At 41.7% G+C, this 144,179-nt stretch overlaps 2 protein-coding genes across 3 annotated transcripts; one reads left to right on the top strand and one right to left on the bottom strand.

Annotated features, from left to right (window-relative positions):
* Positions 1-51,320: 51,320 nt before the first annotated feature.
* BMP2K (BMP2 inducible kinase) lies at positions 51,321-115,057 on the top strand (the record flags this gene model as incomplete). The annotated part of the gene is made up of 16 exons (XM_084286274.1): positions 51,321-51,519; positions 74,022-74,140; positions 75,279-75,384; positions 76,805-76,947; positions 77,253-77,374; positions 78,412-78,493; positions 79,175-79,307; positions 81,415-81,518; positions 84,523-84,602; positions 86,157-86,317; positions 88,358-88,536; positions 89,560-89,655; positions 90,270-90,457; positions 92,396-92,553; positions 96,826-96,939; positions 109,610-115,057. The coding sequence occupies 16 exons, from the start codon at positions 51,321-51,323 to the stop codon at positions 111,037-111,039; spliced, it is 3,414 nt and encodes a 1,137-aa protein (XP_084142400.1). The 3' UTR covers positions 111,040-115,057.
* Positions 115,058-116,297: 1,240 nt separating this feature from the next.
* PAQR3 (progestin and adipoQ receptor family member 3) lies at positions 116,298-121,443 on the bottom strand. 2 transcript variants are annotated; one of them, XM_084285743.1, is made up of 7 exons: positions 121,112-121,443; positions 120,835-120,997; positions 120,223-120,378; positions 119,279-119,476; positions 117,960-118,050; positions 117,494-117,638; positions 116,298-116,605 (listed from the first exon to the last, which is right to left on the bottom strand). In XM_084285743.1, exons 1-6 carry the CDS (start codon positions 121,294-121,296, stop codon positions 117,496-117,498), a joined length of 936 nt encoding a protein of 311 aa, XP_084141869.1. In that variant the 5' UTR covers positions 121,297-121,443; the 3' UTR covers positions 116,298-116,605; positions 117,494-117,495. The 2 variants fall into 2 exon arrangements, with proteins under 2 accessions (XP_084141869.1, XP_084141868.1); XM_084285742.1 differs by having other exon boundaries at positions 116,298-117,638.
* Between the last annotated feature and the right edge of the window lie 22,736 nt (positions 121,444-144,179).

Below are 144,179 nucleotides of genomic sequence, written 5' to 3'. Positions count from 1 at the left end.
CGAGTGTTACTTCAGAAGATGTACAACACCACATCAATTTAAGGAAGCCTTTAATGAGACTGCAAACTGAAACAATTACTTGAGATTATGGTTTACCCTGAGTACGCCTGAACTCAGAGCGGGTATGTCCCCATGGAACTCAATGGGTTTCTTCTCCACCTTCACTGGAAAAGTGACAGGACGTCTGGTCTTAAGTCTGCAGCACATCTTGTTTTCCTTGTTCTCTCAAAGACAGCCTCGATCGTGCCATGGTTCAGACACAGTAGAGCCACCATAAATAAGGCATACAGACCTGATATTGAGCAAACCTCTGGCAGATGACATCATTTGTGCTGTGCACATAGGAGAATAAAAAATGCCTCCAAGTACAAAACACCCTCTGGATAAAACTCATCCCTTCAGAAGGGCTCAGATGCTATTGCTGTCAATCAAGGATACAGCTATCCTGCTACCCACTTCTGTTAGTGGTACTAACCTGAAGTATTCAATAAACATAAGGGTAGGGGAGCTTTCATGGATGACCAGTCAAAAACTTTCCTGGGAGCTGTGCTATGGCCATTACTTGTTATAGCCTTGTGTGTCCTAAACCTCACTCCTTTTTGTGTTCCTGACAGAGGTTAATAGTGCAGGATAGGATGGTGCAGGTTTCTAGCTTTGGCACACTGCTTGGGGTAATCAGTGACAGACTGATCCAGCTCTTGAGGAAAACAAAGTATGCACAGCTGCTGCAGTATCTGTAGACCTTCCAGGAACTGACTAATGTGCCAGAGTGATAAATTATCCTTTGGCATCTTCCAAGTCCCCTTCCTCCTTCAAGAGTCTGAAGTGATTGCACGTGATCAGTCAGCTGGACTGCCACACCAGAAATCCTTTGGAAGTTTTACATATAAAGGCATCTATACCCGTACACAGCCTTCGTGTGATGTGCATACATTCTCCCATGGAACTCTCCACCAGGCTCAGACTTTCATAAGGAAGTTGGCTTTGCTAAAACCATTATGCTAAATTCAGGTGACCTGGGGCAAACACTTCTTGCCTGCTTTCATGAGAGTGGCTTCCTGTAGCTGAAAAGAGAATCTTTTCAGGGTAATCTAAAACAGCCCTGGACCTGAACTCATTAAAAAAGCACAGTGCACTGCGGTTGGATATCTTAAAGAACTTCAGAAACAAGGCCTTCATCTGAACCTAAGAGCATCAGCTAGAGTTACAGCTCTGCTTTTTGACGGGATCTGCTTAAACCATCCCATGTCAAGTTGTAACAGGGGCCACCAGCCTTCAGTTTCCGACAAGCAGTTAACTCCAGAAAGCTTACTTCAAACTGCAGTCCTTTAGTAAATCTGGTTAAAAAAAAAAGAGAGAGAGAGATGAAAAACCTCCAAGAAGTCAGTCTGACAGGTTTTTATTTCTTCGGAGCATGATTTTTTCACTGCAGAGCTGTGAGTTCCATTGAACTAATTAAAATAATCTATTAGCCTACCACCACCGTCAATCACCCCCCACCCAAAAAAAAAAAAAAAAAAAATTAAAAGGAATTAAAAGAATTGAACAGTTGAATTGTAATGGACAAACATCTCAAGCTCCACACACCAGGAATTTGGTCAAAAAAACAAGGAAGGGGTGAACATGGGCTAATGATGTCAGAGTGATTTTTTGTAAGAATTCTTCCAGTATCAGATAGAAGTTACTACCAGATGTCTGTTTCTACCTTGCAACTGTGGTTGTTTTTTTCTCAGGGCAGTTTAACACTTCTAAGGGCTACATGGCCCAGTTGCTGAAAATCTGTGGAGGACATAGCTGAAAGTCATTTAGTGGTACTATCACATTTCTCCTGTTTACTGTAATTCATTTTGCAAAGCTCTTTAAGTGTAAAATTGCAACACTAGCTGCTTTCTCATTAAGTATCAGAATAAACAAATGCTTATTTAAACATGTCTCTTCAGGCAGTTGCTGATCCCTATCTTACCAAATGCTGTGGTCTAGGCAAAATGTGCTTAAAAGTTATCCAAGGCTGATTCTGCCAAATACAGACTGTGGCTGCCTGCAAGGTAAAAGCATGTTATAAAATGTTAACAGCCCCTCAGCAGCTGTACAGCATTAAGGAAATATGATGCAACACTGGAGCAGTGGAAGTAGTAAAATTTCATCCAATCCCATTTTTCTAGTTGTGTTTTATCAGCGAGCCACCTAAAACCTGGATTCTTTTCCAATAAAACCGACTAAAATTAAATTTGAATATCACTTCGCATATTACCACCTTCGTGCTGATAAGCTCCAGTCACAGATTTTACCAGTCCTGGTGGAAGCAATTAGAAACAAGACTTCAAGAAAAGTTTTAGGATTGTCCTGATACCTTTTCACATAGCAAAAAGAGATGGTGGTCCTTATAAAGAGACCTACGAGTTTTAAAATGGAAGATAGAATGGGACTATGTAATGTCAAGCACACAGTAATGAATGACTCTGTCTAGTATAAATCAAGGAAGATGGAAGTAAAGTAAAAACAGACTGCACTTTTGCCATTGCCACGCAGAGCAGCTTTCCAGCAGTTGCTGCTGATGCAGGTGGTTTTTCATTTCTCACATATTGGCCAAGCTGCAAGACCAATCTTTTCAAGCTGTCATTTCTGTATGGCAACTTCCTCTTCAGCTTGGGTATTTCTGTTCTCAAATTGTCTGAAAACCGTCATTGCAGGGAGCCTCTTCACTGCCTGTTTGTGTCTGTTTCTGACCTTATGCCTCTGTATTAGTTCAGTTGCTGGTACTGTGATCATTACCATGGGAAGCTGAGGCTAAAGGTCGTAAAGGAGCTCTATCCAATAGTCTGCTCTATAAAGCCCATAAATCTGACAGCCTATCACAGAGATGAAATACCTGTTACGGCGGTGAGAAAGGCAAGCATGCTGGTACAGTTCTTTCTACTGCCACAGCTGTAATAAGAGGTCATGAAGGTTTCCACAGCATCACGCTTTGTGGTTTGGCATGATTTTCTGTCTCTGCAGGAGGGCTTAAGACAGATTCATCTCATATTTGCTGGTGATCTTATGACATTCTACAAAACACTAGAGCAGCAGTAGACAAGGTGAATACTGGCTTTTTATCTCCCAGTTCCAAACCCAGTTAGGATTTCATGGAAAGCAGTCAGCTAGTTGATTTAAATCTGTATGCAGTGCACAACCTTACCACCACGATGTGGAAACAGATGAGAGAAAACAGAGACCGTGATGCTTTGTCTGAATTTCCCTGCTTGAGCCTTCTGTAGCACGCTATCAGCACGGACTCCTGGCAGGTGGCTGTAGCAACCAGGAAGAGAAAGAGGCAGCTTCTCAGGCTGGCAGCAGGTGGTGTCACTTCCCTAGAAAAAAACGCACTGGAAGTGGAATATAATGAAATGCATCTAACAGAGAAGCAGCCAGCTGGCAGGCTCCACAATTCTCCCAGGTCCAGACTCCAGTTTCTCTTCTAAGAGAGCTGCTACCAAGAAGATGTGCACATCCTGCATCGCAGCAAGCCAATTACAGAGCTCACACACGCCACGCTTCAGATAAGAAAACTCACCGGTACTGTTATGGTTTGCCAACTCTGCCAAAAGAAACCAAAGCAATTACTTAGAAACCAGGGGAGAGGAAGGATGTCTTGCTACAGCCTCAACAGAACTCCACATAAGCAATTTGTCATCTCTAGCTAAATGCTATTTTTAAAATGATAGAAATGAACTGCTAAAAGTAATTCTACAACAGCAGGCAGTCCAGCTCAACTCTGCTTTTGCTACTTCCTTAACCCCTGTTTGAGAGAACAGCTTGTTTGTTGCTCCAGGAAACTTCGTCCATAAACCAGAGACAGCCAGGCAGCTCCCAGCTCCACTTGCCCAGTGCCATTTCCCACTCTTCTGTGGTCAAGCAGCAGATTCTGCCTGGTTGCACAGCCTGCCACTCTGCAGGCCCCACACGTGTGCACTGGGAATTGCCTCCAGCATCCCTGCAACACAGGAGGGGAGTACAGCCAGGCACTACCCAGCCGTATGGTTCATCTCCTTTCTGACATTTCTGCGTATGGGGCCGTGCTTACAAGGCGTGTGGCCTGCAAGCCCCACATAGCATTCAAGGAAATATTCTCAGCTGAAGCGTGAGACAACTTGCTGGTGCAGGTGCCTGTTTTGAAATACTTCAGTGCCAGAAAGGTGCTTTGGAGGGAAGACATCTTTGTGGCCATACTTCAGGTACAGGGCTTAACCCACAGCTGCTTGTTCAAGCACCTGCCTTTCTCAGTCCAGTGTCCTTTGAATTCAACTGTGGAACCATTACAGGTGCTTCTTAATCAAAGCTGTCTCCACTAAGTTCCCCATGCCCCAGCTTTGTGAAAGTCACCTTCCATTGTACCAAGGACTTCTGTATTTAACTGAACAGTTGGGTTAGTAATACAAAATCATGCATTTGTGTAATTAGTGATAGGTTTCTCTTCATGGGTCAGGCCGTCACCTTGACAAAAACCCTTCATTTCAAGGAACAGATTAAAAGAAACAACTGACTTGAAGTTTTCTTGTCTCGACAGCAGGTGGAGAGAATAGGTTTACACCACCCACCTACATTTTCTTGTTGCAGTCTGAGCCTATATCACCCCTGTGACCTGCACTGAGTGCAATTTGCATTTCTCCCTATGTGCTCTCCCTGTGGGGCAGCAGCTTTGGCCATCAGCGCTGTCAGTTAACTTCAAATCTGAGAACCAGACACGAGATTTTTAAACTCAGAAAGGAGATGGGAAGAGGAGCTTTGCGCTCAGCTGCAGAGAAAACAAAGGGCCACTTTTTTAAAAAAAAGTTCACAGCAAGTTTCAGATTACTTCAAAAATCTTCCACTCCTGCTTCTTTATCTCCTTTCCCTCCCTTGTTCATTAACAGGTTTAACTGTTTTTCCAGTAACAGAAACATGGATAGTTATATTCACCTTCTCTACAGTAAACTCTGCTTTCAGTCAGTTGCAAAGCAATGTCAAATAAGCAATTAACCTGATTATCAGAGAACAAGGTACCGTTCCCTGTTTCATTCCTGAATTGACTTAGCACTAAGTGTTACAGAGCTTAACAACTGTGTAAATATGACCGCAGCGCACCCAGGGAATGACTTCAATAGAGAGCAAGCTTCTGCAGGGAGCTTACAGGTGTGAAACACAGTTAGCTAACAAACTTTGAGGAGAAATATTGTCCTTAAGAAATAGATTTGACAGTAAGTAAACAAATACCAGAGCTCCCCCAGCCCTTTACCACTCAGCTGTTGACAGACTGTGTGACCTTTCATAGAAAATTACCCCAAGATGTATCCTGCTTAGTGAATACACCAGAATGCAGGAAACTTTGGTCTTTAATGTCGAACGAGTCCAAATTCCCCCTTTCCCACACCATGAATACTTGGCAAAAACAAAGCCTGATGTCATTGTTGGGTGGGTGTCAGCAGCTTGTTCTCAGCGAGCCATTTGATAAGACGTAAAACTTCTGGTAAAGTTGCTACTGTTTGGGGTAGTATGTTCCTTCCTTGCAAGATGGGATCTGGGAATTTATCACCCAGAAAACCAGAGAATTATTCTGCCTAGTGAATACTTTTGCTCTTTGCAGGCTAGCATCTGGATTGAGTTATCACTTAAACCAGACAGCTTCACAGTTTCTGTCTAGGAAAACATCAAACAATTACCAGACTGATGCATTTTACAATCCCAAACCGAGTGGACTTTTGTGCAAAACATTCTCTGAATTGTATGAGAATATCCCAGGTAACTTTTAAATGGACAATATTGGTCATCTTCCCCCAAAATTTTATTTCAAGCAAGTCATCTGGTTTTTATACCTTTGCTAGGGAAAATACAGTCTAAGTGAAACAGCCCATCAGCACATGTATGTCCATTCTCTAATTCTTACCAGGTTTCTCAACCAGATGACTCACCAAGCTCACGTATACAGCTTTACAATGCAATAAGCTAAGGGACTAACTATAGAAACAGTGATATTGCCCTGAACAAAGCAGCAAATTAAAAAGCTTTCAACATCTAAGCAGTAATGGGATAAAGACTTGCTGTAAACTCTTTAGAGATTCATTTTGCATATCCTAGCTAACAAAATGGGCTGACAATCTATTGAGCATTGAATTCCTCACTGACAATAGCATTTAAAGTCATTTTTTTAAGTACAGTAGTACCTTGCACTTTGTAGCAAGCAAGGATCTGTCTCTCAGGCCTTTTACTCTTGTTACATACTGCAAATGAAAGACAGGCTGAAGCCTGACACATCAGGTTGAAGGAGCAGCAAGAGCAGATTGCTCTAAGGAAGGCAAGCCAGGGTTTCTCACTACCACACAGCAGCCAGGGCCATGCCATCAGCATCAATGGGCAATATCAGTTATTAAGTAAAACAAGCACAACCAAATCAATGATAACAGCTGCAGTCACAACCTAGCCTTTAAAACAACCCCTACAGTGATGACAAAACTGTGGCACCCACCCAAAGAATCAGGAAAAGAGGACCAAACACCACACACACAACCAGTATAACAATACAGGAGAAAAAAAAATACACAAGTACGAGCTTAAAAAGGGCTTGCGAGCCAACGCGCAGAGAGAGGGTGGATGGTGGGTGCTGCAGATATGGCCGATCAGGGGAATTAGGGTCTGTCGTTACCCTCAGCACTCTAATGCCTTTCACGCCTGTCACTTTGTGCAAGGTCTTTTACATACCCACAGGAACTGAAATACAGAAGTGTGAGCTTGAACGAAGCACCCTGACCAGTATGAACACCTGCTGTGCCCGCAGTCGCTGTGATCCAAAGAGCTCTGAAGTATGCTGCTGGCTGCTGCTGTGCTGTGCCCTTCGACTGCCTTCAGAAAGGGAATCCCCAAAACGCAGCAGACTGCCCTTGCCTTGTAACAGAGCCATACTCCAGGAAAGAAGCAGCCGGATTACTGACTGGATTGCAGTCCAGAATGAAAAAAAGATTTTTCCCTGTGGGACACGGAGATATTTTTTAATGCCTGTTGTCTTTCTACCTCCTCTTAGTAACCCATGGTTTCCTGGAAGAAAATAAAATTTAAAAAAAAAAAAAAAAAAAAGATGAAAATGTCATAATGTGCCTTTGGATCTTCATTAGGCTGCTGCATTTAGAGAGAGATTATTCCAAAGCACCTCAGAGGACTGGGACATTCAGTTTCTCTTAGTTTAATTGAGTAGTCAAATCCCAAGCTACCTTTGAAAATTTTATCTTTAATGCATGGTTCACACACAGGTGACTCTCAGCTACAAAAATAGTAACACTTTCTCAGTTTATAAAAAGTTACTCTATTGAAAACTCAGACATGATCTCCTGGGGTGGGAAACGAAGCACAATTTCATGTGAAAGAAAAGATCTAGGTAAAGACTAGCAAAAATTGCACTAATCAGAGCACAGCAACTGTGGACCTCTATTTGCACTCCACAAGCGTAATATGTTCCTGTAAAATTCAGATCTCATTCATGAACATCCTCTTCTGGTGCACAGATTCCATCACAAGAACACGGCAAAAACATTTATGAGCTTTTATCATTTTGCTTCAGGTACGCAGAGGGTGTTTTTGCTCTTTCATCAGAGAAAGAAAGGTTTGCCTAACGTCCCAAAGCAAGAACAGAACAGTAATAACAATAAAAACAAATAAAACAGACACATGATGTTCTGCACCAAGATTTGCAGGTTCTTTTAAAGGAATATATGTCCTTTATTTCTGCTGCCTTAAAAGCAGAGCAGAGGTGATGGGGGGCATGATTTCTCTCTGGATCAGCCAAGGTGTGAGAAAGCTTGTGGAGCTGAAAGGCAAAAGGAGATTTGAACCGTCTGACTTTGCATGCTGGGAGTTCTCTCCCCTCAGAAGCAGCTGGCATAGCATGGATGGGTGTCCTTTTAACACATCCTAATTAATACATCCTAACTCAGTAGCAAGCATTAATGTCTCCTTGAGCACGGGAAAACCCTCCCAGGGAGGGTGTAACTACTGAGACAGCGCAAGGTGCAGTGCGACGGGGCTGCTGGCTGGGGGCACCTCTTCCTGGTTCAGCAGTTCGTAGCTGACGTGTTCTGGAGCAGCAGCTGTAACCACAGTTGTGCTTGCTGTGGAGTCCTCTCTGTTAAACCAAAGCTAGGCACACTCAGGTAGCCGTGTTCCTTTGTGACAATCAGTACCTACAGACTTCATCGTGCTGTTGTTGAGATACTGTCCCTCTACAGAAGGTAACAGCTATCCAAAAGTTAAATGCCCCGTACCAGCACTGAGGGACAGATGGATCAACATGTCAGTTCTGTACTTTCTGCTCTCACTGGATCCCAGAAATCCCCCTTCAGCTCTGATTTTACATAGGGGAATTTTTCTGTGCCTCTTACAATGTTCTTCCACTTCCTTTATTTTTTAAAGGAAAATACTCCCTGTCAATATTTAAGCAGTTTGATAGTGCCCTACTTAGCTCAAGCTGGCTGACAACTTTGCAACAAAGCATTATATTCATCAGAAAACACAACTAAATGGAACGAAACCTTTCTGCAGGAGTGTGTCTGTGATGGGAGGAAGAAGAATCTGCTCTCCATTGAAAGAAGATGTTTTGATCTTTTATTTGGGAACACTTCTGCACTTTGATTCATTATAAATGAGAGGTTATTAATAAACTAGAACCTGGACGAGGTATTTCGGTGTCACACAGTATTTTAGCAGTTCCCCTAAATGCTTTTATCCTCCTGCCCTAATCCAGTCTCTGAAGAAGCCAGTTGTGTACTAACTGCTAACTTAACTGCCTATCCATGCACAGTGTAAACACCCTCTCCTCATTATCTCTGTGCTCTCTCCCAGCTGACAGACAAAAGCGAAGACGTGCATACAGTCACTATGGCTGCATGCTTAATTGCTCTAAATGAGGAGACAGCCCCTCCATCTGAATATATCACTCCCTCTTCACCCAAACTGAGTTTTAGGTGGAAACAAGCAAACAACAACAACAACAAAAGACATTGCAAGGAGCAGAAATTCTGCGCGGCCTCATCCACCAGTTTGTTGTGTCTTGTTTTGCTCTGTGGAGTCTGCCTAGGCCTATTCTGATCATACTTTACGCCATTTTCCGGCTAATTTCTCAAGGACAGAGTTTATTCCAATGCCAAATCATTGTCCCTAAGCTTTGTAACATAGTTCTGTATTCTAGGGGACGTGAATTTTCTGGCGTTGGCAGATATTTTAACCTTTCTAAAGGCTCAGAAGATGCTAGCAATGTAGGACATGGGAAGATTTTTTTTTTTTGCAGTGGATCCTGTTCTGCCTGTGCAGAGTCACTTGTCAAGGACAATAGCTGTTGGCAGAGCATTAATATGACAGAATCGGGCGTACTGCCAAGGAAAGCAAACTCTTTTGTGGGTTTTGCAACGTTTAGCTGGCCCGTCAGTTTGAGATCACCATTGATGGCTGTCTGAAAACTGCCTTTCACCATTACTAGAAAAAAAAAAAGCTACTCAGCAAAACGTATAATGGGCTTCGCCAAACCCCCAGAGCAACAAAAGCAGGTTGGGTGGATTGTGTGTGTGTGTTTGAGTTTGTGTATGTCTTACAACAACAACCCTCTGTGCTGGAGAAGCTCTGCACATTAGGCAACAAAGGTTTACGCTCTGCAAAATGGAGGCTGGAGTGGCGTCCTCTTTACAGTGGCCTCTGAGAAAACTTGGGAGATGATGCTGATTGCAGGAAACAAAGAGGCTTTCAACTTTAGAGTTTTTGACTACAGGGCCATCTTTGTACTTGGAAATGTTGCCCGTTTGTTGCTCCAGGGATCATGGGATAATCTAAATTAGCTTTAAGAAGCTGACTTGCTTTTGTACAAGAGATCCCCTCGCATTTAACAAACTAAATGGGCACTTGCAACTGAGGGCTGTGAAGTTTCAATTATTTCTTAAGATGGCTGAGGTAGGAAGAACCATGCTTATTGATTCTCACCCTGTCATTCATTCATGAGAAGTACGCATGAATGCTTGGAGAGAGGCAACCTACATGTCTGTAATGATTTTAATTCACAGAAAGAAGGAGCTATGTGGCTGTGCCTATGCCAAGTCGTCAGAGAGATCTGTGACTTACTTCATCTGATGTCAGACCCTGAAATATAACGATGGCTCTTATCTCTAGACACTTGCCACTTCTACTGTTCCTTCACTTCTCAAAGTTTTGGTCTCCTACCTCTACATAAAGAACCTGCTTCCTCTTTCCTTACACCTGCACAGAAATAAAGTAAGCCAATTTAATGTTACTTTCATTTTTTTTTCATTATTTTCACTCTTTCTGAGTGTTCTGGGGAAACCAGCCTCCTGGTGACACACAGGATCAGCTATGACTTTTTGTATTCCCCATCCTGGCAGCCGAACAGAGACTAAAAATCACGTTGTGTGATTTAACCACTGTCATCATTGGACAAGCTGCTTCCAAACGTGGAAAAGCATGTATTACAGAAGGTTTGAGCGTGTCCCTGTACTTCTAGAAACCGCCTGAAATGACAGATGCAGACTGAGCATGTGAAGTGAAAGGATGTGTGCTCAGAGCCTCTTACCAGGAGTTCCCCGGGTTTGGTGGTGGCACGAGCTGCTGCAAGCTGCGTTCTGTGCAGTGAGGAAAAATACAAGAGATCATGTGCTGCAGAACATGAGATTTAAGTTGCTGATTCAGCAGAAAGTTGGTTTTCTTTCACCTCTTTCTAACTGCCCAGAGTTTCACAGAAAAAATGTTTTTAAGACAGCATTCAAGCATTTCCTTTTTGGCCAGAGCTTCCTGTTTTGCCTACGTGGTCTGTCTCTGTGCTTTGCACGTCCCCCTCCTTTCCCTTCCATGTCTGGAACAGCTCTTGCTTTTTTGCACCTCTAGTGTCAACGTGTTCGGGGCATGAAGAGAATTGCAACTTCTTCTCCATCACCCAAAAATAGTTCTCTCAAGCATTGAATTCTCTGCATGGCTGAATATCAAGGTTGTTTCAAAGGCTGTTTTTTCTGTTTTGTTTTGTTTCATTTTGTTTTCCTGTAGCTTCCCATAGATTTTACAATAATTTCATTGCCAAACCATTTTTCCAGATCCTGGATTCGATAAGGGAAAGGAATCCATAAAAAGAGCACTGGGACTAGGAAGTTTCTGAGTCTCTTGGGTACAGCTGCATAGGGAGACTTTGAGTTCAGGAAGCACAAAACATCCTTCACCCTTGCTTAAGGCAGTCTTCTGAAACGGGTGACTTGACTTTTAAAACAATGAAGTTTACACAACATTGGATGACACATAACATGCTAACCTGCGTGACCAGGAGACTGCCAACAGCTCTGCCAGCTGAGTTTGGACAGCTCACTTTGTTAGCCTTGTCCTATTCTGAAAGCATATCAAGGACTTAGAAGGAAGATTTTGTTATAGTTGCAAAATGACTCTGCTGCTCAAATTGCATCTGTGGCTCAAGAGGTAGGGCTTGGTGATATGATTCAGTCCAGATCTATTCTACATTATTGAAAAATACTGTTCACCATAGGTGGAGTCTGTAAGGAACAGATTACAGGAATGGAAATGGCAGTGCTTGGTTTCAGCTTCCAAATGGGATGTGTATGGGCTTCTGCTCCTTATTACCTGGCACACCAAACAAGCAGCCGATATTACAATAACTGTCAGTATAATGGTGTGAGTGCCTCTTTAAATGCCTGTCTTCCTCCAGAGCAATGATCAGGACCTAGTAGTTCTCACAGCAGCTGTATCGCATCTGACTATATACAACATGAAAGGGGCAAAGGAAGATGAGCAATTTCTTTGCTGTTGTTTTTTGTTTGTTTTTACTTGTGGTGACTCCAGTGATGGATGATGGTGTATTTTTACAACTTTGGTTTTGCTGCTCTCCTGCAAGGTATTTGCCTAACCTAGCTTATTTTTGAATGTAGATGTAATGTTGCATAATGTTCTCAGACTGGGTATCATGCCTGTTGCAGTTGTTTTTAAACTAGCATATTTGCTTGGAGCATGCCTCTAATTTAAAACTGCTGCTGTTGAATTCACAGCTCTGCAAGCGAGAGTAACTCTGTGGCATGTAACTCTGTAACACAGTTCTGAAGATCTTGTTTCTTTCAGGATCAAACGGAGTTAGCATTACTAGTTCTGTGACTGTTGTTAGATGGTATCTGCTGTCTTTCCAGCAGAACTGATGAGGGGCATCTGAATGCACTCCCAAGTTCTTAAAAAGAAGAATCAGGAGGTTTGGCTTAACGGACCTGTGTTAAACCTGTAGGAAGTGTTGGACTTTATATTGAAGCAATTAATATTTATTTGTAGATAGTGCTTTGTTTCTCACAAAGGGATGAGAAGGATGGCCTTCCATAGAGGTAATAAAACATACTAATGGATACAAATCCTAGAGAAACAAGAACTTTCACAAATGTTTGCTTAGGCATTATTACAGCCCTAGATTAGCCTGTCACTGTATTCATAAAAGCATTGCACCAAGAGATGACTGATGTGATGCCTGAGCCTTGAGGTGACTTGGGCCCCAGAGCAGGGTGACTGTCAGTGCTGATGAGCTGTTGTGACATACTGTTCCTTCCAGTGCTCCAACTCTTGATTGTGCTGTGACTTATCTCTGGTAGAGGCGCAGATAGACTACACTTAACCAAGGTGGAGATTGCCCTGAAGGACTTACATAAGTGGGGAGTAAATGACTTGTACTTCAAAGTAACAATGCTTCAGGGACAGAGTTAAAGGAGCCTGGAGAGGCTATTGGCAGTTAGTTACACCTTTGATGTCTCCTTATCTTATCAGAATATGCAGATGTAAGGCATCTTGCCAGGTGGCAAGTTGTTGGTTGTGTGAAGACATTCAGGCTTAATCCTTTAAGGTGATCTAGTCCCAGAGGACTTTAATCCTACAGCACTGAAACAAAAAATGAAGAGGCAAACCATGAACTGCAGCACTCACCCAGAAAATAGCAGATATAAGTAAATGAGACTAAGGCCTGGGCTGGAGACATGTAGTGTGGTACTGTCCAGGATGATTTAAGTGCTCCCACCTTCTGAGGTTTAAGTTGTGCTCTTCACTCAGGTGGCTGCTCCTTGTAAACAAGATCCTGATCCACCTGCCTTCTGTTAATACAGAGCTCTATGCCTGACAGCTAGCGAAGAGCCTGGGTTGTAGTATGCTGGGCTTGAGCAAACCGTTTTCTACTTTTCAGTACAGGGAGGTGTGCTGTGTGCAGACTCCGTGAGGCACTTGCAATTGTTTGTTTGTTCCAACCCTTCACCCCTGTAGAAGTGACATGGTTAACAGGTGACAGTGACCACTGGAAGGCTTTGCTCTTTTTTTTCCCCCAATGTCATTTGCTTAGCAGCTGAACCAACTTAGTTCTAGCTACCTTGATGGCTTTGTGGTGTTGCCACCCTTAATATCCCACAGGATGCATCTGTGCCACCCTGAGGATGGCTGTGTGAGATGTAAAGCTCCGTGGAGCAGCAGCACTTTGTGTATGGGTTGTGGTGCTCTGCTATGAGCATCTGCTCAGGTTGTGGTGATTTCTGTCCATGACAGCGGGGAGAGAGCGCTTTGTACACCATAGGTCTCCTGATATTTGTTATCTTAAATTCTCTGCTGTGCTTCTGATAGGCAGGTGCCACCATGCAGACACTAGGCACTGGTACAGAGTGTGCTTAGGTGCACTGGGCATTTGCGTAGTACATTTGCAAGGCTGAGCCTCTGTACAGCAGTTTGCAGAGGTAAAGCAGCCTGCCCAGAGAGCCTGGGAATCCTGTGCCAAGGGTGGTGGGGAGTGACAGCCATCACTGGCTGTTGCTGTCATCTGCATTAGGGTCTTCTTGGAGAAGCCGTTTTTTGTCTTTCTGTTCTATGTGTCATAGGCTCTGGATGTGCAGGAACATCATCTAAGCTCAGGGGGCACTGTTTTCTATCAGTACAGAAATAGCGCTTTTCCACAGAAAGGGGTTTCATTGCCTTGGTTAAAGGCCTGTTGTTTTTTCTATATATTAGTAACATTGTAATGTCAAACTAGTACTGTAACATCAACAGCAGTTTGAGAGTGTTAATCAACCAAAAAAGACAATGTGTTACCTCTTATGTATTTAAATTATTTTTGAAGAAATAGCAGTGGAATCTTTTTCCACTGTTATCGTGGTCAAAGAAAATTAACATTTTGTTGAAATCCATTTTACAGAACGTATGTACTCAGACATACATTGTTAAATAAATGATTACAAAGCATTAATATTTTTTTCCCTTTTTCCTTGTGGGAAAAGCCCACAAAAAGATGCCTCAACTAGGCCAAGTCATCCCTCAGGAAGAAACATTGCATCAGTGTGAAGCCCCCTTCTGGGCAGATGACTCTGAGCCTAGGACAGGAGTTGTGTGCTTTCTGCAGCAACAGCTTGGCCAGCTGTCACAGCAATAGCTGAGATGAAGTTATACAGAGCTTTGCAGCCTGAGATGGGGAGGTGTTATCACTTGCCCACAGATATTCCACTTGAACAAGACAGGAGGACTGAGCAGAGCACTTGTGGAAAGAGTATCCCAGTTATTTATGTTCTTGTGAATCTGCTTAATTTTGCAAATGTCCCTCTAAAGATAGCCCAAGTGAGTCTTGAAACAACTGTGTTGGACTCCTTCTGCGCGGTGTACAGTGCTCTTCCTTGCTGCTGTACTGTTTGATAACCTGACCAGACCAGCACTTATCAGCTCTCCTGGGCACTGTGTTCTTGGCTGACTGCTATATCTGAGCATAATGCCCAGCTGAGGTTATGCAGGGAGCTCGGGGCAGAGGGAAGGGCTTGGTACCTGCTACATTGAAGTACAGAATCCCTGCCTTGAAGTTTGGGGATTATCACTCCTGTCATCTCCAGCCACCAGAAAGCTTAAATTGTTTACTCAGTTCCCCCTTGCAAGGGAAGGCCCTTGCAATTAAAATGGCAGGAGTGGTGAGCCTAGTCCAGGATGAATTAGTGGCATGGCACTCAAATGGTTAAGTCTTGTTTTTCTATCTGTGTGGAAAAAGGACTGTTCCTCTAAAGCTGTTTTGCTGTGCAGTGGGCTGCTGTCCTTCCTGACTCTCCGTATCCGGCAGTAACTTCCTCCCTTTTGATAAAGTGAAGTTTATCCACAGAATTCTTCATAAAGGGAGGAACAGGCCAGAGGGACAGCCATGAGATCTGCTGTAATGAGCTAGCCTCACACAACTAGAAGTTGAGCTTGCCATCCCTCCTCAGGGCCCAGAAGAACAAGGAGAGGCTTCCTCTAAAGGGGAAAACTTATGTCTGGGTCAGCAAGCTCTGAATTCTCACGTACTACACGGTCATGGAAAGAAGTTGAAAGAAGCACATAAAATGCTGTGCATTTTGTCTGTGTTCTTTGACTTGATTTCAATAATGATGTGGAGGTTGGGTTAATAAATGAAGAACTAGAAGGCTTATTTTCAGTTTGTTACTTTGGATTCTGTAAGCCCTTGAAATGTGCTTCTTTGATCACACATACAAACACAAACTATATGTATGTGAATTGTGCACTTAGCTGCCAGTCCTACTGTTTGGCCAGGAGTTGTAGGCCAGGGTTCACGATGATAGAGCAATCTTGCCTTTAACTACGCTCTGCAAGACTCCCCTGTGTCTGTGGCTACTTGAAGGCATTTCCTTACTATGGTAAGGGAACACTGGTTACTAATTAGAGAAGGGGGGGGGGGGGGGAAATTGTACTTTCATTACCAAATGTTGTATGACAAAATTAGGATAATTTGAAAAATGGGTTTCAGATTTGACTCTGGTGGCACAGGCTCTGTGCCCTCAGGATTCTGCATCTGCCTTTAACAGGTATGTGAAACCAATTGCTGACTCTGTGTGTAGGTCTTACCCTCAAATACACTAAGAAAAAACCTTCCCTGGTGATGTTCCATGCAACTGCATTTTTTTCCCCACTGCATTTGATCTTGCTGCTCTTAGAGGGCCTGAACTGTAGTCCTTGTCAACTAAAACTACAAATGGGAACTGATGGTTGAGTTCAGTCCTTGAAGTAGTAGATTACAAGACTGGCTGATGGGAGAGATTTTTGAAACCACCTTCTTGACATAACAGTGAAGCTAATGAGCGTCTTTTGGGATGGTTTTCATGTGACACAGATGTCTTAAAGAGCAGGGCTTCAGGTTAAGTAACTCAAAATGTCACTTTGGCTCTGTGTTACTGGACAACAGGGTTCTCTTTGCAGCCCTGAAACACATTTGATGTCCCTTTATACCAGTCTGCTTCTGCTGCTTCTTCCCTGTGAAGACTGTACTTCTTGAGATTGGTGTTTCTTCTGCTGTGATTGAGTATTAATGTCCTTCTAAAGGAATAAGTTGTCTTTAAAAATTTAAATTGTTGGAAAGAATATAGAAATCAAACAGTGACATTCTTGTATTACTTTTCTGCGATGCATTCAACAGAGAAAATGAGAGGCTTTGTTCTGATGGTACTGTTCTCCTAGTCATCTCCTGAGACTGGCTTTGTGACATTTGGTGTTGCACAGTGGATGATTGCTATTTGTTGTGTCAGGTGCTACACAAGGCAAAAAGTTATTAGGTAATAGCTCTGAGGTTCATGTAGCTATGCTTCAGTGGTATTAAACTTGTGTGTCCAGTGCTGTGTGACAAGCTGAGAGCACTTCAGTGGGGACTATGAAAGGGCATCTCACTCTTCACTGCTCCTAATATCAACAGAAGTGCAGGATCTTTGTCTTGGACAAATCAGTCAATTTTGGGTTGACCTTTCAAGCTACACTTAATAAAGTATGTTTCCTCTACTTGAAGTATTGGTATGGACTGGGGTTAGCTCGGTGTCAATTTGAAGTGGGAAAGAAGCCAATGGGCAGCTTGTACTTATTTTCCTGTGGATAAGCTGGATTCATGGGTTATTGAAGAGGGCGGGGGAGGAGGTAAGAAATAAAAACAGCTCTAACCAGCTGGAACTAGATCTCTCCTTGCTGGACAGTTAGAATTTGTCCAACAGAAACAATGCTTAAGTGTTTGCCTTGCAAGTAAACATGACCAGAACAAAGCCTCAGCTGTATGTCTGTGTGCTTGTGAACCTCCTTGTACTCTCTTTAGTGGCTGTCCACGTGCTGGTCAGTGTGTGGCTTGTATCTTGAATCAAAGACAAAAGGAGAAGGATGGGCAGGCAGTGACAGGCAAACATAACCCTTCCATACACTGGGAAATGTGTAGTTTGTCTATGCTGGGCCTGTGGTACACTTCTGGTGCATTTGAATGATTTCTGTATGTAGTACAGCTTCAGAGGAGAAGAGGAGCTGGCAAATCAATTCAGATTAACCATGACCTGCTGCTGTTACCCTGTGGGTCCCTACAAACAAAATAGTTATCCCAGTGAGGCTTATGAGGATGGGTAATTTGTTTCCTAACACGGTCATTATGACTGCATGGTGAGAGTGGGTGTGATGAGAAGCCTGGTGATACTCATGCACCTCTCTTGGATGTGCACTGCAAGCACTGTTCAGCTGCTGACTGTATCACCTAGCACACCGGGGAGTTATTCATCCTGTGGCATGACTTGTATGAAATTCCTGTTCAGCTTTGTGTAAGAGAGCAGCTTATCTTCAGCTTGTGAGGCTCAGAGCTGGAGTTGCTGGTAGAAAATCCACTCTTCTGCCTCACACCTCTCTGCTCTCAACACAGCTACTTCACTCTGATTGTGCAAGATGACAACAGTGAAGTTGATGCTTTATTTTTCAATGTCATTTTCAACTGTGGAGTCACAACCGTAGCACTGCAACTCATTAGTCACTGCTTGTAGTGATGGGAGAGAAGAAAGGGGAATGTGTCACATGGTGAAGGAATGAATTGGAAGCAAAACAACGAAACTCTGATAAAATGACACAGAATGGGTATAATAAGCCTGACAGTTTGGTTAAAAGTGTTTTTCTTCTGTCACTCTGTCCAGGTTCAATGATGTGGCTGGGGAAGAGGTCCTGTGTGCCTAAGAGCATCTGGGAAACTGACATGAGTGAGGGAAACAGTTGTTGGGGAGTGGTGAAGGGTGGAATGGCAAGCAGGAATGCTGGAATGAGCACAAGTATTGGGATTGATGGTGATAACAGACCCAGTTTAGTTCACTTGCAAGAAGTGAAGGAATTTTCATTCAGGAAAAGAGTGGTTCACGGGAGAATAGCATGTAAATGAAATGCTTTCCCCACAGGTGCAGGAACAGGCTGTGTGATTAAGTCCCTGCAAATGGAGCACGAAAAATCTTCACTCAATTTCTGGCAGCTTTTCAAGACCCTTGAGGAAGCTAAAGCACTATGTTGTCTAGCTATGTATTAGCCGTGCTATTCTTTTAGAAGCTTTTGCTGCTGAGAAAAGGTCTCTGTTACCACAGGGATCTCCTCCTTAGCTGCCACCTTTCAGTTTCTGTTCTGACAATGAAAGGCTACGCTAAATGGCAACACAAACTGATCCTTGGCTCACAGTACTTGGCAAAGCAACTATGGAACTGATTAGCCTTTAACTTCTCTTATCTGCTTAACAGCACAGCTCTCTGAATTAAGAGATGACCCTGGCGCCTGCAGGCTGGGAAAGGGGATGCCATACTCAGTGGCTCATCCTGAGTCCATGTGCAGAAGGCTTTCTTTGCAGAGGTATAAGGAAAGCACTTGACCTGATGAAGGCTGGAGAAGGAGTGGCTTATGTTCTGATGCACTCAGGACTTGAATTGCTGATACCTGAAGGCAAGTGGGGTTTCTGAAGCCCTGCATGATGAAACAAAAGCGTGGGGGCATTTAAATAGCCAAGGATGTGCTTTAGTGGGCTATAAAAGGTTCCCAGAACAAATAAGGGTAATGTACTTTGTATGCATTTGTGAGGTGTGTAAATGTTCATTTCAGAAGATGTAGCCACAGTGCTTACAGAGCCTATGAGGAGTCTTTGAGCTGTCCAACACAGGGCCCTTCAGTTTAATTCACTAATTTCCCTTCAGGTCAGACCCATCTTTTAAAGTGCTTGCATCCCTTTTCCAGCCTATGCATGCAAATCTGGATTTGTGTGGTTTTGGGGTTTTGCTTGTTGTGGAAAAAGCAAAAAGCTTTTGAGTACTCCCAAATCAAAAGAGGTTATTGTGTCAGAAAGGAGAACCAGGGCATTGCCAGGCTCCTGTCATTGAGGGGAGCAAGAGGAGGACAGAGGAGGAGGGGGACAGTGGAAGTACAATGGCACTTCATGGCAAGCCCTGGTGTGGAGCAAGACTGTCTCCTGGCAACCTTGCAATCAGTGGATGAAGCAAAAGGAGCCTGGACGAGATGCCAGGGTCCGTTTTGAGTGTTTCAGAGAACTCTTGCTATTCACTTACTGCAGACCTGCCCAGGTTATTAATAATGCTTCCTTGTGATGTAATCCTCACTCATACAGAAGCACTGACAACAAGTGTATGTAGGGCACAGATCTGCCCGCAAAGAGTTGGGCAATGCTTTTATTTGGCCCTGTTCTGGGCCTGTTCCTTGGCCATGATGTTTTGTTGCCAAGCATTTGGTTGCCATGCCAACTTTTCAGCATTAAATCATAATCTAAGCACAGCAGGAGACCAAAAGCCTTTTCAGGTCTAGCTGCTGTTCTCTCCCTGTTGGTCATATAACTGGTTATGTGAGTGGAATTGGCTGGATGCTTTGATGGCTTGTCATCAACAGCCCAGATGAAAACTTACCGGCGGGGAAATGACAGTTCACTTTGGAAATGGGTGCAGGAGTTAATCAGAGTTATGCCTGGAAGATTTCTGGCTTCCCAGCTCTGCCACCTGTCTGAAAACAAACCCTGTGTCATTCAGCTTGCAGCGCTTCACTGACACGAGCTGCTCTAGAGTGCCAAGGGAACGTTGTTGCTGAAAGGCTGCTCCAATGCTGGTGAGCTGAGTAAGGCTTCCATTTTCCAGGTTCACATACATGCCTAACATTAAGCTGCTGCTTAGGTTTTCTCACGGTGAGCTGGCTTATGCACTCCTAGAGACATGCTTCATATCCCCAGGATCCAGGACTTAAAACAGGCAATACGTGGTTGATGCTACTAGATGCATTAAAAGGTTGAAATATGCTGCTCGTGCAGTTTGTGTGCATTGTTTCCACAATGGGTAAAGAAAGGTGTTTTGTAATGCTGAAATGGCTCCAAGTGAAGAATCTGCTTTGGGACAAAAGGATTGGAAGGTTGTTTTATGAGTAGAAATTGTGTGCACTTAGCCAGGCAGGATTTCATGTTGTCCTATTGTCTGAGGACAACCAACTATATATCTTACTGTAGCTGAGCTTGTAAGAGCAGGCTGCTTAACAAATGAGGGATAAATGAGTGAATAGAATCAGATGACTTGTGTTGAAAGGGCAAGTAGCTGGTGAAAAGTAAGGCTGTTGTGTTTTTTTTTCTTTCCCTTTTGAGAGAAGAGGTAGGACAAGTTACTGCCCTCAATTTTTAGAATTTTAGTATCAGGAAGCATTTCATTCTCATAATGGAATGGAGTAGTTGCAACTCTGAAATTATCAGATGCACCAAAGCATAGGGCAAAAAGACTTTTGGATGGGATCTGTCAGGAGAAGTAATTTGGCCCTGTCTAACACTTAGGATTTCCATTTGAGGTGTAGGGTCTCAATGGGGAAACGCTGCATGCTCAGTCTCTCTCTATCACCCTTAATTTTTTTTGGTGTTTCAAAAGTGAAGGGAAAGCTTGGGTTTGTCTCTCTCTATCACATCTGCGTGAAGAGCATCCCAATATTAAAGCTATATTAGGTTTTTAATTTCACTGTACATATTCCTGCTACTTGAATATAAGCTGAACTGTTTTTGAAGCGTGGGGTGAAAGCAGAGTAGCTCTTCCTTCTCAGTTATTGTCATGTATTTCAGTAATGACCACCTGTCCTTCTCCATGTCTATCTACTCTGCATTTTACCCAATTTTCTACTTATGTAAGCTTGAAATAGTATTCTGAATCAAAGACAGTGGAGGGTCATGCCTGTACAAACTGAAGAGCAACAGCTCTCTTGCCCCTCAAGAAACTTGCTTCTTGGTTGCAAGGGAGATGAGCTGTTGGGTATCTGATGGAGCCTGCTAGTGCTGTTGAACCAAACAGAGCAAGCTGATGTTCTGTCTGTCCAAGCCTAATCATGACTGAGGAAGAACTGTATCATAGAGGTTAGGGGTCCTAAGTTGTTTTTTGTGTTTAGTGAGGTTCTTCCCAGTCAGTCCCGTCAATGATATTGGTTTCCAGCTACAAACTATGTGCTGTAGGCCTGAGCTTCCGTAACACCTTATGCTGTCATTTCATCCTGCTCAAAAGGGGGCGTATAATGTTGCTGGGGTCCTTTGTCCTCCCTTTATGCAAATGCTTTCCACTGGCATGATCTGGTCATGATGCAGAGCAACACAATCTCTTCCTTGTGCTGTGGGGAATAAAGGCTTTTCCTTTGCTTGACGTTCTTAAGTGTTATCTTGGGTACAGGTGGAGAATGAGAACAGGACAGATGACTATGTGGGAAAGCAGGGTTAAGTGAGTGCATGCAGGACATTAGCACTCTGATCCACTTAGATTTTTGTGTCTTTGCACTGGTGTAAATGACTATATAAAGAATAAAACAAATAGGAGAGAAACCCATTAAATACAGATAGCCATGGGAACCTGGAATTTAAGGTCAAATGCTAACTGGGAACTGTTGGACCTGGTATGATCTCTCAGGCCCTTTCTCTTGGTCGCTGTCAACATGTCAAAATATATGTAACTTCCTTTCCCACTCAAATTCTCTTCAAAAACATGCTACCAACTGCTGCACTGAAATACTAAAAGTGTACCACAGGCATTGAGTGAAGGGGAGCTTAACGCTGTATCTGTCCTGAAGGCCACTTTTGATGTTAAATATCTCTACACAAAAGGGCTCCATTTGGCCCTACTGAGAAAATAATCAAGAGCCATTTAAAATGCCCAATCATCTAGGAGGGATGCCATTTGCACACACTAGAAGTGCTTAAAAACAAATACTGCGGCAGTTACAGGGTCTTGGTTCACTACCAGAGCTCCTCTTTTTTTGTACTGGCTGTTATACCAACACAGAACAAAGACATTGCTTAGTGTAGCCAAACACTGTTTTTTGAAGCTAAAAATACCTATTCAAGGTTCCCAAGATGTTCCCACTTAAAGACACATGTTCTCAAAGAAAGTACTAATTATGTGGTGGATGTTAACTGTAAAGGCTCATGTTGGGAAGCTCTGATTTCATGCTCTCCAGATAAGTATAGTTCAGTATAGCTTGTTCCTTTTAAAAAGTCTGTCGAAGCATAAGGAGCAAGAGGATTTGCTGATTTGATTATAATTTTAAGTGAAAGCTTGCATACTAACTCTACATATATTTTTATTTCCCACTGTGCTTTCATCTACGATGTAAAAAAGTCTCAAGTGAAATCATTTTTCACTGTGTATTCCATCAGTACTTTCATACTCTCAATATTGACATACTTGAAAAACACTGAGTTAAAGTATTGGATGTATGTCAATGGAATAGGTATGTTGATTTTGTTACATGACTTAAGGGGCTCTTGGACTTGAAATGGTTTAAGTGATAATTGCAAGTACTTGCATGTCATTGTATAGTCCTTGAGTGCTCAGTGCTTTTCTTGGACTAACCTTCCGCACTCATACACTCAAAGGAAAATTCTAGCTACTGCTAGAAAGAAATGAGTTTAAAAAGGCTTAAAAAAATGTGACGGCTGCTTTCCTTAAGGGCTCAGAAATCTGAAGGCTACTAGAGGAAAAACTTATTTTCATTAACATGCTTGCACTGATGTGCCTTTAATTGTTGCTTTCTGTTAGACTGATTGGCAGTATACGAATGTGAACCACTGGCAGAGACTAGTCAGCTTTGCCAGGGCTTTTGACATAGAGTCCAGCCTTGGAGATGGCTGACTCCTCAGGACAAGGCTCCTACTTGACTTGGTAGTTATTTTTCAGTTGTGCAATGTGGTGTGGTACTGAAAATACAGTGAGAAATGAGAGGAAATACCTTTAACATGGCATGGAACAACTGCTGTCTGGACTGAAGCACATGTATTGGAGATGAAACATCGCAGTTCATCAGCACCTTTTGCTTCCATGGAGTCCAGGAGACTGTCTGTGCAGCCCCTAAAGTGAGATAGTAGTCTGGGTTACTTGATTGACTTGCTTCAGGGAAATGTTAATAGGCGATGTGCTAGGCAAATACATGGTAACCAAGTCTGATTTTGTTGAGCTCCCAGCCTAAGGCAGAGCAAGGGAAATAATAATTTACTCAGTTTCATGACTGGTCAGAGGTGCAGCTGACTGTGTGGGCATAGCCCAACTTGCAAAGGAGTGTCTTGTCCTCCTAGTCCTCACTCCTTTGAGTGAGGATTCTCATGAGATTAAACAGAAATGCTGCAATTAAGAGGTATAGGTAGTAGAGGAAGGTGTGGGGATTTTCTTGCTGTATGAAATGAAATGTTACCAAGCAAAAAAAAAAAAAAAAAAAAAAAGCAGAGGCGAAAAAAGTGAGGAGATTGCCTTGATGCAGCAGCTCTGTTGCTCTGTTTGGCAGAGATGTTGGCATCCTTACAGAAGCGTAAGGAGGATCAAAGAGGCAGTCTTGCAGATGACAGAAGCTCTTGCCAAATCCTAGTTCTTTATAGCCCTTGCTTTAGGGATCTCTGACAGCAGTGTTACAGCTCTCTGCTTATCAGGTGGTAGGATAAAGGAAAACTTGTCTTGCAGGCTTCACACTGTAAATGCAAGTCATTTCTTTGCCTCTGCAGTGTTGTCTGCCTTAAAGTTAACACACCTTTATACACCTATTTACAGGGACAACCTAACGTTTTTCCTGAAGGATTAGGGTTCCCAGATGAGGAAACCTCAAGAGAAACAATACCACAAGGAAGAAGAAACAGCTGGCAAAACTACTCTGTGGGACTGGGAGATAGGAATGGTTGATCATTGGTAATCTATCACTAAAGCTAGCTTCAAAAGAAACTGGCAAATCCTGTGGGGACAGAAAGATAAACTGCCACGGGCTTTTGCTAAAAGAATATCTCATGATCCTCAGTATGTAAATCAAAGCATAAGCAGAAATGCCATGTTACTAAGGAATCATGGTTAGCCTGGATGTGTCTTGGTGGGCAGAACAGGTGACTGCAGGCGGTCATCACCCATCTTCAAGGGGGTGGTAAGGCCTTGGTCAAAAAGGACCTAGAAGCTGTCTGGAGTGCTATGTCTTGGATCACTTAGAGTTGGTCCATTATCACTTGAAGTGAGAGGGCTTCTGCTGCGGTGCCATCTGATGTTATGGAACAGTTGAGCCAGATGGAGATGGGATGACTGTTTTGTCAGACAACGTGGCTGAGAAAGGACAGTCTCTAGCTGCATACAAAGTGCTTGCTGTATATTAGGCTTCAGAAAGCTTCTCAGAAAGCAGCTGTTGAAAATGCACACCCATTTTGTTTATATGTGCTTCCCCCTGCCTTTGCAGCAGCTGTCTCTAAGGCTGTTATCAGGCACCAAACACAGCCTGACCACAGAGCGTTGAGGAAGGGCAACTTCCAGAGCAGGAACAGAAACACTGAAAACCACCAACTGATAATAAATGCAACTCACTTAGGAAAGAGGAAGCTATCCTTGAGCAAGGTTCTGCACTCTGGCTCTTGCTACCAAAGCAGAAGTCTGTTTTCCTGCCCTTGTGAAAAGCCGTGTGGCATTTCAGCAGATTACAGTTTGAGTGTCAGTTGGAGAGCAACAAATAGGCTGGATCTAGGCCTGATCTAGCTGAGCAACTTGGTGTAGACTAAGTTGCATCCTTACTTTGTGAACTAATAGCAGTGGACATATAATATTTCAACAGTCAGGCACCATGGTTTGCTCCAGCCTGAAATGGAAGCAGTGAATTGTGAAACTGAGCAGGTTGCTAGCAAGGATATGGGATTTGTAACCTGTTAGACACCCAGGAGTTTGATGCATGTTAGCTGGTAGGTGGTGATGTGGGTAAATCCTGAGGAAAGGAGAGAGGGAGCACTGGAAAATGGGACTGACTGGATCATGTGAAGTAACCTAAAACTAATATCCTTTCCCTTGAGCCGGTGGGAGGGGGAGGCTGGACCCTCCATGGATAGGGGGGTATGGGACTGGTAACAAGATGCTAAAAACATAATTTCACCTTTTATCCCTTCTAGAAGAAAGGAGGAACTGAAGGTGCTTGCCACCCTCTGTGTTCAGTCCAGACCACAAGATAAGTCTCAAAGGGCTCTCTCAATTTCATCCTGCTTCTTTTCCAGAGCAGGATTAACTCCACCTGTTAGTCTAACCTGTTGTAAAGCCTCCCCGTGCTGGAAACATGGCTATCTCCCCAGGCACTTCATTTGATACTTAATTATCCTTGCAGCTACAAAATTTGTCTGTGATGTTTAACCTACATTTCATTTGCTGTAATTTAGGTACACCTCGATCTGCCCTGATTAAAGAGAACCTGGGTGCACAGGCTGTCTCTTCCCCTTGCCCTTTTTGTAACTAAAGGTCCAGGTCCTGACTCTGGTCTATTTTCTGGTCTAAACTATACTCCATTCAATCCTTACTCAAAGGCAATACAATTCTGAGATTGGTGATTCGTTTGTCCACACCTTTCAAGGTGTGATGGGTTAACTTGGACACAGCACTCTTGGGGATATGGAGTGGAAGGGAAAGGTTACTTCACACCTCTTGCAACTTCCTTTCTTATTAAATACAGCCCTACTCAATGTCTCAGAACAACACAAAACAGTTGACTCATGTCCAGCCTGAGTTATACTCTAACCCCTGGAGTACTTCTTGCAAAATAGTGGAGTGACTGGTCCCCCTTATTTGAGCACAATGTAGTACCTTTTCCTTGCCAGTACCTAGCTGAGCTCCTGTGTTCTCATGTCATACTTGGTTTTAATCCTGTCTCTGTGGTACCTGCAGGCCTCTTGGCCTACTGTCAGGTTTAAGAGGCGTGATCTTTATTTCTGATCCATGAAAGAAATATAATCTGGATTTCCTGTCCAAGTACTAAACTCTGCTGGAGTAGGGTAAGATCCCCTTCTGGCAACTTGTTAAGTATGCTTTTCCATCTGGACAGGGGATTAATAACTGTTTTTCTAGTAATTCCTGCACTTTGATTAAATTATTTTCACCTAGTCCGTTCCTTTTGCTTGTTAAGAACAGGAGACAGCCAGGTCCCAGGCAGGAAGGGAATACCGCCCTGTCCTTGTCTGTACCTTCTGTATGGTGTTCCTAGGATACAACTGATATCAGCTGCTGCTTTCCAGACAGCGCTGTGTTGATGGACTCTCACATGCCTGCAGACCTTGACCTGTCAGGGTTTTCCTGAGGTGCAAAAGCAGGAAAATGGTGGTTTTGTATGTTCTTGTTTTTTTAGCTCTCCATATCCCTGCTAAAGCTGACAGAAAATGGGGAAGACTAGGAAACAGTGCTTCCTGGGCCACAGGGCACCTACCCCTGACAATTAATAGGAAATGGTGTTGCACAATATGAGCATGAGCTCTTGTTTTAAGGAGGGTCTGTTAAAATGCAGAGCGTCAGGCTGGCCTGTTCTTCCTCCTCCAGAGATGTGAATTTGTACAGATGTTGTGGCACTTCTTCCCGGACTGTGGTGTTAGTATTCTTTCTCCAAGGCGCAGAACAAAAAAACATTGTGTGGCTGGCTGAACTAAATGAGAAGATGTCATTTTGCTCCCAGCAGCTGGATCAGAGACCAGTTTCTTTTCATGGTTGCTGAGTAATAGGCTTAGCATTTCACAGAATCCTGGGAGTTTCTCTTAACCAGTATCTCAGGCTTCTCTAGAAATGACTTTGTTGTTCACATCAGTCCGTCAATGAGAGATGTTTTGGGACTGGTGAGGTGGAGCACCATGCCAGTCCCCTTTGTCACTGGAGTGGCTCTGGGTTTGAGAACAGGGGAAATATTCCTTCATTATGAAATCCTAGTGTCTTCTACCAATAGCATATCACAGGGTTGTATTGCTGGGGCCAGAGCTTGTCTGAGAGTGGTTGTGCTCAGAAGGAATTGGGTTTTACCTTCTACCCACACCCATAGAGTAGTGAGGAGCAATTTCATGCTTGTTTTGTTTTGTGTAGCAGGAGTGATGGTCACATGTGTATCTACAAACTGGCCAGTATGAGGCTTATGGCTGGGAAGTACCTACTCTTTGGAGCTTCCCAAGGCTTCAGGCATGGCTGTGTAGGGTTGGGTAGGGGAAATTTCTAACTATCTGTGGTGAGGAGTAAGCTCCTTAGCTCAGTGTTTACCTGCTGCTCTTGGTGTAAGGGCTGTGTGTTGGCCTGGGTTTCTCTTCTCCACCTTCCCTTATTCTCCACTTTCCCTTAGTGCAGATGCAGAGACAAGAGTATAAAACTGGCCAGTAGTCACTAGCCAGGTCTGCCGTGTGTTTGTGTGACAGGCAGATCCAGTCTGCATGGGGGCCCCTCCAGGTCCAGTAGAGTTGGAAAGTGGTCATATACTAACTCTCTAAAACAACTGTTTTTTATTTAAGAAAAAAAAAAAAACAAAAAAAACAAAACAAAACAAAACAAAACAAAACAAAACAAAAAAAAAAAACAAAAAACAGTTCTCTTATACATCCTTCAGGAACACCTTGAATGCCTTCTCAGAATGAGTGCATGGCTGCCCAGATGACCTTCCCCTTGGTATGTTTATCAAGTTTAAGGAATTTAAATTAATACCAGAACTTTGCTTTTGCATGCAACACACTACCATGAACTTCTGTTCCGCTGACACTGCATGGTACGTTGGCCCTTGTGCTGGTGAAGGTGAGGTAAATGTGCAATGCAAGCAGTGCTAAATGTGAATGTGCATTCAAGAGTCGCGCAACTAAGAACTGACTGAGGGAGATGATTTTGGTTTCCCCCTACCATGCAGACTTAGGCAGAAAGCTTTCCTCAGGAGCTCTGGTGCTGAGGAAGCAGCATGTATTTTCTCTCCACCTTCCTTCCTGTATCAGAACTGTATTCTTAGCCAGTCAAAAGAAATGCGAATTAGTCTTAAAGCAGATAAGGTGGATGTGCCACAGCCTTTTGCACCTCACTCAGGTCGTTCCATTTGTTTTCACTCATTTCCAGTTCCAGTAAGGCTGTGGTTGTCCGTAAACCTCATCATAGCTGGAGTTCTGGTTGCAAAATTACTTTATGGTCTGAAGCACAAAACCTGGAGTCAAAACAAATCCACAGAAACATATGTTCCTTCCAATCTTGTAAGGAAATGTATTGCTCTGCTTCTGTTTTGTTTCCTTTGTGATGCTTCTGGATTTTTCCACCTGTAAGGTTTATCATAGTCTTCATAGTTTTTTGCATGCAGGGAAGGTAAAGCAGGAGGGGAGGCTACTGGATGCTTTACATGTGCAAGGGTAAAGGTATTCACCTCCTGGAGAATGGTTCTTCAATTGGAAGACAAGCAGGTATGTTACTTTGAGTGGTAATTGTCTCCTCTTTTTGATGGTGGTAGATCTAATGCAGTTTTCATTGTGATTTTTGGAGAATCTTGCGCTTTTCAGAGGAAAAACCCTCTAGTCAGTGCAGAAATGAGACACTACTGAGAAGATGGGGCAGTTTGGTGTTACTCACTTGCTGTAAACCACAAGTATTATGTGAGCTGTTCCTTGTTTGAAACTGTAGCTCTGGAAATCATATAATTAAGGGAGTTTTCTGGGGAATTTTAAATACAGTTCTCTGACAATGGTAAAGACAAGCTAAAAGTGAATCCTGAAAGCATAAACTACAGGAAGCTAAGAAATTCCTCCTTGGGGAAGAAAGAAAAAACTTAAGGCTTGGAAGTTGGGATGCCCCTAGCTTAAATTACTTGGATACACGGCTACTTCTAAAAGCATGCTCAAGTCATTAATGTGAGGATGTGGGTATCTCAGATGGGAAGGAGGAGGGAAATACAGGATATAAGTCCTCTGATACGAACCACTGTTTGCCCTCGGATCAGTCCAGCAGTGTGCGGTCCAGATGAGAGTGCACCGTTCTTTTGGTGAAATGAAGGTTTGTGTATGTTAGAGTGGTCAGAGACAAATCTTTTTGCTGAGAGTCATTTCTAGTAGGTACCTGTGAGTTTATGGAATTGAGCTTTTTTTTTTTTTTAAGCAGAGATATGAAACTAGTTCTGAAGTGGCTGATGACATCAAGGCTCTTCATGTACGGTAAATGATTTATTGGTTTTGAAAGACAAGAGGTAGCTGTTTCCATAACCATCGCTTATGAAGTCCCTTATCTATAGTGTATTAAACCATCTGTTGGTTGTAACATTTCTGCCCTCCCATAGCCATCAATGCAGAAAATGCTGTCTGTCCCTCAGGATCATTTGAGCATCCTAAATTACTTGGCTGAGGCTGGGCTCTGAGCTGGGTTATTAATCTGTGACATTGCTACCCTCTCCCCCACAGTTGCTTCCAGCTGTCCCTTGTAGAGAGGCATTTCCATGCCTTCTCCAGGCTGATGGGCAGCTGGGGCAGCTGAAAAGTGTCTGTCAAAACAGGCCTAAGACCCCCATCATGTTGGTTTTCTTGTTCAGAGCGGGAGTTCTGCACTATACTTTATTGAACAGTCTCAAAAAGCCTATTTTTAGTCAGGCACGTTCTCAAAGTATTTTTAAATGCAGTTCTAGTCCTAAAAGTTTAAAAAAAAAAAAAATCAAAGCGGTTCCCTTTGTGTCTCCCTGAAGCAAACCCCAGCAGCTGACAAGCAGGAAGTTTTCTTTTGTTTTTCTAACTGCCAACATTGAAATGTGGAAGCTGAAATTTGAGCTAGTTTCTTGGGCACATCCTGAAGAGAGAACCTTTCTGAAAAATAATTAGCATTTCTCACAGGTGAGGTGATGGTGGAATCAAGTTCTGCATGCTGTGAATAGCCATATTGCATACCTTTCCTTGACAATGTGAGATGAAAAGTCTCATTCCTGTTAATATATTTCCTCTTCTACTCTGAGAGCAGTGGGAGAATTTCCTTTTGATTAGTCAGTGGTTCTGGCTGCTTGCAGAAAAGAAACATGAAAGGAAAAAAAAAGATAACTACTTACTGACTCACTTTTCAGGGTGAAGCTTGCACTCAAAATTACTTGGGGAAAGTATTGAAATGATTTCACATGTAAGCAGGTTTTAGACTCAGGTCTGTGGCCTAAATCATTTTTTCCATGTTACTCACATCACAACATGACATGAACAGCTGAAGTTGTTTTTTTACTGGGACTGAGTACTTTTGCCTCCCACATGTTGTAGTTTGAGGAGTTAGTTCAGATACTGGTTGCTGTAAATTCAAACTTTGTTCCAGAACTTTATACTGTGTCCATACTCTCTTAAGTAGTGAATTGTACTGTCCACTCAGGTGTTTACATAAAGTATAATTTCTCCATGGAAAAGTCTGTTTTATTTTTCATGTTTTCACCAATGTGGGCTTGATTCCTGAGGAAGTGATGTGTATTAAATGTTTATGGAGATGCTTCTCTGACAGACGACTAGAAAAAGCCCCAAAGGAAATGCATCTGGCCCTATGTCTTTCAGCGTCTTAAAGCTAAGGCAGGAAGCAAATACCTTTCCTGTGAAAAGTTATAAAACAATCGTGAATCGTTGCAGAGGTTCAAACACTGCAACTAGATGGCTCTTTATAGGAGACTTAAAATGCATGTCATTTTTCTTTGCAGCGCTGCTGTAGCTGACTGCCATTTTATCTCCTGTGCAAATGTGACATTGTTTTGCTTGGATGCACACTTAAATTTGCACATGTTCTGCAGCAATTAGCTGTTTATCGCTTCGTTCTCCCTTCCCCCTTTCTTTCCTTTCAGTGCTTCAACTTCTCAAGTCATCTGCTTCCTGTTTGAAACTTGCAGAGCAGAATTTTGCAAAACACTACTAGATCTGGGTATCCAAACATGCCGTGGGCCTGCTACCTTCCCAACTGCTCCAGCTTTGAGCGGACAAAACTTCTAAATTAGCTGATTAGATGGAGCATTGCTATTTTTCAACTGTTTTTGCTGTGTGTTAAGTCTTGACACTGAGCCAGTCTGAATTGGCAGTGGATCTCTGGAATAAGCCATGGGGAAAGCAGCAAAACACGGTCATTTATCTTGGAAACAAAAGCACTAAAGATGGAATGCCTGACTCTCTTCTCATTTCAGCTGGTGTAAAACAGGCACAGCTCCTCTGAAATTAAGAACAGCAGCAGGAGAGAATAACTATCCTCTTGCATGGTATGCTTCAGCAAAAGTACAACTGCAATTTTGTATGATAAATACCTCCTTCCCCTCCACTCAGTGGGAGTTGGGAAAGACTTCGATATTTCAGAAACTTTTAGTTAGTTTTGTTCGTCCAAGGTGTGCACTCCTTACACTGCTGTTGTAATTCCGTGGTCAATGAGAGGTTCTCAAGATTTCTGATGGTGCAGCTGACAGTTGGGTTAACACCATTCATTATCTTGATAGCAGGATTTCTTGTCTTATTAAAATGTGACAGTCTAATCCTTTGTGGAATGGTGTTTAGACATTCTGCAGATGAATTGGGATTAGCATTTCATCCCTTCCATCCTAATGGAAATCAAGAGTAACTACTGACGTAGTGATACTTCACTGGCTTGGTGCTGGTGAGATTAAAATCAGTGCTTCATATGTGGCTGTGTACAGGAGAGTACTTCTGTGGAACCATCTGATCAGGACTGTCAGGAAGTGCAGTGTGGAAGAGAAAATGCTGAGATGGTGAAATGAGCTGCTGAATGACACAGATGTCATCAGATCTTAAAGGGACACTCCAAGGTTTCAAAAGAGACGTTCTGAGCAACTGATGAATTGGAAAAAAAACCCTGTGATCTACAAGTCACTTATGGCTAATACAGGAGTGGATCCTATACTCACTCAAATGAAACACCTATGGAACCAGGATTCAGGAGAAGCATGTCATTTTCCTGTTATAAGCAGGGAAATGACTTTGTGTGAGGAACGGACTTAAGCAGTGCCACCCTATCTCTGCTAGCAGTAGAGACCAGGTCAACTGAAGCCTGTCTGTGATCTGTGTATGGCATGCACTGCATGCAGATGCATTGTTTGAGCACATGATGTTGTGTGGGTTTGAGTAATAGCTTCAGATTCTGTGGTCACCTTATGTAAGAAATGGAGTTTTGCTCTGTGTGTGTGTATATATATATGTAATAAACTGAAGGCCGGAGGGAAGGAAAAACCTCAAAGGTAATTCAAGTCAAAATAAAGCAGAACCACACTTCTACTACAAATACACCATATATTAAATGAAAAATCACATTCATGATCTTTCTTAAAGAAACTCTTAGATTTTTTTTTGTCTGTAATGTGATTTTTCTGTGAAGAAGTGAGTGGTATGGTTGATAAAACTCTAATTACAATGCTGTGTCTCATACTTTAAAAATAAAATCATCTTGTGCGTTCTTTGGGAAACCAAGGCATGTTTAAAGTACACCGAAGCCTTGGGCAGGCCAACCATACTGTAACTTACAGCATAGCTGCTCTGTCAAGTAGATGGGATCCAATATGACAGGTGAACCACAACAGGTGAAGTATGCTTTCCACTGAAATTTGATCGGATAATTGTTTAGCTCATCTCTAGCATGAATAAACTGATTTTTCCCGTTCCTCTTAATTGCCTTCTTAACAAAAATGCAGTTAGGCTAGCTAAGAAATGGGCTGTGCACTAAGCATTATACCAGTAAGTAAGAGAAACCTTCTGTCTGAAAGACAAGACTGCAAGGCAGGCACTGGGAAAATCGTTTTCTAAAATAAAGACAAGAAGGTAAAGACAAGAAGATGATGGCAGCACCATGGTCTCCATCTTCTAGTTACTTTGTCCTTATTTACCCTCACTATTGGATGGGAGATGGGCTTGGTTGATTAAAAAGGCTTTAGTGAACGGGAGGAAAAATGACTTAAGCTGAGGGGATGGAAGAAGGAAAGTGGACAAATGAGGGTTATATTGTGAATCACGCTTAGTTGATTGGTAGTTTTGTATTAGAGGAAGAGAAATACATCTCCCCTCCTTGCCTTCCTCCCTCGCTCTCCCCACCCCCCAACCCCCCCCCCCCCCAAAAAAAAAAAAAAAAAAAAAATTTCCTTGCATCATGTCTACCAAATCCAAAGCTGCAAGCTTGCCTGGGGGAAGAAACTTCTTCCTAGTGAAGAAGGCTTTTGTATTATGTCTTGATTCAGTCACAGGCGTTTAAACAAGCCCATTTGTAATGCAGTTAAGCTGCTGGTTGTTCTCATATTGAAGTTTTTGGGCTAGGACTGGTTGTCACTTCTGTTCAGCAGCTCAGTGCAACTACCAGAGTAGTTGAACTAGTTTAGGTGAAGACTGGTATTACAGAATGTGAGAATTAATCTAGGATAGCAAAGCCAGAGCCAAACATATATATATATATTACATTGGGTTGGCATTTGGCAGTTCTTGTGCTATTCAACTCAAGGCTTAGCTTCCTACCTGGCCTTATAATTTTAAGCACTGACAATGGTGAGAAATCAGGTCTTGGTACTCTGCATTTATACTCTACCTAGTGGGACTGCAATCTGACTGTATAAATGGTGGGAATGGAAGATCAAGCTCATGTGTTTTAGACGCTATGTTTCAGGTTAGTCATATATATATACATGTATGAGTGGCTGCGTATTTACTTAGATGACTAAATTTCATGGTTTTTGGCTTTTGGGGGAAAGGGGGAGGGAATGCTCTTTCCCTGAGGAACTCTGTGGCTTTTTGCATTTTTTAGTCTCGAAAGAACTTCTATTTACAATATAAAAATAATAACCAAGTCCCACGCTTCTCATTTTGACATGAGAAGGCAAAAATAATTGTACTTAGCAACGGTAGGCCAAGATGGTAATGCGCTTCTGTTGTCTGGGTTCATTTTTAGTTCAGGCTGGAGAAATTTCTTAGCACTGTGTTGGATGGGTTGAAAAGCTATATTAGACTAATCTGTTCCCACAGCAGCATCAGTAAAGGCTGAGATGAATTTTGGCTATGTCTAGTCAGCGGTGTAACACTAAGTTGGCATGTGCCAGGACAACCTTCTGTTGAAAACAAAGTCAGTGAGTGCTTCTGACATTTGCAGATAGATAATGATCTGTGGCAGATGACAGAGTATCAACAAAAACATGAGAATCAAGTCTTTGATATGAAGATGTGTATGAAGATTTAACCAGCTCTTTGTTTACTTAGTAGCCTCTGCTCAGGAAAAAGCAAAAATTACACTTTGCAATATGACTAGAATATAATTTCCCTGCAATAAGCTCAAAAGAGGGGTATCAGACAGGAGAAAAGGGAGTATGTTTTCTTTAAGAAATATTTGGCATGCAAAACAAAAACCTCTGTTTGAAAATCTGGCAGCTCACCTTAAGACATCTTAAAACATGCAAGTAAGCACATCAGCAACTTCCTGTTGGTTGCTGGCAGTGCTGTTTAAGTGAATCCTAACAGTATGGAGGGGTAGTGCAAAGCCCATCTGGAAAGCATGCAACAGCCTCTTGAGAAAGCACTTTGCCTTGGAACACATCACATCCTATTACTCTCAAAAGCAGAGGACTGTGAGAGCAAAGTCTCTTCTGAAATTCCGCTCCCGTGGCAGGAGATGGGAGGTAATCTCCTCTCACTAAAAACATGACACCTGTCTTTATTTGCTGACTTAATGATGGCCAAACACATAGATAGCAAAAAGATGTGTCTTTTGAGTAAAGCGGCATGAATGCAGCCTTCATGCAGCTTGTATGCAGAAGCAGGACAAGCAGCTGGGTCTCCTCACTGTAAGTCCCACGCACAGATGAATATTCTATGCACTTCCCTACCTTTCCTGCGTACTGCTAAGTGGGGTGAATATGTTGCCTGCAACCTGTATTCATCACAGAAGACATCTAGTGATATTGGTCATTAAAAGAATAGTCTGAAAAAAGCTTGCATATAGGAAATTTTTGTCCAATGAAGTCCTGTCAAACATGGGATCAAGGGAAGAACTGAAAGAAACTTTGCATGGAGGGACAGAATTGCTGTGACATCCCAAAGATCCTTTTATGGAAAGTTATTCAATAGTTATTCAATTGTAGGTGTGCAGAGCAGCAATCCCTATAATGTATGACAGCCACTGTATTATAAACACAGCCCCACCAAAAGCCTCTAACATTTTTTCCATAACTTCATTATCTGAATGAAATCTTGATTTTGGGTGTGACTGTTAACAAACCTGGCTTGGTCCACTTCAAGACTAAAATCTGAGTTGCTTTTGGGGAAGCAAGAAGCAGTGAAGGTAATAGAAGCACTGAGCCTAAGTCAAGCTTCCTTTTCTAGGAGGCAAGGAGTGCTTCTGCAGTTCAAGACGGTGCTCAAGATAATTTGAACCTTCAGTGGCCTGAGGAGTTCTTATTAGCAAATAAAAACAGGCAGCGTGCTTGACAGATCATCATTACAAGGTATCTCCTTAGGATCCTTCTTCCCACACTGTTACCTGATATTATGGCAAATCATTGTCCAAATCCTGTGGCTTAGGCTTTGAAGGCACAATTCAATTCACAATTGCCACTGCGATCTGTAGCATGAATCCCTCAGGAGAGGGGAGTTTGGATACCAAATTAAAAAAGAAGGGGAACTGCAGATTAGGGCCAGAAAGGCAAAAGGGAGAGTTAAAATAAAGGTATGAAAGCAGAAGACCAAGTAGAAAAAAAATGAAAGAACAGCTGAGTAACAAGAAAAACGAACTGAAGAGAAGAATGAAGTAGAAAAGGGTTGGAGGCGCTGATACCACGATATCAAGAAGGTAGACCTGAGAACAGTAGAGGGGGAGGAATATAACTGATGATCCTGTTGGTGAAGAATTACTTGAACTTTTCTTGAGAGATAGGATGGAAACAGGATTGTGGTTTACTTAAAATGGGAGGCTCACTTTACTCTTGCCTGTATGTACTTAAGAATTCCCTTCTCCCTGCTGCCTGCTAGAAGTGTCTTAATTACTTAATCTGATTGAACTGATTATTACCCATCAAGAGATTTTCCCACCACCCCTTCCCCAGTGTTCAGGCATTTTCTCCTTCTAGGCAAAACCATCCTGTCTCTGCTTGTAATTGTGTCTGTGTTGGGGACAAGGATCTTTTTATGCTAAGATTCAGTGAGCTATTTTGGCCAAGCACACTGAATGAATGCCTTATTGCTTTCCCTCTAATGCAGTTTCCTTTTATAGGACACTCAATTTTTAAAAAGCTGAAATTAAATAGCTCATGAAATCTTGGACAGAAACATTACAGACGAGTGCTTATCATAGAGTAAAAATTCCACAATGCTATCCCATACGGAATACCTCTTGGTGACTCTGAGGTCGATGAGGCTGAAGAGATGGACATTAAAACATACCACTTAAAATAAAACATAAGTTTAGATGAGAAGGTGGCATGGCAGGAATTCAGTTCTGGAAAGGATGTTAAGAGCACAGAGGGAAAGGTTTGGTTCCTCTGTTTGAGAATAAACAACTATAGAATGCATTTCTTTTACAGCCTTTGACACCAGGTTATTTTGTGAACCCTATTTAGAGATATTTATACAGTGTGAGTAAACCTAGCTCTTACTAATACTGTAGTAGCTTCTCTGGTACTCCATCTTGTGATCACAGAATTGGAGGGGTTGGAAGGGACCTAAAGAGATCATCGGGTCCAACCCTGCTACCGAAGCAGGTTCCCTAGAGAAGGTTCCCCAAGTAGGCATCCAGATGGGCCTTGAATACCTGCAGAGAAGGAGACTCCACTACCCCCCTGGAGAGCCTGTTCCAGTGCTCCCTCACCATGAAGTTCTTTCACATGTCAGTGCGGAACTTCCTGTGCTCCGTTTTGTGACCATTGCCCCTACTCCTGTCCCCACAAACCACTGAAAGGAAGTTGGCCAAATCCCTGTCTCCCACACTTCAGGTATTTCTAAACATTAATAAGATCACCTCTCAGACTTCTTTTCTCAAGGCCGAGCAGCCCCGTGATGCTAAGTCCACGTCTTCCTCATGGTAAATTTCCAAAGAAACAAGGGCAGCATAGTGGGGCAACAATTCAGTGGAAGCTACAGATCAAATTCACAGAGACTTGGTCTTCTGTCTTTTCCTGATTTGCTTTATGGGTGATTTCAGGTGAGCTGTTCTTTGGCTCCATCCATTTACATGCCCTGCTGATGTCAACAGCATTTCAGTGTTGGAGGGGCTTTGTGGAGCGACTGGACCAGCGCATGGGGTGGACAAAGGCTCACAGGTGGTTTTTTGGGACATGCTGATTCTGGTCTGTAACTTTTTTTTTTTAAAGCAAGTTAGATGAAAATCAACATATTTCAAGCATTTATCTGTGGGTGTGTTTTGAAACACGATCACTCCCTCTCCACCCAACCTGAGTCGAGGGAATCATGTTTAGGCTTGTGTCAGCACTCAGAGTCTCAGCGCAACTACAGTAATGCGTTCCCAGCTGGAGTTCACTGACAAGTCAGGCAGAGATGTGCCTTAGGAGTTGGAACTGCCAGCAGAATTGGTATGTTAATACCAAATGTGGGTATAACCAAGCAGATACTCTGCTGTCAATGGCCCCATGCGGATTTCATCAGTTTAGTGAGAAAAGCCTGTTCAAAAAAAAAACAACATGCCTGCCAGTGGGGTTTTGAAATCTGCAATAACAATGTGTGTTGGCACAGGGAAGGAAGAGACCTGCAGCGGGGCAGGTATGCAGCTTTCATTACCGGCATACCTGTTCTTCCCAGCAGTCGGTTATGTGGATTTGGTACATGTGTGTGAGAAAACAACGTCATCCCTAAAGTAGGATCCATCTTAGGCTCATGGCGCAGGCTGCTTTGGCTGGGAGGTGCTGGTCTCTCTGTCTGCCTTCATTGCTTCCCGCACACTTGAATGCACAGAGACTGCTCATCTCTACTTCCCCCTGAGCACAGGTTTTCTCAATGCCAAACAGCAGCCCTATCTTCCTCTGAGACAGTGTGTAATGAGTACCCTTTCCCTGCTTTGTCTCCTTGCTTTATTTCACATTCTTAGTGCAAGTAACTCAAACTGAATCCTTATAATTGAGAATAAGTTGTGGAGAAACAACCTCTGATAACCCCATGATCTTTTTGACTTTCAAACATGTAACTACTGTTTTCATGGATTCAGTTACAGAATGACTCAATGTGCTATGTGCTTGCCCATTATGAGAAATCTTGCTCCTTCAAGGAGTTCACCAAACAAGGGCAAAGGCTGCAAGATGGAAGTTAGAGGAGAGGGAAAAATAAATGGGATGTTGGACAAGTTACAGCAAGCTAGTCCTGGTTTCTAAGAGATTGAAAAATGGACAGGGCAGGGTTCTTGCATGCACATCTAGAGTGTTTCCTACTCGAGTGATGTACCACAGCGCCTGTATGGAATTAACTGCTGTAAATTGAGTGTCAATGTACTTAAAAACAAATGCCATGGTAGCTTGAAGGGCAAATCAACATCAGTCCTTAATGAATTCTAAAGGGGAAACAAATTAATAAAATAAAATCTTTGTCCACTTTATCAAGTTCCACCTAATTGCTAGACACTAACAAAGGTTAAATTTTCTTCTTAGAATATAGATGTTTGCTGAGGAATGAAGAAAAGACAGCTGGAAGAAGGATAAAAGCAAGTGAGCTGTTTTGTTTACTGTAGTATTAGGCTATTCTTTGTACTTCTATTTTATTGTTTGTGCACTTTTTCTGTAGTTGCCTAGCATTGGCTAGTGTATGAGGTTACAAAACAAACAGCTGGAATTATACTTGTGAACATGGCTGAGCTCTCCAGTCCAGCAGGCAGTGGGGGAAGACAGGAACTTTGAGATGTGCTGCCTGGTTTAATCATTGTAAGCTTGGCTGTGCAAAGGCAGCTTTGCTTGTTACTAGGATAGCAATCAGAAACAAAAAACAGTGTAACAGAAACTAGCCTGTGCGTTGATACTAGCTAAGACACCAGAGCCATCAGTCTTCATTTTTCCAAGTACAAATGGTTCACAGGAGGTCAAGGAATAATTTGTCTTAAAAATCAGGCTGCATGTTTGTCTGCCTTATTGCAGACTTGAAACTTTCAACTTTCCATCAATGAAAAGCAGCCACTTGCTCAAGCTATTGTGGAAGTAAATGAAACAAAGTCATGGAGTTATTGGATAAGGATGGTTCAAGCTCACCCTCTTTGAAAAATAAATCCTTCAATACTGATTTTTACTCCATAAATCATCAAGTCAAGAGCGTATTTCCCTCAGGTTTCTGCAGCGATAATATAATTCTATATGCCAGCTGGAGGGGGGGGGGGGGGGGTAAGCTTAAATGATAATGCTAAGCTGAGTCTGCCACCTTAACTCTGTTCTTTTGTCCATTACTGTACCTTGAAAAATATATTATTTTTCATCTAAAATATATTGGGCAATTCTAGATATGCTGTGTATTCCGTACTTCAAAGAATATCAAGCCATTCTTTATGCGCTTCATCCATGACAGGCAAACTTGCATCCTGCTTTAACGATGCCTCACATTTTTCCAGAGACAAAGCATGTTCAGGGAAGAACTGCAGAGCACAGCTGAGCAGAAGATGGATGCTGCTATCAGATCAGGGTATTATGTTGTTTGCTTTCCAGGGTGGCACTTAATGGAGCCTGTTTTTTTGTTTTGTTTTTTTTTTTTTTGCATCTTAGGCTTTTGCTCTAAGATGACAATTTAAAGACCATTTGCTTCTTAACTCTACCTTACATGCTCAGTTCTCCCTTTCCAACCCCCGCCCCCCAAGGGACACACAAAGGGTGGGATGATAGTGTGCCTTGGGGTGGGTGGGTGTAGTATGTGCTCTGGCCCCTGGAGTGTGGAGGGCTCCCAAGGTTCCCTTAGTTTCTCAATTACGTTGCTGTTCATTCTCTGGGTGCCTTTCAGAACACCCACACGTAGCACTTGTGGGTAGAAATATTTCAATTTTTGTAGATATGTACAATCAGCTGAGCTATTGGAGCATAAGCTGCAGCCTGGAAAGGGCATAAGCTGCCTCTGTAGGGTATGCTTGCCCTCCTCTCTGTACCTAAATGACACCAGTGCGTACAAACACTAGTTTGGTGCTGTATTTGCATTGTAGGGTGAAACTTGTCAAACACTTCTTCCTGTGCTCTTTTTTTTTTTTTTTTGGTGGGAGAGAAAATACTATAAGGCTTGTCAGATGGGCCACAGGCATTTTTATTTTGAACAGCAAAACCACATTGGTGGGTTCATGTGTCTGTGACTTAGGCAACTTGGCTCACAGCGCAGATGAGCAATGGTTTTATTTGATAATGGATTGTAGCTTTGAACCTCAGATGTTTTTACAAAGAAAAAGGGTATGAGCTGCAACTGTCCTCAATGGCTTCTTGTCACACAGGTTTCTAATTGTATGCTGGTGTTGACTTCTAACTGCCTCAAACGTGCGTATTTTCAGCATGGATATGGAAATGTTTAGGTTGATGACTTGCTGTTCTGTGTTCTCCCCTTTGTTGAAAAGCTGACTTCATATCACTGGACAAGTTGCCTGTAAGAACCTCAGTAGTATTCTATTACACAGGAGTTAAATAGCACTAAAAGGAAAAAAAAAAAAAAAAATCTCTGCATTGCTGTCTAACATGCAGAAAACATCCCACTTCTTTCACTTGGCCTTCATGAATGAGCTCTGCAGGCATAAAGATTGCCTCACATTTTTGTAAAACTCTCTAAGAAGCATAGCATGAAGCTGTGACTTTTGTCACATGGGTGTGAAAACTATAATGCACTTCTGTTGTAGGCATGTATGTGCTTTCAGTATCAAGCCTATGTTAAAGCAATCTAGGCTGTGTTCTTTGTAACGCACGTCCCAAACCACTTTCCTATATGAAAGCACTTGGTACATAAATGGATGCTGAAATGATCTCATCAGCAGTTAAGGCTGACTAAAGTCCAACTAGAGATTTAAGGACCCATTCTAAGGAGTAAGTTATTTTCCTACATTTCCTGTTAGAAAACGGGAACTTTTGCATTGCAGTGTAAGAAATGCTCCATAGGACGATGTTTTCAACTGCCCTTTTTGCTTTGGCAACACCTCCCTTAAAATCTTAAACCTTTCCCAGATTCTTTTAAGAGGCCGGTGGATGTTCTCAAACTGTTTGTATCTAGGCTGATAGGCAGCATTAGCTGGTGATTCAACCATGAGCTTCCCACAGCCCAAATCGTAAATGAGTCTGGATTTGGTCACCCACAAGGCGGCTGCTGCTGCTGTCTTTTGTAATGTTACTTCACCAGAGATATGCAAGTACTGATGCAGCTGTCAGTAAGCATCCCGTCTTTTTTTCTCTTGGTTACAGTGAGAATTAAAGGACTTGTAGAAAATTCTGCTTTTGTAGGGTGCAGCTTGTGTTTTATGTTTACGTATATTTGTGCTTTCTGTATGTATTATTGTTATTAACTGCTAAGTGAGGTGTCTGGCTCCACAAGGTGAGGAGGGCTTGAAAAATTTGAAAACTGAACTGACTGAATGAAGCACAACTGCCTCTTTCATTTCTCAGACTGTATGTAATGCAACAAAGCTTGAAAAACAAGAATCAATTCCCTCAGTAGAAGATATCCCCCCTGCAGGTTTTGGTTTTAAATAGGTCATTTCTGAAAAATGTTTACATCTCATTATTTCTAGCACACAGATGTGTTCAGAAGATAGATGAGCTTAGGTGAGTATTATAATATAGTTGTGTGAGAGAAAATGGAACTGGCAGTGACTCCTGTGGACTTGGAAAGTGAACCATATCAGAAGCCAACAGGGAGGAAGTGAACAACATATATGGAGGGAACAAGGACTTTTTCAGTTATCTAAAATGAAGCACAAATGCTGATAGTGCTCAATAATGATTAATATATCAAGCTGCTTGAGGTAATTGGGACTTCTCTTGTAGTCAGAACAGATGTCTCCTTTGAATATATCTAAGCTCTTAATCTCCATACCCTTAGTGGCAGAGTTCTACAGGTTAGTCTAGTATTATATATACATAATATTCATGAAGTTAAGTATCTCTGTTGTATATAAGTTGTTCCACATTCAGTTTAAACTGTCTGGTTTTTGCTTTGACTACCCTCTTAGTTTTGGAATATAAATACAGAGCATTTGACTTAATATTCTCAAGTTATTCATTGTTTTACAGACCGAGACCAGGGTCATAGTCCTGTCAACATTGCAGAGTCTAATCTTTCTCAAATTTATTTGCATGGAGATTTCTGTGGTTTCTTACAGAGATGTTAACGTTAGTAAAGGCAGCTGCCAGTGATGTTACTGCTTTAGGTGTGGCACTTTACTTTCTGCATACTTGAGTTCAATATAGGGCGGGATACCTACAAATATGAATGCCATGTTGTTCTCTGGGTATACCTGCTGCTCACAGGGAACTGGGGAAATGTTCTCTTCAATCACAGGTGAAGTGTTTGAGCAATTTTAAATAAAGACTTTCCCTCAGTTGCTTTTAATTAAAACAACTTAGAAACTGCTAGAGCACTGTACATGCTGCAGTGAATTTAATTAGGCTCACATCTAAACCAGTGCTGCTACATGGGAGTGACTGAGTCCCCAAAAATCTATCACTACAGGCAGTGGCAAATGTTTGAAAAAGGTGGCCTGTATTAAGTGACAAGTGTCTAACACTGTGGGATGTTATAGTCAAACCCGGTCTTGGCAAAGTGCACAGCTGGGCTGTACCCAGAAGCAAGCTACTGACCAAGCATGAGTCAAGAGTTGTCTTGTTTCCGTGGGATAAATCGCTGTGCCACACCTGGATCCCTTCTCGCTCAACCAGCCCTCAGTGCTGATGGTTCAAAGACAGTGTGTGCATTCAGGAGCACTGTCAACACTGAATCCTGTTTCCACTGCATTCCCACTTGCATTGATGAGAAGAATTCTCCAGTGGAAGTCACTTCTGCTGCTGGGATTACCAGCTTCAGTGCAGAGGGCAGAACATTCCCTTTGTCCTAGCTGGATTATGTAATTACAGATGATGGTGATGAATGTTATAGGCTAGCTGGTCTCTTTGATCCCCCATTTTCATGAATGGGGAGAAGTTAATAGTCTATCGCTGTGGACAAGATTCTCTAGAGAGAACCCGATGCAGGAGGTTTGGAATAGTGAAAACAGACTCCTCCAATGCAAAGTAGCTTTAGATAAGTTTGCCTGTAAGATTTAAAGGACAAAAATAAATGCAGACTGAAGTGTTTGACCTGTGCTTGGTCTGCTTGAGGGTCTGGAGGTGAGTAGGAATCATTCATGAGTGATGAATCACTTGCTGCTGGAGAGCCAAACGCCAGTAGCTGAAACCTAGAGTGCTCATGGCTTCTTGTTTCTTTCTACTCTTGTCAGCAGTAACTGTTTATGTGGGCAGTGCCTGGTCTTTGTTCATGGCTCGTTAGATTGCTTTTACTCATCTCCTCTCAAGGACACTGCAAGTCTTAATTCACTGCGCTTTGTAAAGATTAAAAGCAGTACTATTATTCAGTGACACTCCAATTAAACAGTAATGACTAGGTGTAGTTATTTCCTAAAGACTAATAAAAGGCTGGAAATAAGTGAAGGGCCAAGATCCTGCAGATTTTTTTTTTTGCTATTTTGAGCAGGGTAAGAAATGAAGGAAAAATGCAGAAGGGATTTTTTTAATGGATTACACCATTTTATTGGCATTGGAAAACCAATGCATGCCCTGAAAAGAATGTATATCCTGAAAGCAAGTCAGATTGTTTCAATCATTTTTCAAGTTGCTAGCCAGCTTAAAAAGTGAACTTGAAACACATTTTTATGCTTTTGCTCAGTTGAGCTCACACTCTCCCTCCAAACGCATTCTGTCACTAATTGTCATTTACAGGCCTATGTTTTATTTGTCGTACAACTTATTTTCCCTTTTGCGGCTAAAGCTCTTGTTTTCATGTTTCTTGGAAAGCCAACCTATACAGCTTTACTTGAAATCAAACAAAAACTTGAGTAGCTTTCTCAACTAATACAGAGAAGTCAAAATCTGCAGGCCCCTCCAAACAGGAATAGAGGAACACAAGAATAAATGAAAGCAGCTGGTGCACTGCAGCCTGGAACCACTGGTTCTTAACTTGCCATGCTTTTGTCAGGCACCGCAACAGATTGGATAAAGCTAATGTTTCCTTGTCCTGAATGCAAGAATATGTAGAACTACAGAGTTGAGAAGAATCTATTTAGGTCTCTACCACTATGAATTAAGGAGCAAGTTGAGTTTAACCTGTTCTGAACTGACAGCTATTTACCTTTTAAGAAATAAAAATTCAAGCTTTAAGTCCAACAACTTCTTTTAATAGGTGTACTATGTTGGGATTTGTCTCCTATTGTTTCCCCTATCCTTTTAAAAAGGAAGCCTTTGCCACTGTGTATTTCTCGTTTCATTTTTACTAAAGTCGCCCACAGAAGCTATGGCTGCCACATCCCTGGGTGTATTTAAGGCCAGGCTGGATGGGCTTTGGGCAGCCTGGTCAGGTGGGTTGGAACTGGGTGAGCTTTAAGGGCTCTTACAACTCAAACCATTCTAGGATTCTAAGACAACTTTTTGAACACTTTGTCTTCCTAGTAGTAAACATAAAGACAAGTTGATCAACTTCAGCATTTTCACCTTGGAAAATGAACTGTCCCTTACTTTTGCATAAGGATATGACTTGTTTAACCTTTACTCAGAGGTCATCTTTTATGAACTTATCTTACCTACTGCGCTTCTCTGAGCTCTAAAGTGTCCTACAGCATAGTACCCGAAATGGGATGTGGTACCTCAGATGAGGCCTTAGCAGATCGATCACCTTGGTGTCCTACAGATGTAATTTCTTTTAATATATGCTGAACTGAACACTACTTTTGTTTATCTGTTGCTAACATCTGTTCCAGCTGAGCTGCTGTAGCCCTCAGACCCTTTTTGCTTCTTTGTCACTTTGTCAGATCATTTAATTTTGTACTTAATTCTTTGTGTACTTAATGTATTTGAAAATATTGAATTTTATCTGTGTGTTTTCAGACCATTTCTCAAGAGCTCTCTGATTCTGATTTCTCCCCTCCAGATGACTTGCAGCTCCTTGCAAGTATTGAGCAATCCAGACAGTCCGGAAGTGTACACGCTTCTGCTATGCAGACAATTAAAAGTAATCTCAAATAAAATCCATTCCAGGGGAGGCTACTGCAGTGCCTCAGTTCAGTCAAACAGGCAATGGTAGCCTTACCATGAGTTCTTTCACATTTATATAATCCTTTAAAATTTCTATATCAGATGTTAAGATCACTTCCTCACTAAGCTGCTCATCATTCTACTGCATGAGAATATTTCACTTACTCTCTAATACCATGCCTTTTAGAAGTCATAGGGTCTCTTGTACTCTTTTACTTCTTGAATTCATATCCTGAGTTCTTCCTTCCTGGGTTCTGAGTACCAAGGATTTTTTTTCCTCCCTTGAAGTTGACACGACTAAGTAAAGAAGCATTTTTAGCATAATGATCAGTGTTATTTCTGCAGTTCTCTACTTTGTGAAAAACACATGGGGCATAAAAGTGCATTGAATGCTTCACAGAACAAACAGAAAAGCAAAACCTCTATCTGCAAGTAGGGTAAAAAGGGAGTTGGAACTACTTTTCACACCTCAAGGGCTGTAGCTTTTCCCAAGACTTCTTACTGCTGCAAGGTTGCATAAAACACACTGGATGCATATAAGAGAAACTTGGTCTTTATCTTAAAGGCTGCAAAAGTAAGATACTAAAGGAAGGATGGATATTATCTGGTTTTTCTTGGAAATGAGAATGAAATAAAATAACCTATGGATGGGCTGGGGACAAGTTTATGTACAAAAGGTTAACTATGTACCTAAGAATGCAGAAAGTGAGCAGAAATGTTCTCTTATCCAACAAAGCAGGAGTCAGCCTCCAGGATCCTGAGCATCAGGAAACATGTAGAAGGCCATTCTTTTCCAGAAAGGAAACAGATTATTATTAATGTGAGACAATTAACCAGGTCAAGATGCAAGCAATGCTGAGCCCATTATAACCTCATCACATCTCTTCCTCTAGCATTGCTATTTGAGTCTTTGTTTTCCCTGCTTTCTCTTGCTGTTTTGAAACAATCAAGAGTTGTCGCATCAGCAAGCGATGTGTAGTTTATTTGGTCCAAATATATTACAAGTGACCAAATCTCACACTGCATTCAGTAACTCTTGACCTTGCTGACGGTGAGTTTTGCATCAGATGTGACCAAAGCTGAACTTGGCAATTTTACCCTGTAGAAGATCACAGATCTGTACTTGCTCTCTCCCCAGTTTGTTTCCATTTAAACATGAGCAATCGGTAGCTTGTTTCTTTTCTACAACTCCTTTTTGTTCAGTTCCTGATTAGAACAGATGATAGACTGAAACAGGAAAATATGTCTCTAGTCACCAGCTCAACATAACGCTTGTAGAGCTACTCCTGTCTTGAAAAAATGAGACTTGAGACAAAGCGCTTGCTCTCAAGCTTGCATGTTTTCCCACTGCAGCAAGCGATTTGATTCTCTCATTTTTTTCCAAGTCAACATGTCATACCAAAGTTTTTATGTTGTATCTATAATTAAACAAATGTTAAGCTTCTCCCTACTGCTTCTGCCTCACTACTGCTTCTGCCTCAGATGTGTAGGTGGGACATGACTTGGTCCTAGAAAAAAAATGCAAACCCAAAGCCAAACCAGTTGTGCTTTTAGCTCATTTTAACCTTTCTGTCCTGTTTTAGTAACTGTCTCTAAAACAGATTGCATCAGGGTCAGCAGTTTGAAACTGAGAAATGGTGTTTATTAAGATGGGAAGATTGTATAGCTACTTCTGTGTAAAATGTTTCTCAGGGCTCCCACAAGACTAGAAGGATAACAGATATGCAACAAGGAGGAGATGTGTGCGTAAGAATCAAGTGCTTGTTAGGAGAACCTCTCTGGTGGTGCTTTGTTGAGACTAAAATAGTACAAAACAGAATAACCCTCATATGCCTGAATAAGAGGAAAAAAAATAATACTGCAGTAATGACTGAACAGTTGGGCACCCGTATTGCAAAGATGTGGACCCAGGTGTTTCAAATGAAAGTGGAGAATAATCAGTGATTTTTTGGTAGTTTTCATATAAAAAGAATAAATTTCTAGAATTATTTTCTTCAATTTCTACCATTCACCTCAGGTAATTAACATTTAAAGAGCTTGTCCAGAAACAGCAGGAGGTTTCCAAAAAAACATTTACACAAAGAAATATTTCCATTCGTCTTTTTCCTTAACTATGTTAAGGGACATTCGACATTTTTACAGGAAGCTCTTCACTTCTCGAGAGATTGAGTTAAAACAAATTTATGTATTGCACAGAGGAAACAGTTGAGAGTAGGGAGAGGTGTACGGAGAGACATGTAAGAAATACGAATGAAGGTAAAAAGCATTTGACCCATTCAGGAGTTGAAAGAGAATTAAATCATCACTTCTTAAACTCTAAGCTTGATATTAGCATGTGTACAATATCTGATGTTTCACTCTCAAACAGTTCTCAGCTAGTGCTTTAACCCCTAAATCTTCAAAGCATTTTGCAGCAGTCAATAATTGCTATCCTAATTTTATTGATGGGATTTTTTTTATATTGAGGTGCAGCCGTGTACTTAAGGCCGTCTAACAGCCAAGAGTCAGGAGCAGGACCCAGATTTCAAGCACTCTGAAAGACAGCTATGGATATATTACCTGAGACAAGCTATGACTTACTTTGACTCTGAAAATATGGTTTGTTTTATTAAAAAAAAAAAAAAAAAAAAAAAAAAGGCAGAAAACTTAAGGTTTGCTTTTGTGCAAATAACTGAGAGAAGTTGGAAGATGAATATTTTGAGCTGAATAAAGGTAATATGTAGAATAGTTGACACCGTTAATGTGCTATTACACCATTACTGAAAAAAAACTTAGAAAGCATCTGTATTTTAGACCCCAGGCAAAAAAAAAAAAAAAAAGGGCAAGACCTACTGATATTGACAACATTGAGAAAGACATACACATCATTCGACTGGGACTTGTTTTCTTCCCTGTTTATATGTAGTGAAAATTTACTATCAATTCCACACTCATAAAAAGCAGAAACTTACTTTCATTCTTTGTTTTTGATAATGAAAGCCTAATATTTGAGCCTGAGTATTTCCTACGATTTCATGATTCATAAAGGTTTAATAAAGAACCATTTTATAGCAAAAAAAAATAAAAATAAAAAAATAATGGTAACTGATATCCTAGTTGTGATCCAGGCTCTGCACTAAGATCCTCCCTCTCCTATCAACCTCTTTAGTTGACCTCTCCTCACTTGAGGAGATTTGTGATTTTCTGTTTGTTGCCCCCAGATTTTTCGTCAGACCACTTACTGCTCTGCCTTCTATCCAGAAGTTAACTCTGCTAGTATATACTTTGAATGTTTTAAATTGTTTTTTTCTTTTTTGCATTAGTGCAAAGGGTTTCGCATACCGTCAGTGTGTCAAGCTGTTGCACTACAGAAGTTTGTTCTAAGGCACTCCTTCCAGATGTGGAAGAGTGAACTGTACCTGAAACAAGGGGAGGTTTCAAACAGCAAGGGCAAAGTTTACTTCGGGTTTCGTACTTTGAGTGAAAGATTTCTTGAAAGGTTTTCTCTTCCTTTCTTGATATTTATATAGCTTCTGGAAATAACAAAAGGCAATTCTGCTCAGGTGAGAAATTAAAGTCGGAGAACCTGTTCGCATGTTCAAAATCACCACTTGTTTACCAACTTGGAGGGTTGGGCCTGTTTTTAAAAAGTGGCAAGTCAATATAATCTTTATTATTCACTTTCACTGACTTAATCTAAATAAAAGGTAATCCTTAGCATGAAAACTCTTCACAGCAAGCTGGTGCTTTATAGAAAAAGACCACTTTGGTGCCAAGTTTCCCTTTACGCAGGCTGTGGAACATCAGAAGCTATCTGTGCTATGGCTCTTTGAGATTACTCACAAGAGACCAGCCAGTTCTGTGGCCATCCATGCATTAATCACCAGAACTCCGTGTGCAATAGCGATAGGCTTATTTGCCAGCTATGCCTAAGTAGTTGACCTCTACATCCTCTAGTATGTGAAGACAGAGCTTAGTAACACTAATCCCTGCATAATGACTGTGCTCGTTTGTCCAGCCTATAAATAACTCGAGCAATAATTTAATCTCTTACCTTAAAAAGAGCAAATCTTGGTGCTGAGGACCTCCTAAACAAACAAACAAACAAAAAAAGTAACCAGTTAACCCAAAAGCCAATCCTACCCTGTCAGAGCACCTGTTCGAAAATGCATTACATTAACTTGAGGACAAGCAAAGTTGTATTCATCACTGGCATTAACCTTAAGTGCTTTAAACCCAGCTTTGATTTTTTTTTTTCAAAGACATTTTTTTTTCCAAGACAATTAAAAGCGTATTTCTAAGGAGCACAGGCATGTATCACTGTAAGAATGTCCTCATTAACAAAATGCTGATGATCATGCCTTTCTCCTCACAGTACTCAGTTTCTTTCATCTACAGTCAAAATACCTTTTACATCTAAGGAAAATTGTGAATTAGAGTCTGTACATGCTGCTGAAAACTTGATCTCCAATAATTGAAAGAATGGGAATGACTGAAGGAAGGGGACTACTAATGCAAATAGCTGTCTCTGTACTTTCATGGTATGGCAAGTTGTCACTTCAATAGAGAAATATTCTCATTTTGTTACCAGCCTAATGTACAGCAATATGATTAAGCCAAAACTAATTTGATTACTGAAATATTTTCCCAAAGATTTTAAGCTTCTGGCTTCTCAAAGAGGTTTTACAGAACTGATGGCTACAATTGAAGTTCATCCAAAAACCTTGACATTCACTGAGAAAGGCTGCGATTTTGAATTCCCATTATAGATGCCAAAAATGTGGCTTCATTCATTCATATGAGAGATGGATGTGAGGTCCCATATCAGGTTTGTTTTTATTGCATGATTTCAGCCTCTACGTGAAAAAAAGATGCAGGAATACCTCATTAGCATTTACCCAGGGGGACTACCAAAGGAAAACAGGCTTGTAACAAAGTTACCCTTTTAATTACTCTTATTTGACTGTTAATTTGCTCTCATTTGATCTTGTTTGGTTCCTATTTTGGATGAGTAGAATCACTGTTTCAGTACGAGAAGGGGATGTTTGGCATTTCAGAGAATTTGAAATTTGGTTTCTGTCTCAATTTGTATTGGAAATTTGTGGTGAGGTATTTGGAAACGTGGGGTGTTTCCCATGTACGGGTCTTAGGGGAACTGTGACAAATACTGCCTTAAACTGCTGTACGTTACACGTAGTAGTATAGTGGTGAAAACATAACTTATAGCCAACGATGCTCTGAGGTGGCTCTGCAGTCTTTGCAACCGAGTTGCCACACCTGGAAGACAGTCTGTGGAAAATGGAGCTTCTTCTGGTACTAAACCGTTTGGTGTGTTTATTTTAAAAATACAGCTTTTTGGAGCGCTTTACTGGTGAAAGGCTGCTTGCGCTGATACCTTCCCACCTTTCCCTTATCAGTGTCTGCAGGGAAGGTGTCGAAGGACCTGTATTTCACAGCAGGAAACTGAGAGCTCACCTTTTCCTGTCTGGATCCCCCTTTTCACTGTTTCCTGTCAGTCGCTGCACATCGCTGTGGGTGGAAGCCCAACAGAGGCATTTTACCCTTTCTGCCCCCTTTTTTTCTCACGTAACTCCCTCACAGGCAGCAGAATACAGCCCAGGGAGGGTAGTGAGCCAAGCGGTGCGCCCAGCAGGGCGCTCCGAGCCGCTTTTATTTCCCCCCCGTGGTTCGTCGGGAGGGGGGGGGGAACAGCGCAATCACCTCAGGCGCCGCGGCGACCGTTAACGGCCGGCGCGAGGCGGCGAGCGCGCGACGCCCCTCACCCCGCCCCCTCCCCGCCGCACGTGCCCGCGGCGGGCGGGCCGCGCACCTCACTTCCGGCTGCCCGCCGGAGGAGGGAGGGACGGGTCGGGTGGAACGGGGAGGGAGGGGCGGCCGGCGCATGCGCGGTGGCGCCGCGCACCGGCGGGGCGGCTGCTGGCGGCGCTCGCGGGACCCCCCCCCCCCCCCCGCGCACCTCCCTCCCCTCCCTCCCCTCCCGCTCCCGTCCCGGTCCCCGCGGGGGCGGGGCCGCCCCCCCCTGCCGCAGCCGCCGGGCAGCGGCCGCTCCGCTCCGTGCCTGCCGGGGGCTCCCGGCGCCGCTCGCCATGAAGAAGTTCTCCCGCATGCCCAAGGCGGAGGGCGGCAGCGGCGGCGGCGGAGGAGGAGGCGGTGGCGGCGGTGGAGGCTGCGGGGCGGCGGGCGGCGGCTCGGCGGGCGGCGGCGGAGGGGGCAGCGGGGCCGCCCTGGGGAAGGTGTTCGCCGTGGGGCGCTACCAGGTCACCGCCGAGGAGCTGCTGGCAGAGGGTAACGGCGGGGTCACGGGGACGGGACCCCGGGGGTTGCCGTTTAGGGGTTGGGGTGGTGGAAGCGTGTGGAGGGCGTTTGGCAGCCCCGAAAGAGACAAAATGATCATAATAATTAAGAATTAATAATCAATAATGAATAATCAACCCCCCGCCGGTAGGTTTTCAGCAGGGTCAGGCATCAGCTGGCAGCGCCAGCAGCTCGTGGCTGCTCCCAAGCAGGGTCTGGGGGGGTGGCAGCCCCCTGAGCCCCCCACCCAGCTCGCCTGCACGGCCGCCGGCCTGGCCGTGGGTCCTGACACGCTGCCGGTGGCTGTAGGTGCTGCTGGCACCACGGCTCGTGTCCCAGGGCAGCAGGCTCCAGGCCGGTCCCAGGTGCTGGGGAGGTGCTGGGCTCCGCAGCCCCGCTGCCCCGGGTGCTGGGGATGGTGCTGGCGGTGTCCCCAGGATGAGGTTTTAACAACTGCGTGCTGGTAGCGTGAGTGTTGGAAGTAGAAGATGTGGTGGCGGGAGGTAGGTTATTGCTGCCGTCCTGAGAAAGTTTTAGTACGGCGGAGTTGGTGTTTAACACTTAGACTAAGTACAGTGTTCTGCACCTGACTTATCAGTGTGAGGTTAGGGCATTGCCTCCTGTGTCCGTGGTTGCCCCAAAAGACAAGAGGGATCCTTGCTGGGAGCTGCTTTGGAGTCACCGCAGCCTCACAGAAAGTGCTTCCTCTGCACAGGGCTGCTTGCAGCCCAGAGGCTTCTTAAAAAGAAAAGAAAAAAAAAAAAAAAAAAAAAGGAAATGAGGTCCTGAACAAATTGAGGAGGCACACACACGGAAACCAGAAAAATAGCACAGTGCTTTGTTCGGTTCACCGTCTCATTAAAACTTTTCTCGTGAAACGCTGTTTGGAGTTGTAGATTCCTATTTTTTTATTCCTATAGATTGCAGCGACAAATTCATAGCCCTTAACAGGCACGAGGGCAGGGGGAGGATGTGTTTAAGTAGTGGAGTGTTGTGCAAATTTGCGTTCTTTCTTAATAGACAGAAATAGCAAGTTTTTTTTACAGCTTTCATGTGATGCCTTAAGTGCAGATGACTAGGACTAGAAGTGATAAGAGTCGGGACAGCGTAAATCTGTTGCATCTAGAGAAAAGTCTTCAAAGCCAACGCCAGAGCTATTTGGCAGTAGGGAGGACCCTATAAAGCTTTAGAAGAGAATGAAACAACAGGTGGCCTACTGACAAGGTTAAGGAAGCAGGGCAGAAGCAAGGGAGCTGCTGCATCCCATGTGGTGGCCAGGGAGGGGCTGGGTTAGGTTAACTGCGTGTGTGTGGAGCACGGGTGTGCCTGCTGAGGAGGTGCCCATGACAAAGCTCTGGTCCGGCTCTGCTGCTCCCAACCTGTCACAAGAGCTGGTGGATGGAGAAGTTTCCTTGTGTCTAGGAATTACTTCCTGACAGGCTGGTTTTCCCTCGATGGGGTAACAATTAATAGTAAGTGCTCGTTTGTTAGCGGTGTTGTACGGGTAATATTAACATCTAGTATTAGGAATTAACACTCTTTATAAATTCCCTGTTTTATAATCCCCCCGCCTTGAGGGGAGGGAGCAATGACTTTTTTTTTCCTAATCCTTGTGCGTATAAAGTGTTGGTTTTATTCTGCTGAAACCCTGTTTTAATGAGCTTCTTAGCCCTGCCAGGTAGCTCCAGTTATTCAGTGCTGATGAAATACCATTTTCAAGTTACTTTAAGAGGCTCAGAGTGGAGTTTTAGGTCGTGTAACAAGAAGCTGGTAATAAGTTAATGAATGTAACCAACTTAACAACTAGCCTGTTTCAGAAACAGATGGATAAGGCTCGGTTAGCAGTGGTATGGCATAGACAGGCTTTTTTACTAGCTGTTAGGATTAATAGCATATGCCTGTCAGGTTCAAAGTGTTCCCCCCCCCCCTTCTAAATTTTACATGTGAATTGTCTTAGAAAGCTAGGTCTTGGCTTTGCAAGTGCTGAAGGCTTCCTATAACTAGAGCAAGTTGCAGCAGCGATGCCAAAAGGTTCAAGTCATAACTACATCCATTGTTAGGCTGCACTAATGAATCTTTGGTAGATTTCCTGTGTTGATACGGATGCTGCCCTTGAAACACTTCTCTAGCCTTTGACAGTATCGTTTTTATTGCAGTGCTTAAAGGCCAAGCTACGTCACGTTATAACATAATGCTTTTGCATATATAATGGACGTAGTACTATCTAAAGCAGTTGTAAACTTGGGTAGTAAAGTAGGTATAAAGGTTGAAGTGCTGCGGTTAGAAGGCTCTTAGATTGTTTTTTCTGTGTTAAACAAAGCTGGTTTTTGATGGGTTCTTATCTTTCATAACCCGAGGCTCGGTGTGTTGTTGGATGGGGGTGTTTGTTTCTGAGGTTTGTTATTCAGAGATGAGGAAAAACAATACATTTGGGTTAAGCTTTGATGGACGAAATGAGTTGCTATCTATCCATTTCAAAGGGTGAGACAGAAGCAGCGAGGGGACGGTGGGACTGTGAAGAATGAAGGATCCAGGCAGAGCGAAGGCCTTCTTTATATCCGTTTTGTTGTACGAGGGTTTGTGCAGTGAAGCAGAAGTTTGGAAAATTAAATCTGACACGAATATGGTGAAGTCTGTCTCTCTGGAGTTATAGGTGATGTCCTGGGGACACTAAAGTTAGTTGTGGTAGCTCTAATACTGAAAAAGGATTTCTAGCTCAATAATTGCAGCAGACTGAACGTGAAAATTATGAAATGTCCTTTTAAATCCATCTCAAAAAACAAATGCAAAACAGTGTATGTTGTGAAGAGTGAAAAGGAAAGTAACAGCAAGCAATAAGCTGCTGGGCAGCCAAACTTGGCCACAACTGTGCTTGCACTCCCATTTTTCAAAGGGAAAGGGGAGAAAATACGATGGAAAGGGCTCAAGGGTTGAGATAAGGACAGGGAGATCACTCAGCAATTACCGTCATGGCCAAAACAGACTCAGCATAGGGAGATTAATGTAATTTACTGCTGGTGACTAGCAGTAGGAGGACTAAAAGCAAACTAAAAACACCTTCTCCCATCCGCTGTCTTCCACCTCCTCCCCCCGAGCCGCGCAGGGGAAGGGGGGCTCTGTGTTCAGTCCTCCGTGGTTGTTCCTCTCCGCCGCTCCCTCACGGTCCCTCCCAGCCCCTGCTCCCCGTGGGGTCCCTCCCAAACTGAGCCTGGGGGGCTGCCCACAGGAACTGCTTCAGGAACTGCTCCCACACAGCTCCGTACCACAGGGTTCACCCCCCAGGAGCAAACTGCTCCAGCACGGGTCCCCCCCAGACACCCTGCTCCACCAGGGGCCTCTCCACAGGCCTCAGGGGAACTTCTGCTCCATGCCTGGAGCTCCTCTGCGCTGGCCTTGGTGTCAGCAGGGCAGCTTCTCTCGCGTTTCCCACCCCTCTCTCCCAGCTGCTGTGGCACAGCAGTTTTATTTTTCCTCTTTATTCAATCTGCTCTCCCAGAGGCCCAGCCAGCGTCGCTCTGGCCAGCAGTGGGTCCCCTTTGGAGCCGGCTGGAGCTGGCTCTGCTCTGACATGAGGCAGCTGCTGGGCTCTGCTCACAGAAGGCACCCCCGTGGCCCCTCACCACCATCAAAACCTTGCTGTGTAAACCCTGTACACTTGCCAAAGTGTTTTTAGTTTACGGAAGGAGGAGGAGAAGTTGTGGCTTTACATGAGGGTAAACCTACTTCACTGTTTGCATTGACTTAAAGAGAAATTTATTATTGAACTGCATCAAACTAATTTTCCTGGAGACTGTAAGTGTTGGCATTGGAAGGTATTTTTAAACTACAGTTCAGTTCTGTTGTTGTCTCGATATCTTGGTAGGTCTTAGAGGTGCTTACACTGAGTAAATAAAGCCTTTTTCAGGTTTGAGCTTGTCTTTGTCCATCAGAGTTAGCAGGCAAAGGAAGGCATGGTAAGTGTGTGGAAATTCAGTATGTTGGTGTGTTTTACTGAGTGCAGATAAAGCAAGCAAAGTTACTTTTGGTGTTAAAAAATAAAAATTAAAAAAAAAGGAGGGGAAAGGGGGTCCATGGGGTAAAGAGGTGCCCAAGGCTGTACCTGTGATGTGCAATAGAGTCCAAACCTGTAGTCCTGAACAGTGCTGGCTGGCATAGTTTGAAAGCTCTTGTATTGGCATAGAAAGATGCTCGCCATCCTGCTTCCATTGCATTTCTTATCTAGAATGGATTAGTGCAATCATGAGATGTGTGATTTTTCTTAAAAGAAAAAAAAAAGGAAGAAAAAACAACAAAAAACCTTCTGTTTAGCTTTTTTTTCCTCTTTCTGTAGTATAGCTCATAAACTGTCATTTAGTGTCTCACGTGTCTTGAACTGGTATTTCAAGCACCACAGTTTCAATGTCTTTTTCAGGCTGGTGGTTCTCCTACTGTCCAGGACAATTAATAGCATGGGTGGACTCTTTCCGATTTCTTAATTAAGATATATTTAGCCCAACAGAGAAATGGGGCAATTTAATGTCAGGCAGTAGCCCGTTTTCCCTTTAGGCATGAAGCATTTGTCCCTTTGGAAGTATTCCACCAAAGCAACAGGAACAGCCTCTCCTTGTTCGTTAAACTAGAAGCCCTGCTAGAAGCAGAAATATTAGTAACTGAGGTAGAAGAAGGTAGGCAGTGGCACGTACAGCTGCTTCCACAGGTACCCAGGCTGGTGGGGAAGTGGTGGGCATCATTGTGGTGTTTGGGAAGAGTGGTAGGCTGCCCTCCAGCTCTTATATGCCTTGATCCTTTGGGCAGGAGAAGTTGTATGTGCTGTATCAGCGCCCTTCTGCTGTAACTTTCTGTATTTCCTTTGCCTTACGATATGTGGGAAGAAGAGGAGAAGCAGTTACTCTGTTTTTTGTTTTTCTGGCTGATAAAACGGTGAGTGTGGAGCTGTATTTTTGTGCTTTTGGAGTGCTTGTGAGTGCTATCTCACAGGGAGCTTCTGTTTTTCTGAGTGACATTATATCTGGGACCAGACAGGCTGAGGAAAAAGTATCTCAAATGGGTAAGTGTTTGTATTACGCAGAGTGTTTGCTTCAGTTATTTAATATGATGGTTAAAGCATTGATATCTCTGAAGAGGCATCTCTATTTAGAGAGGACAAGTGAAAGGCTCAAGTATCCCTCCATGAAACTGGAAACTCATTCTCCTTTCTTATATAATCCTTCTCACGCTGCAATCTCCTGGAGTCATTACTGATAAACTCCTGAAGGAATGAGCGTGCAAGCTGAACCATCCTGTTTAAACTGAACATGTGGTCCTTGCAAGTACTTGATGGCATAGGTTATTTAGTTGGTCTTTTATTTTTATATTGTCCAGGCCAAGTCCTAAGACTTTTTTTTTTTTTTTTTAATGCAAATGTCGTTTATTGGAGTGTTTGTTTGTTTGTTTTTCCCAAATAGTTTGTCTAAGGAAGAAGGGGAATCTTAAGACTGGACTGGCATCGCAATGGTGGTGAAGTTTGAATTGCCTAATGCCCGGAGAGGAGGCATTCTAAGTTCTTCAAAATTGGTTCCCAAATTAGGATCGTCTTTAAAGTTTATCTGTCTTATGTGTATTAGCAATAGCACTTCAATTAGCAATCTGAATAGACAAACATTCTGATATGCTCTTTCTATTTTTCTCTTGCCCTTCTGTTTTGTCAAGCCCTATTTCACTTACCCTGATTTTTTAGGTTTTTATAGTAAGATGTTGGGCATGTGCAATTCAGGAAGTCGCTGTGAATTCCTAAGTGTCCTGATGTACAGCAGGCACTGCCTTCACTTTTGGGAAGATTTGGCTTGTTTGTTCTTGTTTCTTCTGAAGAGGCAAACAGAAGTGCCCTTGCAATGAATCTGTTAACTGGAGTGCTTGAAAGTGATTAAAAGCAGCGTGGACCAAATTCTTGACTCTGAGATCCTGATTCTGCAGCGTGGAAGATGATTTGTGTGGCAGGTGTTGTGAAGGCAGCTGTGGCGGTGTCACTTCTCTCATGACTCTGTGACATGGCAATCTCGTGTGCTGCAAGCTGAAACTGTAATTACTGGTTTTCTTCATTTGCTCAGTGTTTGTGTAGCTTGTGAATTGCCACTCCTTGCAGTAACTACTATTTTATTTTCCATAGGAACCCAGTTCAGTTGTTCAGATACATTTCCAGACAGCCTTCCAGCTTATAATCTAACTTGTGGAGTTGGAGCTGGGATCGGTCACGTCGACTTTTCAGAGTATAATATCACTGAATCTATGTTCACACATCATCTTAAAGGTCATACCTGTTACTCATTCTGTCTCAAACACAGTTCTGCTTTGCTAATATTTGAGTAGCAGAAATGGTTTGTTTAAGTTCAGAAGGTATAAAGGGGGGAAAAAGCAGTATGAAGACTTGAAAGGGTCCGACTAATTTTTGCTGAGAGCATAGAAAAAACATGTACAGAGCTCTGACACAGTCCCAGTAACAAGCATGGCTGCCGTATTTCCAGTGTAGCAGGTGGTGAGATGCTGAGTGAGGTTTTGATCTCTAATGAAAGATTGGGAAGCTGTGCTTTAGTGCTTGGTGGTTTTTTTTTTTTCAGTCTTTTCAAGCCTACTGCAGGCAGATAACAATCTGAAACAAGAGCATTGTTTTGCCTTTTACAGTTTGTAGCTGTATTCTCTGTAGTAAGAGAGGCCAAACCAGGAATTAGTTTGGATGTTGGTTGTGATCCTTGTCTTGCATCGACGTGCAGGTAAAAATACTGTTTCACATAACATAGTGCACAAAGTAATGCTTTAACAAGCTTTGGTCGCACTGTCAGGTAGCTAGTGCACTGACTGAACTTGCTGGGTACTGCAGGAGAAGAGCCGTGTGTTTGCAGTGTTCAGCCCCTGCTGTGGCTCGTCTGCCCCCCAGAGCTGTCACGTGCCTCTTGTACAGAGATGCAGAAATTCGCAGAACTGGTTAAGAAATGTGTGTAGCCTGACAAAGGGATCTGTTGTGCAGCCCAGAGCCAGTTCAGCATTCACCAACACGTGGTCTAACACTCTTCTTGTTGTCAAGTTACTGCTCTTTGAATCCCTTAAGGATACTCATTCCAGCACTGTGCTGTATGTGGACATGCAGCGTTATGCCTGTACTGGCGGCAAATAATTGTTCCTTTTTATTTTAGAAGGACGTTATCAGTTTAACTTCTGGGGGCCCAGAAGCAGTTGAATACTGAGCAAGTCCTTTGGAATCTGGTAGTTCTGAGCTCAGTTGTTGGGACAGCAGCCAAGAGTCAGATTGTCGTACAGGAAGAGCAACTTGGTTTGGAGCAGCATCGTGTTAATACGATGCACGGTCTCAAGCTGTCTTTCCTTTGCCAGACTTTGACAAGAGAGATCAAACGCATGTGCCTTCTAATTGCTTCTTACCCGGCGTATGTGTTTTGATAAAACATGTTAATGGTGCGGTAGTCATAATGGGGGGTGCGTGTGCAGGTTTTGATTTTTGCTGTTTATCTCCTGCACACCCTTAAAGGGTGAAGCAGCATGCAGTAATGGAAGATACATTGGCTTTATCCATTAAAGACTTGGCCTGGCTTTAAAAGAATCTGAGCATGATCTTATTTTGGGTATGCATTTTTTGTTGATTCTCTGAAGGTTTTTTTTTTGTTTTGTTTTAGATGTCAGTATTTTGTATGTCAACATAGAAAATGAAAACTTTGCTAGCTAATAAAAGTAGAATTAGTTTCCAGATGGGTGTTAACCCCAAACTAGTGATTCTGGGAAGGGTATGTTTATTTCTGTCACAGGTTTTTGTTGCTGTAATATCAGAACAGTCAGTCATTAGCTAGAATGTTACCCATAGGGAGGTATTTGTACAGTTTTCCTGTGTGTGGAGAGCACAAGTAAATGCCAGAGATGGGACTTGGTCTCAGCCTAGCAGCTCAGTGGGTCTCCCTTTCCTTTAGCATGAAGAACGTGAACATGCTTTAATATATACAGATGTTAATGGTGTGGACTTTGATATCTTTCTGGCTGTAGATGTTTATTTGTTTTAGCTGTGAATGTGTGCAAACATAATGTCAGGTGAACGTCTTGTGCTCTGCTAAATTAATTACACTTTGGGCTGACAGGAACAAGGTTTGATAAAATCGTTTAGGTATTTCTTGTCTCTCGTTCTACAAGCATTGTTTTTAAGTCCTCGTTCTTGAAACTGTTTGATTTCTTAACCTTAGGCTATATTTATTTTCTTGTAGCTCTGTTCTGCCTCCATAATACTACAGGTAAGTAGGCTACCACAGCAGAAAGAGCTGCAGTTTGTGAGGAGTGCTAACTGACACTATGAATGCGTCGCGCCTGCCAAAATACCAAGTGCAAGTGTGTCAGATTGCAGGTGGCTCCAGGAAACAAAATAGATTTTGCAATGGGGACTCACCAGGACGGTAGGCCCGGTCAGTCACCTCGTCTTAACTGGTTTGCTTAGGATGCTGTCTTTTTCCTCAGAAAATGCTGACATCTGTTTTGGAATGGAGGTTTCTTCTCAGGTGTTTTTATGGGTTTAGCTTAGAAGCTGTTAATGTAGTAGAAGAACAGCTGCTTCCTGAAATATTTGGAATACTTGCCCTTTTCCAGTACCGTAAGCTGGAAGTCTGAGGCTGTTTTCCATATCCCAGTGATATTAAACAGCAGTTCGCGTCCTCTCTAGCATGATTTTTTTTCTGCAGTAGATGTGTATTTGTCCTGGATTTTCCTCTCTGGCCTAAGACGTTATGCAGTGAGATCCCTGTTCTCTTGAAGTGCTAGGTTCTGTTTTTTCTCATCATCATTGTCTAGCTGCTGACAAGGAAGGAGGATGAATTCCTCATCTGCTTTCCTGACTGTCTTGTGAATGGATTTCAGTCTCCCGAGTGTTTGTCTGCTGGTTACGAAGGTGGGAACCTTTCCCTTCGTCTCCTCTGATGCTTCCCTTGCTCACAGTTCTCTAGGTTGGTTATTTTTTACTTCTAGATATGGCTGGAAAACTAGCTGTTTTAGCCTTGATTCTTGTTCTGTCCGCACTGCTACTCCTGATGTAAATGGTGAAAACACTGAAGAAATGATTATGTAGAATCTTGTGAGAGTAAAAACCTTCTGTCCTTTTTTTTGGTCTGTCTCTTTCTGAGGTGTCAAAGCTGGTATTGATCTGAAGAACATCACATCCCCTTAGGGAAAGTCATCACCCTGCAGATGGGGAAACGAAAGAAGATGGAGAGACTTGCCCAGGGGTGAAAACAAGTCTGTACAAGAGCTGAGGGCAGGGTTTGGAACTTCCCAGCTCCGTGAGGGGTTCTTCCTCATTGCTTCTGTAACACGTTAATACACCTTGAGTGCCGTATACAGAATGATGAAGGCAACTGTGATGTTCTAGGACTTCAGGAGCTTTTATTCCAAATCATACAAATGTTGGTCTTCCTTCTAAACTTGCAGATTACTTTCTTTAATGGATGGATTTGTTCATGTGCTGCCTTGAAACTTTAATACACGAGCCCTGAAGAGATGCGTGCTTAGAGGATTGGTCTGATTCTTGGTTTAATTCTTGTACTTGACTCATTTTACCTTTTCTCGTTGTTTTTACTGGTTGTTTGGACTGTGATTTCTGTCTGTGAATCTTGTCTAATGAACCATTCTTGCAGCATTTTGCTGCATTTCACATAAGAAAGAATAGTTCCAGAAGTCAATGATAAATAAGGCAAGTTCATATGGTTTTGCAATTCCTTCAGGTTGAAAAACTGCGTCTGACGTTATTTACAAAGACAGTTGCTAAACCACTTTAGTTTTTGGATAGTTACAAAAAGACTTGCATGACACTACATTAAATGTGTGTTTCTTTGGAGAGACAAGCTATGGACAGATGAAACTTGGATCTCGTCTTAATGTAACTGCTAAATGCACACAGGGTTGGCCTGTGCTATTTGAGTTTGGACAGAGCCAAGTGCTCATTTGGATGGCGGTGATGTAAACACAGGAGAAGGCCATTTCTTAGTGTTGTGGTTTTGAACTTTGTGTCTCACAGTAAAAAATAGATCATTAAAGAATATAAGGCACTGAATTAGCTCAGTGACGCAATTGTGTAGGGGCCTGACTTGATTGTAACTTGTATTGTGTGAGAAAAATACAAGTGTGAATGACTTTCATCATGTCTGTGCTGGACATGGGACCTGTTCTGTGCATGATATGCAGAAAATCAAGCTTTCTTAGAAAAAAAAAATAAAATCTAATTTCATCCTCTGGAGCCCTGTTGTCTTCATATAGCTCAGTAGCTTAGTCTGTGTCTGTAGAAGAGATCTTCAGTTCAGTTTAGATGAGCTGTCGCTTGGCTTCATAAGAATTCATGACACAGCAGGGAGATCATTAATTTTTCTCTGAATGAGACATCCAGAGGTTCATTAAACCTCAGAAGGCAGAAGAATTTATATTATTATGGCAGTTGTAAAAACCAACAAACAAAACCCAAATAGCCATACAAAAGCTCAACAAAACAAAACCACTTGCGTTGCATCTGCTTTGGTGAAGGTCCACGAATCTTGGTTTAAATTTGCAGTATTACCTTCCCAAAAGCTTAGTGCTTTCTTCGGATGTGCCCGGGTTGTCTCCATCAGCCTGATTTACTCCCTCGTTTTCACTTACTGTGCTGTTAAACTGATACTGGATTATAGAGCTGCATTTGTAAGAGGACATTACGTTGAAGGACGTGTTTGGGTGTAGACAGTGGATTGGTCGTAGAGTTTCCATCTTTAGGAACTAACCCAAAGCATTCAAGCTTCCAGGCTGGGCTGTTTAATGAATAACTGCCTTATTCAGAGTTACTGCTGTTGACTGACTGTCCCTTGAAACACAGGAGGTAAATAAGAGATGTTAAAAGCTTTTGATAATTTTGTCTCTGGTAATCAGAACTCAGCCATTGTAGCATAGACGGTTTAAAACGATACAGCTGCTCCTACTATCTGGGAGTTTCAGTGCCTCTTCCTAAATCATCAAATGTCACGGCGTGGGGTTGGGAAGTATTGTTGCAGAACGAACCCCAAGCATAAAAGTGGTGTAAAAGACTTCAGATAGCAGTGTCAATAACGAGATGTTTTGTACACAAATTGGGGTGTTCAAAGATATATAGCATGTACTGGATAGAGCTTGAAGAACTGCCTGCCCTGTGCAGGTGACAAGGAAAAGCATTACCCAAAGTACCTCAGAATTGCGTTTCCTGACATAAGCATCCCAAATCCCAGGCAGTGTGCTGGCAAGGAACTTTGTTGGTCCCCTGTCCTCATAATCCAAAGATGTCTGTGTCCACGGCCCTGGTGTGCTGAGAGCTGAAATGCATACTGCTATTGACAGGCAACCATAATACTGATAGATTTAAATATTTCTATCAGGTGTTCTTAATATTTCATCTGGTTAGTCTGTGCTTATGGATGAAGGACGGTCAATGAGTGCAGTGGTGGTTAGACTGAGATGTAAAATGGGTGCGAGGCTGTATGTAGACCCCTCCTAGCAGCAAGGAGGTCTGAATTTCCTTGTGCTGGTTTAGTGTACTTATGACACCATAAGAAAAAATAGTAAACCAGAGAGTCATCATATGACATCTGCCTTAGTCTGAGATGCTTGTAGCATCCTGAATTGCTTAGCTGATCTCTGCACAGCCTAGTGACTCCTTTGTTTCTGTTGCAGCCAGTGGTGGCGCATGTCCACGTGCTGCAGATCTAGCTGTGCTGCTGCAGCCCTGCGCCTCGTGCTTCGCCTCATTTCTGTGGCACGATAGCTCTGTGGTGTTCAGGGGGCGAGCTGCTCACGTGTGGTTACAGGTCCGTTCTCTGACTTACTCTGCCCTGTTTTTCTCCGCTTGCATGTTAAAATCACAGTTGAAGTAGTGGTTTCAAGGAAAAAGGAAAGACAAGCTACAGACCGAACATGAGCTTGTTGGAGAAGGGTTTTTAATTGGGTGTTAAAACATGAGGTATGAAAACAGAACTTAGTTCCCAAAGAGTGAGGGTGGTTATGCACTAGATACGTAATGTATCCGTACCCACTAATTTAAGCATTTGCTATCTGTAGTTTACTCAAATGCTTGTTTATTATTTTGGAATTCAAATCAATTTAAACCAACACTTCTGTGCATTAAAAAAGCTTAGCAAATGACACTTGAAATCAGTCTGTAAAATGAATGTAATTCATGGGTTCTATTGATCATAGCCGCAGTGTTGTAGAATGAGTAATTTCATTTTCCTGTCAACTCTATATTCACAGATATCTTCGTCCTGCTTTTCAGACTCGCTCAGCCTCCAGTTTAGAGTAACGAGAGATGGAGCTGAATTCAGTGAGCAAACCAAGTCAGGAGCAATGGGGGAAACACTTTCTGTGTGTGGAGGAGGCAGGGAGACAGGTGCTGTTCCAAGACATTTTTATAGTGGTAGCAGTTGCTAGTTATAGATTATTATTTAATCAATGTCTTGGAGACCTTCTGAAGCCTTGTTGTGAGTAGTTGGACAGGAAACACATCCTGCCCAAAGGCATCACCTTGGTTACATCTTGAGTAACAGGATATGTCTAGGCTGCTGAGGTTCGAGCGACTTGAGGTTTACTGGCACCGTGAAAGGGAATTGAATTAATTCTAATGGCCTAGATTACACAGTTAGCATAATCCCTTATATAAATGTTTAGTCAACAGTCTTGACCTTGAACAAATAAAACACAGTTCAGGTTATTTAATAGTGTTCTGTTGTGTGGGTTTATATTTGTTCTTTAAGCTTACTGCTTGGAAAGGGAAGCATCGATGACACCAGGTTTTATATCTTGAAGAAAAATCTTGCTCCTGCAAATGGCTGTCACTGGTGACAAGTGTTTCTTGGCTTCAGAAACTTGGATTGTGTTGCTTGAACTTCTATATTTTTTATTCCAGAGCTGGTTTACACCAGTTGGGGAGATTCTAAAAATGCAAACCTGATAGAAGATGCAATTATGAGTAATGCAGTGCACTGTGGATGAGAAATTCAACAGCAGTACTTGACAAAACTTTGTAGGCTTGTGCAAACTTGCTTTAAAATGCTAACCTGATCTGTAAAGGGGTTATTTGCTTATTTAAGCGTATCGGGATGTGCAAAAAGTGCATTTGCAAAGTAGGAAAGTGTTTGAGGAGACTAAATGGAGTGGTTGCTTTACTGCATCTCAAAAGTAAAAATGACACGAAGATCCTTGCATCATTTGAAGATAGCCTTGTTCCCTGGATGGAAGCTGGTCCTATGAGCACTGAACTAAAAGATACCAAACTGAAAATGGGCTTGTTTTTTAGTGATGTGCCTATAAATAAACCTTTGTACTTTCTTAGTATACAAAACTGCATAAAATAGCTGAGCCTTCTCAGTTATCTCTGCATTGTGCTGAGGTTTTTCCTGGTCCCCATGCGTGCTGGGAGCAGACTGGATTTGTCTATTTAAGCATAAAAACTTGCATTATTTCTGTGAGAGGAAAGCTCCTGATCTTTTGTAAGTGGGGGAAAAAAACAACACAAATCTATGACCCCTACAGTACTTCTACCTTTGTTATGTTTAGCTTACTTTTGGTTTTGATAAGAAAATAATCTTGAAAGTAGCCCAAGAGCTGTAAAGGCCGACTTTTGAAATGAATGAAACTCAATGGGTCGTGACTTGTTGCCAAATCTTATTTCCTACTTTCAGTTTCTCTTGGTATAGATAATGGAGCCATTTAACACTGTCAAGCTGTTATTATTTCAGTGTGATTTCAGAATCTGTAGCTGAGAAGAGATTAACATTTATATCTTCACAAGCAATTAACTGCACTGTTGGTGGTCTTGTCATGTTCTGTGCTCTCTTCTTTACTAACAGAACTCTTCTTTACTAACAGAAGAGCAAGCATTTGTTGTCTTAAATATGAGGATCTGTTAAATACAGGCATAAATGTATTCATTTTCCTTCAGCGAATAGGAAGAGGAGGTGATAACGGTATTATGAAAGGAGCAGAGTGCTTGTGACTAATTCATAGTTGAAGCATAGAGAGATTTTTTTGCATTTCTTGTAATGAGAGTAAGAAGTAGAGTGGGCAGGGGGTTTGCCCAAAGAAATATGTTTTGTCTCGGGTGAACAATGTGGTGTGTTACTTGCGTGATGAATCATGTGCTTGCCTTTTTTTTTTTTTTTTTTTTTTTTGGAACTTCAGTTTAGCGAGTTATTTTCTGTGGTTACATTTTTCTTAAACTTGACAGAGTATTATAGGAAATGTAAGTACTTCTGTTTTGGTAACTGTGTTCAATTAAAATAATCTACAAAATCTTCTATGTTAGGTAACTGTTTCTTTTTTTTTTTTTTTATCCCCTCTAGAAAAATAGCTGAGGCAGTCAGATGACAGCACAGAAACAGTGTCCTCATTAAAACAGTCGACTGGATAGATAGCAAGTCACCTGGATACTCTGAGAAGCGTTTCAGATGAGCAGCATGATCATCTTTAATGCGGAGTGCTGAGCTTTGTTCCCTTTGCTGTAGGCTAGATCAAAGCTGGAGTATCTCAGTCAGCCAGCTGTCAGATAAAATGTGCTTAAATCTAGAACTTGAACGTTAGTGCTTAAATTGGGAAGTTGTCTGCAGCAGGCATAGTTGACAATCCAGCAGAGAGCTGTGGGACTTGAGCTAACTAGAGCAGGTTTGTTCAAAACAGAAAAAGAATAATCTGAAGTCCTTGTCACCTCATCAAACTAAATACATTTTAATACAGTTAGTACTAGGTTGGTGGAGTAGATGTCTGGAGGAAGTCTTTGTGTAGGAGAGGACTCGTTCCAAGTTGCTCTCCTGGACATTCTCACGAAGACGTCACGCTGCCAGCTGCAGCCAGAAAAATGACATCTACTGGGCTCTGAGGAGGCTTGCTTATTAAAAGGCCAATTAATAGTGTCTTAGTTTCTTTCTCATGCAAACATACACTTGCCTTAGACTCGTTTTGCTTAAATGATTTCTTCTTGAGAGAATGATGTTGCTTAATGGAAGGGGAAGAAAGTGGAGGTTTTAAAAAGGGTAGGATTTTCAAATTTGAGAAAACTTTGCCCACACAGTTGTAGTTTGTTTTCAGTTGATTCAACTGATTCAGACATCCTTCATTGTCCTTACACACCAGGAGTGAAGGCAGTGGTGGTGGCTAAAAATTACTGTTACGGCTTTTCAGTGCTTAACTGAGTAGTAATGTCAGCAACACGAGAAAAAAATTGCTCAGGTCAGTGCCATAGGAACGTTTCTTGGGATTTAAAAGAAGAAAAATATCCCTATCTGGGACCAGTCTTGTTGATGTTCCTCTGCATTCCACCCTTTTTGCTTTCTTTCTTATTCTTTGGTGTGCACTGAGGGGATCTTTTGTGACTTCTGGGCATTTTGCTATAGCCTGTTGTGTAGCATTTAAATTTGCATAGAGTTAATTTTTTTGCATGGTAACAAGCCTTTATGATCCTTGCCATTAAGAGAAAGTATAAATGAGATGTCGAAGTCTGTGAGTATGAGAACTTTGCTGGGCATAAGGCTTTACTGCTGCTTGGTGATTAGGAAAACAAACAAACAAACAAGTCCTAGTACCTGTTTGAAGCATGAGCATCTGTGGGTTTTGGTTATGACGGCTCATATCAGTTCATCTCTTTATTTTTTAAAAGGTGTAAAAAGTAGAAGTTCTTTGTACATTTGGCATGCTTGCTTCGCTTTGTCATTTCATCTGCTTTTCCGTTTCCAGTAAGAACACCAGAAGTTATTTTTCTGGAGTTAGCACCTAGACTTATTTGGTGCATAGGTATTAGAGAATAAGAAAGCTTTTAGCAGAAAACTTCAGCAGAGCTCTTTTCATCTTTCTTAGGATGCTATCGTAGCTTCAGGTGTACCCTGTTGGCTGCTCAACTCAAAGCCCTTTGCCCAGTTGGAGTGTAGTTGGTGGTGAGAGAAATGAAACCTGAGAGTGCCAGCTCAGAGGCAGGGCTAACACCGCAGTTCGGGGCGAGGTATGCACAGTGGGTCTGCTGGTAGCGGGGTGCACGGGAATGTCCTGTGGGGTTGTCCCAGGCAGCCTGCTTGGTAATGCACAGCTGCTATTTTTGCAGTGCTGCCCGAAGAACAGATGGTGGTTTGAAGAAAGCAGCGCTTCTTGTGGAAACTACCCGTGATATTCAGAGGGTATTGCACAGAGGGAATTTGTGTGGGCAGTGGAAAAAGGAACAAGAGAATGTCCCTTTGAATGTGGTGTCCATGCGAAGTGGAGAAATATTGAACTCCAAAATGTGTGTAGAAGAAAAGGATTGTTTTAAGTGGAGGGAGCAATTTGAGCTCTTGATTTTGGGAGTGTTGAGCTCTTGAGCTTGCAGGCAACATCCATCAAGTGCTCTTCCAGCTGGAGCTGCATCTCAGAGCCTTGTGCTTTTGACTGAGACTTGTGGAACATGTTTTCCTAGGAATATATATGCACATATACATACACAAATGTGTGTATATAAATACTTATATATGCAAATACGTGCATAGGAAGAGTGTCATTTGCTACTGGCTGTATTCACCAGGTAGGCCCCTTGACAGTGCTTTCAGCAAGCAGGCGTGCGCAGGTGACTTCAGTTGGTGGCCATGCAGCCCCCGCAGTGAGACAGCCCTTGTGACACCTTCCTGCGGGGTCAGGAGGATGGTGGCAGTGGGCAGGGCTGGTGAAAGCTGGACGATGTTCAGCTTACTGTCTGAGAGCACGTGGAGGTGTATCCCAGCCGCCGCCGCAGTTCTCATCGCATTGCTGGAGAATGGAAAGGTTGTGGGATGGGAAGTCCCTTCGGTGGCTCGTGCAGCAGTGCAGAGCTTTGTTCAGCAGCTACCTTGCCCTGTGGAGGTTGTGGAAAAAGAAGTGTGTTCTTGAGCAAAAATTCCTCGTAAGGCCGGCAAACTGCAGGACAAGGTTGTGTTACCATGTAGCTTCTCAACAAACACCAAGTGTTTGGAGTCTGATAGAAAAAATTCCCAAAGTTTGAGTTCTGTGCTATTTTAGAGGTTTCTCTTTCAGAAATAGACATAAATTTTGTTAGCTTCAAGAACTAAACAGTGTTCTCTGCATAAACTAAAGTACTTCTTGCGTTTGCTTCTAGTCTGCTGCTCCAAAAAGCATGCCTGGTACCTCCGCGTCTGCTACCTGGAGATGGTGCTCCTGCAGGGGAAGGACTTCGTTTGTTGCAGGAAGGAGGGAGTTCCTGATACTTGCAAGAAGTGCCCTGTGGTTATCCTAATCGGATGCCAGTGAAATGTGCATGGCAGCAGAACGTGGGGAGAGCAGAAATTGAGCTGGATGGAGAAGGAGCCTGCGTGGGGCAGCAGCAGCCTGTCAGGGTCACAGAAGTTCTCTGAACTCCAATGATGTGCTGGGTTTATTTTAAACATGGTGAGGGTGGGATCAAACTGAGCAGCGAGGAAGAGCTTTTGACATGGTTCTTCTGTCACAGGACAGGGTTGCTTCAAAATTTCTGGTAAAATAGCGTTGTCAGTGTGCTCCTTCACGCATAGCAAAAAAGGGCCCTTCCCACTGCTCCACGCAAATGTGCATGTGGATGTTAAGAGCTGACCTTTCGTTACTTCATGCTGCTTTTGTGGAAAAGGAGTCCTTTTATTTTAATTTGTGCTTTGTGTCCTGTTTTTCTGGGCACTGGGTTCAGTGTCTGTTGCACTTGCAGAAGGTTATAGAGCTCCGGGTTGTTTTTGTTGTTGTTGATGGTGGTGACTGTGATTTTGGTGGGTGCTGGTTGTTGTTTTGTTCTTTAGTGATTTTTTTTTTTCCCTGGCAAAGATCTGTTTTTTACTAACGCTTACTGTGTGCTTGGAACATTGAACAAGGCCTTACTGCTGTCCTTGGGCATGGATTTGCAAGAAAGTTTTATTTTTTCTTGCTTGGAGCCTGCTCGCAGGGCATTTGTGCCCTGCTTGGAAGGGGACTGGTCTTACCCCATATTCTGCGTAGTTTGGTAGCCCCTAAAATGGGTCCTGTTTGCTCATAGGGCTTCCAAACCATAGGGCTCAGAAGGCTCTGCAGTTCCAGGAGGCATGTAACTTCTGAAGGAGGGCATCTCTGGTGGCAAGTTAACCTGCTTTTGGTAGATACTGGTGAAATGTAGGTGGCTGCTAGCGACAGAATTGGAGAGCAGACATGTTGACCGAGGGATCCAGGAGTCAAGTGATTGAGTGTGTTAGCTCAGGTAATGCTGAAGGCATGAGTAGTTAATTCACAGCACAAACAAATGCACCTAAATTATTTTATTGTCTTATGCTAGTTTATCTGAAATGCAAGAAAGCCTGAGCTGTTATTTTAAAGAATACTATCATGTGGCTGGTTAGCCATTTTGCTGCCAGGTTTTGGGGGGTTTTGTTTTTTAAAAGGGGTTAGCATATGTCTGGGTAGATTGGTCACTGGAAAATAATTTGCACTTGAACCTGTTTATCCAGCTTTGCAGGGCAAGGTCATGCAAAGCTGAAAGCAGAACTTGCAAACTTGCTTCGAAGTAGAAATAAACTGTCCTTTAGCTGTTTCAGCTTCATTAAGAACAACTTGACATAATCACCAAAAAGTCAGTTCTGGAACTGTGCCTTAATGTAGGCAGTGATGCTGGCCTTACAACCCATCACAGGGCTCACAGCTCTGAGGGCTAGGTTTTCAGAATTTCTCTTTTTATAGACTCAATACTATATTTAGTTATTAGAGACATTAGGTGCCTAATCGTCCTGATGGGACAGATGAGAAAAATGTCCATTACTTCCCACATTTCTTCATTCATTTTAGGTTAGTGAAAAGTACAGAAGAATTGTATGTAAATACTGTATCTGAGAAAAGCTTTTATGTAGTCATCAGCTTTATAAATACTAGTTTTTGAGTATTTATTTGTATTGAAGTAGAAATTAATATTAGAACTCATAGCCATCTCTCAGTAGCAGCCAGATTTTAAAGCATTTGTAAGGAAAGTGTTTATCCCTTGCTGGTTTTGTGTGAGTGCCTGTAGTAACTATAACTACTGCTTCTGGTTCAGTGCTTGTGAGTGTAAGGAGCTCCTGTGCATGTGCAATCCTTCTGTTGGTGGTGGACTGCTCTGTTTGTCTGAGATTTGACTTTTTAGTTAGGTGGTTAACCAGTTGGGGGAACAATGCTTGGGATGCTTTTTTATGTTTTAGCTGAATATGTAAAACAAACAACAGCAACAAAACACCTTTTTCAGTCTTGTTGTCTGTATTTCTAAAGTGCATAACTTTGTTGAGAATATCTTTGTGGATATTCTTTTAGCTTATCTTCATAAAACTGTTGTCAGCAGCCTGAAAGATGATGAAGGTAGTGGAAGATTCTCCAGCCTTACTTTTTACTAGAGTAAGCAAATAAGATGCTTTGAATTCTGACAACAACACTGCTTCCTGGTTGGACTTTCAGGAATGTGATGTGGTGAAGCATAAATGGAAAGTTGAAACTTGTGAAACCTTAAATATGCATAGAGGAAAGAAAAAACAAACCAGAAAATCTGGCTGTTAAAAATATTTTAGGTGGTTTCAAACATTGCTAGTTTGCTTCTTAATAAGATATCCCCTGAAGAGGGTGATGAAAATCCAAGAAATGACTGTTCAAGACAAAAAAGACACATGTCATTCAACTTGCTGAGCTTTGTAACGAGTTTATTTTTCAAAGCACTAGGTTTTTAGTCGTGCTAAGTTTCTACTGATTTATATAACTGTAGGTGCTATAGAAAGGACATTGAGGCAAGTATTTTAATGAAAAGTGACTTGTGCAATGCAATTGGCCTCTAGTGTGTACTAGTGCATTTCAGTTTGGGTTGTGTTTGATGGAAATACAAGACAGGAAGAGATTGAGCTGCTACAAGTCTCAAAATTGGGAAGAGAGATTGAGATACTTAGGTTCAATCACTACAGCACATGATAAAGTGGATGCATGTGTTAATACTTTTGGGGAAAAAAGCATTTCTAATTTCTAAAAGGAGAAGAAGGGAACCAGAATGGTCATGGTGTATTTTCTTTCTTTCTTTTTTTTTTTTTGTATATGTTATGTTGTGTTATGGAAAATTGAGTTGTTTTGCTGCCTTTACTGATAATAGGACTTTTTTCCCCCCCCCCACTTTCTAAGAATGCTGGTGAAATGCCAGCTCCTGTGTTCAGTCTGCAATCTCAAGTCTCAGGGCAAAGCAGCTACTCATCACTTCTGGTTGTGTTTCCATATAGCTTCTGACAAGGACGTGTACGTGGCTCCTCCAGATAACAGCTTAATGAGAGGTTTTTTCTTGAACGTTTACAGCACTGATGTTTGCTTGCTTGGGCAATTTCAGTGAGAAGTCTGACAATAGAAACTCCTTAAAAACGTTCAAAGTGGAATAGTTCAGGGCAGAGCTTGGTAAAGATTGCCAGAATATTGGTGACAATTTTCCTATAAGAATTTCTATACCTATTCATACTTTGTTCAGAATTGGTCCATTTATCAGAGAGCCCAGTGGCATTTTATACTGGAGATAGTATTTACTAATGGAAAACAATTCAAGGTCACGTATCCACTCCTTTGCAAAATGGGGAATAGTTCTGCTTTTATGGCTCTTTCAGGGTTGAAGTATTAGTTAATATTGCCACCTAATGGCAAGAAGAGCAGTTGCCTGAGGTTTTTCTTCGCTACTTTATACTGTTTTTTTTTTTTTGTTTGTTTTTTACTTATTCTTGACTACTTTACTGCAAGTTGTAGAGAATTTTAAGCCTATAAAACTAGCTTAAGAAAGGCTATAAAACTGGTTAAAAAGACAAGAAATGTTTGTTTTCCAATGGTTAGAATTTTGTGCTTTACCAGAGTATTGTTTTATACTGTTGTTCAAGTATTTGTGCTTGAAGTCTTCTTTTTTGAGAGAGGATAGTACAAAAATTTTCCAATAACCATGGCATGCGTGTTGGTTAATGCTATTCCCCAGGCTGGTAGCAGGGGAACCCTGGAAGATCACTTCAGCCCCAGCTGGAGTTTAGCTTTAGACCTTGAGTAACCTAAGGGCACCTGTTAATGTTCTGGGAATACACTATGTAAACTAGCTTTAGCTTGAGCATAATAAATGGGAGAATTTAGGCTGCTGTATTAAAATTGGCAGCAATTCTGTTTTGACAGCGTAGCATCTCACTTAGCTAAATGAGCAATTAAATTAAAAAAAATAATAATAATCTCGAAGAAAGCATCCTGATAAAACTTAGCTTCTTCAGTCATGAATTCTAATGTGCACATTTGCTCAAGCACACGAAGCCTGTGTCAAATGATGGGCTTGATACTTGACAAATGCTGCTTGCAGATGCTATCAGGAAACTTGAAGCGTATGCATTTCCATTGGCTACCCGATTATCAGAGTAGTTAATCGCTTTAATTTGCATATTTCTGTCCTGAGTGTATATCTTAGTTTTTGCACAAGTTAAAAGTTCTCATGGTAATAGTTGGCTTACCATCAGACAGCACTCAATTAAGGAAAGTACAGATTGACACGAGCTCTTCTGTGAGGCAGGTTGCTTAAATCTATGGGAAAGCCGCATGCAGAAGCCTTGAGGAGGTGATCATGTAATTTGCTGGAGGGCTTGTGCTGTACTTAAGATGAACAGAAGACAGATAAAAGAACACAGTGGTTTTATTTTATTTTTTTTTCCCTTTGGCTTGCATGAATGTTTGGAAGTACTTTGTGAGGTTGTTTCACTTTGCTTCTGTGTATAATTATTGTTTGCATGATTCTTCTCTACTGATGAAGAGAAGGAAGAACCTAACACTGGGAAGCTGGGCTCAAGTAAATGCCCTGTGGTTTGTGCTGCTGTTGGACTGAGAAGGCTCCTGACTGGACTGGTGGTGGGAACATGCTTAGCTCTTCACTGCTTGTTTAATGTGGATTTAAATAAAAAAGAACTACTTTTGGGTTGACTGCTTGAACCGTCGGTGATTCCAGGGTGGATCTTAGTGTCTTCAGTCTATGCTGAGGAGTTGCATGACTTAGTGAACATCTGTAATGACTTTATTCTTATTTTTACTTCTTACTTTTATTTTAAAATATAGAGAATAAAATGTATGTTTATGGAATGGATATTAAACTTTATCAAATACTAGAGGATTTAGAAACTGAAGATAGCAGAGAGTATCTTCACTCAGTTCAGGTTTCTGAATAACTGAAAATACTTCAGGTTTGATACCCGAATACCTAGACTTTAGGCTAGTCTTTTAAATTTATTTGAATATGAAAATGCTTTTAAAATACATTTTGCTTAATGTTGTAGCAGAACTGTAAGGTACTTATGTTGTTGTCAAGAATACTTAATGTAGGTGAAACAGATGGAGTTGTCAAATCTTAACGTTGTAGTGTTTGTTACTCCTCACTCATTGACCAACATACATCCTCATCGATTTTTAGCATGTAGGAATGTTGTCTTAGAAGATTAATAAAAGATTGGGTGGCTTCATTGGCTTGTCATTCTTTTTTCCAGGTGGCTTCTCAACTGTGTTCCTGGTACGCGCCCATGGTGGAATACGTTGTGCACTGAAACGAATGTATGTTAATAATGTGCCAGACCTCAACATATGCAAGAGAGAAATTACAATTATGGTAAGAAATGCATTATTTGTAATTTGAGAATGTGTTCATTTATAATATGCAGACATCAACCGTGTCTTTAATGACAAATGCAAATAACTGCCATTTCTGTAGTGATAACTTACATTCTCAAACCCTCTGCGGGGCACGGTTCTGTGACCTGAATGATACCGCTGGTTACTCACACAAGTGGCTATCTTCAGGACGCACAAGCATGTTGTTCTGATAGTTGGCATCCATTGCGGAGGTCACTGGTATGGCAGTAGCTGGAAACTTTGAACTCACCTGTGTGGTCACGGCTTCAATTGTTTTTAAGCTGATGACCGGCAAATAAAAAGAAACTAGAAGGTTTTGTCAGGCACACTTAGGTTTATAAAGACAGGGGAAGAGAAAATCAGTTAGTGCCTTTTGACAGATACTACGAAGGCTAGTTATCTCCATTTCCATACACTTCTAGTTTAAAGATGTCTCATCACAGAAGCATCTATTTAATTATCTAATATAAGAGGTCTTTTTATGTTAACTCTAAGTTTTTGTATGAGTTGAAATTGACAACACTGGTATTGTCAGATATGAAATATACATTTCCTGAATTCCAATGTAAAATTATTCAAGTTGTTTTGCTGTTTTTTTTTTGTTTTTTTTTTTTTTTTCCTTGGGGCCATCTGCAGTTGCTTGTGTTTTAACTTTGTAGCTCTTCAGACTATAATTTGTCACTTCTTCCAGATGTGTTTTTTAATAACTTGAGAAGACTGTTCCTCAATGTAGACAATTCTTCGTTTAGAATATTGAGATTGGGAATTTACCTTAGGATGGGCATGACTAGCCTAATTCTTCTGTACCTCCTACATGTCAAGTCTCTAGATATTACTACTTGGTAATGTTTCTGAGTGCACGAGTTTGTGTTGGCAGTGTTGAACAAATAGCACATAAACGCTCTTTATTGAATTATAGTTGCATTGTATTTGATATGAAACAGTCACTAACTCTGCTGGCAGTGGTGGGCTTCTGTTCTATTTCTGCTACTTGATAAACAGTAGTGCGTGGGGGGCAGGAGCTCACTTGGAAATCATAAATGGTTGTAATGAGAGCTTGTACTATTTGCTAACGCTTTTCTACGCTCAAGTGTAATGTGCATTTCCTTTTTCAGAAAGAGTTATCTGGGCACAAGAACATTGTCAGCTATTTGGATTGTGCTGTTAACTGTGTAAGTGACAATGTTTGGGAGGTACTCATTCTCATGGAGTACTGTCGAGGTAAGAGACCGCTTTTCTGGTTTTCAGAGGGAATGCAAGGGAAGCATTTGTTTTTGATCACTTGGGATTTTGATGTGGTGTCGTTACTTTAATTTAAAAGGATAGCCTGCGTATCTCAAAGCTGGAATCCAGTAGTTGCTTTTGCTCATTTGTGTTGGTAGTTAAGCATTGAATTGCTGAACACTGAGAAAATGCAAAAGCCAGTTTCACACAGCTTAGTTGTTAAGTAAAATTAGAAGCAGGGAAACTACTTCTGTAAGTAGAAACTGAAAGAGTTCTGTTCTACTGTTTGGTTAAACATATAGGTAGAACATAGTTTTATAGGAAAGACTGGAAAACTTTGGGCAACTGTTCTCTCACCTATTTTTTTGTTTCAGGTCGCTATATTAAAGGTTCTTTATTTTTACTTGACATGTGACTTGTTTTAGATGAGCATAGTATTGGTGATTGTGAGCATGAAAATAATATTCCTTTGTCCTATTTGTTCGTAATGTAGTTGTTTGAAACAATATGTAAAACCAGGTTGTTATAGACTTATCCTCCCCCCCAGCCTCACAAGTGTGTTGGAATAAACCTGCCATGAAGTTGTGTGGGTGAATTTCTCTGCCCTGTGTGGGAGCTCTCTTCAGACTCTGCATCAGTGGCATTCTTTCCTTACCTAGAATTGTTAGAGAAATTAGAGAAGAGCTTTGTGTTAGGGATAGCTTATTGCCACGTAAAGTTTCTGTTCAAACTCACTCCTACACTTTGCTTCTGGGTTTGAATTCTGCTTGCATTGTTTTGAAGCCACGTGGATGTAAACCATCAGATGACTGGGCACTGTTAGTTTTTCCTTGTTCAAAGCATCTTTGGATAGAAGCAACACTCTCCAATGCCCCATAGATCTTCATCTGTTAGTGTTAAGTGAGTATTGTGATAGGAAGAGACCGGTATGATCTTGTAAAGTTACCTCAAGAAGCAGGGAAATAATGATTGCCAATCTTAAAAAGAAACTTCTGAAGAGGTTATGTAAGGTCTTTCTCTAAGGGTGGATTCAGGTCCCTTTTTCTCCTTAGTCTCTCGGTAAGACAAAGGAAGGCTGTCTAGATTATGAATCACTTTGAACTCAGTTGGCTGACAGCATGTTGGCTGTGGATCTAAATGCAAGAGGCACTTTTGGGGTAACATCTTTGTGATGGATGATTCCTTCTGTCTGCAACAATTTGTTAGAAGAGTTTCAGTCAGATTTTTTTATTGGAGACATAGATTTTTCTGTCTAGGGCCATATAAGAGTGAAAGTTCGGTAACAACTTTAAAAAGAGCAGTGACACTGGAAAACTGTGTTGCATCTTATTTGTTGGCTTTTTGCATGTAAGAAAAATTCTTTCTTCTGTACGTGATAGGAATTATTTTAATAAAAACTTCTTCATTGCTTCTTTAGCCGGGCAGGTTGTAAATCAGATGAATCAGCGCCTACAGACAGGCTTCACTGAATCCGAAGTAATGAGAATATTTTGTGATACCTGTGAAGCTGTTGCTCGATTGCATCAGTGCAAAACCCCTATAGTTCACCGGGATCTAAAGGTATGGACTTAATAAATAGGAATGTCTAGGTAAAAATTGGCAATACACTCAAAAAGGATTGAGAACAAAGGAAGTATTTCACTAAGACTGACTTGTAGTTAGGGAAGGATTTACTATGGGTAAAATTGGAACCAGAGAAACTGAAAGATAGAGCCACTTACTGCTTGATGCTAAATTCATGGATTGGTTTACTGGTAATTTCCTTGTTTATGCCAAGGAAAAGAACGCATAGTAACAATTACGCTGGAAATTAAAGACATTATTTCAGTCTAATGTTGCTGTTTCTGTGTCAACTTCCTTTCAAGGTGGAGAATATATTGTTAAATGATAATGGAAACTATGTTCTCTGTGATTTTGGCAGTGCCACCAACAAATTTCTCAATCCTCAAAAGGATGGTGTTAATGTGGTTGAAGAAGAAATTAAAAAGTAAGTTCACTTTTAAGTGGCCTTTATAAGCAGTGGTTGTGCTGTGAGGTAACAGTGTACATCATTGTGTATCAGATGAAAAGATCTGTGAGCACTGTGCACACATCATAATAACAATATTAATTGAATGGTTTGAGCTGAAGAAATGTTGATGTGGATATAGTAAAACAGTGGAACTATTTGCTAATGTTGCTTTTTCTATTTATCTACATGTTGTTTTTTGCAAGACTGAGACTCAAGTAGAATAAAATTTGAAAGAAGCATATGATTTTGAAATTTACATAAAGGAAAAATAAATGCGTTGCTGCAGGCCATTTTAGGATTTAGATATTTTAAGTTTTTGCTATTTTAATACAGCTAACTGTAAAAACGTGAGATGGTGAAAAAAAAGTGTACATAAGCATTAGAAGGGATTTACACAGTCTTATTTAAGCAGTGCTGTTTCATGGCTTTTCTCCTAAGACTGGTCAGAAAAATATTTTAACTCTATTGCAGGAGTATTCTTGAAAACGTGTATTAGTTCAGTTCTGTTCCTTCAGGCTAACTGCTGCAGGGGAATAAACACAGGTTACGTGTTCTCAAGTTATTAAGTGATACATGTGTTCTTTTTTAATCAATGCAAAGTACTTGGCTGGTTTTGTAATTATTTTGAGGTGGTAGTTGTTTAAGGCACACATACTGTATGTTTCAATAGGAGATGGGGAATACTCTCGTGGGGCTCAGCCTTTCACATGACTGGTTATGGCAGTATTACAACAGTGTGACTGTTGGTTACCATGGCACATGTGTTGGGGAGCTAAATATGAAAACCAAATTTCATCTGACTTCAAATAATCATCCATAATAATAAATATTATATTGCTATTGTAAATCTTTGTGATGCTATAAATGAAACAAATGATTTGCATAGCTTAGGACAATTTTGGGTGTGTACTGGAAACAGGTGTGTAAAACATTGTGTGCATGGCAGATGCTAGAAAGGCAATTCAGTTTGGCATGCTTTTCATCTGTGTCCTCTTTTAATTATGTGCTGCTAGGTACACAACACTATCATACAGAGCTCCTGAAATGGTCAATCTTTATGGAGGGAAATCAATTACTACCAAGGCAGATATCTGGGTAAGCAAAAAATAAAACCAGTTATTATGAAATATGTAACTAATTAAGGGGTGTAATGGTTAAAAGTGACATTGAAAAACTAATTACTTTAAGTGAAATCTATAATGCAACTATATCATGTAGAATATAATAGTGCTATCTTTGGTGTTTAAGTTTTCTGGAATTAAAATTAATGCAATGTGTGATGAGCATTTAGATTGGGGATATAGGAAGTGGTTAAGACACCTCCTCCCCCCCCCCCCCTTTTTTTTTTTGTTGGCTCATTCTGCTGCTTGGTAGTTGCCAGTGATTTCTCATAGAAACCTGTTGACAGGATGACAAGGAATTGTGTTTTTATTAGGTGATGTGCTTAAGAGCCATTAGAGTGAAGTAAATAAAGAGAAAATTCAACAGAAACCCTAGTGGTATCTCTGGGTGATACAGGAATGTGAATGTAGCTCTTGGGGTAGGTTCTAGTTTTGGTAGCTTCTTGTCTAACATACAAGTCAGCGGGAAAGAAAGCCTTTTTAGAGCAGCTTTATATATCAGCTTGTCACATCAACAGTGTTTCATAATGCAGCTACTACATAACTGTGTAAGCATCAGCTGTAGCTAGGATGCAATTAGTTTATTGTTGGTGCTTCTTTATTGTGTAAAAGGCTTACTCTCATCCTTTTTTGGTGCCTGTATTTGTTTTTGCAGGCACTTGGCTGCTTGCTGTATAAACTTTGTTTCTTTTCGCTTCCCTTTGGAGAAAGTCAAGTTGCTATTTGTGATGGAAGTTTTACCATTCCGGACAATTCCCGATACACTCATAGTATACACTGTTTGATAAGTAAGTATCTGGGCAGCACAACAATTCCTTTCCTCTGTAAATCAAATAAATCATGGAAGATGCTACTGGTGTGGATGAGGGGCTAGAATATATGGGGCAGACTGGCTGGGTTCTTGAGTGAGTTGTGGGGGTTGCTCTTGGCTACCGTCCGTCTTGTAACTCCTGCCCTTTAAATGAAGCACCCCTTCACGTAACAGAGGGCTCTGCCACTAGGTACAGAATTGAGAAGCTGGCCTACAAGGAGCTTGGTAAACCTGGAGCAAGCTTCTTAGAAAATGCACCAAAAGAGAACCTAATCAATCAATTACAAACTAGTCTTTCTCCTGAGAAGATTCTCCAGTCAGCTACTGTGTTTTAGGCATTGAATGGATGAGTTGATTACCTGAGAGTTTAAGTAACAGAGGAAATCACTTCAGAGATCTGCCAACTAAATGGTATATGTCAACTCAGAAAAGCTTTCCCGTCTCTTTGGGAGGCATGGATTTTTTTGTCAAGGGTGGTCTTAAACCACAAACACAGAAAGGGAATGAAAAGAGTAGCTCTTGATTTATTCATGGTCTCTTCTTGCTCTTCTGTACATGTTATCTATGGGATGTCAGATTAATAGTATTTTCTATCCAAAAAAGAAAATTGGATTAGCTAGATGAATTTGTAGTGCAAACTGTGTGTAGGTACACATATGTACAGAAACAAATTGTACTGGAGAGATTTTTATAGTAATTTTAATGGTTTGTAACTGAATACAAAACTGATCAGGTTTGTGTGCAACCCAGAGGGTTGGACAAGATCTTCGGCGAAGTTTTGAAAGCATGGGGAGGTATGGAGGAAAATTTTGGGAAATAACAAGTTCTAGTGGTTTGTCTGTTACCTGAATATAGGGATATTGGGTCGAATAATAAGAGTATTTTCAGTGGTGTGTGTCAACTTTGAACAGATAAACTTGAAAGAGTGTGCCTGGCACAATATGAAAAATTCAGGCCATTGGAATAGATGCTCTTAAAATTTGTCTTCAATGTGTAGAACACACAGTTTATGCTCTTAAATAAAATGAAATAGCAAATTCAAAATGTGCTTTTGAGGTTGTATTCATTAGTGAGAAATAGCATGTACCAAGCCTTTGTTACAAATACTGACAAATACTGACAAATGTCAGTATTTTGTTACAAATACTGGCAAAATGAGCTAATTTTCAAGTGATTAAATAGCTTTCTCTGTATTAGACAGCGTTACCTTAAGAAGAATACAGGTTGGAAGTGTCTCCTTACAAGCATGATCTGTGATTTATAAAGTTTCAGTTAACTGTTGTGCAAAGATAAGCATTACTTCCTGGCATGAAATATATGTGGGTGGGGAAGAATTTCATAACATAAACTTCCCTTCTGTCCTTTTGGAATGGAAGCTACAGAAAGCTGCAGCTGATCATAAAAGGTATTTCAGGGATTTCTGACTTCATTTATTTTTTTTTACAAGTGGAAAAAAAAAAAACAACAGTGGCGAGCTGGACATTGTTCACCTTATAAGCCTAGCACTTCAGCATCAAGTGGCAGGAGTCACCTTACAGACTGCCCTGTTTCCACGTAATGGTGGTGTCACAGTTAATTCAAATCAACTTTATGTTATAAAATCACATTAAAAATAGAATTTGCTGTGGACTATTTTGGTCATGAGATAATGGCTTTGAAAAAAATCATAAGATCTGCCTACAATTATATTATTACAGAAAGTGGTTACTTCATTTTATACAAAACCTTTTTTTACAGTTGGCTATACTACTGAACAGTTTTGGTAATGTAACTTCTATTTCCTCATCAGAAATGGTAATTTAGCTAAAAACCTATGAAAGTTTATCTTCCCAGCTGAACATCTTCTAGAGGATTTGCATCTTTTCCACAGCTGATAGTCAAAATACCAAACAGCATGCATCTGTATCAATATTTGACCCCCAAAACTATATTTAACCTGATGATAAGCGTTGAAACAAGATAATGATCCCTTTGGGGGAAAGCTTAGTTGGTAGAATAGCTGAATTACTTTCTTCTTGCTGGTAGTAAACTCAGTAGGCTGTTTGCTGTCAAACAATGACAATTTGGTCTTACCAATTTTACAGGATATATGCTTGAACCAGATCAAGATCAGAGACCTGATATCTTTCAAGTATCTCACTTTGCCTTTAAACTTGCCAAAAAGGATTGTCCAGTGTCCAATATTAATGTAAGTAGTCTTTGACTTTTTCTGGTTTTAAAGGATTTCGTAGGTCTTCTGTAGCATTGGGAAAAAAATAGCAAATCAGCTGAGAAAGAAGATTCAGTTCCTTATTAATCTTGCTACTAAATTCAAAACATGGAGCAAAGTATGTTTCCCATTGATACTGTGTACATGAAATGTTATATCTCTAAACAAAATACTTGGGAATTTTGAGGGCATAGCTCCATGAATTGCATTGATATTGCACCAGTACCTGACTTGTGCTTTGAACTTGTACAAGTTTTATGTTTAATACAATTAGTATCAAGTACACTGTAGAACTTATTGACAGTAGAAAATCTTTGTCATGTCAAGAGGATTTGGGTTTGTTATGAATAATCCCTTCTTTCTTTTTAATCAGCCTGAACCATAATATTAATTGGAAGGGCTACAGTGAACTTGAAAGTAAAACAGAATAGTGTCTTGGTTTGCCTCCTTTCCTGACCTTGCTTTGCATGAGAGGTTGAGCTCTGTTTGAAACTCTGAGCCTTCTCTCAAAGACGATCTAATTGATGGACTAAGGTACTGTGCCATAGAATTGGAGGACACATAATGTTCTATGTTATAAAGAGACTCCCAAGATAGGCATTAGGATGTTAGGAAAAATTAATTTTGAAGCAAATGTCAATTACAGTGAACTCTGTTTTCCAAGGCAGGTGAATGAATTTAACTGAGATGCCTTTGAAACCTAAAACCACTGATCCTTGGTCCTGTAGAAGAAGGCGTTCAGTAGTGTGTGTTGCTTTGTGGAGACTTAGCATAGGCTTTGCATTTTTTGATTTTTTTTTAAATAAAAAAAAAAAGTCAGAAAACCTTGGAGTCATTGCTGTTTGTAGGCAAAGGCTAAATTTCAAGTGTTATGAATGGTTTTACGTAAGGTTGTTGCAGAGTGCGGTTAGGTGGTGCTATAATTATCCTTTCTCTTTTGTACTGAGAGAAAATCAAGTGGATTGCTTTATCTTGATCTAACATACAGTTGAGAATTTACTATGTTACATGTTGTAAGAGCAGTGTCAACTTCTTCAGGTGACTCATATGTCAGTTTCTTGGATTCTTTTTCCTGTTGGGAAGGAATTGCTTCCTTCCTTGGCCTTTTGCCTTGTCACAGACATGTAAAAGTAGAAGTGCTTGGTGTATTTTTACCAAGTGAAACTGATTTGTGTGTTTTCCTCCAACACTCAAGACACTTCTCTGACAGCAGTAAAAGTAGGAGTTTACACCCTGTTATCTCTTGCTATTGTTTTCCTCTGGTAGTGCTCGCCTCTCTGGCACCCACTGCTGTCTCAAATAAAGAAGAAGCACAGCACACTGCTGTCTCAAAAAGAGAAGAAGCACAAAAATGTGCACCTGGACATCCCTAATTTTAACCCTCAAAGTTCATGAGAATGTAAGAATCACCATTGTAGGTTAGAGCAGAAGTGGGGTGAGTCCAGTATGCTGTCTGTGACAGCAGCCTGTTTTTTCAGGGGGAAGTCAGAAGTGGGCTGCTCTTTTGCCAATTTATCTCTTGACTAATTCTGGTACTTGAGGTAGTCTTCAGAAGCAGTATTGTAAAACTGATAACTCTTGGTTATAATGTTTGTGACCAGAGTTAGATTTACTTTCCTCACTGTATGTGAAGATCACCCTTGTATAATTTCACATTTTCTGTCTCCCTTCCACAAAATAGTCATTTTCCTTGGTTAAATGCAGCTTTGGTGAATAGTAATTAATTCAGAAATTAAACTGAGATGTTCTTTAAGCTTTGAAGCAGCAGATGAGAACTGCGAAAGGATATTCTGAAGAAAGGTAGTTGGTTCTGCAGAGGGCAAGAGGAGTGTTGAAATTGGCTCAAATATACTGGTGGAGACCAGCTGTTGGGAATATCCCAGTTCCTGACTGGGTATATTTAGGCCCTTTCTGTACAGATGAGGATTGTGAAACAGATACTTGAAGGCCAGAGAGGAGAAATGACTTGAAATTGCACGCTGGCTGTAACTTCACTGGCAGAAAGCTGCAGGATGTGGTCCTTCATTTTCTGGTGTTCATCAGCTGTGGTGTCAGAAGTACCAGCAGGATCAACCAAATTGCTGGTGCTCTGGTAAACTCTCAGGGGAGATGGTGACTATGTGGATTTGTAGTGCCTTTATCTGCCACTATTGTCATCGAGCATTTGGGACTTGGGGAGAAGGAAATTTTGACCTTGCACAGGTGGAAAAGGCAAGCTTGGCTTTGCACACTTGGCAGAGGCAGGGGAAGGTAGGACATGGAAGACGAACTTATCATTCTTGTTGGGCTCAGTGTATTCCTCTGTGCCTGCTGTCACTGAGGTGGGGGTGCATTTCCAGATTGCATTGGTGGAGGAATGTTTTTCAGTGTGATTCAAACATAGCATGAACGAAGTGAACTGCTTTATAGTTATCTGCAGTATTGGTGTCTCTGGCTAGAGAAGTGGGCTAGTATCAGAAAGCAGAATGAATTTTTATGTGATTAGGCTGTGATTTGTGAAAGGGTATTAGTTCAAGGACCATAGAAACTTAAGTGCTGTGTGGATTTTGCATTGCAGTGGAAGAGCTATTTGTGCTAAAAAAACTACTGTTGATTTTGTCTGTGTTTAGGCTTTGCTTTAATTCTTAGACTCAAGGATAAAATTCATCTTTATTTTGTGCAGTTAGAAGAAAACATTTGGAGAAAATGTTTTACCTCATTGTTCGTAGGTACATTGTTCGTGGTAAGGTGTGAGTGAACTGAAGTAGTTGACATAATAGTAAGTCAGACCAGTAATATTTACAATTTTTACTTTTGTAACAGATAACAAGACATAGAAATAGCATTAAACAAAATCTCTTTCAATTTACAGCCATGTGACTGAGTTCTGCATGAAACCTTGTAGCATGAAAATCTTGAAACCAAGTATTCCTCTTCAATTTGTAATGATTTTTTTCTTTCAGGATTTCGGTTTTTTAATTTATTCAAATTTATTTTTCCCAAGAATTCTCCTGTCCCTTCAACTCTTCCTGAACCCATGACAGCTAGTGAGGCAGCTGCTAGAAAAAGCCAAATAAAAGCAAGGTGAGCAGATGACATGGCTTTACTTTATTTGCTTTATTTGTCTGAAACTTGTTTTTATGTGCTTCCTAATAAAAATGATCTGAGTAGTTCTTTAGAATAGATCAACTGTGTTTATAAGTGCTTCAGATCTCTTTGTGGATTCCATTCCTTCGTTTTTCGTGGTTTTGAGAATCTGCTGAGAGAAACTGAGATCATATTTTGTGATGGTATTGGTAAGTACTAGCAGTCGGTTCCTTATTTGCTTAATTTCATTCTATTGTCATGAGTGAATTTTGAAATAGATGTCAGTGGGGGGTGAGAATAATATGGTACAATTAAACGGTTCTGTGGAGTGTTATTTAAATGTACAATCATCTCATTCATTGCTTGAAGGTAACTGGACTTGTATACAAAAATTCAGATTTCTATACCAAATCATTGCCTTGTTTGTACTTTTAAGTAAAAACAGAAACAAAACATAGAGTGTTTATTCATGCTTTTTGATTCTGCAGCGGTATATGCTGTGTGCTTAATACTAAAACTGTAGGAATTCCTTACACTTTCATTCCTTGTTAATGAAGTTTTTCAAGTTCTGAACCTACAAATGTGTGGCTTAATTACGTGGATGTTCAGCTACAATTATCAGCAACTTCATTAGTGTATTGTGAATGAGAAGCGAACGAATGGGCTCATTTAAGCCATGTTTTGAGCTGTGTAAATGTGTGTGTTGCTTTAATGTAGTGATTGCTTTTGCTGGCTCTGCTGTCAGTTAGTAAAATGCAGTGGCGCGCCAGCATTGAATAGTGATGGCATAATGTTTTTAACTGACTGCTAGTAGGAAAGCTTATAGTTCTTCCTAAGTCATGTGTTTCTGATGGCTCAAGTTACAGAAGGTTAAGGCAGATAGATATCTCAATATAATATGGTAGGAACTAATGAGGTGTTAGATACTGGAGCTCAGCTGGTGAATTAGTGTTTTTAAGCAGTTGGACAATTTTGAGAAATGCTTATACTGTAACCTGACAGGGAGATTAAGCTCCCAAGTCTTTTTTTGAGCGTCTTCTTTGCCTTGGGGGAATATTACACAAGTCTGAAGTACTGCAAGGTAGACACAAATACTTGGGGAAGTTTGAGTGATATAACTACTAGAGGTTAAATCTCTTTTGAAAGTAGAAATGAATTGACTTAACAGATGAGATTTTTCTTAATCTTATTTCCTGTATATATGAACAGTAATCGTATCTCTAGTCACAGGATTGCTGCCTCGAGCTTTGCAGATAATTTTTAATTACTACTGTGAACTAAGGAAAGCTTGCATAGAGAAATTTAATCAAGTGCTTTGGTCTCCTTGGGAATAATCCTGTTGCATGGCTCCTTCTTAAGGTGTTGTGCAGCAGTGCTATCTTCTATGGCTGCAGTGGGTGGTGACAGGAATTGTAAAAACAAATTTTAAGCTATTTAAATGCAGTTTTTAAGTACGGTACCACATGATTGAGATGCAATTGAACTATAAAGAAAAAGGTAGAAGCAGAAGCAATCTTTAATGAAGTTTCTTATGTGGAAATCTTGTTTCAGAATAACAGATACTGTTGGACCAACGGAAACCTCAATTGCACCGCGACAGAGACCAAAGGCCAATTCAAGCACTGCCACTTCCAGTGTTCTGACGATCCACAGCTCAGCAACTCCAGTCAAAGTACAAGTTCCTGGTGCATTTGGTAATCGTGGGCAAAAAGGTATCTTACTCAAGTCTTAAGGACTGACTGAAACAAATGAAGAATCGAGTTTGTTTCCCTCCTTAAACTAATAAGGATAACCTTCGAAACTTCATTTCACTTCCTTTTTTTTGTTTGTCAAAAAAAAAAAAAAAAAAGACCACAAATCTTCATCCCTTCTGGATGACTCTAAATGTGCAAGTGGTAAGTTTGAATAGGTGCCACAAAAACTAAATGCAAATAGTGAAGAAGTCAAGGTATTTTTTTTTCTCAGTGTACATAACACTGATTTTATTTAGACTAACTTTCCTGCTGAGGGCTGCAGGATAGAAGTTCATGCTCAGTTGTGACTTCCAAGTAGTTCAGTGCAAGCACTGAACTCTTTGTTAATCACGTAAAGCTTTAATTCTCTTAGGAAAAATGCATTTCCTGTGCCTCAGTAAGTTATGAGATAGTAATAAAATGGTGGTGATATTGATAGGCTAGCACCATGTAAAAACTTGACTCTTCTAATGATTGACCAGAGCATTTCACATTGTACTGTTGGTGCAACAGAGATGTAATTCAGATAAAATCATGTGGCATTTTCAATAAATCCTTTCTGAGGATCTGTACCTCATTCAAAGAGAGGTAGGGCTGTACTAATCACTGAAATAGTTTTAATTTAATTTTAAATACTTTCCTAATTGCACTCTGTGATCTTATGTGTTTTTGCACTGCAGTACGTGTTTTGACTGCTAAGTTGTTGTGGTTTATCCTGGCAGGTGGCTAACCACCACACAGCCTTTTACTCCCTCCCTCTCTGCACTGGGATGGGGAGAGGAGGGTTAAAAACTTGTGGGTTGAGATAAAAAACAGTTTAATAGGACAGGAAAGGAAAATAATAATAGTAATCATAATGATAAAAATATACAAAGCAAGTGATGCACAGCGCAATTGCTCACCACCGGTGCCCAGCCACCCCACAAGCAGCAGCCCCTCCAGTTTTATTGTTCAGCTCAATACCATATGGTGGAATATCCCCTTGGCCACTTTGGGTCAGCTGTCCTGGTTCTGTCCCCTCACAGCTCCTGCTGCACCCCCAGCCTCCTCACTGGCAGGGCAGTATGAGAAGCTGGAAAGTCCTTTGCTTAGTGTAAGCTTTGCTTTGTAACAGCTAAAAACATTGGTATGTGGTCAGCATTATTCTCATCTTAAGTCCAAAACAAGCACCATACAAGCTACCAGGAAGAAAGCTAACTCTATCCCGGTGAATAGCAGGACATAAGTGAACCAGAGTTATACGTTGCTGGCAGTCCACTACTTGTCAGTGCTGCTCCTCCAAAGACAAGATATTGCTCTGTTGTTGATTTAGCCTTATCAAGCAGAGATGGGATTGATGGAAGAGTAGCTTCAGGGATGGAGCTGGGAAAGCTTCCAATCAAAAGGCCACTGGGAATGTTGGCATCCCATGCGTAAGCAACTTCTACTAGATAGGATCCAAATAATATACAACTTAGAAAGCTTTTCCTGATACGACAAGTATCAGATGATTACTGTGCACTTCAGAAGATAAACAAAGCATGCAAGATGAATTGATTTGTGTTAGTAACTGTTTAATTAAAAGGCAGCAAAAATAATTTAATTGTGAAGCTCATACAGTGATCTGTTTAAGTCATACAAAACGTGACCCAACAGCTAGTTAAAAAAACAAAAAACAAAAAACAAGGTTTTAAGGGGCACAGGTCTGTATTTGGACAACTGCTGTATGAAGCTGATGTTCGGGTATTTTGTGTACTTTACTTTTAGGTATATAAAATGCAAAAGGCTTAATTGCATTCTCTCAAGAATGAATTTATCAAATTGTCTTAAGAATATGGAGTGTAAGGGTATGTCTCAGTTTTGAGTCAGAAGAGATAAGCGTGGTTTGAGTTATTAGAAGATAAAAACCGAATTGCATAATATACAAACTGTACCACTGGTCAAACTAGGAAGGGGACTACGTTTCACCTTAAAATGTTAATGAGCATTTAATTAAATTTCAGAAGTCAGTATGTTAATAGTGTTGTCTTAATATTACAGGAACCCCAAGACCTGGAAATGGGCAAGAGATCTTGCTGTCCCAAGGGACCACTCAGCATCATCCGCAGCAGAACAGAGTTCTCCAGCAGCTGCAGCAGGGGGACTGGAGACTACAGCAGTTGCACCATTTACATCACCAGCAGCAGCACCCTTCAATTCAGGAGGCTTACATTCAGCAGGTACAAGTCAAATGTGTTACAAGTCATGCTAAAAGAGCAGCATGTTACTGTCTGTTAGTAGCATTTTTAATTGTGCTCTAGTTAAATGCTTCTGCTGTTGTGACCTGGCTTCTTTCTGCTAGGATAAAGAAAGGGACTGTAGCTCCTGCCCCTTCTTTTTTTTTTTTTTTTTTTAGCTTTTCACATTTGTCTTTTGCATTGTAATGCTTATCCTGGAAAGTTGAGTTCTTTGTGCTGTCTCGCTTTTGTTGCTTCACCCAGAAACCTTGCTTGCTTTGAATCAACGCTGTGTGGCCCAAATTAAGGTTTCATGTATGCATGAACATGCTTGAAAGAAATATTAGGAGTGATGTAGATGATGCTGTGCTTGTGGTAGATGGTATGCTTCTGGTGTGTAGACCATCTAAGTACTTTTGTAGCTGTTTTTGCTTTCTCTTGGTCAATGAAGAGCTTCCTTTTTGTAGTTATGTCAACCAATATTTTTAATGGATACTAAATATCATAACACTGCCCACCTTGCTTACTTTCAAGCCCGGTTGTTTAAGTTGCACAGCAGAAATACTCTTAAGAAGAACCAAACAGCATCTAGATCAGATGGGAATTTTCAGAGTCTGTCCAAGACACTTGGTATTTCTTTATTTTTTCTTGTTGAGTTGTGCTATTATTAAAAGCACAGCTGAATTGCTTTCCAAAGAGATATAGTACTCCTGAAAATGACAGAAGTTGGCGTGTTTAATGGCTTGCCTTGGAAAAGGCAGTGCAAAATACGTATTGTAATTTTTTTGTTAATCAGGCTGGTGTTAGCTGGAAAAAAAAAAAATCATAGTGGAAAAGCCTCCAAGCACAGTCATTAAAACGTATTGACAGAGTTATAAGCTGATTCCCGGTCATGTGGTGTCTTAACTGAAGAACACTGTTGAGACACAGAGCTGATATTTTAATCAATGCTTCTTCTAAATATCTGTATATTCTAAATATGGGGATTGTGGTTTCCTAATGATATTTTGTTCTTTCCAAATATAGTATCAACAAGCAATGCACCAGCAGATGGTCCAACAGCAGCTGTTGATGCAGTCTGTGTACCAGCAGCAACCTTCCCAATCTCAGTATCCTGCTATGGTATGTCAAGAACGGAATGTAGATGGCACAGTTTTCAAATATATGTTCAGTTTATAAGTCTGTTGTGAAGTTCCAGCAACATAAGTTTGAGAGTACCCCTTTTAAGTACTTCAAAAAATGTTTTGGCTCTTATTGTTTCTCATGGTTCAAGAAGAGAAGTCTTTTTAGTTACTTTCTCAGTGTTTTCAGGAGAATGTAAATGTTGCATGCTCTATGTGATGCAGCTACAGCATGGTGTAAATTTAGACATATAAAAGGTATTCATAAAGCAAGAAAGCTAACTGGCATAAGATGTTTTCAGAAGTCAAAAGAAATTGTGAAACTGATTCTTTATCTGTAAGAACATGGTATGTCAAACTAATTTAGTGCATGTATGTAGTTTTCAATAATTATAAAAAGCTAAACAATAGTTTGGAAGAGGAAGAAATCACAAGGCAATTCCTTTTCACCTATTTAGTGGACAGACTGGTTTCTTGCTTCTGGTGAAGCTACCAGCCTTTTCTGGAGTTCGATAGTTGTTGGTGCATTTGGCTGTGAGGCCAGTATTATTAGTTAGCAAAAAGCTTTGCATTGTCTTATGAGAATTTTAGTAATGTGGTGACTGTCTTATTTAGGCGCAGCAATATCAGCAGGCTCTTATACAGCAGCAGATGCTTGCTCAGCAGCAGCAGCGGTCACAACAGCCGCAATCTCCTGAATTTATCACTTCTCCACAAGACTTCTCACCAGCCTTAATCTCCTACCCTACATCACTTCCAGCACGTGCTGGAATGGTGGCAGATTCTCCCTATGCTGCAAACAGGCAAGTATTCTGACACAGGTGTACCCAAGGATTTCTAATTGCTTACATTGTTGATTGTAATAAGCACTGCTACCCTCCTGCATGAATTGCTTGTTTCAGTAGTAAAGAATTGCTAAAACTAATTGCTTAGTGGTAATGGATATTTAGGGCACTGTAGGGGAGGAGACAGGGACACTCAACTCATCAATAGATGAGCCTGATAGAACTTTAATTTAAGACCTTATCTTCTGTTTTTTCTTGTCCATGGGCTTTTCCCAGGAAACTGACTGCTGAGCAACTTGCTACGTATGGGTGTTCATAGCATATATTTAATGAGGCAGTGGGCATTTGAAACTTATCTCAAACCATAATTTTACCATTTCTTGTTCTTCAATCCAATTTGGAGGATACTGCTTTAAGATAGGCTTTATAGTTGAGATTGTTTTGGTAGAGGTTTCAACTCTTCTGTCTGTTGATCAGTGGTCTGACTTTGTTCTGTGATGGAATGTATCACTGAGAAGGTCCCTTTGAAGAAGCCCGTGGATTTCCCCTTGTTTAGTAATGTATAATGGAAAATGACTTTCTCATGAATTCTCACTGGAATCAATATGTGGAATTAAAGTAACAACTAAAAGTTTTTTTCATAACTTAAAATCGTACACTTGCCTAGTTTCACTGATGTTCTGAGCTAGGTTAGTGTGTGTGTGTGTGTGTACAGACGCATGCATATGTAGTTGCCTACTATTACTGCATTTGAAATAGAAGCCTTTTGTACTTAATGGTAACCCTGCAGTCTGTAGTGCAGTCTTTGTCGATACAGATTTTCAGTTAATATTGAGACCTGCATGTTTCACCTGCTGCTGTCATTTTTAGTCTCTTCTAGCTGTGTGTTGAAAGAGTAAAAGGCAAAATATTTTCCTGCTGGGTTGATACACTATATTGTTTGGCTTCATCACACCAATTAGGTAGTATAATCCCTAGCAGAGAGTATTTGCCTGTGCTTCTGTGCCCAGATCTGCCACTTAATACCCGTTCTTTGGTCAAGCCTTTGGACAGAGTAAATGGTATTCTTATGTGTGTATGACTAAAGATTTATGGCTGCTATTAAGCTTCAAATCAACGACTAGAGAGATAGCAACAATTTGCATTGCTTAAGAGTGATCTTTTAACCCAAAATATGACTCCTTATCTTATAGCAAGGGGCAATTTATTTTCTCTTGACGTACTACGTGTGTTGCATTGCATTGTGATGTATTATGTGTTGCCCTTCTCTCAGTAGAAAGAGCAAGTAGTCCTGTAGGAAGGCAGCACATGAACTGAGAGGAGGGAGCCCTTTGCCCTTCCTCTTGCCTTGGAGCGATGGTTGCTCGTGGAGCTTGGCTGCATGTGTGGCCTGCAGCGCCTGTCTAGGCGTAGATGGAGAACCATTTAAGAGGCAGTAACTTGTTATTTGATTGCTTTTCTAGTTCAATTCAGACAACTGGATAAGTGATAGACTTAATTTGCCAAAACTTGCTTGAAATGGAAAATGCATCTGATCAAAGGTTTTCTAGTATCCAAGCAAATAAGGAGAGTAAATAAAAATTTTGAATGTACCTGATGGGCTGTTTTCTTCTTTTTCTTAAGAAAACAAGACTGCTATGACAGTATAGGAATGAACAAGGTGAAATAGAGTTTTTAGTCTTGCAGACCATTCTGACAAAAGGTTCTGTGCTTTTGTTACAATTAATAAATTGACGAAGTGTACAAGGTTTGCATACAGAAATGATGGAGCCAAACCACATGTTCTAAGTGTTTCATTTTATCTTTAATTAGTTTTCAGATATATTTCAGATAAGCCATTAATACATGTGTGTTATTTGTATATAATATTTTGACATAATGAAGCATATAATCCATTTTCACCCAGATAGACAGTCCTATAACATTACTTTTTGTTTCCATGAACTGACTTTACAGGTCAGGTATTCCTGATGCTGAGACAATTACCAGTTACCCAAAGCAGAGCATCAATAACCCACCTGATATGTCAGGCTGGAATCCATTTGGAGAGGACAATTTTTCCAAGTTGACAGAGGAGGAGCTGCTGGACAGAGAATTTGACCTGCTAAGATCAAGTAAGGGACGCTTGAAGGCTTATTTTGCTTCAGAGTAAATAAGGGCTCCATAGTTGCTCAGCAGTGCCATCACCTGTCTTATCGAAGGGCCTGTGGTCTGTGTACAGAAAATTCTTTCTGAGCATTTGAGGGCAGAGTTGGGCCTGTCTTCTTTCCTTCCTCTTTTTGAAAATGTGTGCAATAGGAGCTCACTGTCTATAACTGGTAGTTACTGGCTGAAATACTGCAGAAATGGCTATATTTTAGCTCTTAAGCACTGCTTACGTCACCTTGGTTGTCAAAAAGCTCTGAACAGCAGAGGTATGTTGTCAGAACAGTTTGGCTGCTTGCTTCATTCCTCTTCAGCTTTTTTTTCTTGCACACGAGAGCAGAAGATTCTGTGGGTCTGATATGTCCTTTGAAAATGCCTGAAAGAAAATGATCTATTACATTATGTTAATGTTTTGTAATGTCCTTTTTGATGAGTGGCTACATGTAAGGGCTGCTTTATTGTTCTGATATGGCAATAGTTGAATAAACTTTTTTTTCTCTCTTGAAGTCAGCTATCTCAATGGTTTTTACTTGGAGTTATTTGCTTTTTTTTTAATTACTTAACACATGTTCATTAGATGCTCTTCCTAAAACTAGTTGTCACGATCAGATTTATTTGCAAGACTTGTAAGATGTGACAATGTCAAAAAACAAAACAAACATATATACTCTCAGCAAGTCTATTGCAATTAAAAAGATAGTAAAGTGGAATTTCAGGTAATTGGAAAAAAATGGTGCTTTCAGTTGAGTCTTTCTTCTTGGATTTCTGGGTGCTTAAATGTAGCTGAATGAGATGTGCGCGTTACACATACATCCTGAAGGAGCGTCATTGGTATGATTTGTGTCTGTCTCCAGGGATAGCTGATGGTTTCCACTTGTTTCCTGCGTTGATCTCATAAGACTCCTATTTTTGAGATGCAGATGGAGCCTTATATGCATTCTGCAGTAAAACAACCATTCTTGCTATCATTTTGAGGAAATGGATAACATACTAGCTGAAGAGTAAAGATTCTTTGCAAGTCTAAGTTTGTGATTTGAAATTATTTTTCAAAGTAGTAGAATTGGATATGTTAGGCTTGCTCATTTCAAAGAAAGCCTTAGAAGACTTTGAATTGATGAACCTTTGAATCTGAAGTAGGTTAGCTTGAATCAAAAGGTCAGTATAACATTATCCATTTCCAGAATCTTTATCTGACTGGTGGATATCTGACTAGTTAAATTTTATGAATTTGGTTTGGCTAAGCCATATGTTACAAACAAATTTAAGTAGAGAAGAATATATTAACCAAGGTTATACTTAAAGTGGCTTTACAGAAAAGCTGGAAGATGCTGTATAAGAAATTGTTGGCATGGTGTAGCTGAATAGGCTGCTTCTGGGAAAATACCAACTGTTGGAAGACATGAAGCAAAATAATGGAATTTGACTATTCTGTTTTACACGTTGTGATTGTTTACAAATTTTAATGGAAGTCTAGAATAATAAAGAGTTATTTAAGTCAATGGCTTTAAGAATGGGATGATTACTTTTCCTTGTAGGCTCTCATAAGCTTCCTATAAAGCTGTTCAGTGAGGAAGCTTTATGACAGTCTTGAACACCTATGCTATGTGTATTTCATTCTGTACACCTCATTGTTAGGCCTTCTGACGTTGTATTTAAGTTGGGTTATGAGAATTTGATACAGAACCATGCAAACACAAAGCAGAGGGTGGCTAAGATAGTCATAAAGCTGTCCAGAGGTCCTGGCTGTCACTGCTTGCCTCCTAACAGTTGCAGCTGGCTCACCAACGTGAGAGCATGACAGTGCAATCCCTTCCATATGCCAAAATGCTGAACTGGATACGAACTGTTAGACTGCATTTATAGAAGAAGAAAGAATAACTTGGAACTAAATGCTGCTAACGGCTTCCATTAAATCTGTAGCAGATAGGACAGTTAACTGCTACTTTAATTCCCTTATCCAATGTTTGTGCTATGTGCTAAAATGCTATAAACACTTTAAAGAATAGATCTAATTTAGGCATGTTTTTGGCTCTTCCTTCACCTCTGAGCGACAATAAATCAGTGCACACAAGAGCTCGATATGATAATATGCCATATACTTTCAAATGCTCTATGAGGAATGTAAACATAATGGCATAGTTCTGCTCAGTAATAACCAATGCTAGGGTTTTTCAGTCACTGGAATACAGAAAATGTCAAAAATCATTATTGTTGACTTGACCAATAGTACACTAGGTGGCAGGCTTGTTTATACGTAATGAGATGGAGCTGGAGATTGTCTTCAGGCTTCTGGCTTGATTTCAGTTAGAGGTTAAGTGGAGCTGGTGGGGTTGTTAGTTCTAATCTGTGTGTTTGTGTGCACACAGATACATAAGTAAAAGATTTCAAGGTCCTTTTAACTTTTTTTTTTTTTTTTTTTGGTATTACAGGAGTTGTGCCAAAGATCTTACGAGCTTCCCTTGCAGTGTTACTGCTGCTGCAAAATATTTATGCTGAATTTTGTCTACTTGTACTAGCTCAAATTTACCTGGAGTAATGAGAAATTGGGAGATTTGTTGTACAATTAAAAATTGTGGCTATAAAACTAACTGTGTAATACTTTCTGGAATTTTCTCAAATGTGTCTTAAGGGTCAATGCTCAATTCTCTTTAGATTTAGGTTATTTCTTGTGAGAGAAAGTTGATGTTTTACTGCCAAGTAATTGTATTCAGTTTTTGAGTTTACTGTGAATCATTTTGCCATCTGGACGAAGGAGAATTGAAGATTTGGGTTTGGCAAAGAGATTGCTTTATTTTCTGTTACTAAATCCACTGGCTGTCCTGTCCTGTAGAACTCGTGTACAGTGTTGCATAAGTCTGTTTTTTGGTTGTGTTACGTAGTGCTGAGTGTGGCATTCAGAATGCTAATCCTTTCTTTCCATGTGCAAAAGCTTGGCTTGTATTGTTGAGCTGATGCATTCATTATACATGAATTCAAAATATTTTTGAATTTGTTGCTCATGCCAATAATACAGGAATATGTACAGCCCTTGTCAGAGGATCGAGACGTCACTGTTTTTGTCAGGCTACCTTTGCTATTTGATTTTTTTGTATTTATAACAGGTTAATGTTTGGTGTGCTTAGTGATGGGTATTGCTCTGGTGATTCATTTTTTTCTCTTTACGAAGGGAGCTAGCTCCTAGAGCAGAATACTTTGCTTAGACTTGGGGAAGATTTCCATAGTAAAAAGATGATCATTGCTATATGAATTAATAAGCAGTTGCATGAAGACTTCTGAACTGAGTACTTATTGTGGAGCACTTTGATGTAGTCAAAAGATGGAGTTTGTGGTCTCTGTGTACACTGTTTGTCTGGTTTATGGATTGTTACTGAAAGAGCTCCTGTAATCACTTAATGCTCTGTGGAACTGGGAGCTATGGGCAGTCAGCATTCTCACCAGGAACAAATACTCCAGTACGCTTCACGCTGCACAAAGATTGTTGTTAGTCCCAAAACCATCTCAATGCTTTAGCAAAGACCCCTGTGGATGCAAAGCCCATGCTGCTCTGGGCCTGTGCCCTTTGCAGGATGTGTAGTCTGAAGGAACTGAGGAGCTGTAGCACTTAGCAGGTTTTCTTTGTGCAGATGTGCTTCTGGTACTTGAGACAGTCCCCAGAGAATGGATCTGTGAACAGTTTTGGGCCTGTCATTCAAATGGAAACAGCTGTATGTCTTGGATAAATACGGTATTGGATGTCATGGGATAAATAACTTGTGAAGAGTCAGCTGTGGCAAGTGGTACCTGATCATAGCTCTCTCATATCTGCAGTCTCAGCTGCATTTGGATAATGATTCTGGTTTAAAAGGCTGAAAAGTACAGAGGACTAGTTGTTTATATTGCTGAACACATAGGCTGCATATAAGGTGTAAAAGATGCCCTCGTGTTAAACATTTGGTCAGGAAATATATGCTTCTGGTTAGGCAGAGGTATTATTAAAAGGAAAAAAAAAAAAGGCAAACCAAAAAACAAACAAACAAAAACAAACAAAAGTTTGTGCAAGTGAATTTTCCTGAATGGTCAAGAAGTATGAATTTAAGATGTGAAAAATCTTTTAAAACATAATAAAACAAGAAAGTAAAAATCAAGTATATAGCTCCCTCACCCTGAAGAGTAGATATCTTTATGTTGGCATAACAACTGCCATTTTTATTTTATTTTATTTTATTTTATTTTTTGTTCTGTTTCATTTTTATTTTTTACAGACAGGCTGGTGGACAGGAGAGCATCTTCAGATAAGAATGTGGAGCTACATTCTGCTCCACAGAAAAATCCTCCCGAAGATCCCTTTGGTTCTGTTCCTTTCATTTCTCACCCAGGCAAGTTACAACTGTAACATCACTACCTCATGTTTATGTGTCTACTTATATATATGTTGAGTATGTGTGTCCAGTTAAATGACCAAAGAAAGATCAAAGACGTTGGCTGCCTCATTGCAGTAGATGATTTTTAACAGTATTTTTTTAAGTTGATTACCTCTAAGTAAAAAAATATCTCTGCATCCAATTCCTGGTACTTGAACAATGTACAGACACTGTTGTCTTGGCAGTGAAAATACATTGAACAACTGAGGTATGAATCTCAAGTAGATCCAGTAGTTCTGCTGAAAGCAAATTACTTGCTATGACCAGATTTTGATTATTTCCTATAGCCTACTTCTAAATAATTCTGTTTCACTAGTTCAGTTTTCCAGACAAGTAAGGAATGTATGTTTTTGCTGCACTGAATTGAATATTTTTTGGAGAAAGTTGGTTCAAAACAAGGGAAATATCTTGTCATATGTAAATTTGGAGTGGGTGGGATTCACTGTGTTTTAGTTGATTTTTTTTTTTTTTTTTTTAACTTGGATGGAAGTAAAAATAACATTGTATGTGACCACTGATTGTGAAAGTAAAACTACATAATCCTGCAACTTAATGTTTTAACATTTTTCTGATCAGTACTTGAATCATAATTTTGATACCTGAGGTAAAGTAAAAGCTGTGTAAGAATTAATGGTCAGAAGAGTTTCAGCTGCTTATGGAGCCACTTAAACACTTCCCTATGTTTTGTTGAGACTGTGTTGGCATAAAGGTGCCTTAATATAACTGTTACCTGTTTTTATCTAATTTCAAAAGCGTAAAGTGCCTTAAAATAAATCACTTCAGGGTCAACCTGAGTTAGAAACTATGTTTACTTTTGCTTTCACCTTGCATTCTTAAAGATCATCTGCTAGGGTTTATTGCTCACAAATGCTCTTGTACTATACATGGTGAAGAATTAACAGGGTAATGCTTTTGTATTGTAGAAGGCAGTTTGTTTGGGGGATAAAAACCACCAAGTCTCTGTATTAGTGTCTGCTCCTGTTGTCAGAAAGATTTAATTCTTAATTCAGGAACAATTAATTCTATTAAATCTATTGCTGTTTTCTTAGTTTCTCTTCATTCTGCTCACTCAGTGAGGACAAGGTTGTTTTGAGTCATCTTGTTAGAGTGCAGTATTTTAATACAATTTGAAAGCAGTTCTGAAGTGAAGAGAACTTGCTCTGCCAATAGTAGTCAGTTTGGAAGCATTTACCCTACAGTCTTCATGAAAGAGGTTGGTTTGTTTTATGGGTGAGCCTAAATTTACATGCCAAATAAACAATAATAGTTACCTTTAACTTTCAATGGCAACTATCAGGTGCCTGCTCTTCTACACACTGATAACCACGTGTATAGGAGTTACTTTTATTTATTTTCTCACCTTTGGCCTTTGAAATCTAATTGTTGCTGTTTTGAAGGTACATATAATGCAGCTTACTCTTCAATCAATGGCGTCGATATGTTATGTCATGTGAATTTGCCTTGGTTAAATTCAATCTGAGCTTTAATTCTTGACATGCAAAACAATACAAAAGTTCAGTCATGGACTAAAAACACACTGCTTGAGAAATCTGGAGTTGTTTTGGAACTGATATGTATGCTTGTTAAAAACAAACAAAAGGGAACAAAGAAATCCTTGTTTTTCAGTAGCTTTTGTCTACTGGCTCAGAGCTGGGATTTAAACTAGAGTACATACGGGCTTGATTTCAAGGAAGGTGTTCTTAATTCACTGTTAACAGTGAATTATGCTTAGCCAACAAATGTGATCTGATAGGTGTTTAAATCTGAAAATGTCTTCTACAAACTAAATTGTAGAATTCCACACAGGATTGTTCTTGGAAGTGTCTTTAAAGCATGTGTTGTAAGCCACCTAAGGAAAGAAGAATGATGTTGACTTAGATATATTTTCTTTCTAGGTGGGTGTTTTCTAGAAAAGAAGTGACAAACAATCTTATTTGTATGTTCTCTTGTTCTTACCATTGCTGTAAAATGTTATTTTTCTGTCTTGTTCTGTGTTATTATAAGAGATTTAACTAAGAGAGAGTCTTCATGAGTATCTCATTCAGGGAGTCAGAGGGAGGGTGACTGAGTAGGAAGTGAAACATGATTAATATCTCAAACACTTCCTCAATATTTGGGGAAGAAGCTGGCTTTATCTATTTAGAGAAAAAGTTTCATTTATTTTTGTAATGTGTCTACAGTGCAAATAAGGAGTGTTTTATTACTATTCACCCAGATTTGACTACTGACTTTTGACTTTTTGATCTGTGATAAGATGAAATGTTAATGTTACCAGTACAGGTTATTTAAAATTAAAAACAAAGTAAAAATTTGACTTCATTAAGCAGCAAGAGTTGCTATTGAAGACGTGTTCTATTCTATGAATCTTTGGGTTGTAATTGTGGTCTGTTTCTGCTTTTTTCTTGTTGTTGTGACATCAGTCTCAGGTTCATATAAGTTACTGTATGTGGACTGTAGCTGGGTAGAATGACCCAGACAATTTTCTGTGTTTTGGAAGCTTACAGATTTTCTGAAAGAAGTATTTGACTAAATCTCTATTATTTGCTATGAGTTAGCTGCAAAGAAGCCAAAGGTTATGTATCATCTTCTGACTTAACAACTTAATATGAGGTGCTGGTATTCCAGCCAAGTGCTATCATCTACGTGTGTCTGGGAAGGTGGTGCAAGGCTAACGGTGGTACAGAGGCTAAAACATTAAAACTTTGATCACCTCACCTGGAAAAGACTGTGCAGCATTGTGAGTGGTGAGTCCCTGGGATTTTCCCTGGGGAGCTGGGAGTGGACTTAAGGCTGCTGCTGCTGCAAGGATCACCGGGAAGGAGAACCTGGAAGTGGATGGTCTCATGCTGCTTGTCTGTCAGAGCTCCTCTGCTTACTCTTCTCAGGTGGGAATGGACAGGCAGCAACAGCACGTGCATCACTTGGCAGGCTATGCAGATACTGAAATTAGCCAAAACACGATGGGTTCCTTCTATTGTGGCTGATAAGAAAGTGGTGTAGAAGCACTTAGTGTTATACACACTTGGTTTCTGTCCCATTAAAAGTGTTTTTGGAAGTACCACGTGTAAACTTGTTGTACAATCTATTTTATTGCTCAGTGAAATTACTTAGAGCTTGAGGTGAATGGAGTAGAAAATGTTGAGAAGGAATTCCACCACTTAATCTGATGGAAACAAAACAAACATTGCAAATATTTCACTAAAAAGAGAAGGAGGAAGCACAGCTGAATAGCCACTGAGTAGTCAGTTAGGACAGACACCTAGCATGTGGAAAACAGATTGCAGTTCCTGAATACACTGCCTGAATCAATGGATGGTTGCAGTGGAAAAACTGGGTCATGTAGTCAGCATTTTGGAATGGAAACTTGGTTCACACGTGTGTTAAGCATCTCTTGTCATGTCTTTTATCAACATCTTGAGCATTTCTGAAACTCGGAACAGATGTAACTTTACTGCAGTTACCAAATTCTAAGAAGCAAATGTATTGAACACAGTACGGTTTGCTGTGCTAATTCTTTCTGGGATTAGAATGGGCTAAATTGCCTTGCCTTTTGCTTCCCTCAGTTTAATACTGGAATTCACAAAAGTAATAAAATATTTGAAGTTAACTCTCAAAATGTTGCTGTGATGCTGGTGAACCGTGTAAGGAGTGGAGAAGTTGGAAAACCTGGGATTTCCACCCCAGTGTGGTGGACCTGAAGCCATCTACTAAGTGCTTTGCTCCAGTGGAGAACCTCAGTGAGCTGGCTTCTCTTACTAGGATAAAGCTCCAGTTCTGGTTTGTTTAATTGTCCTACTGAATATCTGTAAAGCTCATCTTTTGTGCTGTATACGTGGTGGTTCTTGATGAACTAACTATTGTTTCTTCAAACATATATAGGCAATCCCTTTCCAGTCACTGCATGTGTGTTCACTGTGCAGAGACCAGGAATAAAAGGAAGCATGGTTCTGTGTCTTCCTTTTTATTTCCAGATTCTTTGCACTCAAAGACTCATTAATGTGGTCGTTATGGTATATGTCTTGGAATAAGAGCAATTTCGTGGTGTGGTATGTAACTCGCATAGTCACAGCTATATGGATCAGGCAGAAAACAGGCTAACTGCACACTAATAGCAGTATGATGGAAGCAGTCTGGAGTTCTGGACGTGTCACTGAATGGACTCTGCAGCAGTAGCTGACGATTACTGTGCACTGCTTTGCACCAGGGAAGTGCATTTTTCCAGCACGAAGAATTGCCAGAGACTACTCATTTGGTTACTTATTTTGTATACTGCTTCTAGTGAGGTTTCAAACCACAAGGAATTTATATACCATAGCCTTGGAGCCATTGGACTACGGTGCAGTCTGGAGCTTAAATGAGGCACAACATGCTGTCATTTAGCACGAAATACCGACCATGAGTACACAAGTAACTTGTATCAGCTTCCTGTACAACACTGAAGAGCTCATGTCATCAGTTAACGCTGCTTGGGCAACTGATATTCTTGAATTGTGTTTAAAGATGCACAAGCCTGGATATTTGTGCAGTCCTCCAGATTTCGTTGACTTGACAATTAAAATTGGTTCATATTGGTTTTTTTAGTTCCTGAAAATACGGATGTTTTACTGCATAACCTTTCCTCAGTACGGCTTTCGGACATGGTTAATATTTGCGGAGTGCACATTCAGGGTGCTTCCCTGTATCAAGATCATCTTCAGATGTCTTTTCCCAATAAGACTTTCAAAGGAGCTTGAAATAATTCACACTTGGCAAAAATAAATGGTATATGCAGTCTGTGCCAGTGGTGTGCTTTTTCCTCTCCAAAATGCTTCACTGATTTACTTTTTTCTGGTCAAATCTTCGAACAGTCACGGTCGCCCTTTTTTCCCTACGTGCTTCAACACACAGACTATGCAAGTATTCAAAAGAATTTCTAAGCAAGAGATGCTAGGCAGAAGCATTTTATTCTTTTTTGTTGTTGTTCTTGAAAATAAAGGTGGTAAGCGGTGCAAATCCATTACAGTATTCAGCAGCTGCTGCTCTGGCTGTTGTCAAAGAAGTAGTGCAGATTTAGTTGCAGCGCTTGGGTAATCCTTGGGCCTGACATGTGGCAAATTGCTCTGGAATGATGGCGGCAGTATGTTACCAATTCAAAGAAAGCTTAAAGCCCTTATGCCCCACTCTTTTGCCACTCCCGCAATACCCTAAAATGATGAACCAGCAGAAGGCATGTAATTACTTCAGTTGTTAGAGGGAATTCATCCTCTTATAATCGGATGTCTAGAAAAAGAACATCAGAACAGAAAATTTCCTTGAAGATTGGGATCTTCTTATATGATTAAAGATGTTCCACCTGGCTTGCATTTGAGCGAAGAACAATTGTCTCCTGCAAGATGCAAACCTGATTAGAAGTGTAGTAATCTGAACAGTACATTACAAACAGATGTTACTCCACATTTTTCAGCTTTTCTATAAATATTCATCTGAACAGTCTTTGCAGCAGTTCAGTTTGAGAAGATTGCATGAAATCAACATGACGGAACACTTAATTTTTGGTATCTATTTGACCAGAGCATTAACTTGTCATTAACAGGGGAATTTTTCCATTTTGGCACAATAAGTTTCTACTTGTAGTGCTTTTAGTATTTATTTAGTTTACTAACTTCCTGAGGAGTGAAAGATTTTGAAATGCTGTTGAAAACACTAGAACAAAATCATTCCCATCCTAGCTTTAAAGCTGACAGCTATATGGAAGATGTTTTTGTTCCTTTGGTCTGGTTTTGACACCAGTCTGCTGCCGTTTTCTCCCTGTCACTGGGAGTAAGCCACAGACACTGCAGATGAGAGCACGTGCAGAACCATTTTCTAATTTTGGCTGCATCAGTCTAGAAGAGGTGTAAGAGCAGTGTCTTAAACTGAAGCCTGCATGGAGCAGGTGGCTCTGTTGATTTACATCACCTTGATACAAAATGAAGAAGAAAGCAAGATACTGGCTGTTTCCTGAAAAACAAAAATGTGGGAGCAGTCAGGTCACCACTTCTGAAATATTTCACAACTTTTTCTTGAAAAGCTTTTTCAAGGCTTTTCTTGAAAAGCCTGTAGTAGGAGGAGCTGCAGCTAGGAGTGTCACTTGACATATGCTACTTGCTTTCTTGTTCAGGCTGTGCACGTAGGGTCATAGGTGCTGATCCTGAAACTTTTAATAAGGTTGTGCTGTGACTGTAGCGTGTGCATTGCTAATCCCTGTAAAAGTCACTGTCTGTTTGCCTATTTTGTTTCTGTACAAAATGCATTAAGTGTCTTGCTGTGATAAAGCATTAACATTGATACCTGCTGGGAGGAGAGAGAAGGTGGATGTGAGGAACTTCAGGGTTTAAGACCTAGAAATGGAGAAAGCCTGTTCAGAGGTTGTTGGCATTGAAATGAGGGGTGTGAAGCTGATGAGCTACCAGGCAAGTAATTAATTGCCTGTCGCTGTGATGGTGGTACAACTGGAAAGGATTTCTAAGGAGTTTTCTTAAGCGGGCCGGTGGATTTGTCTAAGCACAGGCTTGCGCTTCCTTTTCCTTTGTGTTTCTCCATTCCTAAGATGGCTCAACAAGGACGTTGAAGCTGCAGGCAGTGCATGGTGCCTGAGCCCTAGTGCCATTACAAAAACAAGAAGTCAGAAAGATGGCTAGTGCCAGGATAGATAGCAGGTGTTGTTGAAACTAATCAATATTGGAGACTCCAATACTGCTGCTAGTTCTATAAACACCTTCCATGATGTCTCTGCATCTGTCTGGAAGTAACGTGCTTACCGTTTCACTTGAGCGATTTGGAGTTGGAAGTATTCAAGCAACATGTGGACTTCATGCACTGTGAGCAGGCAGTGTCTCTATACTTACTGAACTTTGCTTATATTTGCTTATCAAGGGAGTTTCAAGAAAGTGCAGTCCCTCAACGAATTGTTCCTGACTTCATCCCACTTCTAGGGGTTGTAGCTGTTAGATTCAAGAAGGAGATTTAGGATGCTAATACGGATTCCCTGAAGACTAGATTGACTCCCAAAATCACCTGGATATTGTCAGCAAGAGTAACAGTCCTAAGTGTGCCTACTGACAGATGCTGTAATGCTTCCTATATTGGTACCAGCGCATGGAATATGCTTTGTGAAACTGTTTTCCATGTCTGACCACGCGTTGTTGAGTCCTGTCTGATGTATGTTTTGTCTGGAGAGGTGTGCTGAGAGCCTGAAAAGTGTGACTTAAATTATTTGTGCAGCATGTCAGCAGCTGTTGGTATCATCTCTTCTGTCCTGCTGATGTCCTTCTGCAGTTTGTCTTCCGGCGAGTGTGACTGTGACAACAATTAACAAATAATATTTAAATCCTTTTTGCAAGATCCATTGTGTGTTCCCTTCTTGTCCCAAAACCCTTTACTTTTTAAACAGTGTTCAGCATATGTAAATTATCTGTAAAGGTCGAAGCATAGAGTGTAAATTCACATAGATATTCACAAACATTAAGGGTTTTTTGTTGTGTACATGCTGGTGCTATCTAGCCTAGAAATATTTCATTTTTCCCCCTTTTAAATCTAATTGCATTTATGTTAACATTAGTGTTCCAGTAAATACTGACAACAGCGGGATTTGGGAGATAGAGGGTTTTACAGCGCAATGTGAAGGCTGTACCTTTGGGAAATCTAGAGCAAGCAGCCAAATAATCCAGATTCTAATTTAGTGGTAAAGCAAATATGTAGCATTTAAAATTACAGTAGATAAGAAGCAATCTGACACCAGAAGCAAACAAGAAACAGCTCACAGCCCCTAATCACCTGATGTTTTTAGTCATTTTGGTCAGCTTGTTTTTAAATCCATACATGAAATACATTACTGCAAACTCCTATTGTGAGTTGGGGTGCAATTGCAAACGAGCAAAATGGCTGCTGAATGAAGAAAATGGTTATTAATTCCTTCTCAAAAAAAGGAAGAAATTTACCTTCTAAAACTTAATGTTCCAGTCTAAATTTAAGCATAGGAAGAGAGAACCTTACTTGGCTTGGAAGTTGTATGCTGATTTCCCTGTGAAAGAAGAAATGGCCTGAAATGTGATTGCTTTTTGTTTTACAAGAACAAGAGATAATAAGATGGTTGAATTATTTTTGAGGAAGAAGTGGTGCATACGTCCATCCCTCAGCTTTTTCAATCCTAAGAACATACTGAGTTGATGAAACTGCAGCATTTTTTTAACAAAAATAAATGCCAAATGGGAAGCATTACTTTTCATTAGCTTAGAAGGCCAGGAACCTAGTTCGATGTGCATGGAGCTTGTTAATAACAGCTTTCATGAGGAACATCCCTTGTTCCCAGGATTGATGCTAGAGACGTAAGAAGTTAGTACCAAGCACGCAGTGTCCTGTGTTCATGGTGCCCAGTGTCTTATTAGTTCAGGCTGCTTAGTGGGGTATGTGCATCTTTATAGGTAAATTCAACTTGCTATGGCCTTCAGGCAAGCAAAAGCTGGTTGTCAGTGAAGTCCTTCTTTGATGTTTGAATTTATCTTGGTGCATTATATGAACGTTTATTTGGATCACCAGGAAAAAAAAAAAAAGGTATATGAATTGATGGAGCAGAATGCTTTTTTAGCTCCAAGAGCTAAACAGCCTCCAAAATTGCATAGACGAGAGATGGTTAAATTTATATCTGACATTTTCTTACCCACAAAGCAGTAGAGATTGTCCCAAGTAGGTGTTAGACTTGTTCGTTTCTATTGTTTCCTGCAATGTGTAAGTGAGGTTACGTAAGTAATGTTTTGGATGAGTTTTGGCAGTTGCAGAAAACCTGTTTCTCATAAGAGCTGAGGATCTTATATAGGCTTTTTCTCTCTAAAAAACATTTTTTAGAATAAATGATAATACTAAATACTTGTGGGAGCAAGATGAATGCAGAACACGAAGGCATTGTTGCATTCTTCTACAGGTGGCTGTACCTGCTGCTAGTAGCACAACTGCATGTGGTTCTTGAAGGCTGAAGACTTTATGAAATTGAAGTTTAAGAGAGGATTTGGCTGTCCTGGAGAAATGCATGTGCAGTTAAGGCTAGTCTTGGAAGTAGACAGTGACAGGTGAGGTGGAGAAGGTCTCCTAAGTAGATGGGTATTATCTCTACATAGGAGAGATTATAACCCTTCTGAGGGGATTCCAGCTGGATGTGATGCTTCCTGCTTCATCTGCTGCTTCTGCAAACCCACTTTTCTTTGCATCCACCAGCTCTCTTCCAGTTCTGCATCATGAAGCAGTTTAATTCCTGCACAGGAATGTGAGAAGTAACATACTTCTTCATTGTTTGATTTGATAAGAGCTACCTCTGAACTGAGCATGTTGCTTCCAAGTTTAAAATGCTGTCAACATATGGGCATCTTTCCTACACTTGACTACGAGCTGAAATCTTAAAGAAGGTCCTCCTAGAGTGTTCACAGGGCATATTGAAAGCCTCATTTGTCATAAAACCTCAAAAGCGATAGTCTGAGAACTCAACTTCTTTCCCACTGTGTGGCAACAGAGTGTAGCAACAAAAATAGCTTTGAGTAGGATAAATGTCTTGTCTTGAAGTTATAAAGGAAACTTCTTAGGTTCCACAAAGCGCAACGTGGGTAGTATTTCCCTTCCACAACGTGGGTTACTTAGTTGTCAGAAATAGCTTGAAGCAACAATATATGCACGTTAGGCAGTTCTGACTGTATAATACCTTTCTTGAATGTCTGCATACAATCACATGCTCCCCTGAGCCGTGCCTGGTTTAGGGATAACTTCCCAGCGCGCTGGGAGATGTGTTGGAGGGCTTGCTGAATACCTGCTCTTTAGCAGTTACGAGTCCAGCTCTGTTCAGAGGGCTGGGAGTTCTTTGCATGCAGGAGAGGTAGCCCTACACTAGGGTCAAGTAAAAAGAAGCTCTGGGTGTGTGTGCCCAGCGTCAGTTGCAGCGCACGGACTGCACACAGGTTGGTCTGAGCAGAGGCTCTGTTGTGGAATTGATGAGCAGTGTCACCTAACGTTCCTCTAAAGCAATCCCACTACTGAAAAGGAATTGTTGGCACTGTCTTCATGGACCTCCGTAGGATTGTGCTGGCTGATATTAACTCATGAAGGAGCGAGAGGAACGTTCTCTCTGCTCTGCAAGCTTACAAGCAGACTCCGACACGCTGTGTTTGCTCTTGGATGCCAAACCAACATCCTGCAGCACGCAACAGTTTTGTCTCATGGCATTGAGAGGTTTGGTCACTGACAAGCAAACCTCTACAAATTCAAAAGCCTGAAGTCAGGTACAATGTAAGTATGAAGGTAGGTGAACTGGGGAAGAGAGATGTCTTGTGATACAGGCAGTATTGCCACTGCATTTGTCATTCCTTAATTAAAAGCAGACACAAAGCTGCACAGCTGTGGTAGCTTATTGAATAGGAACTGGGTTTTGCCATTGTTCTAATCCCCACCTGAAGGCTGGTACCAACATAATACTCGGTCTGATTGTAATACAGCCTCACTTCAAAGTCTTGCATTCCAGTTTGAGGTAGTTACTCTGTGCACAAAGAAGTGAATTAGCATTGCTGTTCTTAGTGTTAAGTGTCAGGTATTTTACAAACCTACTTGTCTGTGGTGTGATCTGGTGGAGAGAAAAGGATGTCACAAGAGCAAAAATAAACTTTGCCCGGCTGAAACTGCTTTGCCTTTCCTCCTACTCATTCTCTTCCTGTAGACTTCTGAAAGTCACTTATGCTCATGAAAACCTCTCCATGCAGCAGCATGGCTTCATCACAGAGTGAAACTTGTTTTGCATGTGTGATGAGTGCCATACTAGTGGCACTAGGCAAGCTTATCTAGTCTGTGTGCTGTTGGCATCTGTTTAGTATACTGACAAAGTTTTTGCTGCTCCCAGTATTTCAAAGCTAACTGCCCCATGAAAGAGTCCTCTTAGCTCTAGTTGTTAGTAAATATCAGGGATGAAGATGTCAGAACAAAATGAATAAATAGATTCCATTGCTGGGGAGAAACTAAGCTGATCGATCTTAGTTGCAAACAAACAAGAAAACACTTCTCTGAAACTTGAGCCAACTGGATAATTTATTTTTGCCTGAATTGCTGCCCTAGAAGTTAGAAGGGACTGAAAGATATGCTCAAAGCATAGATTGCAAACACCAAGCAAGTATTGCTTTAAGACAAAATGAAACAAAACTTGTAAAAGCCTCCAATGTTGCTTTCACAATGCATTTCACAATTTCTAATTCTGTTGGCATAAATCATGGGAAAGGCTCTAATAGGGAGAGGCTGTTTCTGCTGACACACAGAGAAAGCACCTGGAGACACCTCTTCAAATGCACAAATGGCCACGACAATCTAGCTTAATTTTCAGTGGGATTTAAGAGTCCAAATTACAGTTATAACTCAAGGATTGGGGTGTGTGGGGGGGTTATTTCAAGTTATTTCAAGTTCGGAAATGCTGGAAAATGCATTTGTACCTTCATTTCTATTTCTTCATTGTTATGCTGTTGATTGCTTTGCTATTTGTGTTGAATCATCATGAATGGAGGTCTTCAAAAAATGTGTAGGTGTGGTGCTTGGTGACATGGTGTAATGGTAGACTTGGCAGTGCCAGGTTAAAGGATGGGCCAGATCATTTTAGAGGTATTTTCCAACCTAGTTGATTCTATGATTCTATTTCCCTATAGATACTGATGTCTTGGCCATTTTCTCCTCATATGCCTCAAAACGTACTACTGAGGAAAAGAAAAAGAACAGAGCCCATGGCTTTATTGTGGCTGTTGGCAGGTTCCAAGTCCTGCTTGTTAAGTTCTTGTAAGGTGTTGGTACCATGAGGGCAGGACAGAGAGGTGGTGACCTCATGAAGTCTTCCCTACAGCTGGAACATGTACAAGCTTATTCTGTCACCCAATTGCTCATTTTCATAGGCCATATATAAAGATAATTATCTTGGAGATGTTGGGTAGGATAGTCCAGTGCAATGAAAACTTGGGAGAGGAAAGGCTGAGAACTAACAGGATGTCATGCACTTGTTTCCCATTTGAAACTGTACTGGGTACATCAGTATTTTTCCACATATCTGGCTGCGTGGTATGAGCCTTAGGACAGCGGGTCGGTCTTGGAGAACCTTTTCAAAAGGCAGCATTAAGAAGGGACGTGATTGCCAGCAAGGTGTGTTTGCTGGCACAGAAATTGCACCAGCAGGACAGCAGCATGGAGCCTCCCATGCTGTTTCTTTATGTTTTTACGTTCATGTTTTAAAAAACAAAAACACTTTCTTTCAAGCACACTGACTCCTCTTTCCCTGGAGAGGAGTGGCTGGGTGATGAGTGTATTTGACGAGCTGGCTCTGCAGACCACCTCGCCCAGTGGTTTGTCCCTGGCTAAAACCTGTTAGCATTGTTTCTAAAGGTCCTGTGTGTGAGAAGAAAAGCTGTAAGGTCTGACAATTAACCCATTTCATTCATGTCATTTGAAACATCATATATGATTTTAGCTCATTTCCCTCAGTATTCACGGAACGTATATTTGCATTGACTCCTGGTATGTGTGGCTATTGTGTATGTGTAATAAGTGTTGATTTTTGGAGCCTATTTAAAGTTTTGTTCTGCATTTTTCTTTGGACCTGCAGGTTCCCCTGGAAAACAAATGGATAACTCGTCCAGCAATCAAGGAAATAACTTAGGGACTGCAACCAAGGCTGGAAAACTGAGCCATGCTTTTAGAGATCCCCGGGCAGGGAGGAAGACAGCAGAGGGACAAGTGCCAAAAGGTGGCGATGAGTCAGAGAGTGATTTTGAATCTGATCCTCCCTCTCCAAAGAGCAGCGAGGAAGAAGAAGAGCAGGAGGATGAGGAAGTCTTACAAGGTGAGAATGGAGACTTCAATGATGACAACGATACGGAACCAGAGAACTTAGGCCACCGGCCTCTCCTCATGGACTCTGAGGAAGAGGCAGAGGAAGAGGAGGAAGAAAAGCAAAGTTCTGACTCCGATTCTGATCGCACCAAGCAAAAATCTGTGAAAGGGCTCCCAAGCAGTAGGTTCCGAGGTGGCGTGGGCATCAGTGAAGTTAAAGAACCCAGTTTAATGCATACGTCTCAGGTGCCAACTACTGTAATCAAGGCGAGCCCCGTCCAAGAATTTGATGTGTTTGGGGCAGTACCCTTTTTTTCTCTTCAGCCTCAAGCAAGAGAGAAGAGTGACAAAAATACCTCTTCTCAGACTGCTTTTCCCAGCCTGAACCAAGAGCAGGATGACTTCGATGTTTTCACAAAAGCCCCATTCAGCAAAAAGGTGTCACAGCAGGATGGCCAGCTGGTGGGCGCTGAGACTCAACTCTCGCCCACCTCGCCACGGGGCGTCGATGTTTTTGGCTGCACCCCATTTCAGCCTTCCCTTCTCCCCAGGGTGAGCGGGAGTAAAGAGGACCTGTTCGGGCTGATTCCTTTTGAAGAGATCACAGGGAGTCAGCAGCAGCAAAAGGTGAAGCAGCAGCGAAACCTGCAGAAACTTTCGTCCCGCCAAAGGCGCATGAAACAGGAGGTCTCCAAGAACAACGGTAAGCGCCACCATGGCACCCCAACCACCACGAAGAAGCCTTTGAAGCCCAACTACCGCACCCCGGAGAGAGCCCGCAGGCACAAGAAAGCAGGCCGCAGGGACTCCCAGAGTAGCAATGAGTTCCTGACCATCTCGGACTCCAAAGAGAACATAAGCGTCTCCTTGACGGACAGCAAAGATCGAACCAACCCTCTGCAGACAGACGAGAATCTGCTGGATCCTTTTGGAGCCAAACCCTTCCACCCACCGGACTTGATGCGGCATCCCCAGCACCAAGGGTTTGGCGACAACTGCGGGGATCACGGTGCAGTAGTAGTGGCGAGTAGGCCTAGGCAGAGCTCCTTGCATGGAGCCGTCCACAGTGGCGATGGGCTGAAAACAGATGACTTTGGTGCAGTACCCTTCACAGAACTTGTTGTGCAGAGTGCTCAGAGCCAGCAGCAGCAGGCGCTCGAGTTGGATCCCTTTGGAGCAGCTCCGTTTCCTTCCAAACAGTAAATGCTTCCAGTGGGTTCCCCCCTCCACCTCTCGGAGTCACTTGGTAGTGGTTTTAATTAGTGGAGTAATTTATCTGGTTGACAGGGACCTGGGTTATAGTTTATTCAAGTTAAAGAAGGCATGGCCAACTTGCACAATGAAATTCAGAATTATAGCAATTGTTATCATTTATTTTTGGAGAAAAATAGAAAAAAACAAAACACCACAGGAGCATCCTTTTGTTATGACAGATGGCTCCCAGAACATAAAGAGGAATCAGATGTGAATCAGTGTCTGTCACTGACTCTTGGCCCTGGAACATGTTGTCATTCTGCACTTTCGCATTGCCTTTTCAGCCCTCGGTGATGTGCTGAGGTGGAGGGAGGGGGACGGGCAGAGATCACATGGGAAAGGTTTTCCACATACACAGGTAGGCTAAAGGAACTGTGGTTCTTCTTTGTGTCTCGGTCGCAGTAGGCCCAAGAACCTAAACGTACTAATATCCAGATTGATATGCTGGAAATAGTCAAGTCTTTGCTTCCTAGATGAAAACTACCTTTATTAATTATAAAATAAAGAAGCCAAGTCTTCAAGGGGCTGTGGCCCAGAATTCCAGAGCGTGGCTATGGCTTGGGACCTGATAGACATCTATGCAGCTGCAGAGCTGAGAGGCAGATTATTTTTTTGTGTGCCTAAATGTTCAATTTTATTATTATTATTTTTTTACAGTAAGTGCCATTAATGTAAAATAGCAAACTGGAAGTCTAGAATTAAAACTAAAGATACAGAGAATATAATGGTTTGTGAAATGGAAAGTATGAATGTAGGGAGTAAACCGGCAGGGATGCAGCCAGTGTTTGCAGCACTTTGAAGACTACTCAGTACGCTGGGGAAGAGAGGCTGGTTTACATGAGTAAGAATCTGGCACAGATGGAGTATTCCAGATGACTTGAACAGTTGACTGTGAAATGCACCATCAGTTTTATTTGATTACAAATTGGGGTTTGTGTCCGAAAACACCTTTTCTTTTCCTCTTGGATTTTTATTGCAAAGAAAGCGTGTATTCTTTCAAAACTCATGTTGTTTTTTAAAACAATAATAATTTTATGAAATGACTGTAACCTGATGTTCTCAAGTTCTGATGAATCTGCTATTGTACTTAAGTGTATTTTATAAGAAAGTTTTGCTAAATGCACTGAGCTTTGAAGAAGCTTATCTGAAACTGGATTTGTTTCAGACCAGAAGCAGTAAGCAGCAGGTAGCCTGCAGATGCTGATCGCTACTGTACCAGTAAACTGCGTTTCACACCACGAAGCCTTACAGGCAGGACTCCCGTCCTGCTGCACAGTACCTCCGAGACATTAGGTGCACGAGACGTGGCTGAGAGCTTGGAGCCATGCCGGCAGCTGCTGGGAAGGGAGGGGACACGAACAGGCTTGCTGGAGAGATGTCCTTCGTGCGTCGTGTGCAGGTGGGCCTGCACCCCGCTGCCTCGCGGCCTGCATCAAGCCGTTAGCACCGACTGCAGAGCGAGTACAAATCAGAACGGCCCAATTTGCCCTGTTTCCATGGCAGTCCGAAAGAGGAGGTGGCAGGAGGTGGCTCCTCTGCTTGTCTCAGCTCTATGTCCTGCTCTACCAAATGTTGGAGAGTAAATGTAAAGTAGATATTCACATATGGTGATCATAAAAGTTTAAGGTTGTTTTTCCCTGCCCTCCCTTCCCCCCCTTAGCAGGAGGTGAAGTGAAATATTTAGGGTTGTGTATTTTTTTTTCCTGAAGTCTACTGCTGGTTATACAGTCACCCTGAGATCTGAGAGGATCAGGGTAGATCCCTTAAAATATCTGTTTAAAGATGGCACGTTAAAAACAAATCCCTTTTTTCTTTCGTGGGCTGGTTTGATAAAATGCTGCCTCACATATCTAGTGAGTTTGTTTCCCTTAGTCCTGGATTCTGAAACTAGCTCATGCATATCTGTACACTTTGATTATCTTCCTTTATTAATTTTTATTTTTTTTCTGACAAGGTGAAAGAGAAATATTACAGCTCTGCTTGGTTACGAATGACTTGTTCAGGCTTAGAACTTAAGCTTTTAGGAATACGTGAGTAGAAATGTTTCAACTCTATTTGCACAGGAGTTTCTTAGGCTTTATTACTACTGTTCTCACCTGTTGGGTTTTTTTTATGCCAAAGGCTGTAAGAAACGCACGCCAAGTCTGTAGCATTTTCTGATACTCAGGTTAACTGTGATTTTGTTTTTATGCGCGTGCTTATTAGCTGCCTTCCTACAGTTTCCTTTTGAACTGTTACTTACCTGCCTAAAGACACTTGTTAGAACAGAGTATTATGACAAATGGGGCAGATAGGTGGAAACAAGAAGAAAACAAGAAGGAACTGACCCGCTGCTTTTGCTGGTGGAGGAACAGCATCAGGGTTTGCACAGCCATTGGGTGCTGGAGATGTGGGTTAGCAATGTGCACCGGGACTGGGCTTAACACCACTGCCTGAGAGCAGCAGTGGTTCGCCCTTGAATGCTGAGGGGAAAGGCAGTGTGCCGACAGACCTAGCGTTGGTCTAACTCCTCAGGTAAATCCAGTGAAGAGGGAGTTGGGTTTGGTTTTTGTCTGATGACCCTGAGATGCAGGCTGAGGAGTGTAACAGGTTTTCCTTGTGTGGTGGGTGTTGTGTCTTTTTTTGTTATTTTGTTTGTTTTTGACAGAAGGCTCATAAGTGGTTTCATTACAGGAAAGCTAGAGTTGGGTTGTACACAAACTGGTAGAGGAGATGAAAGCGAAACGTAAACCCAAGTTACTCTAAAACTGGCATAAAACTGGCAGAATGCCTCTGGCTGCATATGAGTTAGGGCCAATGATGCTTACTTTATTCTGGCCTTAATAAACCTTGCTCTTTGTACTCTACTTATGGAACAGCTTTTTGCATAAACGTAATTTTTATGTTTCTGAAGTGAAAATGATTGTTTTTTTCTTCTGACTGAGAAGAGATCAGCATGCCTCACTTGACTTGGCGTGCTGTATTTGGTTTGCAGCTTGGGTTTAAATTGAGCTAAGATTCAACAGAGACAAAACATGGTACTGCTGGGGAACATGGTATACTTTTGCCTGTATTGAGTGTGTGTGCATGCTCATCTGTGCACTTGTCACGGAGTCTATTGTGACCTTACGTGAAGTACTGGAAAGACCAGACTTGTACCATACTGTCTGTGAAGACAATGATGGCAAGGTAAGGAACTAACACTTCCCTTCCAACAGAAAATATCAATTAATTTTTACAGTTCTTTCAGCGTGTTGAATGACTGCACCATAGACCTTTCAGAATTGGCTGCTCAGGACAGAGGTTCTGTCAAAGGTACTAACGAGCCCTTCATGGTGACGGTCATGAAAAGTAAAACAAGAAGTTGAGTTTCTCTGCAGACTCTCAGATAGCCTTGAGATGTGCGTAATTGCTTTTGCTGACTTGTAACGTGGGACCTGCAAAAACCAACTTGCAAGGAAGTAACTTCTAATCATTCTGGATGTCCCAGTTAGTAAAACTAAGTACTGTGAAAATAAGTTGATATGTTTGCTACTGTGAGAATAAGAGTTTATCTGGAGTATTTTATACTATATTGTGTATTTTTATATATGAAAAGTATATATAAAATATACACGTGATCACACACATCATGCTATATTTTTAGTAACAGTGCAGCCACAATCATTTTGATGGAATTAGGAAGAGCGAATGAGTGAAATCTGCAAAAGAAAAAATGTAAAGGGTGGCTGCTGAGTTACTTTTCCTGCTTCTTTTGAAAGGAAAATCAAGGAAATTGTGTGTATAACGAAGTCTGTGACTAAGGCATCACCTACTATTAAAGAGCATAAAAACTATTTTAAAATTGCTGGCATTCAGCTTTTAAGTGCACTTTCCTGAACTACACTTCCATTTCTTGTTAGACTTCAAGTTTCTAAAGCTTTTTTTTGTGTACCACTAAACAGAGAACTTTTAACTTTTTTGTGAAACTGATGTACATCATAAAATACTGCAGTTGTTAAATAAACAAACATGATAACAGTGACTTTGCAGATCTCCTTAAACATGGCATGATTAAGTATTCATGTTTAGGCTTTAAGTTATTCACTATAAGCAATGCTACTTTTTCTGGTTGCTTTTTGTAACTGTAGATTACTGTTGGTATTTTTTTACATGTTAAAGGTGACAGTTGGGCAGGTAATACTACCATCTTTGTTCAACTTGTGAAAACCTGTTGATAATGTATTGCTTTTATTTCGTAGTTTCAGTATTACCCCTTAAAGCCTTCCTGCAGAATGGTTTTAAAAGGATGCATTCAGCTTCCTAGGCATTAACTGAAGCTTTGTCCCTTTTCAAAGTGGCCAAAACTTTCAGTGTACTTTCCATTCAACTTCAGACTGAGCTCTGCACTTAATCTTCTAGACATAATTTTCACTTGATTTACCTATTCTGCCAACGGTTTGACAGAGCATTTTTTGGAGCTTGCTTGTACTGATTTCACTATTACGGAAGCTGAAAAAAGAACAAAATGTGTAACAAGACTGAGTGGCAGCAGGACACATACTACATTGTAGCTCATGTCTTGGTTCTTCTGTCCTTTATCTATTACCCTTTTTGGCCTAATTTTCTTACAAGCAACTCCACATTTTAATTGGAAGCTTCAGCTTGAGCAGAAGTGAACAAGCACAGCTGTTAAAAGTTTGTGCCTTAAAGTTTTAAGTCCGGTTAGTGCAGTGCAGTTAGAATACATGTCCTGCCAGTCCATGCTGTGCCTGGACAGCCTCCCCACTTATTTTAAACCTTGGGGAGGTACCAAATGTGTGGTGAAGCAGTTGATGTATGGCAGTTGTGAGATGCTTGAGTACAGTATTCAAAACAAAAATGTTACCCCAAGCAAACATTCAGTGAACCAGAATTTCACAGAAGGAGGCTCCCCAGGTAGGCATCCAGACGGGCCTTGAACATCTCCAGAGAAGGAGACTCCACAACCTCCCTGGGCAGCCTGTTCCAGTGCTCCGTCACCCTCACTGTGAAGAAGTTCTTTCACATGTTGGTGCGGAACTTCCCGTGCTCCATTTAGTGGCCATTCCCCCTTACCCTGTCCCCACAAACCACTGAAAAGAGGTTGGCCAAATCCCTCTGTCTTCCACACTTCAGGTATTTATACACATTGATAAGATCCCCTCTCAGTCTTCTTTTCTCCAGGCTGAACAGACCCAGGTCTCTCAGCCTTTCCTCATAAATTTTATTTTTACAGGTTCAGTATTTATTTACAGGTTCAGTATTTACATAAAAGACCATCATGCAGCTTGATGGAATTTTGTCAGGGTAATAAAAATGTACAACTTCACAATCAGTTTTCTTATCCAGTGAAAACTGCTACAGTAGTTAGTTTACAGAAAAAAAAAAAAAAAGAACCATCAAATCAGTACGCTTTCAATACACAATCACACATTCTTCAAATATTGTTCACATGATAATGGAAACAGGCTTTTATAATTGAAGGTTCCTTGTCAGGCTTCAGTAGTAATCATTAGTGCACTTTAAACTTGCTTCACTGTCAAGTTTAAAAAAAAACAACACAAGAATATATTCACATGGGAAGGCTCACAAGTCTGGGATTTGAATTTTAAATGCAGAGTTAGTTCTTTCCAGTTACAGTTTCTGGTGTTGGGAGGAGAGAGAAACACTGAAATTAAGTGACAGCACTGCTCTCCTGCCTACTGGCAAAGAAGGTAGTATCCTGCCTTCTCCACCCCTGATAAGTGATCAAATAATTGACGGTAAATGTCTATTGCTCTGCTCTTGGCCACATCTCCTTGGCACGTTCCTTGGGAGGAAGGCTGAGGGAGCTGGGCTTGCTGAGCCCAGTTGAGGCAGCTTTGGTGGGACTGAACAGCACCTTGCCAGCCTCCAGGAGCACTTTGCTGATAGGCAGGCTCTCCAGCACTCTGAGCAAGCTCAAGCCCATGAAGGGTCAACCCTCACTGAGAGGACAGAGCAGCACAGATGAGGCTGGTATTTCAGTAGGGGTTTGTGTGTCACGCAGCTTTTCGTAGGGTTGCCCAAGGTTTTCCCAGCCCATGGCTAGGCTGTGCAATCTCTTGCTATGTAGGAACAAATATGGGTAACTGCTTGAGACTACTGCAGCTGTCAAACAGAGCTGAAAGGGACCAGGCAAACATCTGTCCAGCCTGCTCCAAAACTCTGCCTGAGGGCAATGCAGCCTCCTGGAGGTTCCTGCAGTGCAGCAGCGTAGATTAGTGGAGTATCAAGATAACTACTTGTTTACGAACAAAAAAGTATTACACCACTCAGCATTTTTTCTGGGGGAGCTAATTAGATTAGGGAGGTTAATTGCACCTTGTGATGTGTTAAAAACGAGATTACTTAACCCTATGCTTGTTAAAATATCGTGTTCCCATGCGTACAAAAACTGCTTTACCTTCACAAGTCCACGCTATACTCAGGACAGGGCTTGCTGTGTCTGTATTGCATGATGTACACTACAGATTGATGCCACCAGTACAACATGACCACTGCCAGGATATGCCACACTTGGTGACTGGAGCCGAGGTAGTTCAGCTGTCCTGCGGGGAACAAAAAGGGCAAGCTGTTAAGTTGCTCAGTTCAGCATTAACTCATGCAATGCAAGCTGTCTCCTCAGAGGCTCGCTATACATGTACACTCAGCTGGCTGGGAGGCAGTGTCAATTCTTTAACAAACTTGATCAGACGTTGTCTGATTTCTTTTGATGCAAATACACATAAAACTTCACTCTGTGTACGAACACAAGGTAGAAAATCATCAACCTGCTCTCTCAATAAATTTGGGACTCACAGCCAAGACTGAGACACTGTAGGAAGCTGAACTGCATTAAAAAAAAAAAAATACACCAGAGGATTTCCTACCTGGGAAGTATCTTTCAGGAACTTTGGAAATATAGAAGAGAAAAGCGACAGCAGCGATGAAGTACATGACAAGTACACGCGGAGCAAACTCCTGCAAAAGAAAATGAAGCTTTTTTACTCTGTTACAAGATAGAAATAAAACAATAAAAAATCTCTACCTATATTTAAAAAAGCAAAAGGCAAGACCAAACAATTTTACTTGGCTGCCTGTGTTATCTAGAGTCCAGTTGAGGAGCTAATGCCAAAACTTGAAAAAAACTGAATGGAAGGCCACAGAAATACTACATAGGAGACCGTAAAGAAAAAAAAAAACTAGCCCCTGGAAAGCAACTCATTCATATGACTTAGTTTTTGTAACAGTTCAATTACTGGAAGCAGAGCATTTTTGTTAGCTATGGAAACAAAATGAGTACCATATCTACCATTCTGTTACACCCGGACTAACTAAATGGGGAGGGTGGGGGTAGCAATTACTGCTTATCTGATGTTTAGAAGGCCAGTGTTCAGTGCCAGTTCTAAAGCTACTTATTTGTAAATGCTGCTCTTCCAGATTCAACAGGTGCTCTGGACCAGGCAAAACCACCACCCTAGAAGCCAGTCTTCTTGAAGTGGTAGTCTAAGTACTTGCACTCTTAGTGCTTACTATGAAAAGCAAAGGTTTTCTTCAGCACAATTAGGTCCCTGGGTAATCAACGATTCCTGGGGTTTACACCTTGGGGCAGGCTTCACCTCTTTTAACAGTGCTGTGCTTCCTATTTTTCCAGAGTTGGACAACCTTTAACCATAATTTTAAGTGGTAAAACAAGAATGGGAAAAGAGTTTATAACTTCACAGCGATGTTAAATGAGGTTTGCATGCGAGACAGAGGGCTGTGTAGGCAAATACTCATTTTGCCACAAGCCCAGGGCACAGAAGAGGAATAAAATAGTCTTATGGCTCCTTCCTCCTCTGGAACTGCGGGGGCAGAGAGCCCCAGGCGCTAGTGTAGCCTGACCAACCACTTCCTACGCACCAGCTGACTCCCGAGCCTCGCCCTGGCCTACCTGCACAGACTGCTCTGCCCCTCAGGCAAGCACACAGTTGCCTTGGTATCCGGTCGGCCTTCTCACGACGCCGTTTTAAATCTGTAAAAATTTAATCTACTCAATCTGTTTACTGGCTTTCAGTAAATCTGAGCATTTGCATTCAGACTGTAACATCGAAAGGAATTCTATGCTCTTAAGAGGTTTTCACTACTTCTATAGTCTAAGAGACTGAGGGAAGATGGCAAGTGAAAAGCAAAAGGAATGCTTCTTTCCTTTGCTATTATTTTCTTTTACCTGTACAATAGATGCACCAATGCCGCCGTTGAGCCCGACCCAGTGGACGGTAGGAATAATTCCATAGCCAGACACTGAGCAAAAGATGACGGAGCGCAGTCTGTGACACTGTTGTGTGAGGTAACTGGGATGAATCTGAGCAAAAAATACTGCCAGGATCATTGCCAGCATAATGATTAAGTATACCTGACGCCAGTACTGAGGAAAAAAAGAAACAAAAGCAAGTTTGTATATTTTCTCATCTTGTGTTAAGGCAAATTCTGGGTAGAAAGATCACATTACTAAGTGCAATGATTCGTCACTGTCCTCTCGCTTCTGAGACCACAAATTACAGCACTGAAGGAATATATTCTTATTAATAAAGTCAAGGGAATGGGAAGGGAGGGGAGGGAACTCTATTGCTCAGGTACAGGTGGTAGAACGTTGATTTCAAACACTGCCTTCACTAAACCATATTTTAAACATAACCCTGCCTAAGAGAGCTGGTTCAACTACCTGCTCAGTGCTTTCAGTGCACTGCTTGTACAGGGAGCTGGGAGGTACAAAGGTGGATGTGGTTTAAGACTCCATAGCAAAAAGAGCTTGTTTCTGCCCCATGTGAGATACTCAGTTGGAAACACTTGAATTAGTTTTGATGGGGATACATCCCATAAACAGCCTCATGCATTTGACAAAGGCATGACTGTCAAGTTTATGCTGACTTCCTATAACTTTCAATGCTGTCTTGAAACATGTGCAGTTGACGGCTTGAAAGGAATATCCATGTTTACCTGTCACTTCTGCAAACAAAGTTCTGCTCGTGTCAAAACCTGTTTCAGTTCCCATCACTGTCTCCTGACTAATGTGCCACTTGGACACGATGCGATGAAGTCCCTTCCCGAGGCATACAGGCCATGGCAGTGAGACTGCAGGCATTAAATGTCATATGAAAACATGAGACTTACATTATTACAGTAAAAGGCATAAAACACGCCTGATACGTAGCAGCCCAGGATAGCAATGGAAATTCCCGCATAATCTAAGGCCATCCATCGCCGGCTGGTCTTCTCCGAACGATGGCAACAGAAGAGATGATATCCCACTGAACAAAGCATACAGACCTATACACATGTTGAAACAGGGACACATTAATTTCTTGGTAACTTACAGGGATTACAGCAAGCTTCAACTCTGAAGCTCAGAGCAGAAAACAACTTGTTACGTGTCTTGCAGTGCTACTTGGTGTAGGCAATCATGATATCTGCCAGTAATCAGTGGAAAATAACCCAACCTTCTCTAGCGGCCTGAAGAAGTAGGAAACTCTGCAAGACTTGATAACCATGGGCTGCACAGCAATAAGGGTACAGTGGCCTGGAGCACGAGGCCAAAAAGGTCCCAGTACACATGGGAGCGGGGGCGTACACACTTTTTTTAGGGGTTGTGTCTTCTAATAGAGCTTTAAACCATGACACGAAGTGCTATCACTGGTGCTGAGGACAGATTTAACCCTTAAAAATCTCGGGTAAAAGCCCCGCGCAGCAGCACCACCACGAAGGTGGCTCCCGGCACCGCGCTACCTGGAAGCAGAAGAGGCAGACGAAGCAGATGACAAAGTCCTCTCGGGAGGCACCCGCCGCCGGCAGGACGGCCACCAGGTCGTAGACACCCAGCGCCAGGAAGAGCAGGAAGCCGAGCAGGTGGCTCCAGATGTTGACGGTCTCGTTGGAGAGGATGAAGAGGCTGCGGGGAGGAAGAAGAAGAAGAAGATGAAGGGGAGCAGGGCTGGGGCTGGGGCTGGCGGGGCAGCCCGGGGGGGCGACCCATGTGGTGCCGGAGGTGCCCTGCCCCGCTCACCTCTTGATGCAGAGGCGGGAGGGCAGGTAGGCGCGGTACCCGTCGGTGATGTAGGGGTTGTCCCTCAGGAAGCCGGGGATCTGCTCGTACGTGTACAGGCGGATGGCGCGGGGCACCATCACGGGCCAGTACTGGTAGCCGCCCAGCTCGATGTAGTGCGAGCTCCGCAGCAGCTTCGGCTGCATCTCGCCCGCCCAGCCGCTGCTGCTGCTGCTGCCGCCGCCGCCGCATCGGCCCCGCGCCCCCCGGCTCTGTCGCGACGATCGCGACCGCCGCGCTCAGCCCCCAGCAGCGCCCCTCCGCCGGGGCCCGGCTGGCGGCGGCCCGCACCCGCCCGCCTCACGCGGCGCGAGGCGATGACGTGGCGGGGGGCGGCCGTTGGGCCCCGTGAGGGAGGGTTCGTGAGGGGGAGGGCGGAGCGGCGTTGCTGTCGTGACGGGGTCGTAAAGGGAAGGGGTAAAATGTTAGGAGTGGGGTATAAAGTATTAGGACTGAAGAAGAGTCTCCCAGAGGATTTGCTTCACCAGTTTTTATTTAAAAAAAAACAGCTGCTGTGGGTAAGGGAGAGAGTGTGTCCGTAGGTTTGTGCCCGGTGCGCCACGCCAATAAGCACACGGAGTCGGTCGTTTTATCTATTTATTTTATTCAAGAATGCTATTAGTAGGTGTTAACTGGACCCATTTTCCCCATATCTGTCTCGGAAGTTAAAAACAGGTGTCCTGAGTGGTGCTCCTTGCTCGTTGAGCTGTTCCTCCCCTCTGGTATTGCACCAAGCTGTATTTTTCAGAGGTCTTTTCTCTCGTTTAAACCAAACGTGGACATATTTCACTGAGGTGCTGTGACAAGAACAGAGCGTTTTCCCATGGCAGAGAGATGTGTATGGTGAAGTAAAAGACACAGGCTGAGGGGCATTTGAAATGAGAGAATGACCGTGAGGGCCAGGTGTGTGGGTCCCAGAAATAGCCTGGTAACCTGCTCTGCTGCATCACCCAAAAACCTCCGTGTTACACCACTTGGTTGTACCAGTTACGTTCATTCTGCTCACCAACAGCTCTTGAATATTTCAAATAATTGTTCACTGTGATTTCTGCACATGAATGCTCTGAAATTCTGTTCTGCCTACCTCTGCAGAGCTGCTGACAGTTCCTCGTGCCTTCTCCCTCTTTAGCTGGCCTGAATGCTGGGTATGTTTTTCTCCTGTACGTACTGCAGGTTTTTGCAGAGGTACCCAGAGGAAGCGTGTTCATATCAGTAACTCAGCAGACTTAGCTTTAATTTTCTCGTGTTCACCTTTCTGGGACATCTCAGAAGCACACCTTTAAATAGCTCATTCCTCTTTGTTTCTGTCTTCTTTTTCCATATGGCTTCTCTCCTTCACGTTTTTCCCTAGCTGGATATTAAACTATTAATATTAAATTCTTTAAGAATGCGCAGAGAAAGCACATTCGGAAAGATTCCTAGGCATAGTTGTGACTGGAGGAGAGTGATGGGGATAACGCACGTGGCTATGTTTAGGATGGGGCACAGGATATCCCTTCTGTAGGCAGCAGAGTCATACTAAGTGCACAGGGAAGTCCAGTGTAAGAAAACACCTGGCAGAGAGAAGTGCTAAGTTGGCTGATACTCAGGAGATGGCTCGGTGACTCTCCCATGTAATGGGTTCATGGGAGGGCTGAGAATTCAAATGCCAGAGTTTCCAGGAAACAAAGTCTTAGGAAGTTATGAAGGAGTTATGTTGCAGCTTGCTTGAAAGGGAAATAGTTTCTACAGTGCTAGATGTTTCTGTTCTGAGATGGAAGAACAGTTCACTTTCCAGTTGACCTCAATCAGCTGCACCAAAAAATAGGAAAGCATCCTGTTTGGGTCAATGTTTTGCACGTGAAAGCTGAAATCTCTAAACCAAAATAGTGGGATTCTGCTAATGAGAATGATCTCTATGTGGTGGTAATCTTTTTACTAAGAAGTATCACCCTTCTTCTTCTCTTTGCAGTGCCTGGAGAATGAGGGAAATAAGTATTTGTGCACACATATGCACATAAAGGAATAAGAACAGAGCTGCCACGTTACTTCAGGTGAGAGAACCCCAACCGTCCCGTGAAGTCTTTCATTGCCACTGTGAAACCAAGCAGGGAAAGCAGTGGTGTCCTCCCCAGCTCCTGCTGATAAGCGGGGAGATTCATTGCTCGCTCAAGTGAACACACTCTTTTGTCAAACCAAATGCTGCTTTGAAAGTTGTTACCAGGTTAAAACCGTAATTAGTTGTAATTGTCCATTGAATCATTAGCTCACTGAGAACATTATACCTGGAAAAAAAAAAGACTTTGTTTCTAAGCCCTGTGCAATTTAAATTAAATCCCGAGTGCTTCAAAGAGTTCAGTCAGAAGGAATCAGAGCTGACAGCACTTTTTTTTTTTTTTTTTTAAAAAAAGTAGCTTTAATTGGCTGGTAAGTTAAAGCTTTGAAGCTTTGATAGAAAAAGTGTTATAGGTTAAGTTAATAGGGAAAATTGAGAAACAATTAGGGCAGCTTTAAATTAATTACTTACACTATTTATTTTGAGCTTATTGAACAATTGTGTTGTATGCGTAAGTGATTGAAATTAGCCATCTGGGCAAGATAGCTTTGACCTAAATTGACCTTCTTCAGTAACTACCTAGCTTGCCCTAATTCCTATACTGTATCCCTAATTTTACTGGCAGATAAGCTTAATTGGGAGTAACAATAAATGTGTGGGAGAGGTTCCATAATGTTCTGTTGAAACCCAGATGACCTATGTAGGCAGAGAGAGAAGGCTTTTAAAGAGATAGCTGAGGAAGCGACAAATGACCTAAACTGTTTCTCCTTAACCCAGACAGCTCCCTGCTGAGTTTGATTCTTCTGTGTTTGTCAGTATAAACAGATAACGTCGTATTTAGATAACTGAAATATAACCCCTTAACCTGTCTTCAGCCCATAGTTTAAGGAAAATATAGGTAAAGAACAGCAAGTTTATATGAATTAATTAACTAGTATTAGCTCTATAATACTAACAGCATTTTTTAATGTCCTGCTCCATTTTGCACTTTTTTTATTATTTTTTTTTTGAGGCAGAAACGGGACAAATGAGTTAGAAAAAGTATGTAGGTAAAAGATCTTTTCAAGTGCTTGTGACAAAAATGGAACGTTAAAAAAAATCAAATTTGAATGTGAAGGGATGAAGAAGACTGAAATATTCTTGGTGCTGTTTTTTGAGGCATTGGTTTATTTATTTTTTATTTATTTATTATTGCTTGTTTCTAGCAAGAAGATCCCTGGGAACAAGATTTCAAGATTTCAGAAAACTGCTTTCCAAACTGTGGCGGCTGCAAAAGAGGAGGCTCAGAAAAGCAGGTGAGTGATAAAAGCATCTGAGACAGTTATGTGGTGCAGGTGACTTGAGACCGCTCCGGGCCACCCATCTCCCACGCTAGAAACCTCTCAGTGAGCTCATTCTTGGCTCTTCCTGAGGGTGTCGCTCTGGCACTGTGCTATCAGCCTGAGTATCTTCCATCCGTCCTGGTGGGAAGGAGCTCGTTATACTCGCCAGCTCAATTAGGTGCCTCTTCATTGACTTCGTAATTAACAAAGAATTGGTACCGTGACTTGAGTTCTCATCTTGGCCACGCTGTTTGCTGCAGACCTGTATCAGTGTAAGAGCAGTGCTAGAATGGAATAAAATAAAATAAAAAGTGCGATTTGTCATTTGATCTCATTCCTAAACAAGACACCTCCTGATTTATGGTTCATGGGGACCTGGCCCGTCGTTAGTTCATTGTGAACAAGGAAACAGGAGGTGCCCTGGGACTGCTTTTCCCACTGATGGAATCTGCTGCTGTGGGAGTGCGCAGCTTGCTCTGCGTTCTCCAGAAAAGACAGATCAGTGCCTGGAAATGAAATCTGTCATTAGTCTGACCTTAGCTGAGAGAATGCATTTGGGAATACTGGCTGAAGGTATCGCGTGTCTTCCTTTGCATAATGCTACCAGCAGAGAGATCTTGTCGTTGCTGTGTCAGTGTATAGCCACGTTCTTATTCCTCTGTCCCTGGGGCTGGAAGGAAGTAGATCTAGTTCAGAGTACTGTGTGCAGGAGTGTATTTCAATGCAGAGCCTGTGAATAAAATACAGGCACTGGTTTATGACCATAAAGGCCATATATTTATTCATGTGCATAAAGCACTTTCTGTTCTGTGTGTCTGTGCAAAGAAAACTTGCAAATGGCCTTGTATAGAATATGTTTACTGACTGCTACATCAGGAGATAAAGTTATTTAAAGCCCCTTGTTATCTAAAACAGATGTATCCTCTCTTGCAAGTAGCCAGAGCATCTGTGAAATTAAGTACTTGATGTTGATATGTGGGGAAGTTGGAAATAAGAAAATAAGGTTTATAGGTTTGTGGAAGTCAGAGAGGCGTTTAAAGCGAGAGTGGGGAAAAATAGAAATACTGCACTCCCCCTAATCCACACACTCCCTTCGATAAGAGAGCATGAAGAATGTGAGTACCTTGTGTATAGTAATTAGAGTGACCTTCGTACTAAGAAAGCTTGGTTTTAAGGCCTTCTTCCCTGGAGATGCATCTTCCGTGTGCTGTATCTGCTAGGATTTTTGTGGTGAAGTTCTCTGTGGTATCTTGTACCGCACTCCTCAGCGTAGAACCTGAGCAGCTTCCAGAAGTGCCCGAAACAGAACGCCTGACATCTGTCGTGGGGGGTTCAGGCTCTCTTTTCCTCTCCCCGTGGAGAGATGCATGTGCAATGTGTGCAGTGAAGTGACTTGTTTTGGTAGGGCTCTTCCTTTTTTTTTTTTTTTTTCCTTTTTTTTTTTTTTTTTGCATTTCTGTTTTCTGATTCAATCCCTTTGGCTTTCAGTTCCAGCTTCTGAATCTCAGCATCTGTCAGTGGTGCGATAAATTCTCTTTGGTGATAAGAGAACAGCTGCCAATAGCAAGAGCAAGAATGGCATTTGGGCTTTTTCCTGCCATGCGAGAGCTTACAGTCAGCAAAAATGCACTGTGCACACAATGGAAGAAGGCACCTCTTCTGCCCAGCTTCCTATTTTTTCTCCAGTTTAGCAGCATCTTTTCCATCCCTATTAAGCAGACAAACGTGAACAATTGGGCAGCATAACAGAGTCCTGAACCTGAAGGACTGGAATTAATTGTGTGTAGGTTCTGAAGGTGAGAGTGGTGAGAGCACAACAAAGGATTTTTTTTTATATATATTTTGAGGAATGAGGGGACTTTTAGGGAAAGGAAGAAACTGTTTGGAAAGCTGCTTAATAATGTGAGCTGGATGTTTCCTAGTGCAATGACCTGCTCCTGGTAAAACTGGTGGTGAAAACAAACTTTGTGTGGAGTTCTGAATTTTAGGTGCATGTTGTTTTTTCAGGTTTAAAGGTCTCACTAACTCCAGCTTGCCTATAAAATTTTATCACAGCTGGAATTCATGCTGTGACAGAAGGCATTTCTGGATGAACTATTTTGACTACAGAGGTTTTGATTCTCTAGTTGTCATGGATTTAGGTGACTTATTTACAGTGAGGGTGAAACTCCAGGACTTGTGGGCTAGTGGACTTTGGTTGATGCGGTCATTTCACTCTTGGACAACAGGGTAGGTTTCTGACTTTCCTAGGAGCCAGGCCATTCCCATGAAAGCCTTAGTCTCCCCTGAGATGGAGGAATTTATATCAATATTATTATTCTCAATTGAATTTGTTATTTATATTGATATAAATATTATCAGTGGAATATATTATCATCAATGGAATTTATATCAAACCCTTGATATAAATCGCTGTAGTGGGGAACCATGTTTCTAAGACCCTGTGACACATCAAAATAGCCTTTTTGTACAGTAGTCCTGTACATAAATTGGTATTTGTGGCCTTTTGTGGCAATTTGAGATTTATTTTACAGCAGTTCTGTGAACTAGCATTGAGGGTAGTGGAGCTTCAACTTGATCAGAAATTCATGGTCAAATGAAGGATAGGCCTAGAGAAAGAAGTGTCACTTCAGAGCCATAAGATTTAAGTTGATCATTTAGCACATTACTTCGGTCTTGTTTTTCCTTCATCTGCCAAGACAAGAGTATGCAAATCATGATGTTTTCCTGACGGTTGCTAAATGCCAAGATCACTGCTAAGTAGTTTGAGAATATGAGATGTTAAAGAAACGTTTGCCCTGCCTCCAAAAACCTGTTGGGTGGAATAATTTGGGAATCAGAGAGGAAACAATTGTCTTGCTTTTGTGGGCTCTGTTGTGTGTATCATTGCCCATCTGCCAGGACTCTTTTTCCCATTGCTACTTAGTCAGTCTTAGAAGATTTTAGTTTTTCCATGGTCACATGGTCAGCTTGATTACTAAAATCGGAATCCCATGAAAGTGTGTCTTCCAGAAGATACACAAATAATGATCCCCCTCTCATGCTCATTGCCTGTCTCACTTATTGATGTCATCAAGACTTTTAAGTGCAAATATATATGGAGGAGACATTTTTTTAAGGAAACTTGGGGAGGTCAGTGAAGAATGAAGTACTCTGTAAGTTGCAAAATATGGAAATTGTCATTAATGTTTTATTTTTGAATATTTTTTTTGGTCTGTTTGTTAGGTGAGTTATTTTCTTTTTTTCCCCATGAAATAATTTGCTTATTTCATCAGTTCTATGTATTTAAGCTTGCTAATCTTTTTCCTGTAGTTATCAGGCAGTAAGCAAGGCCCATGCAAGATCTTTCCAGTCTAGTAAGAATTTGTTTGATTTTTTTCTGTTCTTCTTCAGTTGCATCATCCTTCCTTTGCTTCATAAACCATGTTTCATGCTGTATCTTGTCTGTCATACAAGAATCATTAAGCATATCCCAAAAGTGATTGCAGAGCACTCTGATTTGACCAACCTTTAGAATTCTGGTATATTCTTGCTCCTTCTTCTGTATCTTAAAGATAATAGTCTCTTCTTCCCAAGCTGTATGTAGGTAAAATGAGGCAGAGATGTAACTCCCTGTTCATACTGTACACGGTTAAGCCATAAGACTTTTAAATTCTGCTTCTCTCACCCAAAGCTCATCTTTATTCTGTTTCTTGTTTTCCTACAGTCTGCAAAACTGATGGATGCCTTCTGACGGTATTTCCTGCCTTTTTCTGAGTGACTGGTAGATTGAAAGCTTTTTACTCCGTAACAGACACATCACTAAAGCCACTATTTTGTTAGCTTCTGCTGTGTCTCTAGGAAGTGATCTTGCAACCATTTCAAGTGTGCCACTTCGCTAACATCTTCTGATTCCCATAGACATGCTGAATGATATGAGTGAGTTATGAAAGCTTACAGCTAACCCACTGATCTGTGCTGCTGGGGAGGGATTTTGACTGGTAATTGGAGTGAAGCGTGAATATTATGGAGTGTTAGAAAGCGAGCAGAGCTCAACAGCTCTCTTGCTTGTCCTACAGCCATGTGTCATGGAGAACAACTGGGCTTGGATGTTATGGGCATTTCTGGCAAGCTAGCATCTTTTTCAACCCCCTTGTCAGCCTCGCAAGGAGTTGAACAGCCACAGATGCTTTCTCCTGACTGGTGCTGGAAGTTTGAAGGGCAGCTGAATTTGCTAATGTTCGTGCTTTGATACAGACTGTGAGAAATGTTGATGAGGCATGAGGCAGAACAGCTTGCTCTATTGCTGCTGTATCGGCTCTGCAGTGCTGACAGTAGTTAAAAAAAATGGCTTTTGTACATAAGCTTAGTTAATAGATAGAACTTGGAAGACAGTTAGGAACAGCTATGGGCAATGGCCACGGTCTCTCTCTGTCTCTCTCTTTTTTAAATAGAGTCGCTTTCCTGCCCAGAACTGCACTTTAATTTCCAATCACTTTAGTATCATTAGGAAAGGCTGACATTTTGGGAACACTCGTACAGTATATGAATAACAGCATCCATACTTTGTCATACAAGAGGACGTGCAATGAGGTTGGGGTTATTTTCCTGGATATTGGCAGTGGTGACATTTTTGTTTAAAGTATAATACATTGTGTTCTTCATGCTGAACAGTTAGTCCAAAGCATAGGTTTAACTTCTGTCTTTTAAAACCAAAGGCCTGTTGGATGGGCTGTGTTTTGTTGGGTCCTTAGGATATATTTGTGTGCATCTCTCCCTTGAGCTTCCCTGAGGAAATCTCTGCTGCTACAGGCAAGCATTTTAACAGCTGTCTGGTTTGTTGTTTTTTTTTCTGGGTTTGGCTCTCTCTTCTGCATACTGGGTAGGAAGAGCAGGTAACTCTACCTCTGTTAAAAATGTGGCTGAGTGTGACATGGCAAGGATGGAACAGAACACCATTGCCTCCTCTGATCTGAGGTGATGCCGCCCTCCTTGGATTCACTCAGGCTAATCTGTATTCACTCTCATGCTCCTCAGCTGCCCTTCCATTCCCAGAAGCCTAGTCAGCAGTTCAGGGAGCGAGTCCTCTTAGTTGGATAGTTCTCTCCAAAAATGGTTGCAGACACGGTAGCTGTTTCTGGTGTGGGACCGGGTGGTGGACTCTGTCACAGAATCCATCATTCTGGTAGTCCCACTGACCTCTGTGCGGGACTGCTTGCTTGGTGTTCACCCGTGAAAGCTGGGATCCTTACTGTGGAGTTTTAAAGGCTGTCCTTACACAACACAGAGGGGTGCTTGGTAGAAGAGACAGCAGTTTTCATCTTTGTTTAGCCTCATAGTCTTTGTCCTTGTGTTCTCCAAGTTTTGAGACACACCTTGTGAAAACGGATGCCAGATATCACGGAATCACTGAGAGAATGTGTTTTGGAATTTCTCTCTCCATCATGTTCACTACTCCACCCCTGAAAGAACTGCAGCCTCATTATTTCAGTGTAACTTCTGACACGAGCGGATCAAGTGTTATTCCCTTTTTGAATGTCAATCAGTGGGAAGAGACCCACTGTGGCTGTATGTGAGTGCAAGTTTCTGGGCACGCTGTGCAAGGGGCATTGGTGAGTTTCTTTCAGTCTGCTGGAATGCTTTTTTTGTGTTTTTGTTTTTTTGATGAACTAGTAAATGATTAGGATGTGGACTTTTCAAACAGGCTGGCCAGGTTTTCAGCAGTTGTCCCAAGTGGACTGCCTAAAAAAGGGCTGGCACTACATCACATGGAATGACCGATGATGTGTCATATATTTTTAATAGGCAAAATGTTTTAATAAACACTCTCCCTCCTAAAACACTGGATTTTAAAATAGGTTTTAGCCTTGAGCCATGTAGCTACCCAGCTGTGAATTTTATAAGGCAACAATCTCCACATCATTAGATGTTATGACTGATACTGCAGCGATTGCAATAGTAACTATTTCCGCACACCAACAAAGTTTCAAATAACAGTTAAAGAAAGTATGGCTCTACTTGGAAGATTTTCCCACCTTATAAATGAATCAACTTTGTGAAATTATGAAGACAGGTATTCTAGAGAGCCACAAGTGTCTGGTTATTCAACCCATGCTGATTTTTGTGCTGGAGAGCTTTAGTCACATAGCCTAACAATTTCAAAAATGAAAATCATTTTTCTTTCCATGTGATTCCTGCATCTTCAGCCAATCTGAATTCAGGTGATAATGGTGCATCGTGAAGTAGAGTAGACCCCAACCTGGTCTTCCATAGTTGCATTGGATCACAGGAAAAGCCTGTGATTTGGTTTGTTTTGCATTTCTCAGTAACAGCAATTGTGCACTTTGTTCCGAAGCATTTGGGACCATATATACAGGTGAAAGATGATCCAGTGACCCCTATTTGTGCAACCCAAGTCTTTCCTCTACAGTGACTTTTGTGCGGTGGTCCGTAAATCACACATCCTTCTTGAGATCTGTTCTCCCCTGTAGAAACCTGCTAGCAAGGTAAAAAATCCGTCCTTCTCAAAAAGGGCATACCTCTTGTAAAGGCTTACATGTTCCCAAACCACAGAGTCTTGATATCCGAAAGAGTTGGTAGAGGTGAGGTTCTGATTTATCTTTTACTTTATTGCATCTTCTTTGAACTGTAATGATCCTTTCAACATGGGCTAAGAGAGTTGAAAAGGAGCTTTGATGCTTCTGAGCATTTTGCTATTTATAGTGGGATAGAACAGATATCTTTTCTGTGTTTAATTCAAAGTAGTTATTTAAATTCACCGCTGGGGCATTTATTTAGTTTACAGAACATCACCTTTTTTAAAACAGATGGCATCCCTTTACTCATTCAGATATTTTGCATAAAGTGATTCTTTTAATAGTTCACAATTTCTTTTGACTTCTAAAAGAAAGCAACAGTTTTTCTATCCTGTTTATACAGGACAGAAAGAGAAGCACAAACTTTGCTTGAATAATCTGACCAGATTTAATTTCAGAGTAGCATTAATTTTTTACAGCATGGGTAGTTTTATTCAGCATCAGTGCTGTCAACTAGCTAATGCAGTGGATACACAGCTATATCGAACACTACAATTACGTGGTTGTATAATGTCAGGTTTTCCTTTCAGTGTCAGTAAAAGGTATTTGCACTTCTGGCAGTGTAGGAAGAAACTTTTGGTTACTGGTCATACACTGACTTGTTTTAGCAGCTTTTAGGCACTCCAGATAGGTAGGTTTTCCTTTCCAATTTGCTATCTCTGTTTCTGGTAGCTACCTGTAGACTGAATAGAGAGATGTTATTGCCACAAGTATAAATGTTTCCTCTCTGAATGTTAGTTGTCTTACAGAACAACAAGCTAGCCATTTGAATACTCCTACAGCTCCAGCTGTTCTCTTGCAAATGGGGCAACTTTCTCCCAGAGGGATTCAAAAATATGACCGCTGTATAACAGCTTTGGGAAATGGAGCCCCAGAGGGAGCACCATGACCAGTCTTTATTATCGCAGTTGCTTGAGTCAATCGCTCCTGTGAAGAAACTGACCTTTAGGTCAAAGTCTTTAAAAAAAAAATATATATATATCTAAAAGAAGCAAAAACAGAAGAGCCTTGTACAGAAACTCCTAGGAAACTCCTTGTGCAGATTCACCTCTTTCTTGCAATTTAGAGAGAGAGATGGTGGTAGAGAGAGAGACTCCCTTTCAGAGACAAATACGGTTGCAGTTACTCCACCAATGTGGCATTTTCTAAAGTGGTGATGAGCAGGCAGGAAACTGGGCACCCTGAATGCTAGCCGCTGTAAAGGCAAACTGTTCATCAGGGCTCCAAGTTCAAAAGAAGAACCCCAAGAAGAACATGAAAAGGAAAGATAGGGTGGAAGACGTGAGAGACAAAGTCACTGAATGAGGACCCCTCTCAGGAGAGAGCCATATCCATATAGTGTTCAGGTCACACAAAGGTCTTGAGTTGCCCTTAATGAATAAATGAAATTAACTTGGCCATGCACTGTGCTACAGTGGAAAACTGTTTGGAAAAGCATGTCCAGGTATGCAAGTTGGTTTGCTTTTCATTTGGGGTAATTCTCATTTCTTGTATTCCACAGTTAGTGACAGAACATCCACAGACCTAAAGCGCGGTGGTCTCAAAAGGTCTTGGAGAGATTTGTGCAGCATCATCACCTTAATTTGTGAGAACACTTGGCACTTTGTAGGACTGGATTCGGTGCTGGCTGGTACAAAGCCTTCTGCAGGTTCTCTCCTGGATTTCTTTTCTTGCCACTAGCCAGCTTTCATTCAGTCCCCTGGAACTGCTCTCCCCGTTGCGCACGTGATGTTTGGAAGGAGCAGATAGTTAAATGGCAAATAAATCTGATTTCTCTTAGATGAAAACAGGAGCCGGCTATGTTGCTGCTTGTTTTTGCTTTGATGGCTGTGTCTATTAGGCAGTGATTTCTGGCACTTCCTCCTCGCTGCTGTCACCCCTCATAAACCCCATTCCCGGGGGCCTGACAAACTTGTGTGGCACTTGAGAGCAGCGCAGTGTCTCGGCAGCAGGAGGGTGTTCCTGTCCCGCTGCCTTGCCTTTCTCTGTCCCCACAGCGCTGGGCAAAGGGCTCTGGTCACTCTGCTCTGCCTTCACACCGAGGGCTGCGGCTGCATGGGAGCAAGGGGTCCAACGGGTAGGCAGAGGCCAGGGAGAGGCTGTGCTTTTGCTCTGCCTTGTTAATGCCGAAACTGGCTCGAGGGTAGAGGTGGAGATGGAAGGGCAATGTGCAGGGTGAGACGGACGGTGGCCTTTGCGTGGCCAAACATCCCAATGGTTTGAGGAGAACCACGTGGTCTTGAAGACAAGAGCAGAAGGACCCCACGTTTTGGTAAGTGCTCCTAAGCGACTGTGCTTTCCTCCCCAGCACGTAGAAAGGGGATGGATGAATTAACTTTGTCCCCAGAGGAAGAAGAGCTGTGCAAGCACCTCCTATTTTTATGGCATGCAGATACCTGATTTCCAGGGAGGAAGCTGGGTGGCATATGCTTCCTAGAGCACTGTTTTGATACCTGGAGAGGAGCACTGCAAACCGTAGCACAATATTTGCACAGCCTGCGCGTGGGTTCAGTTAAGTCTTGAAAGACTTTGTGGGTTATGACATTCCCCTAAATGTGCTGAGCTTTCTTTAACCTTTCATAAAACATTGTGATCTTTATGGACTGTATCATATTGTGCAGTAATGTGCTTTATTGTCCACAGAATAAGCTTTTCTTAAAGATAATTGGAAAGCTGGAAATGGCTGCTATCGGATGATTTTTTTTTTTAATACATTATTTCTGAAATGGGCCTGGTGTAATAATGACCCTATCTGTTCAAGATTTAAGATTTGTCTTGGCAGAGAAAATTGATCCATTTCACCTTTGTCTAATGGAAATTTTTATCTGGGATTATCTGTTTATGTAAATGAATGTTCCTCTGAAAAGAGAACTTGAGGGGGCTGTAAATCTCAGTGACACTTTAGTTTCATGGGGGTAAAATTGGAAAGGATTCTAGTATTTATCTGCCTGAAATTGGTTATAAAAACAAAATTATCTTCATGTACCTGCTGCATCTGATGTTTCCTGGAATTTCATTACCTTTTGGAATAATACAACGTTACACTATATACAATATTCTCTGTGATTAGTCCTGAAATTGTTGGGGGGTTGCTTCCTAGCATTATAATTATCAGGAAAAGGCAGTCTGTTTGGGGCAGTGGGATTCTGATTACGTGTCCTAATGGGTACCAATTAGCACAGCCACATTATTCATAGAGCTCTATGTAGAGCATTGAAAATATACCACATGACTTTTTTTTCCTTAAGTGTGTGTGGTGTGTGTTGGGTGGTGGGTTTTTCTTTTTTCTTTTTTCTTTTTTCTTTTTTTAACCACAAAGGAGTGACTCTAATTATTGGGGAAAATGTCTTGAGCTAATCAGCTTGTGTTTACAGTTTGCAGAGCAGGACTGTGAATGTAGCATTTAAACTAGTATTTTACACATCGTCCTTAAAAACAGTTTCACTGTTAAAGACACAGGCAAGGTTCCTTGCCAAGTTTCCTCTTGAAACCTAGATGACACAGAGCTGAACAGGCCAGATCCTCGCTAGAGTAGCTGTGCTGAAACACACAATTCGGTTTGTACGTGCTCGCAGGGAGCATGGTTGTCTAGCATAGCTGCTGTAAATACTTCCTCTTTTCTTGGTGGGACTGACAAAGAATAGAGAGCAGAGCTGATTTTTAACCTGTTACTGAATTTAAAACAAAGCTGTACCAGAAGATGCAGATTTTTGTATTGAGTTCTAAAGTTAAACAAGGGTGTACGCCATGTATTTTCACATGAGGCATAACCACTTCATAGATATTTAATCCTTGCCATCTTTGGCAAACAAACAAACAAAAGATTTTAGTGGCTTAATGACATGATAGCATCGATTGTGCATGGCCAGAGGGAGCAGAAGAGCACAAACATGACAGAAACAAGCATTTAACACAGGAAACTCTTTCTAGTACTTGTGATCAAACTTTTTTACCTTCCTGGAGTAGAGGAAAAGCTGTTGGTATCTTTGACCCCTGAAAGAAATGATAGGTGTGTATTTCAGGGTATGCTTCAAGATGAGCGGTAGTGCCACGTATTTTAGAATCTAATTAAATGGCCTAATTTTCAGATCCCACTGAGAGCTGCTGCTTGCTCAGCCCTTGAGAATCAAACCCTTTGCCTAGCTGCCCAGGTAAAAGATAGGAGCCTGACTTTGGACATTCCCCTGAGCCCTTCCAGGTCAATTGCAAGGAGAGCTGGGCCAAAGGCTTTGCAGAAGAGGGCATTTCTCCTATTTCTCCTGTTCTGTTAAATGTTGTGGTTGCAATTGGTGCTGTATTGAGGTGCAGTCTGACTTCTTTAATATTAATTAGTACTTAAAAGAAATCAAATCATCGTTTATCCGCAGCTTTCACGCAGTGGTACCTGGCACATTTCTCTTCAATATTTCATGTCTTAGTGTTCGTTTATTTTATTTCCACAGAAGTTCAGGCAGGAATTTTCCCTCCCTAAGTTCTTTACTTTTGTGACTTTCTGCTCCACATTTCAGGCAGTCTGCTGGAAATATACATTATTACCAGCTCATTAAATCCAAAATAAATGAAGTGGAAAATTACAGAACTCCATGGATTACAGTGCACCCAACTCAAAATAGAAGTGTGTGATTAAAAGCAAAATGGTCTGCATTTTAAAAATGGAATAATAGTTTGGGGCCCAGCTGGCAAAATATCACGAGGTGTGTTTCCAGGGTTGAATCAGTGTAAATTAAATTTCACTGAGGCTGCTCAAGGTGGTCCCCTACAAATGCAGAATTCTTCCAAGGGTGTATACTGAAAAATGATGAAGGAAAAGATGTTTGTGGTGTAAAGGAATGTAATGTATGACAGTTGAAAAACGTACCTCAGTAGTGACAGCGGCATCCTGCAGGAGGATGTAGGCGCAAAGATCGTTGCAAATTCAGCCTCCTCCAGAGTGAAAGAGGAGTGAGGATGTAGCAAGGCAGGATGGGTTGGTCCTAGTAAATGCGTTTTCTAAATTCATAGGCGAAAAGCCCCAAGTCCTGAAAATAACTTGGTTGACAGCACTAACTGCACAGCATTAGGTACTGCCATACAGGTAAACTAACTCCTGACTTCAAAATAAGCAGTGTATGTGTGAGTGTATGCCTATGGAGAACAAATTCCTTTAGTCTTCCCAATTTGATTTGTTTCCTTTGTTTTTGATACAATTTCACTACAGCTTAAGCAAAATAAAACAGAATGAATGATTAATCTTTTTTTTTCTTAAATCTTTGGTGTATCAGTATTTTCTTCTCAGTGAAGAAGAAAATAAAGAGATGAATGGGGAAATGTGAAGACAGGTAGATATTTTGCAGCACGGATAAAACTGGAGCCTGGTTTCCCTGTAGCACTTCACCAGATGATTCAGCATTTGTCAAGTATCCCCAGATTTGGGTAGATCTTGTCATGCCTCATAAGGCACAGAAAAAGAGAACATTTTACAAAGTGTGGAATAAACGACATGCAATATTAAAGTAAAAATGAATGTCACATACTTAAAAACTCAGAAAGGTTTTTCTGGTTGTTTTGTCCCACAGCAAATGTTTGTTAGTGTTTAGATGCTGCTGCTACGTTGTGCTTTGTGTGGGAGCTGGAACGGGAGAAATAGTTTTTTCAGCACAGAATAAACAGTATTGCAGATTGAGAATTTCGATTTTCTTTACGTCAGTTGAATTTAATGTCTACCTGGCTTCTGAAGCAGGGTACAGTAAAACCACATCTCTGTCTCTCTTTTCTGCAACCCCGAAGAGCTGTTAGACACAATGAAGAAAGGAAGAGGGAAAAAAAAAAAAAAAAGTGGACCATCTGTAGATGCAGATGGGGATTTGTGGACGGTGTACAAGTTGCAGTCACTGAGTAAGCAGAGATGCCCAAAATATGTCATCCAAATTGACCAATCAGGCTGGTAAGGGGAACATTAGCCTGTTTGGATGCGTGGTCGTACAGGCCCACCCCAGCAACTGTGCGGCTCACGCAGGCAGTCAGGCACTCCATCAGCTTTTCTTTCCTGCTGCTGCTCAGGAGCCGGAAATTAGAGCTGCTTTTACCTGTCAGCTTAGCTCAAAAGATCAAAGACTTAGCAAGCTTCATTTTGGTTTTGCAGACTGTGTTACAAGAAAGCTCTTCTTTTCCTTTTTATTCATTTATTTTTCTTTTAAGGTACGATGCAAGATCTTTTGCAGTATTTGTATGCTCTGAGGTGGAGTTTGACCACAAAGTGATGTAATGCTTCAGTTAGTGAATGGATAGAGTTTTGTTGGTCAAGCGGCAACTAGGTCTGTTTCAGTTACTTAGGTATCTTTTCAATTCTAAAAGAAGACAAAAGCTCCACAGGACTGCATGTGTTGAAGAATTGAATTCCCAGGGGAAATGATATTCCGTTTCTGTCCTATTCTTGAGAAAAGATTGATTTAAATAGGAAGGTGTAAGCATTCCTCTACACCAGAACAGCTGAATGTTCTGACCTTACTGAATGTTAGTCAGTCTGTTTTGTCCTCACATTAAAGAAGAAACCAAAAAAAAAAAAAAAAAAAAAAAAAAAAAAAAAAAAAAAAAGAAGCCAACGAGGAGCAAACAAAAACCTCATAAAACCCAGTCTGTTTTTCAGAGAAAGTTTTGATTTCTGCGGAGATTGCTCCAGGCACACATCATCCTGCCTCAGGAGAGGGGAAGTGTGCAATGCTGGGAAAAGGGTTTATGGCAATGCTTTCTCTCAACACAAGTTTGACAGGTGCTAAAGGGGCACGTGAGTTCCTTGCATACTGATGGGCCGCTGTGCATAGATTAAAATTAGGTAAGAGGAAGGGACAATCCTAGATTTTTGGGTTCCCAATATGAGGAGAATCTCAGTGAGGACTGAGGTCTTGGAGGTGCAGCCTTAGGAAATTTTGCTACCTGGATGTCTTAAAACACAGGCTGTACTCCAGGAAACTTTCCATTAGGATCAGACCTGGGCTGACAAGAGGATGCACGCTCAGACCTTAGTACATATTTCACGCTGGTGTGTTTGCGATGGCTGATGTTCATGTAAAAATGGCAACCAGCGTTCTCTTGTAGGATACTCTGTGGAAGCCACCAAGTGTTCAACGCACATGACAGAATGTGGCAGAGGGCTTGTAACATGTAAAGGGCGCTGTCTGGGGTTGCTGGCCAGTCATTGTAACAAACCATGCATCCATTTGTCACCAGGAGCCAAATCTGATTGCAGAGCCTGCAGCTCTGCTGCAGGTTGGCTCAATCTATGTGAATGGATTAGCTCTAGACTTGCATCAGCATAACGGAGATCACAGTTGTTCTAAGCACACCATAAAACACAGTGAGTTGTACACTAGTCCAATACATTGTCTATTGCCAAGTCCCCAGGAGGTTTGTAGGGTGTCTGAGTACGCGGTATCTTTCCTGAGCTCAGTAAAAGAAATGGTGTGGAGAGCAGGGTGAAAGGATAGGAGAAGGGAGAGGAGTGGAACTGTTTTTGCTGTTTTTGCTCAGAAACACTGACAGAGACTCGCCAGATGCAGCCATCACGGAGCAGCAAGGTGAGGTTTGGCCACAAGCTCATGTTCCCTCAGAGCAACTTGTCTTTGGATGAGGGATGAAATTCAGACATACGTGGCTGCTGTTGAAACTCCATTTGGATTTTCAGATCTCGACTACCAGAAATCACAGCTCAGCTGCTCACACGGCATGCCGTGGCTGTACTTAGGCATACTGCATTTGTTTGCCCAAGTGTCCAAAGCCAGTTTTTAATTCAGGGAGGGCTCTTGTGACCGTAGCAGTTCAGCCTCGCAAGCATTTTCTCTGTTTGTATTTCATGCTGCTTGTTCTTTTAAATGGGCCCGGTGTTTTGTGAGCTGTAAAGCATCTCCGAGCCTGCTTATGCAGGACTGCAGAGCAACAAGCCTCCTTGTAATGCCTTTCAGGATGGCTCCATTTATATTAATTGTGTCACTAAAAATATTCCCTTTTACCTGGGGGAGCCAAGTCTGCATCACAAATCAGCCAGACAAGATGAACCGTATCCACAGTGGGTAGCATTTTTAAGGGATAGAATTTTTCTCTGGTAGCTTAATCGTAACATCCACTCCTTTCTCTTGCAGGAGCTGATACAGAAAGCTGGTGTGTGTTACTGGCTGGCAGCTGTGGTTCACATCAGGAGTGGATCCATTTCTGGGGTTAGAAACAAAACTGTGAGTGCAGCCCAGAATTATTCAAAACTTTATCCTTAGGTTCTGTAATAACAGTAAAAGAAGAAACCCGGGTCTTGCTGTGCTTGGCAAAATATGTCACGATGGCGGTGTGCTATGATTGTTTATGGCTGTGTTTGTGCTATTTATTGCCCTCTAACTAGGAACACTGAAAATGCAAGGGTCGTGACTGAAACATGTAGTGGTGCTGTCAGGCAGCTTTTCCGTCAGCTTGGCAAGTGTTTTGTGTGTCAGCATTGGCGGCTGATAGCTGTAGGCAGATGTTGCCTGGATTGGTGTCACCCAGCTCTCTAGTGGGGAAACTGAGGCAGCAAGGTGAGGGGACGGGCAGAGGGAGTGCAGTGAGAGCTGGTGGCAGAGCCCTACCTGGTCCTAGAGCTCTCAGTCCATAGAAACTGCTTTTTGCCTTCCTGGAGATTTTTCTCTCTTCATGGGACCCGCGGTTCCTGCGAGAGTCTGAACACAGCCCCTGAGCTCTCTGCCTGTCCCCTCGGGTGGCACTTGGGGCACCCAGCTGTGGCTTGGCCCCGCTGTCTGTTCCTCACTCACTAACCCCAAGCGGAGTTTCCTCCTCCCGGCCCTTCCATTCAAAGCCCCTGCGATCGGTGTGCGTCTTCACTGGCTTGCTCCAAGTTTTGGCTGCAAGCCCTGTTCTGCATTCAGCGAAAGCCTGCGGAGCAGTACCGGTGCCAACAGGCTGCATCGGCGTCTCAGCCCCACTCCCTCCTCCCACTCCTTCCTACTCCTTTGCTACTTATTCTACCTTCCCCGACCGTGCGCTTTCCCCTGCCTGCTCCGAATCCCTCCTCCTCTTCTCCCCCCACTTCCCACCCTCACCCAACGAAGTCTTCGGTTCTTCCCGCTTGTAATTTGTCGCTAATCAGCTGTCAGTGTTGGAGCAATGATGAGAGGTTCATCTCTTGCTGAGGGTAATGGCCTTAAAAGTCACAGAGTCAATGTCAATGGGATCGCTCCAATTCAATCAGAGACCTGAATGAGAAATGGCCCCCGCTGACATTAGCACTCATTTTGAGCCCAAGCATCTGGGCCCTAGTAAATAACCATCAGTGGGTGGGTCCGGGGGACAGGTCATTAGCCCCACGAAAAATAAATATCGTTTCCCTTGATGGCTGCGAGTAATTTAGCTCAGACGAGGAAATTTCACCCTAGATTAAGTATGATGAGCCAATATCAGTCAGAGGAGGCCAAACAGTGAGAGCTTGATGAGATAGAGGGAAATTTATATGCAGCTGGCTGAATGCAAGATGAGTTGAAAGAAATGATGTACTCTTCCACTCTTTAGCCATGTGCAATGCCGGGCAATGTGTCTCCTGCAACCGGCACCCCCTCCCGACGCTGCTGGGCCCCCCAGCCCCTGGGCACACGTTCGTGCACGGCACAGCCCACCCGCTGCCGTCCCCACCCCCTCCGCCACCATCTCTGCTGTGGAATAACTGGCTGTGGTGCTGACAGCTTTCACAGGCGATGCCTCCGAGTCACAGCAGCGGCGGCGGCTTCCGGAGAGGAGCTTGCCATGGCCGCGGGCTTGCACACAAGTCGCAGCCGCGGCCAGCCCTGCCTATCCAAAAACAGCACGGGAGCTTAATTGCTCTGCAGGCCCTCGAGGCCCATCGCCTGCTCCCTTCCTCTTACACAAATAACATAATAAGCCTCTTCCTGCACCTTTGCTTTGCATGCAGTATTATTTTTTTCTAGCTACTTCTTGAGCCCATCAATCTAGTACACGATACGCTAGATGGCTGTTAATTCCACTCCCTAGCCCCTCTTTATCAGGAGCACACGTTGGGAATCGTGTTTTATGTCTGCTGGAAACGGCGAGGAGGCAGCTTCGCTCTCCCTCACTGGCCCAAATCTAAATCTGCATCCCTAAAGCTGTGGTTCTAGGCTGGGGCCTGTCCCTGGCTGTGCCCCGAGTACAAATCGGGCACGCTGCAGCAACCAGCTTGGCTCTCCCTCGTCATTTGGTCTTTCAGGGCGACCCCTGGATAACTGGGACAGGAGCATGGGAGCTGGGTTGCCAGAGGAAAACTGAAGCAGGCCAAGAGCAGACAGAAATGAAACAGAAAGCATGTGGAGAAGTGCATTATTCCAATTTAGGCATGAAGGAGGGAGCTGCAAATGGAAGTAAGAGGCCTTGCTGCAGCCAGTGCAGGCCTGGGGTGCCTGTTTGGAGGCCAGTTTTTCAGCATGAGAACCAATTAATAGTGCTAAGAATTACTATCAGACTGTTACGTGGCAGAGCCAGGTGGCTTCATCCTGTATTTCTTCCTACCTGGTGCATTTCCTTGTGCCTGAATATTTGTCTTTATTTGCTTACATTCTCTCTCTTGCCCCATTAAAACCTGTCAGCCTCAAAAGACCAAGCAGTTGGAAGGTCTGACAGCGAGCAAGCAGGTGGAAGGCTGCTGGGAATGCCCTTGCTTCCTGTACAGAATGTTTCCAGTAGAAACTAGAGACTTTCATCTATCAGTTTACACATTTCCACACTGTATTCCAAGTAATGACAAAGTGTGTTTATCCCATATTCCTGGAACCTCTTCTGTCATTGTGCTGTAGTTGACCACAAGCGGCTTCCAGTGCAGCGGCAGGTAGGTAGCACTTAAATCATTCACTTTTTTAAAGAAGAGGTGCTAGTTGTTCACGTGTGTCAGCACCTTTTATGCCCACCTGAGCAGAAGCAAAAGTATCTTTGTAAATATTCTGCTGTACCTCGTAAAACCTCTGTTAAATGCTGGGCCTTGTTGTTGTGCTGAAAAGTTAGCCAGTGTGCAAAGCAACAGGCTGAAGTGCGAGGATAAGTACATTAGGCATGTAGCATTTCACCTGGCCTAAAAACATCTGGCTGCCATTGAAGAAGTATTTCTTCTCTGAAGTAAATCCTGTGCAAGTATGGTCAGAGGAACAATGGCAATTTATGCAAGAAGAAGGTCTGGGCAGGGCAGAGAATTAGAGACAAAAGGAATCAGAGAAGGGAAAAGCTTGGACACAGAGGTACCTTGTTTCCAGCCACCCTGGGTTTGAATATCCTTTGGATTACTCCCTCAAAATGCAGGATCTGCAGCCAGGATGGCCCATGTGTGGGGCTGCCAAATCCCCCAGAACCAGCTGGATGTTTGGCTTTCCCTCAATGCAGTAGTGTTGGGAAGAAGCTGACACCATCTCCAGCTTCGGAGATGCGTTCTTTTGGAGAATGTTCCTCTCCCTGAGCTTTCCTTTTCCCTCAGCTACTGGAGTTGCAGGTTTATGATTTTCTTATGCTTTGCAGAAGGATGGGATGTTGGTTTCCGTCCTCCAGGGTGACCGTGAGGTGGTAACTCTGCCCAATTTGGTAAAATAAAAAAAATTAAAAAAAAAAGGAATCAAAGGAGAATTTCATTCTGCAAAAGGTTCTGAGTTTTCAGCTTTTTTTTCCCCCCTCCTTTCTTGTGTATCGAGGTAAAATCTATCCGTCTCTCTGATTATCTGTTTATCTATTTTTATTTTATTTATTTATTTATTTTTAATATTGGATAATGCTGAGGTACAGAAGTTCTGAATTTTCAGCTTCTGTGCTTCTTTCCTGATGATATGATGCTGTTAGCTGAAAAGGAGGGCTGCTTGTAGAGCAGGGAGTAGATCTGTGATTTTTTTCTTCGAGATGAAGCAATGTAGACAAGAGAAATAAATGCATTGACTGACCTAGTACCTGCTCTTAGAGGTGTAGAAGCAAATGGAGGTGACAAGTCAACCCCAGAACATTTCTCTCGGAGGATGTGATTTTAGTGAATGGAGATTCTTCCTGGTTAAGTGTGTGTGAGTCTCTCTTCTCTGTAATGCTTCTTCTGTACGTTCTTCGCTTCTGTCTCTTGGACTTGTCCGCATCTTAATGTAGCAGAGCTGCAGGTCCTATTGCTGTCACAATAAACAAACAAAAAACCCCACAGCGATAATTAAAAAAAAAAAAAAAAAAAAAAGGCAAAGAAACCAACCTCCCAAGAGAGGATAGGAGAGGATTGCTTTCAGGGGGTGGGTTTCCTTCTAGAATGCATTTTTCTTCGATCTTTTAAGTAGTCAGCTCTCCTCAATAGGAGAAAGAGACTGGGCTAGAAGGATGCTTGTTTATGCAGCACTGTCTGCATGCCTCATTTAGGATGTGCTCATGCTGGAGACCCAGACCCTTTTGCAGTGGCTTTTCATTGATGAACTTCTCCAAGTGGTACAAGGGTTTTTACACACAATAGCTTTTCCTCTCTGTCCTTCCTATTTTGAAAAAATAAAAAAATAAAAAAAAAATCAGTTGTCAGGACTCCTTGAGTCTGAGCGTAGATCCCTTTGGAGGGTGATGGTTTGCTCTCTCTCAATAGCTGTTTATCTCTGAGCTTTGGGGGAGAGTGGGGAGCATAGTTATGTGGCCTGTCCAGTAATCAGGAGCATCTGTGCAGCATTATGGAAATAACTGGAAATACAATAGAGGTAGAGAGAGAGTTCTGTCAGCTCTTAACCAGGCCAAAATTGTACTTCTTATGCAATTGGGTGTATATATGGCTGATTTTGTTGTTTGTTGTTGTTATTGCATTTTCTTACAACAAATGGACTTTTCCTTATAAGAGCTTTCTGCTGGGGATGCTTCAGTCCTAATTTTTTTTCTTTTTTTTTTTTATTTGTATGCTTAAGCTACAGCATGCCCTGGTGAGTAGTATGGGCTCTACTCTGGCCTTGGGTAAGCAGGTATAAAGTTAGCAGAGTTATAGCCTCCACAACTAGACCTGGCTTTGGCCCATGTCTGTGTGGCTCCCTCGCCAAAGCAGAATTTGCCATTTCTGCTATTTATGTATTTATTTATTTTTCCTCTCCCGGCCCCTGATAAATGTCATT

This window comes from Netta rufina (genome assembly GCF_964035555.1).
Source record: "Netta rufina genome assembly, chromosome: 4".
NCBI classification, from domain to species: Eukaryota; Metazoa; Chordata; class Aves; order Anseriformes; family Anatidae; genus Netta; species Netta rufina.
This window is presented reverse-complemented; position numbering and strand designations above follow the sequence as displayed.

Bases quoted from the DNA above. Each gene is read 5' to 3' on its own strand.
- PAQR3 (XM_084285742.1), bottom strand. From the start codon at position 121,296: ATGCAGCCGAAGCTGCTGCGGAGCTCGCACTACATCGAGCTGGGCGGC. The intron at 120,379-120,834 runs GTAGCGCGGTGC...ACATGTGTATAG, and splicing joins TCTGCCTCTTCTGCTTCCAG to GTCTGTATGCTTTGTTCAGT. The intron at 119,477-120,222 runs GTAAGTCTCATG...TTTTTTCCTCAG, and splicing joins ATGCCTTTTACTGTAATAAT to TACTGGCGTCAGGTATACTT.